At 42.9% G+C, this 144,179-nt stretch overlaps 2 protein-coding genes and 1 long non-coding RNA gene across 3 annotated transcripts; all 3 read right to left on the bottom strand.

The window, feature by feature from the left end:
* Positions 1–3,924: 3,924 nt before the first annotated feature.
* Positions 3,925–38,225, bottom strand: LOC137153842 (band 4.1-like protein 5). Its single transcript, XM_067549665.1, has 10 exons — positions 38,044–38,225; positions 28,271–28,443; positions 26,431–26,528; positions 19,682–19,810; positions 19,041–19,102; positions 14,596–14,689; positions 13,490–13,567; positions 12,603–12,644; positions 11,863–11,996; positions 3,925–8,717 (listed from the first exon to the last, which is right to left on the bottom strand). Exons 1-10 carry the CDS (start codon positions 38,049–38,051, stop codon positions 8,660–8,662), a joined length of 876 nt encoding a protein of 291 aa, XP_067405766.1. The 5' UTR covers positions 38,052–38,225; the 3' UTR covers positions 3,925–8,659.
* Positions 38,226–41,745: 3,520 nt separating this feature from the next.
* LOC137153841 (band 4.1-like protein 5) lies at positions 41,746–99,716 on the bottom strand. Its single transcript, XM_067549664.1, has 17 exons — positions 99,568–99,716; positions 95,779–95,963; positions 83,852–83,956; positions 78,068–78,110; positions 76,806–76,884; positions 73,410–73,454; positions 72,708–72,760; positions 63,888–64,008; positions 63,353–63,440; positions 59,626–59,714; positions 58,335–58,404; positions 56,864–57,033; positions 54,955–55,061; positions 54,074–54,101; positions 47,884–47,926; positions 46,529–46,644; positions 41,746–42,221 (listed from the first exon to the last, which is right to left on the bottom strand). The coding sequence occupies exons 2-17, from the start codon at positions 95,956–95,958 to the stop codon at positions 42,038–42,040; spliced, it is 1,521 nt and encodes a 506-aa protein (XP_067405765.1). The 5' UTR covers positions 95,959–95,963; positions 99,568–99,716; the 3' UTR covers positions 41,746–42,037.
* Positions 99,717–120,607: 20,891 nt separating this feature from the next.
* LOC137153845 (uncharacterized) lies at positions 120,608–136,954 on the bottom strand. The gene is made up of 3 exons (XR_010919908.1): positions 136,729–136,954; positions 132,244–132,379; positions 120,608–128,198 (listed from the first exon to the last, which is right to left on the bottom strand). It is a non-coding gene; the product is annotated as an uncharacterized lncRNA (long non-coding RNA).
* Between the last annotated feature and the right edge of the window lie 7,225 nt (positions 136,955–144,179).

Raw genomic sequence — 144,179 nt, forward strand, 5'->3', positions numbered from 1 at the left:
TTAGGACCGAGGACATAATAAAGGGTTTGGACATTTTCTTAAGGAAAAAGGAAGCATTTAAGTGAGCTGAAAGTGGTTGAACAAAACTGACTGAGAAACTTCACACTGACACAGCTCAAATATTGGGGCCAGAGTCAAAGGGAAATGCCACTTCCTTTCTAATTTCTGCTGTAATCCTTCAACCCTGTCATTTTCAAAGACTGTTTTCACACGCCTTAAAATAGCAAAGTGCATCTCACACATTTCCCTTCTACAGTGAGTGCAAAGAAAAAAAAAGCATCTCCATAGAACTTGTTGGTGGCTCTCCTCCAAATGCTGGGAAAAGTTAAAAACTGAATTTCCTTACATACATAGGCTATTGCAAAAATTCTATGCTGGATGCTGCTGTCTCATGGCCTGATCCTGAAGAGTCTGGAGCACTCTCAATTGCCACTGAAGTCAAGGGGGCCTAGGGTAATTTAGCACTTTTCAGGAGTTTCAGTATCTTACAGGCTCAGGGTATTTTTCTCAATTTCATGATGTTTTTAATAATGTATTTGTGTGACCCCTGGATGTGTAACGTGTAACCAAGGCCAAATATAGCATAAATCTAAATGAATGAGGTGCAGATATATGGCAAAAGTGTTTATGCCCTAATTGTGCCATATTTCAGTATGTTTTTAAAAAAAAATCCATCTCCATCTAATTTCATTAACTTTTTAAAATACAATAAAATTCATCACTTTTTAAAAGTCACAAAACTTCTGCCTTTATTATACCCTGTATTTGTCAGCACATCCCACAGAGCTATTTAGTGATATTTCCATATAAATTAACTGTGGAGTTAATTGACCTAATGGCTGATCTTTTGACTTCAGTAATAAAAGAAGCTAACTTTTAATGATACTGGTAGCAGACTTATCTTAATGCCAGGTATTTACCCAAATATTGGTTTGGGGGAGGGTGGTATAAGTTGAGTAACCATTACACAAGAATTACTTGCTGTGAAGGCAGCTGAGCTGTACATTAATTCATACATCTGGAAAAGAAACCTGTTCTAACTACACCATCAGAGTACTATGCCTGCATTACTTTTCTACACTCTAATTCATGCTTTTCTGGAAAGTTTTCTAGCCTCAATCGTACACTTATTTTTACACATTAAACATCAAACAAGGAATTTACCTCTTTTGAGAGACTGGCACAAGTGTGTTTCCAATCACTGATTAGATTATAGCAGTTCCATGGGCCTCTATGATTGCCTAGAACCACAACACAGTCCCAAGTCTTCAGTGGATATGTATGTATGTGCTATCTTTGGGTAGGTCTGAAATGACTGGTCACGGTGCAGGCTCTGACTGAATCTAGCTCCCTAACACTTGGGCTCAGTGACATCAAAGCTAATCCTATCCAGAGCGCAGTAGTCTTAAATCAGAAGCATGCTTTTCCCTGGCTGATTGATGGATCTGTTTTGGTGTCAACCAGAGGGAGCTGTATGTACCATATAGACTTCTATCTTTTCTAGGATTGATTGGGGTGGGGGAGGAATGTAGCTGCAAAGGCCTTCTCCCTGGATGCCAGCAGAGACTGTCCCCATTCTCTGGCTGGCTGATTCACTTTCAGCCCTTTAAAAATAATGCGATTTGAGACTGGAAGGGGAGGTTTTGAAATTCAAAGAGATCAACCTTGTGTTCCACAATCACAGACAGGAGCTCTCCTCTGCTGGGGCATCTCAGTGCCTTTTTGCCATAAATGTTTGTATTTCTAGCCTACTGCCACAGCAAGCTGCAAACAATATTTATTGAACTGAGCTCTCAGTAAGCAATATTTGTTTTCAGCACTGCGTTATTGTTGCTGGAGTGGCTTTCATTTCAGTGCTTTAGTTACACTTCCTGTCGTTAATGGCTATTGTAGTGTTTTCCAGAACACCTTGAATAGTGTCACCCCTTCCTTTCTCATTACCTAGTAAGATTTTTAATGAAAATGTTTATTTGTAAAAGGAGGGGAACAGTTAGCTGACTTGAACAAAACACACCACAATCCCATTGCAGCTGCTCACGATATCTATATATGAGCTTGGCAAAGATTCAGGAATTGTCTCTAGTTTAACTCTGGCACAAGTTAGTAATGACCAAAAGTCATGACCATCTGGTGGCACTGCAGTGATCTATGTGAAATAATCAGTGGATTAGCTCCAGTTAATAGCTGTCACCACCATTAGCATCTTTGTTGGCAGGGCAGGGATTGAAGGAACTCATTTCTCCACTAGAGCTGGTCACCTAAGCAAAGGGAGCAAGCCAGCGTGGGTGAAACTTGCATTGCTGCCATCTGTCCTGTACCTATTCACTGGCTAACCATACTATTTTCCAAGGCCTGAAACATTTCATAAGCAATATACTAACTTTATAAAATGAATGTGAAAGGGTATAACCGGATTATTTGTATTAACCTGTTCTGGAGCTGCAAATATATTGTTACATTTTGAAAAGTGTGACTATTTTAAAGTCTAGCATATTTATAGAATTAAGATTAAAGACCAAATCTGTCCTTATTGATTTAACACTTTTTGTAAGACACAGTAAATCCACATTAGGTCAAAATATTCAGATTCTTTGTTTACTATTTGCTACTCCTGGGCAACAGAAGAAACTGTGTTTATCAATATCTGGGGGGAGGGTTAGCTGCAAAATAGACATTTTATTGTGAATGACAAAGTGCATTTACCTTTTTACTTCAATAAAATTATAATAAGTCAATCTGTTTCATGATTTTGTTACAAACGTTAGAAATAGGTTTGAAAAATATAGTTATGACATGGAGGTTTTGTAGCTTTTGCTAGAGCTCTTCACTTCCTTCTGTCTTAACCCACTTTTTCCTTTAGCTCATATGGGTAAAAGGCAGTTTTGACCTGCTCAGCTCTCACATTTTTCCAGTAAGGGGTAGACAGAAGCTCTTTCTTGCATAGCATGTTCCTAAATGAATGCAGCTATTAAAAGAGGCGAGAGAAAGTGCAAAATAATCTCCTTTATCTTGAGACTTTCCTGAATTTAATTAGCAATAATTGGCCTATATTTATTTTTCTACAAACAGGTCTCCCCCGGCCCCCTTTTCGGACTTCTACAAGTCTTTGCCTTGAACGAATGATAAAAAAAAGTTAACTATATGAAACAAAATTCCAGAGAATTTTAATTCCATCATCTTCCCTGTGAATTAGATCAGAAAGAAGCAGCTCTACCAGCAATGCTAGTCATGGGTTGATTTTGAGAAGAGTTTAATTTTCTTAGCATGCAGCTATTATTAAGAAGTTGTGGGATGAGCCACCCAAACTGGTTTCCTACCTTGTTTTTCAGCTGAAATATTGTTTGTATTATTCAGCTGGTTCTTGTTTGAATTCAAACATTTACCTAACGTTGAAAAGGAAATCAAGAATTTAAGAGGAAACTGTTTAGATCAGTGAAAGAACATTATGTATATAGTATAAAATTTCATTTTGGGGGCTCCGTAGTTGCCATTAAACAGAGAGCATTAACAGCTAGTACGTATCAGTATCTGAAAAGCCTAAAATTTGCTCCTGTATTTAGCAAATAAGTTTGGTATCAAGTAGCAAACACTGACTTTTTAAGGACGACCACTACACATGTACATATTAAGTTATAAACCTCCAACTGAATTATACATTTAAGGACTGATGGGATCTCTACCCCCCCAGGACTGGAAAGGGTTAAGATAGCCAGGCAGGCCAATTAACTCCACAGGCTGCACTGGAGGAGGAGCTAGGGAAGCAGGGATTTGATTGGGAGTAGGTTCAGTGGGACAAGAACAGGAGGGGCCTGTATAAAGCCCAGGAGCTGACAACAAAAAGGGGCTGCAGGGAAGTAGGCTGCAGTCACTCTCTAGGAGGGAGTTGGGAGTTGATGAACCCAAAGAGGGGAGAAGCCAAGACGGTAGGAAAGGCTCGGGGAAAGCAGCAAGGCAGGAGAGTGCAGGCATTGGCTTCTGATCGGAGAGCCAGCCTGGTGGACTGCCTGATTTGTTGTGGAAAGACTTTGGGTAACCCCCTCCACCTCCCAAAAGAAGGGGAAAGTACAGTGACCTGGCCAGAGGACAGGCCGTGGTTCCTGGAGCCAGAGGGATCCATAGAGTGACAGGACACAACGCCTGGCCAGCGTTAATCCCCAGTGTGACCAGGAAAAGAAACCGCCAGCAGTGAGAGCACCTTGTGACAAGGACAGATTTTCAGAGGAGTTCAAGCTCCCATTTACACACTTAAGTAGCCAGATTTTCAAGTGTTCAGCACGCATTAGTCCCCCCCTTAAGAATCCAGCGCTTAATATTCTGAGTTATCCACAAGTTTTAATGCATCTTAAATTACATTTTAGTTTAGTCATGAGTGGTCACAGCAAGTCTGTGATGGGAGTCAGAATCTTCACCTATTTAGCAGAGTATGGGTTAAAAGTCTTTCAATGAACGGAAGGTGTATCTTCAGCAACTCTATCGTAAGGGGCTGCCAGAAACATTAACATTTGGGGAGGAAAAATGTGGCTTGTTTTGGCTAGGGCTAACACTCCATTCTAGATGGCACAAGACCTATAACAAGGACAGAGAGTTTGACAGTCACACAGTTTGTCTGCAAGAAGCCCTTTTGCTTTGGTTTCAATGGAGCAGTCTTTTGACCCCAAATGGGTAATTTCCTGCACTGACTGTTGGCTAACCTGCCCTGCTAACGTCACTTTCGATGCCTTACAATTCCATGGAAGTGGCATTCGGAGGAAAGATAGCTCTGGGAGACCATTTTGAACAGATGTGGTATATTTAAGAGAAAACTACAATATAAACAATTCACGACTGATTCTGAGTGGACTACAAATCACAGTTCTTGTTCCCATGTACAGACTCAATACAAAGCTTGGTGCAGTGCCTCTACTACAGTTTATACATTGGCTATCGCTGTGAAGCAGGAGGGTGCACTTTATAAAAACAAATCAATAAATTATACGTGGAAAGCGATCGTCAAGCTTTACATATAATGTAAAAATACAGTAGTTAGGGTAATTTTTAACAAACTGTCTAGCTAAAAATATTCTTACATACTTTGAAATAAGTTTGTCCAGTTAAGGGTAATTAGTTGTGTGTGTAGGAGGGAACCAGAGAAGTAAAATGGTGGGGAATGTCACAGAGGACTCCTACCTTCCCCCACATTGTGCAATACCCACTCCCTACCTCAAGCAGTTTCATGGCGTGTCACACTTGAGCTGAAGAGGAACATCCTGATGCACAGTGCCAAATGCTAATGCTGAGTGCTCCAAATCACAGATCTCAAATGCAGGCTCTTCAAACAGCCTGGATTTCACTCTCTAATATAATAAAAACCTAGTGTGCTTATAAAAGTAATTTAATTTTAATTAATTTGAGTGTGGGGGCCTGCAATTATGTCTGGAGTCCTAAGATAGATTCAAGTAGAATGAGGATTGCTCTGGGCCAGAAAACAACTCCCAGAGCTTAGCACAGTAATGTATTTCCCAGCTTTTTACATCTTCAAATAGCTGCTCTGTTACAGACATTTTTAAAGAAGCATCTGATGAGTCTTCTTGTGCAACTTTGCCACTCTGTGTTAAACTGGGTTACAAGTGCATCACTAAAAGGCAGTTAACTACAAGGATATTTTGTTAAAATTTACTGTTGTCCAGCTATCTGTGAAAAGCCTTGGGTGTGACAGAGTGTAATGCTAACAGACTTTGCTGTTAATCCAGGAAGTTCAGATAAAACATCTGTACATGACCAGGTGTTGGGCTGACAGCTGAGCTTTAAATGCTAGCTGGCCAAGAGCTACACCTGCCGTCACTGCCCTAACCTGTAGGAGGTTTGGGGTTTAGCAGCTCACATTTACAACTAGACAACATATCCTCCTGCTGTTTATGAAGGGAAAGGATCTTTAGTACAGCGTCTCCTGTAAGAGGCAGGAATATGCAGAAGACAAAGTGAGGTGTGGGAGCAGAGGAGATTGGGAAGGAAAACAAGACTGAAAAGAAAAGGTTTGTGGAAAGAAACTGGACCATTATTCAGAGTTTCTTTCCTGGAGCAGCAAGTTTTCCCCTTCCAAAGTTATTTGGTCAGAAAACTGTCCAAAATAAAGTCCTATTGTGAAATGTCTGGCTTCAGCAACAAATGCTAATGCTCAAACTTGAAGAAATTCACACTTGCGTATATACTGCAACTAGCTAATCTGCAAGTACTGTTCTATACAATCTACCTTCCTTTAGTTAATGTGGTAAAGAGGCTGTGCTTTTGGTCCCCAAGATCCGGCAATAATTCTGATGCTGCATGATATGGTATAACTTAACACATGATTTCCACTGAAATGTTTACTCAAGGAGTTTAGATTCTCCAGCCTTCTGCTGTCAGGCTCATCATGAGATAGGTGCTGGAGCTTTAAGAGGTTAATAAGGTAAAAAATTAGTTTCTATTTACATTTCCATGATCAGGTAAATGTCACATAGTCCAGCCACGATTTTGCAATGTGTTTACAATGGTCACGTTTTCATTGCAGACATAAATAAGGAAATATTTTAATAATCCCTGTTTGACATCTATAAGCTAAACACCAACACAGGCTAATGGATATAGTTAAATGGGGGAGTGAGCAAAACACCACACCTGACCTAGGACAGAAGCTCAGCTGGGAGGGAAAACCTGGAGTACCAGTCACAAATCCCTAGCACTGGTACCTCTATCAGCGGCTGGGAACCACTGGGCCACACATAGTCATGGGCTGGTCTTCCAAACCCCACTGGTTTCTATTCTCTATGTGAGGCCCTTTGGAGGGGCGTGGAGGAAGGGGACGGAGGAGTGGCAGTGAGTCATGTACAATGAGCAATTCCTTCCTTAACAGATCACTCTCAATCAGCATCTTGCAGACAAAAGCACTACAGCAGCCCCCGACAGAACCAGCCATATTCAGCAGCAGCAAACAGTGTTATGCTGAGGGGAAGGCTCCTATTCTCACACACCATAGTGGTTTAGTCCAGCTTTTATTTTCCAAGCAAGTAGGACTAAAATTGTGCAAAAGTTTGAGAATTTTCTTTCACCTTTAAAAATGTTTCCACCAACATGAATTTTCTGTATGTGAATATAAAATACAGCACTATGCAGAGACCAGCCTCTGGCCCCAATCACAAACAGAAACCCAACACCCCTGCTAGAAAGAGGCAATCCCCATTTATTTCAACCATGTTTTCCTGTTAGGACACAGTAATGGTAATAAAGGACATCCCGTTTATTGTCCAAATGGTCTATTTTTGTCCTTCCTTTGACCTTTTGTTCAAAGTTTTCTATAGCACCCATCATCGTAGTCTCAAAAAGCTCACCTATGTGATTTCAACTGGGGACCTTGTTGCCTGCAGCCCTTATGGTGTAGTCAAGCTAATCTTCCTTAGTACATGGTAGCAAACATTTTTACCATTCGTACAGGAAAGTCAGTACTTTGCAGCATGTAGTCTGGTCACCACTCTCACACAAATGCTCCTACCTTTCACCTACCTAGAATGGGTGAATTGCCATTAGGAGACATTGGACCCTTGATCCTCTTTTCCTGTCCCCACCTGAGATCTTTCCACTCTTGCTTCCACCCACACCTGATATTGCAGTTTGGAATGGAATGCAGGGGGATATGAACTGTTCTGTTTGTACACTTGTGCCACTAACCAGCCAGTCGAGTGTTCCTAAATAATAGCAGGTGGAAACACCCATAGAACCAAGATCAACAGTGAAAAGTTCTTCCTAATCCTAAATAATATAACAAAAAAATTAGAGCACAGCCTTTCTAATGTCCCTGTTCTCAGGCCTTTCATCCTTAGGTCTCACTTTAGCATCCAAACCAGGATGCAGGTCTATGGCTTAAAATATATCTAACGTTTGGTAAGTCTTCTAGGAAATTAAGATGTCTGAAGCAAAATCTCCCCCTACCTTTCTCTGGCAATACTAAGCTGTTTGGCAGAATTCTTCCTTTTTCTGGCTACAAAGAGCAGCTCAAATCCAGTCACAGAGGTAAATGGCCACCCATGGCCTGGATTTTCAGTTCTTTCCAGGTGCTGTAAGAGAAGGTGCAGACTACAAAGAGGATTAAGGCCAAGAAGTCTTGTCCATGTTGGTACAACAAAGAAAAACACAAAAGGGACATTCACACAGAAAAGAATGGCCTAGACTATATAAAATTGCGCTTATCACTATTAACCACCATTTATATTAATGAACAGTAGGTGGCTCTAGAAGTTCTTCTATTGCCTCTGACTGGCCACGGCTTTTCACAAAGCTAATGAGCTGATATCACAGTGAACACTTTCCATCTATGAAGCAGTAAAAAGTAACGAGACCAAGTCTAATATGGATGGAACCCTCCTAAATTTTGTTATTGATGCCCAAAACTAGTTCCAGTGTGTGTTTCATCCTTCCTGAGAGAGAAGATTGTGCTGCTTCCTTGGAACTTTACATCTTAGCTTATACTGTAATTCTAGCTGAACTGTAAGAAAGGTGAAAGTTTCCCTCCAGATTCTCAGCAAAGTAGCTGGTCATTTGTAGCCACCATCCAGCAAGAGCTTAATCCCAGGCAGGTCTTTTCAAAGGGCTTAAAGATACTAGAAGGTTTGAGTTTTCAGCAGATTGGAAGTACTGACGTTCCTTCTTCTCAGAGTTCAGTGGTGAGCAAACATTTCGGCTTTATTGCAGGATCCTCCATGATGGGGCTAAAGAGAAGAAAGCAAAGACCTTGTGAATATGCCCATCCATGGAACCATCTGCTGTAAGGAGTGCAGCATACTACTACTGGGGCAAGAACCCTGAGTTTAGCAGGGCTCCAGTGACTGGCACTGGTACTGACTGGATGGTTAGGACTCACAGAGGCTGAGGGGAAAAGGACATCGTCTGTTGCTTGGAGTACACCCAGGAGCTAGCCTCGCCTACATTCTTGGCTGCTCAAGAGGAAGGTGCAGAATAACAATCAGCACTAAGATGTCTGGGCACACCTGGACTTCCAAGACCAACACACACTAACAGTTTAATTCTGCTCCAAAACTGCAGGGAAAAGGGCAGGATTTTAATGCTAATTTAACCCATGGAGCATACTTGAACGTTATTTTTTCATCTACAGCGAATCAAGTGCATGTGAAAGGAGTCAGGTTGACAGCTATTCGCACACCAATACAGGTGCAGTATCAAGGAGCGGCAATACAAACTTTCTCCACACTACTTCAGCAGTGCATCTCAATTGGGATCTGGAGGGATCCCTAGGGATGCAGCTCAGTCTCCACAACTTCTCCTCTGAGATTCCAACAAACTTCAATAAGAGCCAGTGTTTGGGTGTAGACACCTGCCCATTAGGAGCATGTGCATTAATGAGTTTTTATTTCTGAGAACAGGCTGTGTTGCATATAGTTCTTTCAAGGAGCGGTGAACAATAAATATTAGCAGACTCCACGGTAATGCTGCAAACATCTAAGATCCAGATTTGGGTTTGTTTTGTTCCATTTGTATTATAACTGCAAGTAGGCACAGAGCATCCTATTTTAGAGGAAAAGGGATCAACTGCAGAAGTGCAAGTTTGAATGGATTTTGCCTCGAGTGTCAGCAGCAGCATTTGCCAGCTGATTCCTAGTTGCAGAATCATTATTGCTGGTGGTGAAGTACAAAGCAGAAGAATAACCCACTGAGCTGAAGCGCAAAGTGGGGACTTTCATGCTGAGTCACAGAAAGTCCTGCTACTCCCAGTCCCCAACTGGCAAGGAGTCCATGGGGGTGGAGGAAAGAGTCGCCTACCTATGGTTGCTGTTGTCTGCCTGATATCAGAGGAGTTAACCACGTCAAGGAGAGAAATCTGAACACTGAATGCTCATTGTTTTTGGTGCTGGAGGTTTGCTGGCCTCATTTGCATAGTGATACTGAAATCCTTGCTCTCAGAAACTGAAATCTGACCCCCTGTTGAAACAGATTGTGACATTTTCTTTGACACTGGGATTTTTGCCTGCAGTGATGTTTCCATTTGGGGAGGGTCTCTTTTGGAATGAATGGCCTGAAACATTGAGGCAAGGATTTTCTGCTGCGTATTCGTAACAATGCTGCTCCCTGTAATAATTGCCATCTGTGCTTTACAGCATTTTATGTATTGTTCCTCTCCTGGGGTCTATTAGTGCTTGCTTGATTTCTATTTTGGGCAATAATATTTATAGCTATTACATCACCTGAAGTGTCAGAAGAATGACGTAACTCCAGGTTCACTTGGACACTTTGTACTCTCATCATGAACCAATAACTCAGGTGCAGGTGCAATTATTTCTCTGCATCAATCCCTCTCCCACCCCCATCCCTGAGCCAATGAATGTGTAACAGCATTCGGACAGTGAATGCAAGACGCAGATGCTTCTATGAGTGCTGTTAAAACCTCAGAAACCCCTCAAGCAATTAGCATATTTGAATAATAATACACAATACTTAGCCCTTGTATTGAGTTTTACATCTGTAGCTCTCAAAGTGCTTAGAGGTAAAGTTTGATTCTTAATCGCCACACACTGTTATTTTGGAGATCAAAGAGACAGGGGTAGATTCAAAGTTATTTAAAGAGAAATAATATTTTTGCAGTCTGAAACTGATAAATCTAAAACATCCCCAGGATTCCATACACAGGTTTGTGTGCTCCTGCACTGCAAGAGAGATGTTTGTAAATCTCACAACAAATGTGCACCACAGTGAGAGACTGCAGCTGACTGTGTATGGGCAGGGGGTACATCTGTCCAAAACAGCTGGCAGAACTGGAGCCAAAATTAGTTCTTCCTTTAACTTGGACATGGAGATATCCTACAGATCCCTTCATGTGTAAGAGGTCTCTGATCAGGTTTTAAACAAACTTTTTTTGTGCATTAATCCTGTCCTTTACCTCTATAGAAGGGAAATAAAACAAGTTACGTTGTTAATTTGCAGTCAAAGGAATATTCTCTGGCTTAAATAAATAAATACATTGACTGGTTTAGTCAGAGTTACCTGAGATCAGAGGAAAATGTTCATTTTATTACAAAATAGTTTCAAGGATGTGTGTGTATGTGGACATTACTAGGAACAGAATGGCAAAATAGGAATTATTTTTTTAAAGATCAAAAGCTTAGGGGGACTTTTACAACTCGGATGATGCTCAGCAGATTTTATTGGCTTGCAAAATGGACTGGAAAAAAACATGAAGGCCAAGGCTGGAGGTAGTATAAACCCAGTTGAAGAATTTCCAGCAACAGTTCTGACCCAATATCTAATTATGAGATCTATATTCATCCTCATTTCCCATATGCTTATTTGGTAGATCATCTCTTTTTTTCCAATGTGGGATCAGTTTCAAATGTTGTACTTGTAAATGATGACGTGCCTGTTCTTGATGTCTTTGAGGTTTTAAAATCCACTGGATATGTTGTTTTATATTGTTCTAGCGGGGTGTGGAATAGATTTCCAGAAATTCATAATTTCTATTCCTTTTTCTATTTCACAGACAGCTGACTAAATTGCTTTGTTATTGGCAGACTTTATGGGGACAGAACTCTCCAACTTCATTTCTATTATTCATTGTTTCCCTTTCCTTGTCTGATAAAATCTTTTTTTAAGAAAGCTTTGTTTTTTATACAATGCTTTTCATCACTTGCGCTATCTACTGATATACAGACTATACATAGCAATTACATAAAATGCCAGGTGAACTGAAACCACTGGTCAGCCACAGTACACAAAAGTTTAAGTGAAATAGACAACTGCAGGAATGGACAGAATGTAACCACTCAGGCTGGAATTAGAACAGGACAGCATTCTCCCCAACCTCCAGCCAATGCAGCCCCTGAGATAGTGGGAAACAGTCCTTACCTTGCAAGAATTTCAGCTGACTGCGGTGAAGATGGAGATCCAGCTGGGAGTGATAATGCTTCGGTGCTGCCTTTCACTGCCTTTAGAGCTAAAACAACATCATTCCCCAAAAGCCCATTGGAAACCAGTCCACTCTGAATTAGGGAGAATGAAACAGGAAACGGGGGTCAAAAGCACTGCTGTGAGGAGACAAGTACATTTGTCAGTAGTGCCTAACTAGTTAGAAGTCACATCAGAAGAAACTAACATGCTCAGAGAGATTGCGGGGGTTAACCAAATGGAAGTCCTTAAAGAAATGTTATAATGCAAATAGAACACTGTGAAAATGAAATTTACCTACTTAAATAGAAATAATCTCATATCTGAGCATTATTAGTCATGGCCAATAACATGGAAGGAGTTTTAAATGTGTTATTTATATTGTCACCCTATGTTTGTTTGATTCACTTCACTCAGACTAGACAATGAAACTGTAAGAGTCAGTTTTATTTTGTTTCTTGTCAGTTTCATTACCTGTATCCCAACAGCACAATACTGTTGTATATGGCTTGTGAACAGCAAAGAGGAATGATTAAATCTAAAAATCCAGTGGCACAGATTTTTTTTTTTAAATCCCGTAAAAAATAGGTTATCTGAATAAAATTTAACAAACTAAATTTAACTAAACTATTTTTGAGAACATCCCATTAAATCTCCATTCTGAATAATAAATAAATAAAAAGAATGATTGAATAACTCACTGGCACAATCCACTTGGGTGTAATTGTGGGCTGGGAAGACGCCTACCAAAAGGAAAATAAACACGTTAAAGTTTCAGAAATGCGAAATACTTTAGAAACATTTGCTCAAAACAATTTGATTAAAAAATTAATTTCTTGCTAGCAGCATTGTGTCATATTGTTTTATATCTTGTCAGCCTGCATCATTGCTAAGGTTTCTGACACTATGGCTTTGAAATCAAGCTGCTTGTAATAGTGACTAACTCTAAATTTGTGTCTGCATACCACATGCTGTTGACTATGTTCCAGCACATAGCTGCCTTCCAGTAACCAGTTTAGCCCACTATTGGGGGATGAGGGGGAGGATTTGCGGTGTAGATCAGACCCCTTGACCACATTTCTGCAACTGGTTTGGTTGGTGGTCCTCCTTCTCCCCAGATCTCTGTGCTGTGAAGACACTCCAGAGTGCATTACCACAGGCGCTGCTTTGGGTGCATGCCTTCCACCAAGTTACTCTGTCCCTGCTGAGGTGCTTGGGATCGCCATCCAGATTTTTCCAGAATGCACTTATAAGCAGTGTGGTATTTGTGGGCAGAGGGGAGGGCAGAAAACTGCTTCTTGGACCCAAACTAAACTATGATATTTGTAACCAATTTAGGTGACTTCACTTCTGGTTCACAGCTGTAATCTGGAGAGCACCCATATAGTGCCCCAACAGATCAGAGTGGAGCCTAAGGCACACATGAGTTATCAGACCAGCAACCACACTACCACCATATCAGACACAAATCTGATGGATAATGCAAAGTGACCAATATGTATAAATAGATTATATTTTTCTTTATAAATTGTCAATAGTAAAATCAAATCTGTGTGCATGAAAGCAACTGGTTCTGAAATATAGTTACCCGAGGAATGGCTTCTGTAAAGTCAATTAGATTCTCTGTCAGTGATGTTAACAAAACATCAAGGTCATCTGGAGTGCTCTGTAAAATAAATCAGTTATTAATTAAATCCCCATTAGTCACCAGATGGATCCATGGAATATTCTAGTGGTTTCTTGATTTCTAAGCGCCCTCCTCAACTTACTGTTCCATTGCCAGGCCTGGTTTTTGTTAATCTTTTAAACAAAAAAGAATATTATCAGCTGATCTTTACTAACAAGCCTTTCTGTTCTCATCTTTCCAGCCTATGGATTGTGCTAGAGTCAGGAGTCATTGCTGCATGGGTGTAAAATCACCTACTGCTCTTGCATGCATGGACAATACAATTGCTTAAGGGAAGTCCCTGGATTGAGAATCTAAACTCAAAGGAAAAGTGGATAATAGCTGTGCACTGGAATCAGCAGCATAAAATTGGTTAGAGGCACAGCAGCTATGAAGCCTTCTGTTTTGGGGATCCAGAAACACACACAGAACCCCTTAGCCTAGTGAAATATCACAGAAGTCCCATGTCACTCTCATTTAATCATTTGGAGATGGACACGGGGTGCTGGTCACATGCATATAAAACACCTGCTATTTGTGCTCACTGGTGCACCCATGGAGAAGGGAGAGTATGAATACACTATCTTTGACGTAGAATCAAAATCTAAGAAACACAAGGATCAAACCCTGCCCTTGCTATTGATTTCAGTGATAGCTGAACATGTGCATTCAAGTGGCAGACTTTGTTCTTAGAACCTGTTCCCTGAGACACCAAAACTGTGGGATAAAGCAGGTTCATCCACATGAAGAGCTGGCCAGCCAGTTTAGTTTAGTTTCCACTCTGGGGTATAATGGAGAGTGTTGGAGAGACAACATGAAGGGACATAACCAAGAGGGTTTAAAATGGGGTCACATAGTATTTATTATGATAGCAGAAAGCACAATCTGATAAATGTGTGGTTACAACAATTATGCTGCTGTAACGTTTATTATTTACACAGAGCTGTTCCTCTTGTATTACTAATACTATCAGTGTCTCAGGGTGTGAAATGAAGAGCCTTACAGATGGACAAACAGGTGGTGTGTACCTTTAAAACTGCAGTGTCCGCTGTTGGAGCCAGATTAGCCGGAATGAGCGATTCTTCAGAGCCAGAGGCAGCATTATCCTCCTCTAATGCATTACTGGAAGAAGAAAATATTCTTACCACACTGCAGAGGCCATGTGAAATAACATGACAGCTTAGCTTAGAAACACAACAACAAACCAATATAGGGCAAGGAGGAGATGAACACTTATGAAAAAGGATGGTGATGTGATCACCAAGTGACCTGTAGCCATCTCAGCACCTGCCATTGCAGATTAGTGCTATGTTGCATAGATCCCATAAAGCAGCTGTAACTGCAGACATCCCAGGCAGCGAACAATGTCAACATCCTCGAGATTTTTCAGCACTTGTCTCAAACTTGTGTACAAAGAACTGAAGTTTCATATCTGCCTCCCTCTCACCTGTCTCCTCTGCATCTTCAGGGGAGAAACTGGAGAATGGCAGGTATTTCAGAGAGCAAGCGGTCTCAGAAAGGTCCAACAGATTCCCCTTCTGCTCTTTAATGTATGTATGCCCACACTGAGGCCAAGTCTAAATGCAGAAATTGCACCACTTTGGGTTTAACGGTACACCTATAACTATTTAGTTAAACTGGTTCAGCTATGTGTGTGGACACACTTTCATTGGTTTAGCCCTAGTTTATACTGGTTAGGTTTGCACATATTATACTTGAAACCAAAGTAAAAGTGCCCATGCACAAAGTGGAATCGGTTTAACGTCCCACCTGTTTAACTTGTGCAATTTCTGCATGCATACCAGCCCTCTGTATTCTCTGGTGTTGGAATGTATTTATTAATCATCTGGAAAAGGGGGTAGAGTCAGTAAGGTAGAAAAATGTGCAGATGACACAGTTACGTAGATTAACCAGTGAGGAACTTCAGAGCAAGGAGAATGGGCGACATTGATGGCAAATGAAGCCAATGCTGATAAATGCAAACTAATTCACATTAGAGGGGGGGAAATGATCTACTTGTACTCCTTACAGGGTTCCAAATTAACTGTATCAATTCAGGAAAGAGACTTGGACATCACTGTGGACAACTCATCCTACGATGAAAAAAGCAAACAAGAGGTCAGGATGGCACGAGCAGGGGAATGGAGAATAAGGAAAATTTTATAATATAAATGATTTATATAATTGTATATCAAATTATATGATCTTATCTGGAGTACAGTACTGGTCACCTCATCTCACAAACAATACTGCAGAATTACAGGAGGTTCACAGAAATGGCCACAAGCATGAACAAGGAACACAGACACACACTCTTATGAGGGAGACTTGTTTACCTTAGAAAGGAGAGAAATAAAAAGGGATGTGATAAAAGAAGGAATGGTCTAAAAGAAAGAACAGATCAGGAACTTCAGTTCTCACTGTCTCCCAACACAAAAGAACAACAGAACAGTTAAGGAAACTGAAAGATGACAAATTCCAAACTGATAAAAGGAAATACTTTTTCACACAACATATGACTACTGTGGAGCTCAATACCACAGGATAACTCTGAGGCAAAGAATTCAGAAGGTTCAAAGAGGGATTGGACATTTATATGGATAACAAGGATCTCCAGAGTTGTTACAGTTAATGTTGAGAAAAAATTGGAATGAATAGAAAACCATGTGCTTCAGGATTTCAGCCAAGCTACAAGAGGGATCAGGATGAGACTTTCATGGGAGTATATTAGTCTGTATCTGCCCACTGTGGAGTTCTTGCAACCTTCTGCTGGCCACTGTTAGAGATAGGTACTGGCCTAGATGGATCACGGGTCTGATCCAGTCTTGCAATTTATGTGTTCCTACTTAATAAGAGTTATTTGTACATAGAGAGAATGTAGACAAAATTAATTATAGGAACAAAGAGAAGACAAATCATCCTTGTCCCCTATAGAAATCTTGTGATTATCTGCTCTCTTAGATTTCATTACTTGCTCTTTCTGATGTGTGGTGCTCTGCTCCCACCTCAGCCAGCTGCTAAAAACAGTCAGCAGCTCTTTATGTTTAATGTTTGAAAGTGCTGGAAAAACCCTTTCGAAATGAAAGCACGCCAGGGAGTAAATCGCAAAATATCCTCACTTTGATGTGGGAACAAGAGATTAAGCAAATGAGAAACCACGTGGATACCCAGTTCCCACCACAAACACACATGCAATTATAGTCTATGCACAAGGGAAGTCTAGCATCAAGGTCAGCAGCTCAAGAAATAATGTTACAAACTACTGAAAATCTTCATTAACACACTGATTTCCACGGAGGTTACAGAGATGTGATTACAATGAAGCTGCTTTTCCATATCAATGGAACCATTTGCAAATTAGCTACACCCTACTTTGAGAGCTGGATACAGATCCATCTAACTGGGGGTGAAAAAAATTACACATGTAACTAAAAATCTAATGCATCTTTTCCATGATTTATATGCTGCTTACATCTTGCATTCCTTTCAGGCAGGATAGTTAAACTAATAACTCTCAGCACAGGTGATCTTCACTAAGCACTGGAGGACCAACTACTGTTGGAGTTTAACTTAACTCTGCAGAAGAATAAAGTGGTTGAGGCACTGGACTGGGAATCTGGGTTCTGTTCCCACTCTGTTACAAACATCCTATCTGATCATGAGTAAGACTCTCTCTCTCTCTGAACCTAAGTACCTCATCTATAAAATGGGGATACTTCCTTGCCTCACAGGTGGGTTATGAGGCTAAATTAATCTGAGTGAGCGGCTCACATGCTATGGTGCTTAGTGCCAGAGAAAGACCCACAAATAAAACCAGTAATGACCATACTTAGCATTTTTCATCCATAGATCTCAAAGTACTTTACTAAAGTGGGTAAGCATTAATCCCCATTTTACAGATGGAAACACTGACGCAGAGGGGTTCAATAATTTCTTCAAGGCCATACATACAGTGAGTCATGGGCACAGCAGAAATAGAATCCAGGTCTCCTAACTCCAGGGCTGGTGCTCATTCCTAGCCTGCTTAATTCACACTCCCTCATCAGTTCTCAGGCATTGCTGTTGCATTTAGGTCCACATGGAGACGTTTACCTTACAAATACCCTGTTCTCAAAGCAATCTAAAAAAAACCCTCAAACACACTTCTATTTCTATTGTCTTTTGGTATGATTTTGACATGCACTTCCTTGATCAAATTCCTTTTAGCTAATTATTTTATTTTAAATATTTTAATGGGCAATTACACAGGCTAGGGGGCAATGTTAAGAACAACAATCATCTGCTCATCTCTGCCTGCTGCTGAATGTGTGTTAAAGAAAAGTCAGCAGAAGCAGCAAGCTGAGCTTTTCTCCTCCTCCTCCTCAGTGAGGAAGTGTTGTTTGACTGCTCATCCTGCTAGCTAACAGCTGTTTCTCATAATCTTTCCCATGCTAATCTCTGTGCTGTTTCCCTATCCTGGTAACATTCCTTCCCAGAACACTTATGGAAGGAAGGCATTTGAGGCAGGGATTTCTTTCAGCACCTCTCGACTCCTGAAATATCGGGTTGATTGCCAGCAGGTTGCTCTGTGCTTTCCCTGACAGCAGGATGTTCCTGCAAAAAGGAACAGGTACAAATGCTCATTGCCAATTCTTTATCCATCATTCCCGTCTACATATTTTTAACGATTAGGAGAAAGACATTTTTTTCCCTTTTAAACCAAACTCTTGTCAGTAACTTGACTATGCAAGTGCTCTGGGGCCTGCTGTATAACTATCGCTGATAATTTATCACAAAGTTACTGCTTTAACCCTTTAACCTCTATGTACCTAGTTCAAATCCAACCACCCTAGCAATGATCTGTGTGAAAGGAGTTGTCAGTTTCTTGCACACAGGTGTTTACATTATAAAAACGCCATTGGAACTGATCCTTTTTGCTGGCACACGCAACAGTTTAGCCAAAAACTAAGCCATGGAGACTTAAATACCCTCCGTCCCCTAGAACACAGCTGAAGTACTTTAGTGGGGCAATGTAGAAAAGCATGCATGGTCACCGCACATACTGTGCTTGTTCTGCATATCAGGAGAGGACTTCAGTGTCTCAGAATGCGCATGTCACAACTTTCAGCATGCTAAATTACCTAAAAAAAGCTAATGCCATTAATGGGTTAAGGAAGAAAAAGATGTAAAACTCAGATTGAGAGTGTCTGAATTCTCTTGCACATACCAAACACCACTTAGCAACAAGTACAGTGCATAGTGATTTTTATCTTTGAAGTGCTTTACACACATTAAAGAACTAAACCTTGTAAAATGCTAAATTAACAGATGAGGAAACTTAAATTGTCCTCTTCTCACAGGTGTACTTAAATAACTTGTTCTAAATCACTGTTAAGAGTCAATATCAGGAGTAGGGCTCCAGCACTCCAGATTCCCAGTCCTATGCTCAGCTCATGAGAGCACACTGCTTCTTTCTTCCATCCCTATGCAGTACCTGGCAGTGGTATCCAGAATATTGGAGTTCTTGTTGTCTGACATGCTATCCTCTCGTGTGATCTAAAAGAAAATGAATACGAAAAGAAGTTTCCAAAATTTAATTCCATCTTTGTGTCGCTTTTGAAATTCATGGAAAAGCCTGGAGTTTCCCTTCCAGCTGAGAGTGCCACATCTGCTATTCAAATAAAGCAGAGTACATTTTATTTTTTCTCATGAAAACCTCAGTGCTATGCAAAACCACCCAGCCATATCCTCAGAGAAACAATTATTGTTTCTTAATACATCTGCTAATACATGCAAGCACCAAGCTTATTCAGACCCTTAATCTTTGTTGAAAGGAAAAGCTGGAATATGAGAGGGACCCCATTAAGGCCCAAGACCAGCAGAGCGGTCAATGTATCTCCTCAGAAGAATGAAGGACTGTTCCACTCTGCTACAGTTTGACCCCTGTAGTTACATAGAGCCTTCATACCTGAAGACTAGACCTGTAAAGCAGCCTCTCCAGGACAGTGGTGCATTAAGAGAGTCAAACTCAATGCAGAAATGGCTATGCTTTGAGGCTGGTTGATGGTGTCCCTTCTAGCCAGTCCCAAGGTGAACACCTGAGTATGGCATAATTCTTCTTAGCAAAGTATGTACCTTGTGCATTGCCTCTGCCTGGGCCTTCAGGATGTTGCTCTTCATGTCTGCAGGAAGACGTTCAGATGTTGTTACTGGGCTTTCAATTGCATTATTAAGACACTTATCTGTCAATTTCACCACCTCATCCTAGAAACAGAAAACGTTTATTAGGAGCATTCCCTCCATGAGAAAGCCTGGGCTGGACTGAGCCCTTAAGCATCAGCATCCAATGAAATATAGCAATGCTTCAGTGGTGAAGAATATCAGAAAAAGCAAATATTCAAAGAACAGAGAAACAATTTCTAACTTTGTTTTGGAATTTGATTGTAAAATAGTAGTTAAAGGGTTAACTAGCAAGGGTCTGATCCTACACAGCGAAGGGGCTAGAGTGTTGCATTTAAAGCAAGGCAAGCTGCAGTGTGCAAGAGGTGGACAGCAGGGGACCCCTATCCTGCAATAATAAGCACAGGGTTGCCAATTTTGTTTTGACAGATTGCTGGAGGTTTCATCATGACATAATCTTTAATTAAAGATTCATCTTTAATTCCTGGAGACTCCAGGACAATCCTCTGGCAACCCTAATTTGCTGCAAGGCCACATAGTTACAACAACAACAACAACGAGGCTTTGGGGGAGCACTAAGTAAAGATCGTCATTATCAAGCTGAGGAACATGTTTCAGCCCAGGTCTCCTTGGGCACACCCATTCGTCACCCACTTCCTGCCCTTGTCCACCTTGAATAAAGGAGTAGACATACAATGGGGTGGGGGGGTCTGACTCACCCACTGCTCAGTGCAGATGATTGTACCTGGTGCTCAACCTTGTGTTTATGTGCATCGCCCATTTGTCTTGTGGAGCAGAGTCCTTGTGCACAATTCTCTCATGCACACAGGGACATGCAGGATCAAGGCCTTAGTGCTTACAAAATGCTCTCAAGATGAAAAGCCCTAACTACTCTAAATCCTATCATTAGAGAAATGATGTGTTTTACTACTATGTTGTTGGCACAGATCTGCTTCTACAACCCTGTGCACATAATACGTTGTATGAATATAAATGCTTCTGAAAACAAGGAGCAAAGAATTTACATGAGCAATGCACAATTTTCCACACTATGTCCCTCTGGTGAGTGTAACCATATGGAATTACTCACCTATCAAACTGATGGGGTTTTTAAGTACAGTTGGGTTTGAAATCCTATTTATTTAAACAGTAAGGTACCTACCATCTTAAATCAATTTATCCTGAGTAATGCAGCTTCCAGAGATTTTTTTCCATTAAACTCCAGTGTACTTTTTCCACTACATTACTTCGGAGCAAAATACTGGTCAGACAGATGCTAACTGGGGTCAGTCAAAAGTTGCAATATCTATTCTACAATGGCTTGGGTTTGGAGGGGGAGGGGGTTGGTTACATGTATTGTTTTTCTTAACTGCAAAGTGTTAATCAAGTTTTCAATCGGCTAATTGGTATTTGATCAGTGACAGATGCTAATCAACTGAGTGAAAACTTTAAACCTTGTGACCCTTCTTTTCAGGGTGCGACTCAGCAGGATTGAGTCTTCTTTAGGCACATCTTCTTCCTCTATAGTGGCTCAACATATTTGCAAAAACCTGATGACCTTATACACAGGAGAAATCCCACTGAAGCCAGAGTAGAAAGAGCAGTATTTGGCCCATAGGCTTGTAAGCAGAGAGCTTTTTTTTTTTTTTTTTTTTTTTTTTTTAAAACTACCCAGGCTCATCACCAGACACCCAGAGAAGGGTAATCCCTTCACTACTGACTGACATCCTACCTTCACTCCTTACCCTTTCCAGTAACTGGAATTACAAATGAGGGTTTCCAGTGAGAGCTGCTGGGTGCTCGGCTCTTTTGAAAATCAGGCCACTTATTTAGATGTCTACAGACTTATGAACCTAACTTTAGGCGCACACATTTGAAAATATTGGCCCAAATCAGCAATACCCGAAGGCAAAAGTTGGTCCAGCCCTTAGAGGCCACTGTCAAAGACAAACAGGTTGTTTTAATTGAAGTGTTGCCAATAATTATGGCCAAAAGAAATTTTAGGGGGGCACATTCACTATAACTATATGAAATGCTAATAAAAATATTTAACAGATGGTTTGTAACTTTATGGAATAGTCTAACAAAATAAGCTCTTTATTGCACCAAGTCATGAACTCTTCCCATTAATTGTCCTCACATCCTTGAGAACTTTCCCTCCCTTCTCCATCTTTCCATCTCTTTGTATCTTCCCTTCCCTCCTCCCCCCACCTTCCTGAGTGTTATATGGAGGACCAAGGGGAAAAAAGTTAGAATATTCAGATATTTGCATCTTTACATAATTTTCCAGCCCTAGTTAGAGTGTTTTGTGGATACAATGGTTGATGTTTGACAGGAGAAGCGAGTAAAAGAATCACACACACTGTCATAATACTGACTCCTCCATTGCTTTGATTTCAACAGAATAAAGTCTTTAATAAATGTCATTCAACCCTTATTCCTGTAGAATATCTTTACAAATTAATCCAACCACACGGAGTTTCAGAGTTACCATCCCACTGAAGAGAACAGGAGACATTTTCTGACCCCTCTGAGCTAATGATTAAAGGCCAAATTTTCTAAAGTGCACCGCATCCACAAATGGGGCCAGATTTTCAGACAGGCTCAGCATCCAACAGCCTCTATTGTTTTTAGTGTGAGCAGCTTCCTGTTGAGCACTTACGAAAATCTAACCCCTTTATTTAGATACTTAAATCAGAGCTGACCTCTTTTCAAAATCTGGCCCCAAGTCTGTCTACAGATTCACTACATCTTCTGTGCACTGGTTCACATTTAGGTCATTGCTGATTGTTTTTTAAATGAAGGCTTTAAATTCTGCAGAAAACACTGGAATTATCAAAAATGCAGAGACACTAAATCTGTACTACAGTATGGAATTTCTACATTTCATTGGTCCAGTGGTGCAACCAGTAACTTTGATTATTAAAACTAAAAATGGTTTATGTTTCTTGCAGTTTCCACTGTTTGGACAGTGAATCTAGCTCAGTCAAGTTTCACTCTTGTTTATCCCCAGTTTCACTTTCTGGTTCTCATGTAGTAGCATGTGTTTAGGTTCCCAGCACTACTGGGGAAATATTTAAATAACTTATTGTTGATTTTCTTTTAATACCAAGTAAATATTTCTATTCAGGTTAACATACATCTCCCTGCACCATTTTTATTTTGCTTTTAAGGAAAGGCAGGGAGGAGAAAGCAGGAAATGGTGAGGAATAAAAGTATTTAGCACATAACACCAACTCGCGGTATCTAAATTACATGACACTTAATTTGGGTAGTTGGCAAAGAGATCCAACGCTGCAGGTCTATAAATATCCCAGGCCCGCTGCTGTTCTCATTTTTCTTACCTACTGGAATAAGCTTAGACTGTTTATTCATCAGCAGGTGTCTGTTCTATAAGACATACCTTTAATACATCACATTACATCAGAAGACTATACAAACACTGCAGTGTATGACAGAGGGGGAGATTTTCAAAGGCACAAATGAGAATTAGGAAACTAACTCCCATTGACTCTGAATGGGAGTTGGGAAGCTACTTGCCTTCAAAAATCTCCCCGAGTCTGCTGCATCCACATTTTCAAATAATGTTTCCATTTTAATTCATGATAGCTTAAAGAGCGCAAGACTGAGAAAACCAAAGAACTCACATCTGGAGTAAAAACAATGAGGAACTAGGGCTCAGTTTCATTGTTCATTTAATTCTAGAAGCTGATAAAAGTGTATTTAAGAACCAACCGCTCTGCTTTGTTATGTGCTAGTTAAAAGCTGGGGAATGCCAGTTACAAGCTTCCATTCCAACAAACTTTGGCAGCGAGCAGCTAGGAAACTCCAGCAATGTCTTGGAAGAATAAAGCCATTCATGCCACATTTTCAAACACTCATTCCAGAGAGATTCTGCCCTTTTTAAGGGGATGGACAGATAGGTAGATATTTCCCTACCAAAGAACCAATCAAGAGTGGATATGAATCTAGAATTTTCTAGAGATGATCCTGAGAAACAAGGTCTGATCTTTGGAGAAGAAAGTTCAAGTTTTCCAGCTAAAAGAGCTGATGAACAACTCATTGGCATTTGTTAATGTCACTTGAAGTTCTTTTACTCACTGGTACAAGACACAGCTTTGCTTTCACAAGCAGAGAACTACTGACCCATTCTGCTGGCAATGCAATGTCATACTTCTTACAATCTTTTGCCTGTACATTTCAGCATGCTACAAAAAACTGGAGATAATATTTTATGTATTATTATACAAAGCGAGAAAAACATAGCATGCTGAAATTAACAATCAGAAACACAGAAAGAGAAATAACTGGGATAACAACCATCTCCAAAAATAAAGTTAATGTCAAGATTTCAATTTAATTCTCTCTCTTTATAATAATACACTGGCAGTTTATAACTATTCAGACAGGAACAGGTACTGCAAGCCTTTCTCACATGAGCAGACTAGATAATGGTACTGCCTGCAGGATCAGGTCCATAATTTGTACATATGCATTTTGTAATAGATCTTATGTAAGAGACCTGCACAGGATTTTCTGAAGCAGCTTTCAAAAACAGTAGGTTTAAAACAAAAAGGGAGCAACTCACAAACCGGCTTTAACTATTGTTCGTAGGTCACCATTTTGGGGAACATTTTATGAGAAACACTTGATCTACGAGCTGTGACTCTCTAAATAAATGCCCTTGCAATTTCTGTCCAGCTCAAAACTGACTCCCCTCAAACAATCTCTAGCTCTTTTTGTTTTTAACCATCATTCTCAAATTACCACTTTTCGTATTTCAGCATAGCTTGAAAAGCTTTATTCAAACAACTTTCTCCTTTTCTACCAGAGGAAAAATACTGATTAAAATAGAGTTTACATCCTAAATTTTGACAATAATTAGTTTTAGGATGTCATCCGCAGTCCTTAGTGAAAGGTGTCTGCTTACAAAATTAAGTAGTTGTAGTATAGTTCATCCTTAATTATCTAGACCTCAGCTACGCAAAACTCTGTTATCTAAACAGTATCATCTTGCCCAATATCTATTAAACTGAAAATTCTTTTGATTATCCAGAAACTCTATCATGCAAAGTTGTTCAGTGTCCTGTGTGACATCTGGATAACCATGACTGTACTGTACAGGCATCTGTCTGTTAGACTAGCTCATTATATGAGTCTCAGTGTGTTTAGTTTACTTTAGCCACAATTTAACACTATGAACAAAGGGTTCCATTCTAGTCTTGATTTAATCTACAGAATTGCCAACAAGGAGATGAACAAATCAAGATATTCTGAAATATATTGTGTTCCTTTGCTTTTGTTTACGTTCAGCATAACAAGACCCACAGGCTACCCAAGTCTCTAAGAAGATTAGTGGGTAATCTTGTAATGCAGTCACCAAACAGAAAGGTAGACAAGGCATCCCAGTTGTCAGCCCTTAAAAGAGACATGAACACAACTCTCAGTAGTTATGAGCATATAGAAGCAACAGCCTTTTCTCAGAATAAGAAGGAAACACAGGAATTGGCTCAGCAGCCATGCAAGTCAAACTATACATGTACTTCTCTGAAATTTTAATAGAGCCTGATCCAATTTAACTGAAAGAGAAAATCCCATGGACTTCAATGGGAGGGAGATCAAACTCTTAGCCCTCCAGAGCTAATTCTGTGGTGTAGTCTGTGTTGTTTTGCCTTCTCATCCTATTCAAAACAATGAGCATCCTGGGTTTGTAACATGAGGGAGAGGGGGGGAGGGAACTGAATTGCTTTTAATCAGATTGCTTTGCGCAGCATCTGAAGGGAAAACTAACCCAAATTCTTGGGAAAACACCAAAGGGCCTGTAGTGCTGTTATGGGCAACGGATGAGAAGCCCAACATGCCACACTTCATTCTACGTAACCTGTCTGATTATAAATACCTTTTCTTAGGCTAATGCTTCATAGATCATGGCCCCATACCCTGTCGCCCTATTGCACCTTTCCTCATATTTGCTCAAAGGGCATTACTGATGTTAATGAAGTACGATGCATAACTCCTTGTAAGGGAAATAAACACAGTGAAACATGCACTAAATATCCACTCAAAGGACTGATAAATATTGATTATTTAATAGAAGTGGTCTCCTAACAAAGATGGAGAAAAATTATTATCCCTACGTAGTAATAATATTGTTTTGCAAACGGCGAACATGAGATGTAGAGAGTGAAATCCTAAACTTATTGAAATCAGTGAGACTTTTGCTAGGAAGTTTAAATAACTTATATTACAGTGTATGTTTTGCTGCGTGTATTGATTGGATTGAGAAATCTATTGAAAACAAGACAAAAAAGTTAAAAACAAAAAACAAAAACCCTCTCCCCATCCTTTCCCTACTCTGTTCTTATATGAAATTGACTAGTGCACTAGACTGTGCAACACTTGCATACATGGGAGTTAGGAGTCTAGACACTTTTGAAAACCCCATTAAGCACCTACCTACATATTTAGGCATTTACATAATCTTTATAAATCTGTTCCTTAGCTAATTTCCAGCATAAATTATTCACTTAGCATACAAAAGATTCTATAAAATGAAGTATATGCATTTGAATTACTTGGGTCTCCATCATCATTTACAGACATTTTCAAACAGCCTGCAGGTGGGACATATTAACCAGAAAGAAGAAGGGTTCTCAAAATTGTCACAACATGCTCAGTAACCTGCAGGAATGCAACCTGAGTACCTGTTTGTTGATATTGATGTTTATATTGGAATGGGGCGATGACATCGGGCTGGGTTCTGTCTCCACATGTTTCAGTTTCAACAACGTGTCTTCGAATGCTGAAAAAGATGGCAGAGACAATCTAAGGCCCTGTTAGTGCAGCTATGGGGTTATCTGGCATTTCATCATTACCTTTCCTGCCCACAAATTATCAGAAGATCAAGCTACCTGAGCTGGTATGAAATAAAGTCGCTTGTTCACACTTGAGCAATTTAACTTCCATGGATTGGTCAGTATCCAGAATCCAAAAGACAGGGTGTCTTGTACTACAATACTACAAAGTTCAGTACGAATGTAGGAAGGTAAGTGAATCTGTGTGTGTGTCAGGAATTATTTGGTTCCAGCAGGTATGAATGTAGCTCCTCAGAGGAGTGCACATTTATTCCATGTATGGGTTATCACACATATCCTGTAAAAAGAACCATTATATTTTCTCTTTGTTCTTATTCATATATATTTGGCTTTAGCAATAAATTGTTCCCAGTTGAAACCACTGACTGTCAAGCCCCGCCCTGCTCTGCTGTCCTAAACAATGAGTCTTAAAATGTTATGGTAATGTTTATATGCAGCCACAGAGTTTGTCATGGAAAAAGTTTACAATACAGTTTTAAAAAATCAGAGTTACTCTCTTTAAAGTCTACTACCCAGCTAGCTCATGGTACTATCAATCAGGCATGCTACAGCAAGGTGGATTACTGGAGGAGCAGAGAAGCAGCATGCAGGTCAGCTAGATTTTCAACAGTTGTGACAGCATTACATGTTCAGCCTGGCATTCTTTCTGCTCTGCAATGGGGAATTCAATTCCTACCCAGGAAAATTATTTTGTTTGCAAGTCTGCTAGTAGCTGGTTTATGGGTTCTTCTATTACCACCATGGAGAGTGGTTAGGACATCAATGAGCAGAGTGTGAAGGGTGCTCCCAACAAGCAAAAAAAGACACACCAGGGAGCAGTAATGATGGATGACCACATCTGCAAGAGGAATAGAGCGGGAAAGCAGTGTGTGATGTGGAAAATTTCCTGTTCAGAGAAAGAAAATTCAAGCACCCATGTCTCCACAACACCCTATCTTGTAAACAGTGGGTAGGGCTAGGGTGCTGGCCTGGGATTTAGCAAATCCAGGTTCAATACCCTGCTTAGCCACAAACTTCCTATGAAACTTTGGGTAGGTAATTTAATCTATCAGTGCCTCAGTTCCCCATCTGTAAAACAGGGATAATAGCACTTCTCTACCTCACAGGAGTGCTGTAAGGATAAATACATTGAAAATGTGAGGCACTCAGACACTAAGTTAATGGGGGTTATTTAAGTATCTAAAGAAGATAGTCTGAGATAGATACACCAGTAGGAATACCATGATTCTAGTAGTGACAGCTTGGATCCTGGTACTATCATGATTATAAACCTTGATGCAATCAGCATACAATACAGTTGGAAATGCAGGCTACGGAATAATATTTGTACCGTTTGTACTATTTGTGCTGTTTCCAAATCCTGACACATTTTTATTGGAATCATCAATATAGTTATACACCATGTTCTATTTACTAATACTTAATTTTCTCTTCTGAACTACAGTACAATATTGCTATGTGCGATTAAAACAGCTCCTATATTATATTCAGGAGGTAGCTGTATTTTAGTGATGTGTGAAGTGATCCCTATATATATAGTATGTCAAATCTGTAGAGTCTTTTGGGATGTTAGGAGGAAAAGTACTACATAGTCATCACAATAATTTTATTACCTTGTACCACTGTCTCTATAAGCAATGCAAATGGCAATGATGATTCAGGATCTTACCAGCAGGATCTGTTTTTTCAGCAGCTGCCTCCTTTGTACCAGGAGGAAGGAAGCTAAGTTCTGCCTCTTCTGGAACTCCTGCTGTCAAACTAGCAACAGGCAAGCCTGTGGCTTCATCAATGCAAGTCTCCAGCAACTCCTTACTGTCTAGTAAATCAACAATCAGAGGCATGCTGCAGAAGTAGGAAGAAGGACAGAGATAGGTAGACTCATTTCAGAAAAGTGACAACACAAGACCAGGATTTAAAATATACAACATCGGGTAAAAAAGTAGGTCACTTTCCTTTTTCTGTTGTTTTCAAGCACCCAAACACATTCTTTAAAAATTGTTTCAGATATGTTTACACTAATTTTCAAGAGTGTTTAAAAATCTACAAGAATAAGCTTCAAAACTCAGGACAGGTCCATATATTTTCTTCACATCTTCCACTGTATGAAAAATCCGTTCATAGTAGAGGAAATCTCTCTGTAGAATGCGATCGTCAACCCAGCATGACCAGATTGGATGTAAAAGTGTGTTCAAGCAATCTCACTGAAGTCTCTTATATGGAGTTTGCATGCAAACACAGTGATATGTGCTGTGCAACAACTTTATTACTTATAATTACTCAAAGAGCTAATCCAAATCCTTCTGCGCTAGGAGGAAGTTGGAACCCAAATCAAGATCTGGATCCAAACTTTGTAAAGCAGGTCTAATCCACTGTTTTAAAAGGTGGACATGCAACTATTTAAATTTAACTTTGGTAAAATACTTCAGTACTTATTAATAAAAATCTAAAATCAAGATATTATGTATCCTTTTGAAAAAAAGTCTTTCCTTTTTAATCCTTATTTACACAGAGTTATAGAGGTGCATGGCACTTCGCAGAACAAAGATGGGATCCCCTCCCCAGAAGAGCTCACAATCTAAATTAAGGTCAGAACAACACAGTGAGAGAATGAGGAAAAACTAAGACAAGGACAAAGGCACTAAGACTACTCTCTATGTCCAAGGATCTAAAGTTGCTTTGTTAGACTTCAAAGTACCCCTAACAAGACAGATATTTATTCTCATTTGGCATATGAGTAAGGAGATATGAGCCTGATTTTCTAAGATGGGCATGTACAATTGTGTGCTCCTAATCTGTGCATGGACACATCACACCTGCTCCTGAAAATCAAGTATGCATTCATGTGGCCAGTTAGATACATAGTAATTGCTATAAAAGAGTAAATATTTGCCAACAGATACCACATCTTGGGATCTGAGATGTCACAGATTTCCCTATGCTTTGAACTGGAAATAATGGTAGCCTCTCAGATACCAGATGTAACATCTGGTCATTGTCTTCCTTCGTCTTTGATTCCCATCTGTCAGCTCAAATTTCATAGTTTCATTCATCTTTTTTTGTTCTGTCATTTTTCACTATGTCTATCCAACGTGTCATTGGTCTTCCTCTATTTCCAGTTCCTTGCACGCTGGTATATATCACCTTGCATGGTATTCTTTCTGGGTCCATTCTTGACATGTATCCAAACAGTTACTGTCGTCTTTCTTGAATCTTCTGTGACAATGTTATTTCTTGCCCTAGCTGTTTCCTCTCATTTTTTATTTTCTGCAGTTTTGAAACTCTCAGCATTCCCCTCGGCCAGTTCATTTCTGCAGTCAAAAAATCTTTTATTCATTGCTTTTCCTCATACTCCAGCATTCCGACCCATACAGAAGCACTGGCATGACAGTTGTCTCATATACACTGATTTTTGTTTTTATCAGAATGTCTTTAGCCTTCCAGATCTTGTTGAGTTTTACAAATGGAACAGCAGCTAGTCTGATTCTTCTTCTTATGTCATTGTCACAATTTCCATTCTTTGATCCTAGTCCTCCAAAGCATACACATTTTTCCACTTGTTCTAGTTCTTTGCCTCAGAGTTTGATCTTTACCTTGGTCTTCCAATTGCCATATTTTTTGTCTTCTCCATGCTGATCTTCAATCCAAATTTTCTACTATCCTGGTCTACCTTGTCATTATTCTCTGTAAATCCTTAGTCAATATCATCTACGAATCTCTGATTATGCACTGTTTTACCACATAACATGACTCCTCCCATTTCACCTCTCAGTGCTGCAGTACTGCTGCCAGTACCCAAGCTGAATAAATCTGGTGATAGCATGCATCCTTGCCTCACTCCTACAGTTGTTCTGAAACATTCCATCAGTTTCTTGTCTACTCCCATTGCACTCAGATTTGCAACAGATGTTTTCTATCACCTTAATCCATTTTTCAGTGACACCACACATAACTTGCTATAATCCTTTCTGCCAAACTCCATCAAAAGTCTGGTGTAAGTCTCAAGTTGTTGCAATAGGTTTGTTTGTGTTCTATGTACTTCTCAGATATCTGTCTTATCATAAATAGCTTATCTATTGTACTTAGTTCTGGTCTAAATCCAGCCTGTTCTTTGCAAAGCGCTGCTTCCACATACCTTTTCATTCTCCTCTACAGCATCTTGGTGAATGCTCTTCTCAGCACATTCAATACACTGATTCTTCTGTAGTTCTTGCACTCATTCTTATCTCCTTTTTTTATAGATGAGTACTGTTATCGCTTTCTCCCATTCACTCGGCACTTGCTTTTGTTTGTAAATCTTGTTGAATACCTTGAGTCTCACAATGACTGCTGTTTGCAGCAGCTCTGTGGTCACATTGTCACTTCCCAGTGCCTTTTTCTTTTTCCAACTTTCCATTGAGATCTTTACAACTACTTTGAGGAATTCTGGCATCTCTGGACTCTCCCTCATTTGTTCTGGGAAGCATCTCTAGGATCTTTTCATCTACTGTGTTCTGCACATGATCATTCTTTATCGGTTTGTCCTCAATTATTTGTCCATGCTTGTCTTTCACCACCCACATCTTCAACGCATATGTCCTACTTAGTTTTCTTATCTTGCAATAAAATTCGTGTAAAATTTTTCTTCACATATTCTTCTGTTTCTTTACACGGTTTGCTTATTCAAGTTGTTTCCTTCTTTCTTTGTTTTCTCTTTTATTTCTATTATATTCAGCCCTTAAAACTTTCATCCTCCTTTTTATTCTCCTTCAGCATCCTACGCTTGTCATTTTACTGCAGCACTTCTTCTGTTGTCCACCTTGGTTTCTTCATTTTGGTCTTGTAGCCCAACACAAGTTCAACCATCCTCATAAACCCATTTTTTATACTGTTCCACGTCTCTTCAATGTTCATTTCTTCTTTTATTAGAGATGTGACATTTTTCCACATGGCTTTTTTGTAGTCTTTCCTGATATTTGGCTCTTTCAATATTTTCCTCACTGTAGATCTTAGTTCTTGGCACTATTTCAACTGCTCTCAGCCTCAATGATGCCAGCAGTAACTCAAAGTCTTCTCCCATGTCAGCCACAAATGATCTCCACAACACTACATTTGATTTCTATCTGCAATTCACAAGTACAAAGTCTATCATGTTCTTTGTTTGCCCATCAGGTGACATCCACGTCCGCTTCCTCTGTGGTTTTGTTTGTTGAAATAGCATGTTTGTTGTCACTTAGGCAAAAATTTAAAACCCTCTCTTTCGTTGTCTCCACCTACTCCAAATCTGCCTATTGCTCCAAATTAGGAAATCCAGTCCGATCCTACTTTTGCATTAAAATCTCCCATCTACAATAACATGTCCTGTCTTGAATCTTTTGTATCGTTTTCTGTCAATCATTATAAAATTCATCCAGTTCTTTCTTGGGTGCCGTGGAGGTCGGTGCATATGCTTGTACTATTGTAACTGCACCAGAATTGATTCTGAATCTCACCTTCAACACGAGGCGGTATGGGGTGGAATGCAACTCTGTCTTGGTGTCCACCATCTTACCTTCCTATCAATACATTAATCATGGTAGAATGCTCTTTTGCCTTCCCATCTCATTTCGCATAGACTGATGATTTCCACTCACATCTTTTCAATTCAGATATCATTACCACAAGTACTGCAGGCTGGTATAATGTTTTTACTTTCCATGTTCCAATACATTTTTTATCCTTCGAGTTCATCATGTAACCCTGTTCTCCATGTTGTCAATGTTTGTGTTTGTTCTGATCATGTACTTTTTGCCCCCATCTTGGTTTTTGAGCAGTGAATAGCAGCCCTTGTTAGTCTAGGGGATGACCAAGTTGGCACACTTTTCTTTTTTTCCATTCCTCATTTGTCCTATATTTGCCAAGTATTCAACAATGATTCCTTTGCTGTGTAACTGACCAGGGTATTGTAATCTCTCTGTAAGAGAGTTCTGAGCTATCCATCAGTTTGCTCCAGCATCATTTCCGCTAATATTATACTTTGAAAGTTTAGTCTCCTCTCAAGATAGGATCTCCATTCCCCATATCATCTTAGCCCTGTTCTGCACTACAAACTTATGTCGGTATAACTACGTCACTCAGGGATATGGAAAATCCACACCCCTAAGCGACTAAGTTATGACCCAACTCCAAGCATAGACAGCACTTTGTTGACAGGGAGGGCCTCTCCCCTTGACATAGCTACCACCTCTCAGGGAGGTACAGTACCTACATCAATGGGAGAAGCTCCCCCATCAGTGTAGATAGCATCCTCACTAAGCGCCAGTGCAGCTGCACTGCTGCAGTACTGTATAGACAAGCCCTTAGTAGCCCTTGTCTGCACATGTTCCAGTTGAAATTCATTCTTCTTGAACATGGGTGACCAGAATTGTACTTAGCATTCCAGAGAAGGCCTTACGAGTGCTTTGTACAATTGCATTAATACTTCCCTATCTTTACTAGAAATACCTCAACTGATACAACCTAACATGAGATTCATGTAAGGGTTGAGAAATTTCTTACCTGATAATTTTCTATTAGCAGGTTCTCTCCTCAATCACTAATGGGATAATGCCCCACAACTACAGAATTTGTAGATGGATACATTGTTATTGCTGGAGGCTCCAGGACTAAGCCCCACTCTTCAGTCAGGCCACTATCAGAGCTCTTTGAAAGCCATGGAAACACTCCAGCAACCTATTATTAGCATTAAAGAAACAACCCTCTTGAGCAGTTCCTGGTGTGCCCTGATACCACCCAGTGGCGCAGCGTGGTCCTGGAGGACTGCCTCATCAGATGAGGAGGATTGTAGTGGTGCAGCCTGCGGCTGGGGCCCCTCCTGGCAAAAAGTTGTACCCACTGAGGGTCTGACTCCTCATCCGAGGAGTGTGCCAATGGGCCTTTTCTGGCACCGGAGGCACAGACTGCACCCCTGAAGATTTAATGGGTTGGGGCCCAGGTCCCACCTGGAGACCCCATGGGGCCCAATAAGGCCATTGGAGTGGCCAGTGTCCTTGGGGCCAACCGGGGGCTAACTGCGCCATGGGCTCTGGCACCTTATGGGGGCGTCGACTCACCCGACGACTGCCCCCCCGGAAGACCCCAAAGCAGCATTGGAGTCAGAGGCCCTGGACCTGCGGTACAGTGTCTGTCCCGGGTTACGGGCACCCCTCCGTGCCATGGAACGCCCCCTCAACGCCTCCGACCTGGAGGATGAGGAGGACTGCCTCCGTCACCGTGAGCGGTGCCGACGAGCGGGGTCACACGCCGAAGAGCTTGAAGTACCAGAGCATCATTGCGGTACCAACCTTTTCTGGGACTGCTTGCTCTGCAGCAGCCTTCAGTGACTGAGGTCAGTGCCATCCCGAACTCCTCGGTACCAAGTCAGACTCCGGCGACTGGATTCTGTGCTGCCTCCGCACAGGCGAACTCTTCGGTCCGGGGCTTCCTCCGAAAACCGGGTTCTACGCCACCTCGGTGTGGGCGAACTCCTCGGTCCCAGAGAGTGGGAATGGGAGCTATCCGAGCGCTGCCTGGCAGACCTCAACCAGTGCTGCCTCCAGTGCCAGGGATCAATGTTGGATCCAAGAGGGAGACTCCACGTCCCGTGTCGGTGCAGGTCGGCTCCACAACACCAACCTGGAGCGACTACTAGTGGAGTGGCTCTGCTCTACCCTATGTGACAGTCCGGCAGGAGATCTTCCTACCCATACCAGGGATCTCCTCCACCATTCAGGGGGACCCAACGCGGGTTTCCCCCGTGACACCAGCCCCTTCTCCCTCGGCATAGGGCGGGGCGTAGGCGGCATAGACAAAGCCAACAAAGCTCTTGCTGCCTGAAAAGCCTCCAGCATCAACAGAGGCACTCTCCTACTCCCAGGAGTCGAGGGAGGCTCCCTAACCAGAGATGCAGACACCAGAGAAAAGGTCTCAGCGGGCCGAGTTCAGTGCATTTCAGTACTGACCCTGCCCGTACCAACGACGCAGGGGAGTGTCTGCGCTACGTGTGCTGCTTCCTCTTCTTCGGTACCAGTGAAGTTACACAGTGCCAAGTTGAGGGTGGTGCCGACGGCACACTCTGTACTGATGCCACACGCAGTACCGAGGCGGAGCGGGTCAACTCAGATGCCAGGCAGTGATCTGCCTCCATCAGCAGGGCTTTCAACCAGATTTCTTGGTCTTTCTCGGTTTGAAAGCCTTGCAGATTCTACACTTATCCTTTCTGTGGGCTTCCCCCAGGCACTTAAGACAGCTGTTGTTGGGGTCACTAGGCGGAAAAGCCTTCCTGCAGGAGGCACACGGCTTGAAGCCAGGCAACATGCGAAGTCCCAGCTGGGACAGTCTTATCTCTAACTACACTTAACTACTTAACTAAAACCAAACACAGATTACAAACAAGTCCAAACAAGGGGAATAGTACATGCTGAGAGCAAGGCTAGTTCCAGCAACTGTCTCGGGCAGAAAGCAAGAACTGAGGGGGCATAGCGCTGGCAGCGCCTCATATACCACAGCATGTGTGCGGGGCTCCAGGGGGTGCCAGAGCCAGCCCTACAGGATCTGCTAAGGGGAAAAAAGTTCCGGGTAACCATGCAGGAAGGCGTGCACACACCTATAGTGGAATGGACATGAGCAACACATCTCGAAGAACAGCAGTTACTGGTAAGTAACCTTGTTTTAGCATTAAAGAAATAACTTGATACATTAAAACAATTTTATGTCAGTCACCCTTTAGAGAAAAAAATCAATTTGTATTTATCAGACTACCAGGATGGGTTGAATGAAGAGAGAAACTTATCCGAGAGTAAATTATCAGGCAAGCACATTCTCATTCTGTTGCACAGCTTCATCCCTAATGGGAAGTAGCAAGCAGTGAATCACAGCGCAGGGGTGAGGGGAGATGAGCAGAGTTGTAATCCTTACTGCAGAACTTAAAATGTATTCTCTTGAACTTGGACACTGCTCTTTAATCAATACATCTCACTAATCACCTCAATAGCTGACAATATTGCTTGTTAATTGGGTGGTATACAGCTAAGCAACTTGCCTACATCCTCTTTAGCATTCAGTACTCCACTCTCCTTTTATATAGACGCACAATTTTGAATGATCTGTGTATATGAAATAAGATGATTTAAAGGTAAAAGAACATCTCTTAGAAAGGCCGGAACAGCAGTGTTTGTATTTATCAATGAGTTTAATAAAATGTCTCATTTCCAAAAGTACGAGAAGTCTTTCTATATATGTTTGGAATATGTAAGTAGAATAAACAGGCTTTTGAAATTTTCTGATTCTGAGTGTTTGATTTCTCAACATCTACACTAACAGGGTGGCCTGCCCTTTTAAAGGACCAGGGTCCAGCCAATCTGGTTCAGTTATCAGACCCAACTGGGAAGGGCTCAGAGAGCGCTCAGTTGAGGGGGGCTGCAGGAGGGAGACAGGCTCCAGCAGTAGTCTGTGAAGCAGGGTGATTGAAGGGAAGTCTTCCTTTTAGCACTGAAGAGGAAAATCCCCTGAAGCCCAGAGTGGGCAAAGAATCTGCTTTTGTTTTTGGAATTTTAGGAATAGAACTGTGCCCCAAAAGAGACTTGAGCATGGCCCTAAGACCTTCGTGGGGCGCTCAGGAGGAGGATACAACCTGACAGAGAAGAACCGAGACCACAGCTAACCTGTAGCCAGACCGGTTAGGCAGCACTGCATTTATGAGAGTTTTGTTTTTGCAACCTACCAAAACAATTAACTAAATGCAAACATTCTGAGGCCAAGTTCATGCCAGTGCAGCAGCAGCCGTTGCCTGGCAATGACTGGTAACTGACAGAGCACTTGTAGCAGGAGGGCACATGGGCCAGGCCTCCCATTTCTCTCCTCTTCCCCCCACTGGCACCAGAGAAGGATGGAGATTCCTTAACTTAAAACAAACAAACAAAAAAAGAGGGGGAGGGAGAAATGTGTGGAAGTGCACAACAGGCACAGCTCTCCCTAACAAGCCCTCCCAACCCCAGACCCAGCAATCCATTCATAGGCTCTTTCCCATTACCACTGCCAAGACTCAGTTCTCCATTCCCCCTTCTCTTGATGCCAGCTGATGTAGTTAATTCTGTAGTTCAAGAGGAAGCTATTTGTGCTCTGGTACTCAAATTTCAAACTGTCATGGTGTGGGACAGGAGGATTGTTCTGTTGCACACAATAGATTTAAAAAAAAATATTTTTCCTTTAAAAATAATAGGAAATAATATGCAAAAATGTTTAAAAAAATATTTAGGTTGTACACTCAAGCACTTGAAAGTTAGGAAATGCCAGACTTGCAGTTGCCTATGTAACCTTAATTCAGCCATTTTGTGGGTCCTGCCTATGCACTGAAAGAGATGCTGTGGAAGAACTATTATGTCAATGAACAATTACCAACTATGTCATAATGCAGAAGCACAAATGAGCCAAATTAAGTTTACACAGACAACCTTAATTCTGACATTTCGTAGCTTCCGAGTGCTTTGCAGCTTAATGTTCTTTTAATGTAGTTTTTGTACATAATAGGATAAGAAGTCTTATTTCTTTCATATTTGGTTAATAGAAGGTGACCCGCAAAGCGAAAAGGGAAGAGGTACGCTTGTGACCTTTTTGAAGCTTTTACAAAGAAACGGAAAACAGCGACTGTCTTGTGGCACCTTAAAGACTAACAAATTTATTTGGGCATAAGCTTTCGTGGGCAGAAACCCACTTCGTCGGATGCAAGATTTCTACCCACAAAAGCCCACGAACAATTGGTTAGTCCTGTGCCACAGGACCCTTGCTCTTTTGCTAAAAACAGACAAACATGGCTACCCCTCTGGAATTCAAAGAAATGGAAGGTATTTAAGAAAGGCCTTCCTTAGTTTTTCTAATATTCCTAGATTTCTAAAGTGAAAGCAGAAAAAAAGCTTGGAAACATGTAATCTCAAATGTGGAGTGCAGCTCTCGGTTATTTAATAGGTAGGGCACAGAATCTTTAAGACTTCTTTTCTCCCACATGTTTATAGAGGGACTGACAAAATCTAGACTTTTCTGAAAGTAACTCCCAAGTTGTTTTAACATTACCAGCCATTCATCGTTACTTCCAATACTGACTATTCACTGCAGGCTGGCATCCGTTAAAGGGAGAGAAGCTCCTTAGGAACAGGTGTTGGTTGCAACAAAGAGATGAATGTTGAGTGGAGGTCAGTCACCATTAAACCATGTGGCAATACTTCTGGGTGTTTCCACAAGGGAGGGGTAATGCAGAAAGACCGTTTCTAATAAAGATCTAATTGCAAATGCATATTCCAGAATTGTTCAGACATTTGAATAGATTGGTACTGGCTAATGGAGGATTCGGCAATCATGTTGCATACATTCCAGGCTAAAAGATATTTTTTTGGGAAGGGAAATATAAGCCAAGGGACTGGAAACAGGATACAGAACCTTTTACTTTTAACTCACCAGTTCATATTCCATCATGCTGATTAAGTCATAAATGACATGATTTTCAAAAGTACTGAACATTTGCACCTCCCACTGTAGTCAATGACAAACATTACATTTGCCAGACTGAATCTGTCCTGTGGGACTGTCGAAGCCCATAACCCAGTCTTGTCAATGGCCAGAACCAGATGATTCAGGAGAAGACACAAGGAACTCTGCAGTAGGTACATTTATGATCATTTGTCCCCCTCTCCCCCCATGAGAGTCTCCATCTACCCCCTTATTGTTAGGTTGGCTTATACTGATGTCCAAGGTTCTCTCTCTCTTCCAAATATCTTTTATTTTTGCACTTACTGTAACAACTCTGGATATTCTTGTATCAGATGCTTAGCCCCTTCGAAAAATCAGGCTACATGTTACCACCATCTAAAGGATGTTTGGTGGCCAATGTGACCATTAATAATTTTCAGTCTGCTAGCTTGGGAACTCTGTCTTCTGTCACTTACCTTCGTGGAAATCAAGAGTAACTCAACTGAGTTAAACTAATGTAAATATGGTGAGAGGAGAATTAGGTCCTTAGGAAGCAAGTGAAATTCAAACCCAGCTGGCAGTAACATGTAACATATACAATGCTTAAAAATACATTTATTTTCAGGCTAGTTCATTCCAGGCCAACCATTAGCTTGAGCTGACTTTTTCACATTTGAACAAGCTGTCTTTCCACACCAGGTGTTATATAATAAATATGCCAATTTTTAACGATAGTGCTGCTGTAACCCAACAGCCACCCCATGTGCGTTATACCACAGCCCACTAGAAAAGGGAGCAAATTTCTTCATTCCATCGAGTGTTCTCTGCCATCTGGATTTTCAGTCAGTATCTGCAGTAACCTAAACAGCCAACATGTTCACGTTGGAGTTAAACACAGACTCTTGGATAACATACGAAATAAGTATAAAGCCATTATGAACTAATCAGTATCTGTCATAATGAAAAAGCTCCAAATTTTTTTTTAAAGTAGGATGTTTTGCCATTCCATCTTATGCACACACACACAAACACTCCCTCTCTCTAATGAATTCTCTCTCACTCATGCTCATGAAATATTTAGCTGATAGTTAAGAGTGCTGTACCTGGTAGGTAGGATAGATTTCATTTTTAAGTTCTTCTAGTACTTCTGAAATACAAAAACTAACAAAGAAAAGTAGTTTTGCTTTAGTAAAAAAAAGCTGTCTGAACCTTGTGAACCAACACACACTTGCAAAGTCCAACTTGCATGAATAAACCTAAATAAAAGGAGTCTGAAGCTATTCTAGTCACCACTGGATCATTAATACACAGTGATTATATCCATTTTTAGTACAATGGTAAATGGAGACTCAGATTTCATCAGTAATCTGATTTTATCTCCCCTTCTACACTACTGTCAAAATATCTAAGGAGAAATTGCAATCATGCCCTGACTGTACCTTCCATGTGAAACACACTTTAAAGGTAAAATTTCCTTTTTAAAGAGATTCAATTTGCAATTAGCAATTTGAAAATTATTCATAGAACAATACATATTAAACAATCAGCAACATGGACACTTTCTACCCTTAAAGTTGAATCGATGGAGAATTTTTAAAAGATCTTTGTCCCCATTTTCTGAACAAGTTTTTGACAAGAGGTAGAGAGCTTTACTGTTCTTAAAAAAACTAATTTGAGAGAGTTCTCAGACAAATACACAGATAAACTAATGATGTTGCCCTGACCTTTAAACCCACAATCATCTCCATGAATCATTCAGTAGAATGGGTGGTTTTCCAGGCAGCCTGCTCCATCTCATCTGGAGCACAGAAGGAGGGACCGGACAAAAAGCACAGAAGAATAGCATCAGAGTTTTGCATTTTGATACATGTTTTAGAGAAGTTACAGCTTAACCTGGAAAAAGACACCAGTCGATCGTCAGTAACTCTTATTTGAAGCCTGGGACAAGTCCTTCAGTTCTTAAATACTTGAGTGGACTCTGACTCCGGTCAGAGTCAATGAGACTACTCACATGAGGAAAAGAGTGCAATATCAGGTCCTCACAGCTGTATGCCACACATCATTCTATTACTGTTTTCAAGTAAGGGGGAAAAGAAAAGACATTTCATAATGCATATTGTTTCTGTAAACCCAGATGAGTTTGGGATATACTGCAGATTTCTGGAAATATTCACATCTCCCTGAAGCTAAAATCATTATCTGGAATGGTCAAGTGGTGCTTCTGAGACTCCAGACTGCAGCAGCATTTTGCTATAAAACCAACAAAGTTAGAACAGGCTGAAAATTCTCACTAAGCCAAAGCCAGTGAACTGGGCTATTGGTTCAGATGTCAGTAAGACACTATTTTTAAGAAGTGCCTTTCCTAATGGCAGGACCACAAACAATGGAAAGCCCATTGCAATTTTTAGGGGAAAATGTCCTCTTTTGGCAGGATGGCGAATATAAAGACATTTATAGACGTAGCTTAGCAAATTCCCATTAGACCAAAGATGTCTGTGTGACATGACCTTCAGAGCCCATAGATCCTAGTCCTAGATCAAGTCAGAAAGTGTAGCAGTGCTGTAGGTTACAACAATGGAATAAAGGAAGGAAAAATTTGTGATCCAAAATGGTAGTATATTCTATTGATGAATGGGGAGTAAGTCTACACATACAGAACTGCAGCTGTGCCGCTGCAGTGCTTAATGAAGACACTACATATGCCAATGGAAGCACTTCTCCCATCAGCATAGGTGCTTCACCTCCCTGAGAGGCGGTAGCTAAGTTGACAAGAGAAGCTGTCCTGTCGATACATTGCTGTCTACATCTGCATTTCAGTTGGTACAACTGCATCGCTTAGGGGGGTGGACTTTTCACACCCCTGAGTGACTCAGTTATACCAAAATAAGTCTGTAGTGTAGACCAAGCCTAAGATTTCTCTCTCACATTTCCCCTTACTTCAAACTGTTCAAAACAGTTCAGTTTCTGAAGTAAACTGTTCCAAACAATTTCAGAGACTAAAATGGTATTTTTCCAAAGTCAGAGCATTTTCCAAACTATTGCTCCAAACCTGTTATTTTAGTTGCAATATGCAGAATACTGGGAGATAAAAAACTCATTGCAAACTGTTTTCTGCTGTAGCAGTAATAGAGTTTATCCAAACAGACTGGGGTGGAGTGTTGCTAGGAGGACACTGACATGAGGCATAGGATCAAGCCTTTGGTTCAGTGTATTAAGAACTGAGCTGTTCTTAAGTGTACATACAAATATGGACGGAGCTATTCCCCTAATAGCAAAAGTCTTAAAACCTTTCCTGTAGTGAAAACTGGGGAAGAAACAGTTTTTCTACACAAGCAATTGAGCCATCCTTCAAAAATATATCCCTCACCCCCTCTCAATTCTACTCTGTACCTTACCAGGGGCTCTGACAGGTAATTTGTTTTTTTTTTAAATAAAATAATTCCATTTCATTTCCAAGAAACATGTTATTTTCAAGTAACATAACTACAGAACTTGTTACCAACAGACTTCGAGTGGCTCAACTGTAAATCACCCATTTCTTCTGTTTTTAAACAAACAATTATGGTGCAAGAGGAAGGGCAGTTACACACCACTGATGGTCTCCTGATTAAATTAGATTCCTGAAATCACACTTAATACCACAGGTGCAATACCCAGCTTTGTTACAAATGCAAACTCCTGCAGGGGTGCTCAGAGTTACAACCAGCTAAAATCCTTTAATCATTAAGAAAAATCTTAACACAATTCAAAAGATACACATACTCTTTTCAGTACAAGAATACCTGGGGTAGCAGACTTGTAGTGTATATGCTATTTTTTTTTCTTTAAAAGATTAAATACGCATGTGCAGGGGCCTTGGCACAAGCTCTCGGTTTTCCTAATCAGCTTTGGGTCCATTGTCCTTATCTTAGAGACAACTCAGAAAACGTAACGTTCCAGACTGTGTTACAGAGCAGCATCAAGCTCCAAAAAGGCCCACGTCTCATAGATCGGTCATGGTAGTTTGTACAGCATAACCAATGGCATCACTATGAATTCCTGCATTCTTCACATTGCGCTCATGGACCAAATCAGTGTAGTGTCTATCCGCAGACCGGGTCGAGGGCGGGGCCCATGCGTTCCATACACTTCCACCACGTTGACAGCAGTCGGCAGCGTCAAAAGGCCTGGATCATTGGGGATTGGGAGGGGGCACAGTTAGTAATTAGCAACGGAAGGGAAGGGGAGTGGAAGACCATAGGAGGTGAAAGGAAGGGAGGGAAGAATGATGTGAAAAAGAGTAATAAGGAAGAACTAAATTGCTGAATAAAGGAAGTGGGCAAGGATATATACACAATAAGATAGCTGGAGTATCAAATTAACCCCTTCATTGCTACTGACAGATTGTATATGTAGTTCTGCAAAAGTTTCAAAATAGAAAGTCAAGGCATCCCACATATATAATGCTTGTAACTTACAATATGCTTTTCATCTATAGATTTCAAAACATTTTACAAAGCTAAGTGTTATCCCCATTTTACAGATAGGGAAACAGGAAAAGAGGTGAAGGAATACACCTCCTTGACAGAGTGCTTTACATGTTCAGAAGCATTGAAGGGTTTGAATAACACGTCTCAAGGCACAATAGAAACAAGCTACTACACGCAACAGCAAGGTTCAAAGCTACAGAGAAGGCAGATTCTCAAGGCAAATGCAAAGAGGAAAAGGAGGAAAGAGTACATCTTAAAAACAAGCATTATAGTGAAAGAAGGGATCATTACAGCGCACACAAATCTCTCACATTAGCAGAATTCACTAGACCCTACTGAAGAACCTTATCATAGCTATACTTGATCATCTTGAATATGATAATGTGATCGGAGGTGGATTATTTTAGGAATAGGCCAAGACCTTATCTTCCAATTTGTTTGCAAGATGCACAACATAATTTTGTCATTACAGTAGATGCTGGTTTGTAGCAACACCTTGTAAGAGCAACCGCCACTTATGAGCAACATTTCCCCTTGGAACACTTTCCTCACTGTAAATTGTCGACAATCCCCATGCCAGCAACAGCCACTGAGGAGCAACATAGCAAAAGGGCACCAATATATTGCTACAAATGAGCATCTACTCTATATAAAAATTGCAGTAATACAGATGTGACTATTCATAGCCAGTGCTAATGCATTCTACACTAGGAACAAAGTCCTCAAGGGGTTAGGGAGACTAAGAGGAAGTAGCACAATTCATGTTTAAAGTACATTAATGTATTTATACAAGTGCCAAGTAATTTTTAGGCAGGAAGCAATAAGGCCTCGGAATAAGCAATTTGCTTCACTGAAACAGACACCTGCATGGTTTGATTTTAGAATTTGAATGTTTTCTTATAAGAAGCCTCAAGATGGAAAAATGAACGGACATGTAGGGACCAGCATTATTTTCTCTATCCAACTTGGAATCCTGCATTATAATGGTTTGTGTGAGACTAAAGTAAACTTTAGTAAGACACCCTCACAAAGAACAAGCACTCTCTCTCTGTGTATGCTATTCATATGAACAAATTCCTAAAATATCCTCCTTTAAATAGGTTAATTTATAGAATCAGTTATTTAGTTTAACCATAAGCAAGTACGCAGATCATCAGATACAGCTATGAAGTGTTCAAATTTCATCAGTTCTCAAGTTCCAATAAATCCAGTTTAATACTTTTAACCACACCAAACCAACTGAAAAGGCAGTGAATTAGCTAAAAGATCACTATAGCCAGGGAAGCAGAAAAGACATGCAGGATTCATAAGGGTAAATGATTAGACAGTCCTCCTTTAGAAAGGAAAGGAGAGAAGATTTGTATGACATTCACCTGTAGGTGCTCAGAATTTTGTTCTTTGCCATTCATATTGTGAAGAAATGTCTTATGAGGTCCAATGGTTAAAACAGCCATAGAATGGGCTGGTATTTAAGTTATTCCCTAATTTTCATAATTTAAGAAGCTAAGAGAAAAGCTGCTCACAGTATTTGTGCGTGCTCCATCTTAGGGAAACAGAATTGCTAACTTGCTATTGCTTCCTCTCCCATTTTACCCCAGAAGGAATTCCTTTAGTTCAGCACAAAGCCAGAAAGATGCTTCTTGTGTTTGGGGACCTCCAGTTTTGCAGCTAATATCTCGCATTGTTAAATGGTTACATTTGGATTTGTATGACCAAAAGGGTGCAGAAACCTCTTTTGCACTGAAGAATTTAAACAATGGAGCAAAGGATTTCAAAATCAGGAAACAAGAACACTGAAAATCCTTCCTATTATCTGGCTAATCATTTTTGTTGACACCTTCAGATTTCTCATTTTAAATTAAAGGAAGGGTTGTAATGTAGACAGTAGAGGTATCTGCAAAGAACACCACCCAAAAATGTACAGATTAGATCCTTAACTATAATCCCTTCACTCCAACCACTGCTATTAAAAAAAACCAACCTGATAGATTTCAGTGTTTTCAGCTATCCACGGACATAATCTTTCAAAAAAGGAGGACTGTTTTTCTGTGACAGCCAAAGCCAATTCATGCGGAAACAGGCCAATTAAAGGCAGAGGGCAGTTTAGAAAAGAGCCCATTAGCTGCAACAAGACACTAAGATATCAAGGCAAGTAAGTCACAGCCCTCCAACTAGACAGATACGTTCCAGCAATGCATCCACCTAACTCCATTTCCAGCATGTGAAACCTCAATGCAGCAGACGCATGGTTGACAACACAGCTCCAAACTGTTCTTTATTTCCCCATTTTAAGGCTGGATTCATCCCTTCCCACAACAGGTAGAATGCTACTAGGAAACCATGTTAAAACCACATTGCCAGAAAGAAAATTGCCTTCCTGAGTTACTACAACATTTTATATAAATACAGAGAAAGTTTTACTTTCTTCTGAGGGAATATATTAAAACTCTATCAAGTAGGAATAGATGTTTTCTTGGAGCATGTTACATTAGGTAACATACAGGTAAATTTTATATTCAACTGCTCTCTTCTACAGACAAACTTCCTTCTGCAGCTGAATCTAGCAAAGAAGCCTAGATTTCCTGATGAGGTCTGTCAGCAGCACACGTTCAGGCTCTTAATCCTAACAGGCACACTGGGATCAAAACTGCCACAGATGGGTCTTTAAATTCTCACAGCTTCTGAACAGAAGTAGTGGAACTTTAATGGACAACAAAAGCTTTATTATTGCTGCATAACAGTATTGCTACCATCAAAAAACCTACGTAGAGCCGTTTGGAGCTGGGGTCAAATGTTCCAAACAAAGAAGTTACCAGATTCTAGCAAGCACCCTGTAGTTAGACTGAGTAAATACAAAACAAAATCATATTGAGAAGGCTGAAAGAATAAAGATACAACCACCTTTCACCCACCACCACCAGGGAGGAAATTGACCGACCAATGAGATCACCACAGACAACCCAGAGATGTCAGATACTAGGCAAATCAAGGGCAAAAGAAAGAGAGAGAGCACCATTTTATCAAATGTTTTGAGACAGAGATACAATGCAGCAGATGCAAAGCAAAATTATCCTCCCTCTTTAAATCCAAGATCCAATGTATTTAAAAAAAATCACTTAATATGTAATTAGTTAAATTTGTATAATACATTTATTTGACTGCATCATTGTCAGGTATTAACCATATTTGCATAGCTTTGTCTTTAAGAGACATAAAAGCAAAATAGACTCAGATTTCAGTCAAACGGAGGACCTTTTCTTTTGAGGACTGAAACCGCTTAGGATAAGAGCTTTAAAACCATTACATCCCATCACAGCTGCTCTTCAAAATCTAACAAATCAGAGCTCCCCTTCTAAGATTACCGCACCCCTCTTTGAAGTCATAACCCATGCTATAGGATATGAAAACTAAGAGCTACACTCTCAATCTTGCTACACACCCAAATCCTGGAGTACCAAGAGCAGACATTTTAATTAAATGAAATCAAGCTCTTATCTTCAACCATTTCAGTTTCCCCAAACAAACTCCTCCTCTCTCTGCACTGTAGAGTCACACAGTTGAGTCAGTTTAGCCTTTTCATAAGATTTCTGGGAGACATCCAGAAAGAATCTGTGTTTTTTTTCCAAGGATCTAGACAGCCATTCACAAGTCTCTGCTTCTGGCCTGCATGTCTCCAGGCACTGGGTTACAGAGACTATGTTGGCTGAAGAAGGTGGAACAACTCCCACCACAACAAGAAAATGCTGCAACAGATTCCTCCATAGGAATAGCAGCAAAAATTCCCTCAGAAGCTGAGCATGTTGCTTCTGCAGCATTCCCAGCTGGTCTCAAAGCACTGATCCAGCTTTATCATCACTAACCTGGCCCACAATTTATTCTCACCAAAAACACAATACAAACAGTTTAACAGCAGATGAACTATAAAAAGAAAGGCATTTGGACTGTGCATAAGCAAGTGACCTTTCCCTTTCAAAGTAAAGCGAGCAAGGATCTGCAGAACGCACCATTTCACATCTTGCTGGCTGGCTCCAGGGCTCCTAGGAAGGTTTTCTATTTCCACTAAGACTGGGCCAGATGGAACTGTTGTTATGACAGGCAAGGTCGGCTTTGCATTCCAGCTCTTGGGAAACAAAACATGAAGACAAGCAAGTCATCTTACAACATTTAACTGCATTACGACACATGGAAACACACAACTCCTCCTCATGCCCAAACATGAGACTAGACAAGACTTCTCCGACAGATACTTCCCCCTATTCGAGATGCATGTCTCATTTTTGCCAGTGCTGGTAACAGTACCAGGATCATACTGGATACAGCGCTGCTCTTGGATTTGTAGACAGCAGCTGCAGCCTGTGGTGCCCTTTTTCATTCATGGTTAACCTGGATGCAGCAACTGTTCACCTCTGTGACTAGCTCTGCAACAATGATGTACACCTTTGTAACCTAAAAGTTTAATGCAGTTCAGCTACCCCTGAATAGCATCAACTGGTGCTGAATGAAGCAGCTCACCTTGCAAGCAGAGTAAGTGGTTATGAACATAGAGCACCAACACACGTTTTCTTCCAGATGAGGCTGAAGATATTATACTTAAATGACCTGGAAGATCTCCCCCTAATGGTATCTTGTGGTGATCTGCTCTGTTGCACTTATTGTCTACCCCTGCAGCTGACACACTCCAGAATGGGTGGCAGGAATTTCCCATTAAAGAGTCCATGCCTCTGGAACCTGACCTCTCTGACATATCATTCTAATAACTGGGAAGGGAGGTTGTTACATGTTAGTAATGGCTGTTTTCAGTGACACAAAGCAACCTACACACACAGTTGCTGAAGGAATTAGTGCATCAGAACTTTTAATAAAACAAAAATATTTTTAGATTTTGCCAGTATTTTATCCTTAATGCAACAGAAGTACACATCCCTTTAAAAATACCAGAGCAGTAGCCCAGAATGCTAATAAGAGATGGAAGCAAAACTGCCAACAGGCTCTGCCCCTCCTTTATGTGCAATTTAACAGAGCATTAGTACAGTTTTGGGGGTTACTATCATACTAGATCATACACAGCTAACCATTTTATGCATAGTTTAATATGTTTACATGTTGGAGGTGGTAAGGGAATCTCCCGCTCCAGCTGGTTAGCTAAAATCCTCCATGCCAAGTTAACCAATCAGCCTACTTGTCACTTAGCAGCTGAAATAAGAGTATAGTTTAATGTGCAACTCTAGATAGAGTCAAAGGTAGCCACTGCATTTAAAAGTTAGTATAACACCCCAACTTTTGAAACCTGTGAAGACCAATGAAGCTTTGGGTGTTTAGAGAAACAGTCTTAGAAGTGAATTACTTAAGATTGCCTTACTTGTTGGGATCCATTATTTTGGTTTAAGATGTTGTTCGAAATGCTGAAAAGCAAGAAAAATTTAAATCAGAATCCTTCGGGGATCAAGATGTGTGTTTATAAATTTTATGAGGGACCAAAATCAAGCAGATTTCAAGCAGAATACCAATTTATTAGTGTTCCTTCTACCACATTTAATCTAAAAATCATTATCCAAATGAAGTTGAAAACCTTACGCTGGTGGTCAGCAACCTCATTCCAATTAGAGCTGTGTTACCAAACTCCCAATTTGTGTAAGCTGGCGTTTTTCTATATCCTGTCTTACTTTTGCCCTTCCCATTGCAACATGTCTAATTGGATTATATGAAATCTCCTTGATGCAAAGACAGCACTAAGGAGGCATGCCTTTAACCCTTAGTACAATTTTTGCATATATAGAGCAAGATTTTAAACATTCAACACAAGAAAGTTGGCAAAAATACCATCCCCATTCATCAGTTAGATGCTCATTGTACAATGAGCTTCAGACAGAAAATGGCTGAGATTACATAACTGCGATTATTTGAAGTATCATGAAGTTCCTCAGAAGGAAGGTGCTAAAGCACCAGTTCACATTGTATATTACAAGACTATTCTTCCGACAAACCCCAGCAGAGTGATCAATGACCAGTCCAGAGTATTACTAGCCCCAGTGAGATATTCAAAAATAAGTCAAGCCACAAAAAATTCACGAGTTCAAAAAAATAATACATTTGAGATTCTATTTATTTGTCTTCTGATTTCTGAATCCATAGGGTGCACACATTTCACATTTTTCAGGTTTTCTCCACAATTAAAAGGAATGGAAACTTTTTATATTTAAAGGAAAGCTGAGATTCTAATGTATTCACATGACTCCAAGAGCTGGGGCTTTAAGAAAAGAACCATATATCCTGGGAGATGGTAACACTGAGTCCAATCCATCTAGAAGTGGAAATCCAAATGTGCCCCACTCAAGCCTTCTTCACTAGATGGAGGGCAGCTGTAATGAAGGGTCATGGGGAGGGGATGCTGAAGGAATTCAGGATTCAGTCTCAGATAGGGTTTCCTCACATGCTGGGCACGGAACAGAAAGATATGAAAAACACCACAACATACACAGTGGCATGAGTGTGTGAATGTGTGTATGTTAAACAAAAATGATAAGACCTGGTCTAAAAAAGCTTCTTTTCCAATCAGTCATTTAAAAAAAGTTTCAATCACATTCTATTAATTCAATTAATGCCTTAGTTGCTTCCGGCCTGGGACAATTGGTATCATTTGCACAGAGTAACCAACCTGTCAGTCACCCTGCCTAGTAAACTGGTTTCAATATTTTTGAAGTCCTTTTACTTCAATAGCCCTATAAGTATAATACCAAGATCATACAAGCTGCGCTCTGTCTATTATCTTACCAAGCTCTCTGGACTGAGGGGAAGTGCAGAGTAGAGTGTCACAAGCACAGATTACTGCTCCTTTAAAAAAATACTGAGGAATGCTTGTACAAGCAGTACATTCCTCACCAATGAGTTAATACAAAAGAAAGGAACAACATGCATCTTTCATGATGCATTTTAATTAGTGATACTTGAGAGTGCAGTTTCAGAAACTACACTGATTGCTCGCTCTGGGGGTGAACATGCCATGACATAACACCAAGATGAGTATCAGGGAAACTAAAGCCTTCAACACTGACAGGTAGGAAAATTATATTGAGCTCCATTTCCTGAGCTCCAAACCCATGCTGGTTTGAACAACGTGAGATTCAAGTAAAAGGGCATACTGACATAACATGAAGAACAATTATTAGCACTAATTAGCACTAATAAGCAAGCTACTCATCTACCACCCCATCAGAGGTTCTCAAAGCACTTTACAGACTCAGTATCACTGGAAGTTAGGTCAGTATTATCCTCACTTTACAGATAGGGAAAAATGATGCACAGAGTAGTGAAGAGTCTTGCCCAGAAGCACACTAAGGGAGAGAACCCAGAGTCTCAGTCCCTTAACTAAATATTACTGTAACCCTGTCTATGAAGATGGAGCAAAGGCAGTCTTGCTCTGTGGAACCTATCAGCTTCCTTGTCATTTCAAATTCGAAGTATGGCTACACGCTACCCGTTCTCTTTGACTTCATATCAACCCACTCACTTCCTCCAATCTGATCCTCAGCTGCTGTGACTCTGCATATCTTGAAGGGAGAAGAGATCTGACTTTCACACTAGAAGTGGCCTATCTGTATGTGCAGGGCTCATCCTTCATATCATTCAACTCTTTGCACTACCCCAATCTTACACCCACCCTGTTCTCTTTTAGCTTCCCTGCCACAGCATGCATTTGCACTTTTACTGCTTTTACATTTCATCTCTCTATCCACAGAAGTTGCCAGATCAAATATCCCTTAGCATCAGTGATTACTGAATGGCAGAGAATAAAAAACAGCCCATCACAAAACAACATACTGAGGATTTTATTAGGTTTTTAAATTTCATGTAATACTTGGATAGGGGGATTTTCCATCCGTTTCCTTTGGCACCAGTTAATAAGTGGCAAACAGACAGGCAGGGAAGTGGCAGCATTCACCGTGGTTTCCCTTCTCTGCTCTACCCACTCAGTCCCCACTGCTAGCTCCACCTAATGAGCTGGATTCACAGGGAGTTGCTAAGTGAAAACCCACCTAAAAAGCAAGAGAGAATGTCCAGGGACAGGAAGAAAGAAAGAAAAATGAGGCCATTGCAGCCACTCTGAAACATTAAATTAAATGAACTAAACAAACCTAATCCCCCCCTAGGGTCATGGAGGAAAAGCCAATAGTTTGTTACAATAATCTAGTCAGACTCGAAAGGAACAAGATTTTGGCTCTGGAAATAGATGAAGCCCCTATGGAATGTCATTATAAAGGAGGCATTGTGGGAGAAGAATGAACTGCCAGCCTAACACTGGAAAACATCCAGGCCCACGTACCAAGGGCAGCGGAGTGAAAATTCACTAGTGTGCTTGAGCAGGTTAGCTTGTATTTATAGGGATGCGTGACCCTAAGCACCCTTGTATTTACACTACACTACACTGTGCTGATTTTTATACAAAATATACTTTGTGAAGTATCATGTGAAAACTAATAACTCATCGATCATTTATATTCTTGCATGATGTATGTACATGGTATGTATTAATTCAAGCATGCAGCCAACTCTTATGATGACTAAAATTTGTTTAAATCAGGCATATCACAGGGGGAGCTGGTAAACAGGTCTGCCTTAGACAAAGGAACGTATTTGATTCTCTGACCAGCCCAAACCTCAGGCAAAGACAATGAAGGCCCAACTTTTACATATTAGGTAAAGAAAGCTATTAAGCTAACAAGTGGGGGAAGAAAGAGCATGGAGCTTCCTTCATCACCAGACTCCATGTCAGCTTCCTCACAGCTTAAATAAACTTTACTTTGAGGATAACAATCAGAAAAATCCATTTAAAAGATTTACTGATCTATAAAAGACAAGGGGAGCTGAACCTCAACTGATAAGCAACTGAATCAACTAACTGACTGTATACAATATTACTGTATTATAAAAGTGTATAGAGTGAGGTCTTCTCTGGAAGCTAATGACACACTGGTAATTGATATCACTGTGAAATGTCTGTATTAAGGAAATATGAATACTTAATAAAATTATGCTTTAAAGTCTGCGGGCAAACAGATTCTCTCCCAGACAGGAGAGAAGGCAGTTATTTACCTGTCTCCTATGTAAATTAAGCATGGTAGAATCAAAACAATGGAGGCTCTATTTATATCAGGGGGGAAGGAGAGCCGCAGGAAGGGAAAAATAGCATCAAGTCATCCAGCCTCTTGAAACAAAGTGCTCATATCTTCCAAAGTTCAGTGAAAGATAGAAGCCATCTGTGTCATGCATCACTAGACAGACACAAGGAAACAGAGCTCTTACAAGCTGAGAAATATGGGTTCTTCAACCATGGTGAAGGGGGAATTGAAGTCTCTGGATACTGAATATACAGTAGATGAGAAACCATCTTGAACAAAGCCTGCACCTTGCTAGATTAAGTTTTAGACTTTTAGATGCATTTTCACTGTTATTGCTTGTAGCCCTTTCTAACTTTATTCCTTTTACCTGTCATCACTTAACCTATGTCCTATTGTTTATAAACTTGATTTATTTTTTTTACTATAAACCAACTCAGTGCTGTGTTTAAATGGAAGGGTGTATTTACCCCAGTTATTTTAATAATCTGTGATGTGCTCTTGTGTCTTGAGAGGAACAAACAAACCTTATTATTTCTCTGAATTATCCAGGAGCAGGTTGGACATTGCAGAGCACAGTTTTGTGAACATTTGGGACTGACAGCATGCTGGGGTCACTTTGCTGGTTTTAACCAAAGCTGGTAGATCAGGGAGTGTGAATGGTGCATTGCTGGCAGGCTGCTGGGGTCAGAGTTTTTGGACCAGGCTATAGTTATACACAAAAACTCAGAGTATGACCTGCATGCTTGTTGCTCTCTGTGAGCATCCCAGGCAAAGAGTTACAATAGCAAAGCATTTCAGAGACCCAGAGTTACAAGGCAGGCAGTGACAACGCCTCATTAGTCTGGATTGCCCTCCGAACCCTTCAACAGCACGAAATTGCATCCACACTAGCTTCTTCAGGTTATACAACTCTACAACAGAACAAAAGCATAACTAGGCATGGAGCTGTGGGAATCTCACTTTTTTCCCCAAGTTCACTACAGAATTTCCTGCTGCTGCAACCCATGGCACTTCTCAAGATGAGATGTTCTAATCCAGACGGACAATTGCTAGAGAAGGTGGCAGAGCAGCAGCACACATACAAATAGAGGTAAAGGATAAGAGACACACGAGGCATAGCCCTCTCATTTCCAACCCATGCTCCACAGCCACAGTACTTCTGAGAGCTTTTAGCCCTTGCTGGATCAAGTGCACACATTAGTCTGGCACAGAATTTGGTCTCTTGATCCAGCAAAGGTTACAAGCACTCCAGAAGTGCTGTGCTTGAGTAGCAGGGGTTGGAAAACAGAGGGTTGTGCTTCACATGGCTTTTCTTCTGACCCTTTCTAGCTGACAGAGAGCAACATGCAAGCCCTCAATTGGAGGGCCTTCTATGCCAGGTCTTGGAAATGCAAGGCAGAGAGGTGAGAATCAACTGAGTCCAAGGCTTGCCACCTTTGGTGTACTTATCATGACTCCTTTGGGTAGGCATTAAAGGGGTGGCCCCAAATGCATTCGGAGTATGACTCTATAAGTAACAAGGATTTGAGGGCTGAAAAAGACAGAGCTATACCTTGTGGACGTGAACATTTATGTGAAAAGAGCACAGATACTACAATGGCATGAGTTTTAGAGATGCACATTATTACTACAATGATAATAAAATCCTGGAAGACCTCTTTCTTGAAAGAGGAGGAGGAATGTGAAATAATTAAATGAGTTGATTTCTAAGGGGTAGAAAGAGAATTGGTAGCTGGATGATATTACTTATTATTTGTATTGTGGTAATGTTGAGCCTCAGACATGGACCAGGATTCCACTGTGTTAGTTGTGCTGTACAAATGCAGAGGAAAATTACAGCCTCACTCTCAAAATGTTGGGCATTCCTTCTACTGATTATTACTACAGTCTACACACAAATATAAAAATGAAGAGAAAATTTTTGGTGGAAGTGTCTAGTTCCACAGTATTCCTCCCCACGTATTTCAATCACATCATCACAGTAGACACACATCAGCAAGAAGAGATTCTCTTATTCCTGTCTGCCCAACTCTCTCACAAGGTAGCATAGGGAAATCTTGTGATCCTCCTCTCCAACACTTGGAAGCAAGCAAGGACTGGAGTTAATCATAAACCCATTACCCCAGAATTTACAAGAAATTTTGCCTGCTAGGAAGCATGCTTGTCAATGTCCTCCAATGTGACAGCATCACCTAAAACCAGCAGCTTTCCACTGAAAACATAGCAAGGACCTACTCAAACTGAAAAAGCAACTTTCACTGTGGCCTGTGTTATTTAGGAGGTCAGGCTGGATGATCAAATGGTCCCTTCTGGCCTTAAAATCTAACTGAATAGTGCTCCTTTAGATTTAAATTAACCTTATAACCTGCCTCCATATACACGACTAAATAGAGACTGAACTGAAAGGAAATTAAGTAGCAAAAGGTCACCTACCTTGTTTCATCAAGTTTAGCAACATTTGCTGCAAAAAACCCAGACAAGATCAATTACAAATTTAATTTGCATTCATTCTGTTAGTTAGTATTTATATAGCACCATAAGTATACATAGTACTTAAAGAAATAAGATGTCTTCCCCAAAGAGGTTGCAAGCTAAATGAAGCAAACACAGGAAAAGACTAGAGTAATGACAAAGAAGGAGTTGTAAAGCAGAAATACGAAGAACACATCTTTAAACTGGAGACTAAAGTAAGACAGAGCAGAAGAAGCCAGCACTAGGAGCTAAGCTGTGGAAAGCAAACCAAAGAGTAGGATTCATGAAGGGATCTGAAAGCAGACATGGAGGTCATTCCAGGCATAAGCAAGAGTGAGAGGAGACAAAGGGAGTGTCAAGGCAAGAAAAACTAGTAGCATGTAGGTCACAAGGTGGGACACTGGCTGAGATGCAAGAAGGGAAAGAGTTGTTCAAGGTCTTCCAAGAATGGGGAGTTTCAAGCTGATGCAGAAAATACAGACAGACAGCAAAGGGAGTCAATGAGGGATCACTCTCATATATTGGTTAATTCTTTACTTTTTAGACCAATTAATTTTCTATATAAACATTTTACAGAATTCAAAGGTGACTTAGCTGTTAGGCAACCTCACAAAATATCAAAGACAGCTTGAAGTCATCCACAGTTTGTTAAGCACACTGTGTTGCAAATATGTCCCAAGTGCAATGACTCAAAGAAAAGATAGCCCATTATAAAAATCATCACCGAGATGAGGAGTTATGTCCATACGAGAACTCCTTTCTAGAATTAACACAAGATGTTATTGTCTCTATTTGAGTCTCATTGTAGCCAGTGCTGCCCACAATGCATGGTCACAACTTACCTTTCATTTGTAGTGTTCTCCTTGAATATCGCTTGCTGGGCCTCCTTTCAAAGGATGCTGATCTTCTGGCTTTGTTGGTCTTAGTTGTCTGGTATTCTGTTTTCCCACTAAAAATGCAAGTTACGGTACACAATGATGGCACAAAGCACTTGTTTACAAAGGCAGATTATAGGCATAACTGGGACAAAAATCACTTATCTGGCTTACTTGTAGGTGTTTGGTTTATGGCTCAGCAATCCTCTCTTGCACAGAAATAAACAACGTTATGCTACTTGAGTCCTTCTGATGAAAGGCACCATAGAACTTTGCAATCATTTTAGTCTCATCCCCCACTGAGGGAGGTATTAACCCCATTTCCAGAAGGAGAAATTTAAGCAATAATTCCTTAAGGGTTAGATTCCTGAAAATGCACACATTTTGCACACGACTGTGCACACATTTTGGAAAACTCAGAGCCCAAGAGACTCACAGAGGAAGACTATAATAGAGATAGAAATTAGAATTTTGATGCTCTGACTCTCAGTCCTATGCTGTTTTCTCCAGACTTGTCTTCCCAGTTAAAAAGGAATCTGATGGCTCCTGGGATTGGGATACAGAGCCTCCATCTACAGTCCCTTTGCTTAAATCCAGCTCTGCTCTGGAGTTATTATAAGTCACTATCAGCTAACTGTAGTTTAGTGATCTATAAATATGAAATGAGTTTGTGGATTCAGTCCAGTTACTAATAGATAGGAGCCCACATCAAAAGACTAACCATATCACTGGAACCTTTCCTAGAGATCTCAGCAGACAGGCTAAGGATTGGTGGGCAACTAAACCACCTGCATGTTCCAGCAACATAGCACACGGTGAGTTTGCATTGCTACTGCTTGTACTCTGCCTGTTCTTTGGACGTAAGTCATTTCATTCTCTGCAGCTGACAAGCCAATGTTTTTCACGTGCCCTACATTCACTTCCTAAATAGCCCTATTTTCTAGGGGTTCTGCCCAAACTATAGATTACACTTTCCAGGGATGTGCAAGTAAATTACCTACTTCTATTTTACAATGTCCTTAAAGTGACGCTCATACCCTTTACAAATGGTGATAATGTCTATGTTTACTATATTTCTCAATTTATAAAATATATTTATCACAATGTGTAAATAGATTTGACTTCACATCATCAATAAAGCAAAATGATAACAGCTTAACTGACCCAGGGCTCAATAAAGAGAACTTCAAAAAAATGTCCTAAACAGAGAAACTAATTCTGCCTCCCCCCCAGCAAATCAACACCATACGTGAAAACTGGGTGTCTTAGAGTGTGCTCTTTGGGACAAAGATGGGACCTTGCTATATGCTTATTCAGTGTCTGAAACAGCGGGGCCCAGATCCTAACTGGGCATTCTGGGCACCGCCACAACACAAATAATGTGAATTCCAGAGTCAAAAGCCTTACTCTGCCGTCAAATGTGTATGACTACAATGTGTCAGTTATATGCCACATATGGGACATGAAGTGGACTTACAACCAGAACCAAAAATCACAGGGCTTCATGATTCATAATCAATTTAATTGTACCTGAAAGTAAAGGGGAAGCCAAGGTAGTCTACAGAGCACAGGTGTAATATGCTGTATGTAAGCAACAGGACAATGTACTGACTTTGGGAAACTGGCCCTAGAACATTTTACTGCACAGATCAGAAAAAAGCTGAGTTCAATTAGCAATTCTGGAAAGGGTTGTTTATTACAGACGGTGCATTATTTTGACCAGGTTCACAGCCGGATTTTAAATAATTTTATCTCCATGACGTTCACTCTTCTACACACTAAGGAAACAGAATACCACTTTCCTCCCTTGAGTATTACCCAAGGAACTGGAAATGGGGAGAGAAGAGACAGACGCAGAATGAGAGATGACGCTGACCTGTATCTGAAGCGTGATCCCAGCCGAATGAAGCTTGATCGGCTTGAACCTTTTTGGACGGGTCCCCTGAGGCGGAAGAAAGCATGATGTTCCACTGCACACTTCCACAAGTGTTTGCAGGCTTTGGGGTGATCCAGCCTAAACACAAAAGTATGCTCCTGTTCCTTTCCCTTAAAGCACACAAAACACACTGTGAATTCAAATGGCCTTGAACAAGTCAGAGTTCCCCACACTTTAATGAATGCTAAATAAATTTATATTCGTCTGCAATGAAAAATCTCCCCCCTTCATTTCTGCCTTAGATGGATGAAATACTTAAAAAAAAACCTGCTAGAGAGAATATTCATTATTTTTAACTCCGGAAACAACTGGATTTGGCCAATTCTTTTTCATGGAATAAATTAGCAATTTAATATACCTGTTAAGAGTCAGGATGGCTCAGTGCTAGGAACAACATAGCAGGGCATCACCACTGTCAGCTATGACTTGCTTTTGACAAGTTAGCAAATAGCACTGTAACTATACAATGAATGCACCACACATGAGGCATCTTAAAAGAGTCACTGTCCAACCTTGTTTGCCCATAATGTAGATACATGAGATAACATGGTTGTGGGGCAGCAACATTAAATCTATTTATTAACATGCATGTTAGCAAACTCTGCACTCAAAAAGAGACCCTACAATAAACTGATTTGTATGTAAACTGGATGAAAAACATTACACAGGGATAAAAGGCTCATGGGGCTTAGGCTGCAGGCCTGAATATCACTACAGAGACATTTTGGCTCAAGCTGGAACCTGAGCTCTGGGACCCTCAGTCCTCTCAGAGTTCCCAGAGCTCGGGCCCCAGCCTGAACATCTACACAGCGATTTTTAGCTCCGCGAGCCGAGTTAGCTGACCCAGGCCAGCAGTGGGTTTTTTATCATTGTGTGGATGTACCCTAAGAGGCCAACCTCAGAACAACTATGCACTGACGAGAATATTAGAACATAAAGGTCCTTCTCTTTGTGGCTGACTTCCTAGTCCTTTTTCCAAATCAGATACACTGCCATGAGCTACTAATCCTCACTTTTTTATAATCTGCTCAATTCTGAGCAATTTCTCTACTTGGGAGCATTTCTGGCATCTGTTTAAGAAACGAGTTCCAACTAAGTGGCATTTACACTATCAACCTGTATTAGCTTTCTTACACAATGCACCAAAGTACACCTGCTCTTTCCAAATTCGCTGGCCCATACTTGTTAAACAAGGCATTGCCCTTTTAAAAGGTGAGAATACAAAGCAAATCAGACACACTGCTAAATTTCTTTTACATATAAACCATTCATCCCCCCCCCAAGAAGTCACAAGTAAAACCACTCCAATGCCATGTTACTCCTGCTAGCTTGAAATGAGACCAGGAGTAACTAGCTCCCATGAATTTTAGTTACACAGCAGCTAAAACAGCTAACAGCAATGTTTAACTACCTGCTCATCGTCTTCAACAACAACTAGTGTTAATTTGTTTTTCTTGAAGTCCAGTCTGGTTATCTTTGGCCTGTCAGATGAAGAAGAAAGGAAATGTGTAAACACACCTTTGTGGGTACATAGATAAGAGTTACATTCGGTGTTCTGCTCTAGAACTCACCCATTTTAAAAACTTATTAACAGACTGAGCCAGACTGATGTCCCAGTGAGGTGTGTATATTAGCTGGTGTTTTAGAACTTTGTCATTAAGAAGCTATGAGTTGAAGAGATTTCAAAAACTACAGCAACTTTAAAAAGCTGAAGCTTCTGTAGGGAGTCTTAAAATGGATGTTTAGGTGATATGAGTGCAGTCTATTGTTCCTGGGCAGGGAGATGGTAGTTAAAGCAAACTGCATTTTATACAGTTATATTGGATCCAGTCAAAGACTTCCTGACTAATGGAACTTCACCACCTGACCATCCTCCTTCCCATACCCGAGCATCAAGGGAATAAGCATGAGAAATAGGGATCAGGAACTATGGCAAATAACTTTGGACCCTTAAGCCTTGCTTAAGCCTAGACCCAAATCAGAGTGGGTTCCCCATCTTTCTGCCTGCTTTTCCACTATATGGTACTGCACAAGTCCTATGAAACTGCTCCAAATACCTCCAACAAACTGATGTTACCCCAAGAGCCTGTAAGATGGAATTGCAGGTGTTGGTAAGCATTTCCACACTATATGGCATACGCTTTTATCCAGGTTTGAACTCATTTCTGTGGTACGTTTGGGGCAGAAAGGGGACATTTCCAAAGAAGTAAACACCAACCTGGAGGATGTTTTGCACTCAAAGGATTCCAATACCTCCACCCCCTCCCGTAAAAGAAAACTACATTTGGCCTAAATGCCAGAACAGACTTAACCTGACTCGATGAATGTTTTCCCCTCTCCCCCACACATCCAGTGCTAAATACACACACAATGAATCCAATAAAGCAGCAGGACACCTGGGAAGGCATGCTTCCCATCATTATTAGTGATGCTGTACTGGGTTCATTGTGTATGTATTTAGCACCGACATACGGGAGAGAGATGAAGGCATGGAAAACCCACTCACATATTTGTTAAGGACACTAACCAAGGAAGATTATGTTTTGGACACAAATCGCCCCCCTCATAATTTTAGATATGGAGTATTTTGCAGATTACTAATATTGACGAATGGTCTCAGATGTTCAAGAATTCTTGGCTAGTGTAAAAGAATTAACACTGTGCATTGTAAAATACTTAAGGCTTTCAATTAGCCATCTCACCAGAAAAACAGACCGATCTTGGTTTCTCCTTCAAACACCAGAACTCCCGTCGGGGTCAGCCCAAGGCTGTAATCATTGCCATCCCTTGCCTAAGTATCACAGACCAAAACAGGTTGTGTTGAGTTCCACAGTTAGGATTCCATGCACGTATAAATCATTCCAGTGTCCAATATATCCCTTCCTTGTTAAGATTATATTTTATTTTATTAAAATAAAAAAAATTCTCAGAAGATATATCTGTATTAAAAAAAAAAAAAAAATGCTTCCTAAATAGCTTATTCTACTCCACAACTCTTTAGAGATAAGGATAAAAAGGGAAAGAGAAGAAAAGGTTTCTTTATAAGCTTATGGGCTAAAGACCCTCCTTGTATTATTCTCTACCTTTCTTCCTTTATGGTCTATTTAGTCTCTCTCTATACAGTTGTGAATTGATACTATATTAAATCCCAGTCCAATTTTGATTTAATTTGCTATGATTTTCATATAGGTTTCAGGCTGACTGAAAACTGCAGCTCCCATCCCATATTTAAAAAAAAAAAAAATATAGACAGATTAAAATTACGTCCTCCAGAAGCACACACTAATTAATTCATACCAAGTGATTGCACTTAACCAGCCTGAGTGCTATAGTTTAGAAAAGCACCATATAAAAATAATTCATAGGCAAGAGCTGGATGAGTAAGCATCTCAGACAGGTGATTAAGAGAAAGCAGAAAGCCTACAAGGAATGGAAGATGGGAGGGATCAGCAAGGAAAGCTATCTCTTGGAGGTCAGAACATATAGCGACAAAGTGAGAAAGGCCAAAAGCCAAGTAGAACTGGACCTTACAGAGGAAATTAAAACCAATAATAAAAGGTTCTATAGCCATATAAACAGGGAGGCTAATGGGAATGAGGATATTAAGGTAGAAATTACTACATCTGAAATAGAAGCCAAACTCGAAGAGCTTAATGGGACTAAATCAGGGGGGCCGGATAATCTCCATCCAAGAATACTGAAGGAAGTAGCACATGAAATTGCAAGCCCATTAGCAAGGATTTTTAATGAATCTGTAAACTCAGGGGGTGAACTGTATGACTGGAGAATTGCTAGCATAGTTCATATTTTTAAGAATAGGAAAAAAAGTGATCCAGGTAACTACAGGCCTATTAGTTTGACCTCGGTAGTATGCAAGGTCAAGGAAAAAAATTTTGAAAGAGAAAGTAATTAAGGACATAGAGGTTAACAGTAATTGGGATAAAATACAACATGGTTTTACAAAAGGTAGCTCATGCCAGACCAACCTGATCTCCTTTTTTGAGAAGATAAGACTTTTTAGACAAAGGGAATGCAGTGGCTCTAATTTACCTAGATTTCAGTAAGGTATCTGATACAGTTCCACATGGGGAATTATTAGTTAAATTGGAGAAGATGGGGATTAATATGAAAATTGAAAGGTGGATAAAGAACTGGTTAAAGGGGAGACTACAATGGGTCATGCTGAAAGGTGAACTGTCAGGCTGGAGAGAGGTTACTAGTGGAGTTCCTCAGGGATCGGTCTTGGGACCGATCTTATTTAACCTTTTTAATACTGACCTTGGCACAAAATGTGGGAATGTGCTAATAAAGTTTGTGGATGACACAAAGTTGGGAGGTATTGCCAAGACAGAGAAGGATCGGGATATCATACAGGAAGATCTGGATGACCTTGTAAACTGGAGTAATAGAAATAGATTAAATTTAATAGTGGAAAGTACAAGGTCATGCATTTAGGGACTATTAAGAATTTCTGCAATAAGCTGGGGACGCATCAGTTGGAAGTGACAGAGGAGGAGAAAAACCTGGGCATATTGGTTCAATAATAAAGGTTGATGAGGTTCAACAAGGACAAGTGCAGAGTCCTGCACTTAGGACAGAAGAATCTGATGCACAGCTAGATGCAGATGCACAGCTACAGACTGGGGGTTACAGTGGATAAAAAGCTGGATATGAGCCAGCAGTGTGCCCTAGTTGCCAAGAAGGCTAATAGCATATTGGGCTGCGTTAGGAGGAGCATTGCCAGCAGATCGCAGGAAGTGATTATTCCCCTCTATTCGGCATTGGTGAGGCCGCATTTGGAGTATTGTGTCCAGTTTTGGGCCCCCCACTACAAAAAGGATGTGGAGAAGTTAGAGAGAGTCCAGCAGAGGGCAACAAAAATGATTAGGGGGCTGGAGCACAAGACGTATGAGGAGAGGCTAAGGGAACTAGGCTTGTTTAGCCTGCAGAAGAGAAGAATGAGGGGGGATTTGATAGCAGCCTTCAACTACCTGAAAGGGGGTTCCAGGGAGGACAGAGCTAGGCTGTTCTCAGTGGTGGCAGATGACAGAACAAGGAGCAACAGTCTCAAGTTGCAGTGGGGGAGGTCTGGGTTGGACATTAGGAAAAAGTTTCTCACTAGGAGGGTGGTGAAGCACTGGAATGGGTTACCTAGGGAGGTGGTGGAATCTCCATCTTTAGAGGTTTTTAAGCTGCGGCTTGACAAAACCCTTGCTGGGATAATTTAACTGAGGTTAGTCCTGCTTTGAGCAGGGGGTTGGACTAGATGACCTCTTGAGGTCCCTTCCAACTCTATGATTCTATGATTGGTTGATCATAGGATGACTATGAGCCGCCAATGTGATGTGGCATGAAAAAAGCTAATGCGGTCCTTGGATGCATCAGATGACATATTTCCAGTAGAGATAGAGAGGTGTTAGTACCGCTATACAAGGTGCTGGTGAGACCTCTTCTGGAATAGTGTGCGCAGTTCTGGTTCCCCAGGTTTAAGAAAGATGAATTCAAACTGGAACAGGTACATAGAAGAACTACTAGGATGATCCGTGGAATGGAAGGAGACTCAAAGAGCTTGGCTTGTTTAGCCTAACCAAAAGAAGGTTGAGGGGAGATATGATTGCTCTCTATAAATACATCAGAGGGATAAATACCAGGGAGAGAGAGGAATTATTAAATTCAGCACCAATGTGGACACAAGAACTAATGGATATAAATGGGCCATCAGGAAGTTTAGACATGAAATTAGACGCAGGTTTCTAACCATCAGAGGAGTGAAGTTCTGGAATAGCCTTCCAAGGGGAGCAGCGGGAGCAAAAAACCTAGCTGGCTTCATAACTGAGCTTGATAAATTTATGGAGGGGATGGTACGATGGGACAGCCTTGTTTGGCAATTGGCTGATCTTTGACTACTGGTGGTAGATATGCCAATGGCCTGTGAAGGGATGTTAGATGGGGTGGGTTCTAAGTTATTACAGAGAATTTTTTCTTGGATGTCTGACTGGAGTCTTGCCCACATGCTCAGGGTTTAACTGATCGCCATATTTGGGGTCAGAAAGGAATTTTACCCAGGGCAGATTGGGAAAGGTTCTAGGGGTTTTTCGCCTTCCTCTGTGGCATGGGGTACCGCTCACTTGTTAGTGGATTCTCTGTACCTTAAAATCTTTAAACCATGATTTGAGGACTTTAAAAACTCAGTCATAGGTTAGAGATTTATTATAGGAGTGTGTGGGTGAGGTTCTGTGGCCTGCATATGCAGGAGATCACACTAGATGATCATATTGGTCCCTTCTGACCTCAGAGTCTATGAGTCTATCATCATCTTAATCTCATTTGTTTTCCATATGGCACTTTTAGCTTTGCACAGCACTTGGAACATTTGCTCTGCGAGAATAACCATTTCCAAAGAAGTCACCACTCCGTGGGCACACTTACCTTTACTATGTGCATGTCCACCCCATACATTTCCAGCCACTTAGCTTTGTTCAAATAGTTAGTTTCAGCTTGAGCTGGCATTTGCCCCCTGAAATACATTTTTTAAAAGTTAAACAGAATCCTGTAAAACTATAAGCAGTAAAAAGAAAAATGGACATATGGAGAAAGAGGCGGAAAAATGTTTGTGGGTCTGCGAAAAGCAAACACTGCTGTGTCTCTCTCTCAAAGTATGAGCATCAAGGCCACCTTTGCAAGTTTTAACCTGAAACGCTGATTGTTGCAAAAAGCACTGTATTGCAAGATTCGGCAAATCCATGATTTCACTGAAACTGGAGTTTTACCATTCACAGGCAGGAGTAGAATTTCACCCTGGATTGAAGTGGCAGACTCAACCAAGAACTGCTAGCTTTGGTTTCTTATCGTCTATGATGGAAACACATTACGATAATATCTGGGTGAAAGGCCATCCCCCCTGTGCTCCACACGGAAGAATCAGAAAGTAGATTTGGTAAGCACAGATCAGGAGCTATAGTACCTGTATTCCTTCCACTTCTCAAAAATGGCCAATTCCATCTCTTCAGTCTGAGTGGGCACAAACCTGAACTCAGACACCAAGTCAGAAACATGTTCTGCAGGATCATGGTCTCCAAGTTCAGCTACAAAGAAAGAACTCTGTCAAGTGACATTCCATTCAAGATAAACCTTAGTTCAAAGGCAATAGCTTTAAGAACAGGCTTGAGCTGAAGTGTCTACCATGATTTGTTCACTTTAAGTGTTTGAGATTCTAAACTTCTCCCACTTCCTACCCCCCACATGTATTGTTTCCACCTGTTTTGGATGTGGTAACTGTAGGCACTGACAAATGGCCCTACAGCCCTAAGCTCTGTATGGAACTTCTGCAACTGCTGATGAAATACTGTTATTACAACTCGTCAAAAATTTCCTGCAAGAAGTTTTCCACCAAAAAAACTGAGTTTTTTAAAATAAAATGGAACTAGTCATGAAAAACTGTCAACATCTTTGAATTTATCCTTCTTTTGCAAACTAATCTCACAATATTTTTCATCAAAATGTTGTAAAATAGTTACCGAACAGTATTGCAGTAAAAATTATTGATAAGGGAGAGAAAAAAATTTAAACTTTCACTAAAATGGGTTCATTTTGAATCCTGTAGAAAGGATACAGTTTCAAAATCTCCCCAAAAATTCTTTTTTCTTTTTATAACCAGCTCTAATTTTTATGACAACAGATCTCCCTGAAAAAACAAAAACAAAAAAAAAGCTTAAGGGTGCAAAGGCAAGAGTAGATGAGAGAAACTATTTTTTCTCTCTCTACCAGTGGAATCATACTAGTGTCACAATGGCTGCACATCAGAAAACTGGCTTCTTTTCCCACAACTGCTAACACTTAAAAGGCCATTGTTTTCCAAACATAGGTGCCTTAAAAAAAAAAAAGTGCCTCTATTTGTAATTAGAATCCTAAATCAACATGGTCTCATTTTCAGAGAGGCTAAGCAGCCACCACTTCCAATGACTTCCTCACCTCTGAGAAACACAAAGCTAACTTTGGGCCCCCAAGTTTTGGCTAAAAGTGCACGCCAGAAACTGACCTGTTTGAAAAATGCAAGTTGTTTGTGGAAAAATAAAGGGAAAACTTTTTGGGAAAAAACAGAAGCGCCAATTAGAAATATAAAATATTTGAACGGTTCAAAATATTGAGTTTATTAAATATTTTGTTGTATTTACTATATACAAATCTATTTCTTGGAGTTCTGAACACAATACCTTTAAATAGCCTTGTCGTACACTTTTTTAAATCAACTTTGACAGAAAGGAAGTCTGTAGTTTTATAGTAATTTACTCCCACCATGCCTCCTGCCTCTGTTGAAAGGAATGTTGTCAAAGCCTGCTTAGGTTCCAGCTGATTTAAATAAAATCTACTCAGCTGTCAACCCGACAGTAAAATTAAAGCTCTGCTAAAGACTTCTCTGTGGAATTAAGAACAGATCTGAAAGAAGAAAATGCCAATATTTAAGAGTAGGGTATCTAAGTTATTAAGTTCACCCTGTGTTTCTAAACATTTGATCCACTACACTATTGGACCAAAGGCTTTAACAATGTCAGTATCTCTCAGCATAGGATGCATTCAAACTGTTTAAAGAGAAAAGCGACAGGTTTTTTTGCAATGCACTCCCCACCCTAGCTACTGGCCCTGATCATCTACACTGTAGATTGTACAGCACAATTCATATTTAAGCTGACCATATGTTTTATAAAATACTTAGGAGAATAAAAGATCTCAGTGATTGACTTAGTCTTGTTAATAAATCACAGCAAGAATATGCACAATACTGAACAGGTTTTTATAAGGTATATGGAGTATATATAGTGGGATATTTTTCCAGTTATATATGATATATTAAACACAGATCACATAACTGAAAATAATTTCCCTACACCATTCCCTTTGCACCCATAAAACAAAAAACCATTACCTTCTGTTTCTGCATGGACCCCATTGTACAGAAAATAGGATGGTGGCCATGCAGGGTGCCTAGCACACATACAAGAGGAGAACAACCAGCACTAGATTCCAGGAGGCACCATCCAGCTACAGAGTCAGCAAGCCAGAGCAGCACTCTCCCTCACCCAAGCAGCTCTGCACTCCTAGAAATGTGGGGTGGGAGGCAGTGCTACATGTGACCCCGATGCCTTGCCTGTTTGGGGAGGGGCCCTTCTCTCCTCCCAAATTATGCCCATGGGCATCCCCAGCCACACCCTCTCAGTGATTTACTTCTCTACTGGCTGCTTTGGGGCAGAAATGTGCAGCTGCGCTGCTGGGGAGAGGTGCATGCCCACTCTTGCAGCTTCCTTTTGCTTCCCCGTCGTTTTCTGCAGGGAAGCAAAAAAATCTGCACGGGACATGAATTCTGCATGGTCGCAGTGGTGCACATTTCTCACAGGTGTACAAATTGGACACTCTTACAAGTCTGAGGAAAGAATGTTTTAGTAGAAAACAAAAAAACAGAGTTACTTACCAGTAACTGTTGTTCTTCGAGATGTGTTGCTCATATCCATTCCAATATAGGTGTGTGCACGCCCCGTGCACAGATTCCTGGAACTTTTTCCCTTAGCTAGCTCCGTAGGGCCAGCTCAGGCGCCCCCTGGAGTGCCGCGCTCATGCCACGGTACATAGGGCACCACCGATCCTGCGGCCCCTCAGTCCTTTCTTTCAGCCAAGTACGACAGTGGGGATGGAGGGTGGGTTTGGAATGGATATGGGCAACACATCTCAAAGAACAACAGTTACTGGTAAGTAACCCTGTTTTCTCTCTTTGAGTGATTGCTCATATCCATTCCAATATAGGTGATTAAATAGCCATGCCTTGGAGGTGGGTAGGAGTCAGCGTTGAGCTACTCTCGCCAGTACTGCTCTGCCGAATCCTGCGTCCTCTCTCGCCTGCTGCACGATGGCACAGTGGGACATGAAGGTGTGGACTGACGACCAGGTCGCTGCTCTGCAGATGTCCTGCATGGGCACCCCTCCCAGGAAGGCCGCATATGAGGCCTGGGCTCTGGTTGAGTGCACTGTCACAGCTCCTGGAAGCGGCACCTTCGCCCGCTCATAGCAGGTTTTGATACAGGCGGTGATCCAGGTGGAAATGTGCTGGATGGAGACAGGTGAGCCCTTCATCCGGTCCACCACTGCCACGAACAGCTGCGCTGACTTCCGGAACGGCCTGGTCTGCTCGATGTAGAAGGCCAGGGCTCGTCTGACGTCCAGCGAGTGCCATCTCCGCTCCTCCTCCGAACCATGTGATTTGGGAAAAAACAGGGGGAGGAAGATATTCTGGTTATAGTGGAACTGAGACACCACCTTAGGTAGGAAGGCTGGGTGGGGCCTCAGTTGGACCTTATCTTTATAGAAGACCATGTAGGGGGGCTCCGAGGTTAAAGCTTTGAGCTCAGAGACCCTCCTAGCCAATATAATGGCACAAGGAAGGCTACCTTCCAAGAGAGGACGAGCAGCGAGCATGTAGCCATGGGCTCGAAGGGGGGTCCTGTCAACCTGGCGAGGACCAGGTTCAAATCCCAGGGAGGCACCGGGTCTCGGACTTGGGGGTACAGCCTCTCCACCCCTTTGAGGAACCTGACTGACATGGGGTGGGAGAACAGTGAACGCCCTTCCATCGGCTGGTGGAAAGCCGAGATAGCTGCCAGGTGCACTTTCAGGGAAGCCAGTGCTAAACCCTGGAGCTTTAGGTGGAGTAGGTACTCCAATATCGCCTGTATGGTCGAGCCGGACGGTGGTACACCCCGGGACTCCGCCCAACAAGTAAAACGCTTCCACTTGGCCCGGTACACAACCTGAGTGGAAGGTTTTCTGCTGCCCAGCAGAATCTGTTAGACCTGCGCCCAGCAGGCTCTCTCTCCCTCCGTCAGCCACAGAGTCTTCATGCCGTCAGGTGGAGGGAGTCCAGGTCCGGGTGCAGCAGGTGACCCTGGTCCTGTGAGAGCAGGTCGTAGCGCCTCGGGAGCGGGAGTGGCGTATTGATTGATAGGTCAAGCAGCATGCTGTACCAGTGCTGCCGTGGCCAAGCTGGCACAATCAGTATCATATCCGCTCTGTCCCTATTGATTTTCAAGAGGACCTTGGGCAGGAGCGGAGTGGGGGGAAACGCATACAGGAGGGTCCCTGTCCAGTCTAGCAGGAACGCGTCGGAGAGGGAGCCCGGCTCGCGACCTCAGAGCAAGCAGAATCTCGGGCACTTCCTGTTTCAGGACGACGCGAACAGGTCCAGTTGGGGAACCCCCCACTTCTGGAAGATTGAAGTCACCACCGCCGGGTGCAGTGGCCAGTCGTGGCAGGGTGAGAACGACCTGCTGAGGTGGTCTGCCTCGTCGTTCCTGACCCCCGGGAGGTGAGAGGCAGATATGTGGAAATTGTGCCTCACAGCAAAGTCTCAAAGACAAGCGGCCTCCTGGCAAAGAGCCGAGGAGCACGCTCTCCCCTGTCTGTTTATAAAAACATGGCCGCCGTATTGTCTGTAAGGACCTGAATCGTTCTGCCCCTCAGGAATTTGATGAAGACTTTGCAGGCCAAGCGGACTGCCCTGAGCTCTCTGACATTTATATGGAGAGCCCTCTCGTCTGGTGACCATAGTCCCTGGGTGCTCAGGTCCTTGCTGATGTGGGCCCCCCAACCCTCGTCTGAGGTGTCCGTTATCAGGGTCACTGAGGGAGCCAAGTCTCTGAAGGGAACGCCACTCAGAACCTCCCCTGGGTCCCTCCACCAGTCCAGGGAGGACAGTATCTGGGTGGGAACCGCAACCACCTTGTTCAGCCAGTGTCTGGCCGGTACATAGACTGAGGCCAGCCACCCTTGGAGAGGCCCTTAGCTTGAGGCGAGCCAGCCTCACCACATAAGTACATGCCGCCATGTGTCCCAACAGCTGAAGGCAGTGCCTGGCTGTCGTCGTGGGGGACCTGTGGAGATTGCTGATTATGGCGGTCATGGTCTTGAACCGAGTCAGAAGAAGGAAGGCTCTGGCCTGGATGGCATCCAAGGTGGCGCCTATAAACTCTATGCGCTGCACTGGGGTGAGAGTGGACTTCTGCTCGTTGATGAGCAGCCCCAGTCTGGTGCACGTGGTGCAGGTCAGAGCCAGGCTGTTCCTCACATAGGCCCTGGACTTGCCCTGGATCAGCCAGTCGTCCAGGTAAGGGAATATCTGGACCCCTCTGTGGCGCAGGTGGGCCGCTACCACTGCCATGCGTTTTGTAAACACCCTTGGCGCGGACGAAAGGCCAAAGGGCAGGGCAGAAAACTGGTAGTGGTGTCCAGCTACCATAAACCTTAAGAACTTTCTGTGACCTGGAAGGATAGTGATATGAAAATACGCGTCCTTCAGGTCGAGGGCGGCATACCAGTCCCCTGGATCTAGGGTGGGAATGATGGAGGCTAGGGAAACCATATGAAACCTGGTACGCCTGACAAACTTGTTCAGGCGGCGGAGGTCCAGAATTGGCCTCAGGCCCCCCATGGCCTTGAGGATTAGGAAGTACCATGAGTAGAATCCCTTTCCCTGTTCCTATGGAGGAACCTCCTCTATTGCACCAAGCATGAGGAGGGAGTTGACCTCTGGTATGAGGAGTTGGTCGTGAGAGGGGTCCCTGAAGAGGGACTGGGTAGGGGGAGAGTTGGGGGGGGAGGCCGTAAGCTGTAAGGCATAGCCCTTGTGGACTATGCCAAGGACCCATTGGTCTGTGGTAATGGCTTCTCATTCGGCGGGGTATGGCTGAAGCCTGTGGGAGAAAATTTTGGAGTGATCCAGTGGGACCCTCGTGCACCCTGTCAAAACCTCTTATGGGGCACATTGCCCTTGTTAGGGCCTTTCTGGGACCCCAAAGGGGGCCCTTGCCCATCGTGGCGGTTGGGCGCCCGGTACCTGTCCCTACTCCTCCTAGGCTGAGTGGGTCTGGGGGGCAGCCTCAGTGGAGGTTGCGGCTGCCTCTGTGCCTGAGGCCGGGTCTGGTGCCTCGAGGCCTGAGGGCTGTATAGCCCTAGGGATCTCAGGGTGGCCTGTGAGTCCTTTAGGGCATGCAGCTTCTCGTCCGTCCTCTCAGAGAAGAGGCTGGTGTAGTCAAAGGGGAGGTCCTGAATCGACTGTTGGACCTCCTGAGACAGACCAGAAGCTTGGAGCCAGGAGCAGCGGTGCACGACGATGGCCGAAGAGATCGCCCTGCTGGCTGCCTCCGCTGCATCACTGGCCAACTGGAGTACCGCCTTAGCCACCAGCACGCCCTCTTGCGACACAGTGGCAAAGTCTGCGGCCTGGTCCAGGGGCAACCCGGAGGAGACCCTCTGTAGAGAGAACCAAAGGTTCAAGTTATATTTTCCCATGAGAGCCTGATGGTTCACAACCCTCAGCTGTAGGGCCACAGTAGAGTACATCTTGCGCCCAAAAAGGTCCAGCTTTTTGCTGCCCTTGTCTTTAGGGGTGTTGCCCTGGCCACCCTGGCAGTCCCGCTGGTTCACTGAGTCCACTACGAGCCAACCTGGGGCGGGATGCATATATAAAAATTCAAACCCCTCCTTCAGTACATAGTATTTGCGCTCAGTGCCTTTCGAGGTGGGGGCCACTGAGGAGGGGGTTTGCCATAGGGTTTTAGCTATCTTCATAACCCTCTCATGAACAGGCAGGGCCAGGAGTGATGGGCCTGTTGCCTCAGAGACCGCAAAGAGGGGGTCCTCTTCCTCCGACAGCTCCTTAATCTATAGGCCGAGATTGTCAGCCACTCTCCTCAGGAGGTCCTGGTGGCCCCGGAAGTCAAAGAAGAGGGCCCTATTGTCCCTGGCCGCCGCCTCATCCGGGGAGGACGATGACTGTGGAAGTGCCCCTACAGAAGGGCCTTCTGGGTCAGACCCCTCCTCAGAGGGGTGACCCTCCTGTGGACCGGTTGATGGGGGCATTGGTTGGGCCACCGAGGAGTGAATAGAGGTGGTCCCTTGGCCCATCTGGGTACCCCAAAGCCCCCAATATGGCCATTGCCAGGGGCCTTGGGGCCATGCAGGTGTGGGGACCTGCTGGGTCATTTCCAGGCGTCCCCCCTTGGATCCCGTGCCACTTGACCGGTGCTTATGGGCCCTGGAAGGGGAGCGGCTCCTGGACGATGAAGACCTCCGGTGCCAATGCCTGCGGTGCCGATGAGGAGAGGAGCTGCTGGAGGAGCTGTAGCTGGAACAATCCCTCCCTCGAGAAGACTTGCAGTGACACTTCCCAGATCTAGAGCGGGAGCGGTGACGCCTGTGATGTCGCGACGCTGACCTGGAGCGCGACGTGTCACCCGGTGCCAAGGCGCTCAGTGCCGGAATGCACGGTGGGAGGCTCGGCGCCGAGGCAGGCAGCGTCAGGGATCAGTGTCGAGCTGGGCTCCGCACCGGGGTACCGGAGCCCACTCTCAGGTCCCTGCTGAAGGTGGAACTGTAGCGCCTTCACCTCGAGCGTTTGTCCCTGGACCGCCCTCGGTGCTGCGGTGCCGGGGAGCTCAACGACCCGGAGTCGGAGCTAGGAGAGGAACCCGCACTCTCTACCCTCCTTGGCCGTCTGGGGGGAGACCTCGACTCCTGTCTCTTCCACCCACCGGGGTAACCTAACGCGGGTTTACCCCGAAACACGGGTCCCGGAACCCTCGGCCGAGGGGGGGATGGAGACGTAGGCAGGCCCATGAGGGCGCGTGCCGCAGCGAAAGCCTCCGGTGTCGACGGCCCTTGCAGAGGCGCTCCCCCACCCCCAGGAGTCGGGGGAGGCTCTCTGCGAGGAGATGCCAGTGCCGGAGTACTCTCCAGGGCACGTGGCTGGGGCATCTCCTGTTGCATCCCCTGCTTTCCCGGTAGCAGGGGGGAGTCCATATGTGCGGCCTCACACCGCTTTTTTCTCTTCGGTGCCGATGGTGTCAGTGCCGGTGCCGACGTCAGTGCTAGTGGAGCGCCCTGCACCGAGGAGACACTCGGTGCCGCAGGGGAACGCGATGGCTCGGAGTCCGGGTGAAGCGCCGACTCCATCAGGATCGCTTTCAGTCTCACGTCCCTCTCCTTCTGGGTCCTTGGTTTGAAGGACCTACAGATCCTGCATTTTTCTTTCCTGTGTTGCTCCCCGCGGCATCGGAGGCAACGGTCGTGAGGGTCACTCACTGGAAAGGATTTTGCACACACGGTGCAGGCTTTAAAGCCGGTGGAGCCGGGCATGGCTCAGCTCTAGTCCCTAAGGGCACTATTTACTTAACTACTATTAGAAAACAATAAACTCGAACAATAAAGCTATAACACTAAGGGATGCTACTTGCATTTGTATGCAAGAGGCAGACGTTCCGGTAACCGTCACAGACGGAAAGAAGGAACTGAGGGGCCGCAGGGTCGGCGGCGCCCTATGTACCGCAGCATGAGCGCGGTACTCCAGGGGGCGCTTGAGCCGGCCCTACGGAGCTAGCTAAGGGAAAAAGTTCCGGGAATCTGTGCACGGGGCGCGCACACACCTATATTGGAATGGATATGAGCAATCACTCGAAGAGAGAACTAACTCGTACAGTTCATATTGTATTCTGCAAAGTGCCTGCTGCAAATTACATTTAGCCAAAGAATTGGTTTCTTTAGAAGCTCCCTGCACTGTTCCCTGATGTAGCAAAGCAGTCTGTAATATACGCTGACAAATTAACAGGCCAGGGAAGTAGGTGTTTCCACTTTAGGATCACTGAGCCCTGGGCAAGAAGCTTATCCTTGCACAGCAGTGTCAGAGAGAGAAGGGAGCAAGACCATAAGGAAGAATCTACATTGTCATTTCCCCCACCCCACTCACCTTGTAAGGTATAAGCTGCCAACTGGACTGCTGTGTCAAATGGGCATTCCAACCTGCGACAGGAAAAATCGTTCGTTAGACAAATCTTTGCATGATCGTGTTTGCAAAGAGGAGACAACACTCAAACTGAGGAGATACAAAGGGTTCAACTGAATTTTAGATCTTTGGTGAATTAATGCTTGAGATAAGCACCATAATATCTAGGCTATACTAATTTGGCTCTTTGAGCCAGCACACCAAGAATACATATATACACAGGAGGAATCAAGGGGAAGGTATATTCTTATCAGACTGAATGTTGGGTTCCTGGTTTTCTTAAGGCCATGTCTACAAGTACAGCGCTGCAGTGGCGCAGCTGTACTGATACAACTGCGCTGCTGCAGTGTATCAGGAGAAGAGTCTCTCTGTCGATGGGAGAGAGTTCTCCCACCAGTATAAAAAAACCCCACCCCTGCAAGCAGCATAAGCTATGTTGGCAGGAGAAGCTCTCCTGCTGACATAGCGCTGTACACACCAGCACTTATGCTGTTATAACTTATGTTGGTCAGGGGGGTGGAACATTCACACCCCTAAGCGACATAAGTTATACCAACCTAAGTGGTAGTGTAGACATAGCTTAAGAAACTATTGTTAAACCTCATGTTAAAACACCCTGTAATTGCCCGAGAGACTCGATGTAGCAAAAATACCAACGGTACTTACTTTCCACTGAGAATATCCTGTTTTAGCTGAAGAACAAATAAATACCTATGGGGGTAAAAGAGAGAACAAAACCATCAATTAGATCTAGCAGTTCTAATGCCATTCAGTAAGCAGATAGATAGAGGGAACTATAACCTGATATTTAAGAATTCAGTAAGACTAAACTTTCATTTAAGATGCCACACACTGATCTTTCAAGGCCTCTTAGTTTGGGCTTGTGTAGACTTAGCATAGTTCAAATGAAGAAATACCCAAATGACAACAAAAGAATTCAGATCAAGGACCTGAAGGACCAAGAGGAAGATGCTGCAGGATTCGTCCTGCTTATTTCTCTCTCTTGCCCCCACTAAGACTCAATAATGCACCATGTGACAGTAATCAAAAGTCATCAGCTTTCAAAAGCATGAATGTCTAAAATTTTTCTGAAAAGTGCCTCTGCCTAGATCCAATCCTGAAAACCTGCCACAGGAGAGTAGAGCAGAAAGAAATTAAAGTGGTAGGTTATAACCTTGCTCTCCATAGCAAAGCCCTGCAGAAAATCTTGGTTTACAGGATGGTTTTCCTTTGGATTCGAAAGGGGAGGGAACTAGTGGACCTGGCTGTGAAAAACAGAACTACCTTTCTATTCTCTTTCCAGTGAGGATTCCCCAGGAAGAAGCTACATGAAAGAAATGTCACTTACTCTACAGTAACTGTGGTTCTTCTAGATATTGTAATCAGTGTCGATCCCACTGTAGATGTGCATATGCCTCAGATGTGAAAGACTAGAGAAGTATTGTTAAAATAGCAGTATCCATCTGGGCTGTGCATGCACTCCTCCTGGGATGAACCTGGGGCACAGTTTTACCACCACCACATTGTTCCTATGGAAGGATGTGTAAGGTAGTTCAGCCATAAGGGCTTGGAGCTCACTGACTCTGTGTGCTGAAGTGATGGCCATAAAAAGGTGGCGTAGTGAACATACTAATGGTGATTCAAAGGGAGGTCCTGTGAGTTGAGGTCCCATGTGGGAGTTGTGTCTATAACCAGAGGGTAAGTATGAAGGAGATCATTGAGGAAATTTCATACTGTTAGATTTGAGAATGACCGTACTGGAGTGTGATACACTGATATTCCTGCCAGGTGAACTCAGAGTTAAATGCTAATCCAGCCTGTTTCTGGTGCAGCCTGTAACCAAAGATCATCAATCTTGGGGCCTCCTCTGGGACTATATGGTTTTGAGCTGCCCATATGGAAAAGTTTTCCATTTAGAGGAGTAAGTCTTCCTAGTGGGAGGCTTCCTGCTCTGTATGAGAATCTCCAGAACCTTTAGGGTAGTCAACCAGCCAACATCCAAGACATCAGATGCAATGACTGCAGATCTCGGTGCAACATCTGACCCATTATGTGCAAGCAGGTCAGAAGATGTATTGGGGGGAAGAGGAGGGCACTGGCAGCCCACGTGGACATCTGCAGTAAGTCCAACAGCCAAACTGTCTTGGCCAGCCTGGGGCTATCATCATGACTGTAGCCTTGTCCTGTCTGATCTGGACCACTGGGTCCCATTCCCAAGAGAGAGAGGAAGCGTCCAGGAAAGTATGTGAAATTCCCCCCAAAAAGAAGAGTCACTAGCTGTGCTTATCTTTCTGTGTGATTAGTTCATCACAGGATGGACAGGCTTAAAGCTCACAGGTTCTGTTCAGGAGAAGCCCTGTTCAGGAGGGTTTGATTGGTAGAGTTCAATTCAGACAGATGGAGACAGCTCATGATGGCAGACACAAAAGATGAGAAGTAGTTCTGAAGATGTTTTCAAAAATTTGTAGCATTTAGCCTGAGCTAAGAACTAGCAGGTAGGACAATTTTCAGGTATAGTATTGCTGCCATGAGTAGTAAGAGGGAACTGAGGGACCTCATGGTCACTCTGTCCTTTATGCCCTTGCTCAGGAGCACAATGCAGTACATGGCGAATGAACTGCCCTAGCCATTGCTATTAAAGCTCTAGCCTCACATGCGAGAGGCAAACATGCATTTAAATTGAGATACATACTGACACTTGTACTAATAATGCACCATTGTCTTGCTTATGAGTGATGGAGGATCTGCAATCCTTACAATTAATGGGAATAGGACAGCATAAGTAAGAATTGATTACTCTTGCCAAGAAAGTTTCTCCATTAATAGGACTGATTCACTCTGCAACTAATCTCTGTTGTCCAAACCTAGTAAGTTTTGCCCTTTTTCTGAATGCAGCTGGGAAAATCAATGATCCTTCTGGTATATATACATACATTGTGACTATCCATGGAGTCCAACAAGCTCCTTTCTGAGAGAAACTCACATTTAGCCTGACTTAAATTCTGCATGTGTACTACTCTGGACTCGCATCTCAAGATGATGGTGAAATTATCTTCTTCACTTTGCTTATGCTTTGCATAGATCCCACAAATGCACTTTGATGCTTTTCTGTCCAAAAACATAGCTAGACATCACACAGCTTTAAATTAATCACAAGTGATAGAGACTGAAGACAGGAGTGGGACAAACAATAAGCTGTCCATTATCTACTGACTCAGACCCAATGGCCACCCTAGCTAGCAAAGGTTATTAAATAATGCAAAAAAAGTCAAATAATGTATTCAATGAATAATGGGGGGGAAAAAAGACAATGGACACATTATCCAAAATATCCCAACAGCCAAGCAGCTCTATTCATAGAACTACAGGCTTGGAAGGAATCTCAAGAGGTCATCTAGTCTAGAGGTTCGCAAACTATGGAGAATGCTCCCTTGGATTATTAGGGAGGCATGAAGACCTGACGGGGGCCATGCTGAAGGGCCAGGGTCAGAGGGGGCTCTGTCAGGCACGGGAAGCAGATGGGACACTGTACAGGTAGCCCCAGCTGCCAGGACCAAGCTCCCTCAGCCTGCCTCACTCTCCCACTGCTGCAGCCACCAACCAGCAGTTACCATCCTCTGCTGGGGAGACCAACAGGGACTCTGCAAGCAGGGAGCAGAAGGGTGCACCTCAGAAGTACTGACCCCCCCGCCACACACAGCCTCCTCCTGATTTGGTCCTTCAAAGTGGCCCAGGGCATAGAGCCCAATCTGCTTCCTCTACTTGACAAAGCCTGTACAGGGAAATGGAGGGGGCTGCGCTGGAGGGGGCTCTATCTGACAGGGGAGCCAGTACTCAATGATTGCACTCTTCCATTCCTCTGCTGACCCTGGTTCTTCAGCACATTCACTTCTCCCTCCATAGTTCCCCTTCTCCTCCTAATACATCCCAGAATGACAATTGCATTTTTCACAACAGCACCGCATTGATGACACATATTCAGTTGCCTACTTAATGTTAAGTAGGCAACCTCTGCTAACCAAAACATATGCCCTACAATTGTGTAGATCACACTCAATTTACCTTGTTAGCTCTTCACGAAGATTGTTAGGCTCAGAAGAGTAAAACTTTACACGAAGATGCAGACAGTATGGTGGGCCAACTGCAAAGTAAATGAATTCAGGACATTTATAACTATAGGCTATTACCTGGGGAAGGCGTGAATTTATTGAAGAGCCACATATACAACAAAAGTCTGCTTATCAATGGTTTGTATCGTACCACAAGATGTTTGAGAAAAGAATTTTTTTGTGACATGAAAATAAATACAAAAATCCCTCACACTAATAGACACACTAAATAATGTGTTTTACATATTACAAGTCAAACCAGCCATCACAACCCATTAAATTGATTTGTCTTGCCAAGAAGAGACAAATCTAGGTTAATCCCAATATGTAAGCACTCTATCCATCACTTAAAAAGCCATGGATTTTTGCTCCACACTCAGCCAAATTCTTAGGAACTCTGCTGGCCTGTGTAAAACATTTGCAGAGCTCTGGGGAGGACTTGCTGTTGATAGGTTATGCCACCATATTCCACAGGGTTTTAGACCCAGTTTAGTGGGGTTTAACAGTCCCTCTGTGGGAGCATCATCTTTCTAGAAGGCAGAGAGTTAATCCAGACAAAGACTGGATTGACAGTTCTTCAAAATTGCAGAGCTCTAGATGGATTTGTGCATTGAAGTTAGTTAGGATCCTTTCCTCCAACATCCCTTCCAAGATTTATATTTTATTAAAGTAGCACCACAAGACCCTGAAGACTGTATAGTTGGCAAATAGGCTGCTGAAAAACATCAACCAAAATTGGCATATTAAACATATCTAAAATTATCAGCATGTGATTCACTGAATTGATCCAACAGGCTTCTACCAAACTTTATGCTATACATGGTGATGTGATTTGATAGGCAGATCACACATGGATTAGGACATTCTATAACCCACCAAGCAGAGGGGTCTATGAGACAATTTTTCATTTAGTGAGGACAAGGCTCTACAACTACTGAAGAATATTCAGCTGCTTTGATGCCAAATAAATCATTTAATAGTTAATTCAATATAATTTCCTTAATGCTGAAGGATCATTAAGTTACAGGATCCATGGGATCTTTTTAAATCACAATTAGGCATGTGTCAAGTTTTTGTCATCACATCATCCCTTTCAGAACACTGCCTGTTCCTGCCAGGGTGACTTCTAGTGTAGCAAATACACTAGGTTTCATGTCTCCACAATGTATGTTAGGTACTTGATTGACCTAAAAAGAAATTTCAAAGGACACTTACTTTTAACTTGTTTTTTAATGCTCTTTGTGTTGTCCAACCAATGCTGAAAGACACAGAATCCTTGAGTTAAAATTGTTTTATCATAAAGTAAGGAGAAATCTTTACAAAAAGAGACAGATGTAAACAAGTCACAAAGGTTAGCCATACATTAGGAAGGACTGTCTTGAAATGGCAAGCAACCTCACAAAAACAAAGCCTAATATGAATCCTTTAAGGCTAATGCCCCAGTCCACTTATCAAAGCATTTTATTCTAAATCACATGGATTAACCAGTACAAAAAGTGTATCAGAGCACAGACTCCTTAAGGAGATGAACGAGCACAGAAGCACCACCACATCATGGTACATTAAAATAGATAATTTTCACTTGAAATAAACTCAAGACATAGAGTTAGTTTCAAGTGACTATAACAGACAGCACCCATGCAGCAATACAACATGTAAAAGCCATTCCTCTAGACAGCATTACTGTTTGGAGTACTGATATACAGACAACCCATGTTGATGACCACAAGTTCCTCCAGGAGAACAAAACAATCCCTGCACAAGCACAGACACTTATTAATGAATATACCTGGGGCCTTAAGAGGTAATTCTGGTTTTATTGAAAAATACTTATAACAAGTAACTTTTAAAAAATGCTGAAAATGAGATGGTAAAGTTTTAGATGTGGAAAAAAGTGGGAGAATAGAAAATACCACATCATTTCAATAATGTTAGTTATAAGCTACACGCTCATCAGATGCCACAGTTAATTCTCAGAAGGAAAAATCATGACTTAATTTATGTTAGTATATTAGAGCACATAGAAAGCTGCACATCCACAGGCAAGAAAGAAGCTGGGGCACATGCACACATGCAGCGTGCCCAGAAGGAACTGTGCAGCCGTACTACCAGTTCTGCAGATGTTGTACCATGGGCCAGTGATAGAGCTGGGTCCAACATACAATGACAGCACAAACCCATGTCAGAGGGGCATGATCCATCCAGAATGTGTGACATGGGCAGGTAACAGATGTTGCATTATCCTAGAGGTGAACTGCACTGGCTGAATAGCTGGAACAAGGTACCATGCACACCATGTTTTGGCTGGAATGTGATGCTCAAAGGGACACCTCAGCCACCTGATCTCATATGTCTCCTTGCTACCAATACAGCTGAGTGCCATAAATCAGTAGTGCTCCTCCTGGTTAAACTGTGTGTCACACTGCTCACACAGGGCCCTGGTGATTCAGATACTTCACAGAAGGTAAGATGGGAGGGACAACCATTTTCAGACCTCAGAACTGTGTGCACATCTGTTTTATCTCCAATCTGTTTTCTTTCATCTCCTCCACATTCCAGTGGTAGGCAGTTAAGAGGCCCGAGACAGGCACTGATAGCACTTTACTTGACTCAGCTCCTAACACCAATGCCTCCAGGAGTTCAGCTTGAACGGTAAAGGGGAGGGGGCCAGGGAAGAAGGGGGAACAGAACTGCTTTTACAGATAAAAAGGTGCCTCCAAGGTTTTTTTTTTTTTGGTTTGGTTTTTTTTAAAGGCTACATTTATTCCAAGTGATTCAGAGGAATCCAAATGGGGCTAACAAAAAGGTCCCTTGAGTTTACATTTTGATGAAAAAGTTTATTCTTCATGCTCTAGTACCTTTATCCAACTCTTAACAGCCACAAAGAAGAATGAATCACTAAAGAACAGTGAAAACTGTGTACTGGACAAACAAAGTGCTAGAAGTTATTCTTAAAACAATTTTGAGTTGATCACTTCAGAAAGGGAGACCAAATAAACAGGAATAGCTTTTTAACAAAGTGGTAAGAATAAATCTTGTTTGACAAGAAGTATTAGCTTTTCTCTTGCTATGTGGAATTAACTGCTCTGTAATTTAGACAGAGCTATGCAAGTCATGTTCAGTATTAAGAACTATAGTTGCCAAAGTATTTACTAGAGTATAAAAAAATAGTATATCCCACAACACATTAAACTTGTGTAGCATTTGATTCCATAATGCTCTCTGTACATTAATGTGGGATTATAGATTTGCCAGTTTAAAGTTCAGTACTTCCTTCTTGTTACAGACTGTATGTTTTCTGCCTTAAAGGATATACTAATTAACCTCACAAGTTTCATGTCATCTTTATTTTCCAAACCTCCAAGTTGGGTTATACTGTTTGCTAGCAGCTTGATCTAAAGCTACTCGAATTCAACAGTAGGCTTCCCGCTGACCACAATGAGCTTTGGCTCAAGCCCTGTATGTTCTAGACAAACTGGCACAAACTCTCCTTTTTGCCAGCTTGTGTCTTTTCAGAACACAAAAACAGTCCTAACCACCAGACTAAAAATGAATACAGAAGGTCAGGTGAGCGAGATAAGATATTCCTTCACTTCACACAGGATTGCAAAATTTTATTTGAAGGAAACAAGTCAACAGTTGGATCCCAAATTGCAAAATCTTAAGAGTCTGGTTAGCAATTTTCTTTGCCAGCTCCCCACCTAACTCCGATGCATTCATCTGTAGACCAAGGCCCGAGGCAACACAGAGAGATTAAAAAAATAAAAAAGGGACATTAACGTTTTATTTATGCTTCATTTGTTAAAACTGACCGGTTAACAGACTAGATGTTAATTTTCCTTTATTTGTAGTTAAGCAAATTCTTGTGTGTGTATATAATTGCATATTATATACACCCACCCACACACTACCTTATGTATCCTTCTCACCTCAGACAAAAAGGCAGGGGAGGGGGACAAGGGTTTGTTTTTAAAGATGTCCTTCCTTTAGTTGGAACTGGCCAGTGAGGCAATTTTTAGTCTCAGCCTAGTACAACAGAAATGGCTAGCCACCTCTGAGATGAAGCATGACTGTGGTTCAGACACTAGACTGTGACTCTGCAAGTACGAGTTCAATTCCTGGCTCTGCCAAAGACTTACTGCAGGACCTTGGGCAAGTAATTTTATCTCTGTACTTCAGTTCCCCACCTGTAGAATGGGTATAGTAGTATCACTAATTTACCTGCTTCATTTTGCATAAAAAGCTGCCATCATAATAGGCAAACAGACAATCCTTTAGAAAGATTAAACTGTTTGCTTCTTGCCATTTGGCTCTAGTCTCTTTTCAAAATGAGACGCTTACTACAGTATTTAAAACCCTTACAATAAATGGGGATTAAATGAAACACAGTAAGCAGAACATGTAAATGCACATGACAGTTATGAAAAGGAAACCAACCAAAATGAATTGCCTGCAGGTAGCATGTTACACAGTATAGATAAATACTCACCAGGAATCACCTGAACTGGAAATACTAACCCATCCAGGGAAACTAACTCATCCAGGGAAACTAACCCATAAGCCATTTTTGGGGCAGGAAAGATTCTTCCTCACAGCCCCATCACCTGAGGAGGAGTCAATGTTACCAGATATTGGAATGGTGGGGAGGAAAAACAGTCAAACAGTGTGGTTTAACAAGTGGAGTTGAATAAACTGTGAGCTCTAATAAAAGCTACTGGCACATGGAAACTCTTCACAGGGAACACGGCAGCAGGAAAATCAGTTGGGCTGTCTGTATGCCCTAATGAACATAGGACAATGTTTTGGTGAAACGAACCCAGAAATATGATGGAGCACTTTATGAGCAAATTCAAGTGCAACAATCTCAAGAGGCTAGATTTGTTTTGCAAGTGTAGTGATACAGCATCCAAAGCCATGTACAGGACTTGTAAATTCATAAAGCAATATTCAATGGTCTGTCATATCAGAATAGTGACCATCTAAATGCTCTATGGCATGTGGACAAACAGCAGCAACAATAGGTTCAGATACGGAAAGGGAAGTAAGAGAATATTTTCTTTAAAGTACACAAATAGTAAAAGGGATTTCAGTATTTTATCTGGAGTATAATTTTATCTAGTAAAATGGCCAGAGGGCCTACTTCTCTCCTTGGTGGTATCCTCACCTGCGTACATGTACATATATGTATCTACCCTCTCCTTTTACTACTTTTCCAAGGTGACCTCTGATACTGGAAATTAATTCCCATCACTAACCCTCCAGCAATCTTCCAAAACAAGTCAGTGGCAGACAGATAGATGCTGCTCCAACTATCCCTGCAGGAGTCTCCAATGTGGAAGGAGGCACCTATGACCTGTCTCCCTCAGTGCAAGATGTCCTCTGTAATCCAAGACATTAAATGCCATACTCACTGCTGGTGTAAGTAGGTGCCACTCAGGGGACTTCAGTGAAATTTGCCTCAAGTGTCAAATGTTTAAGGTCAGATTATTTTCTTAAAGGAAATCCCTCTCTGCAGTACAAGTTAAGTGTGAAGACAGACCCATGGAGACTGTTTTATGTAGGATACCACCAAGATATGCAGAGATTTGGGGACCGCTCATCCAGAATCTAGAGAGGCCAGCAGCCTATTTGATGGCCTTGTCTGCCAGTGGAGGAACAAGCAGGACTTCATCTTTTAGCTAAAAGCAACAAGTCAACTAATATGCTATTTTACAGTAAATAGTTCATGTCAGCCCCTAAAAATTTCAACTTTTGACAAATACTTCAGAAGTCAGTGGACTAGTGTGAGTACCTGTATCTTGCAGACTGAACTAGAGCAGTTCAGCTACTTAGCTCTTCAGTAGCTGGGGCCTTTCCTACCCTGCTGAATTTGCTGGATTACTCCTGAAATAAACCTGAAGTGGTTTTGAAACACCTTGTCAACATGATCATCTGTACCAAAGAATACACCCTAGCAATTTGAAAACCTAGATACAGAGCCGTTTATCTTAGAAGGGGACATTTTTCTTCCTGTCACAGGAAAAGTCAGTCCTGGGTCAGGTTCCAATGTTACATTACAGGTAGGCGGATCAATTCCCTACCTAACTCCGCATGAAACATCATAGCTACTTATTTTAAAAACACTGAAATGTCAGTATAAAATGTCACTTTTCCCTCCAGAGAAGGAGAAAAATGAAACCAAAATGGAGAAAGCATACAGCCTTGCCCATGAGGTAGCTAAGGAGCCAGTCCAGAAGTTACATTGCCTGGTTTTCAGTAGGGGCCTGATCTTCAGAACAGTGGAGCCCACACAACTTCAACTGCAGTCAGCAAGAATTGTGGGTACTACGCACTTCTCACAAATGCTTTAATAATCCCTTTCTGTGGTTCCAAAAGCAAAAGGCCATTTAAAAAAAAAAAAATCTTACTCTTTTCTTTGAAGTCACACTTGTGTGACTCTGTCCAAATCTCTCAAAAGATTTAAATAAAGCACCTGACTGATGCAGTCACCTCGCCCATATCCTCCAACTAAGGCAAGAGGTATTCTCAGTGCTAACATTAGTTGCAGAATTGGGCCTTAACCTGACATTGGATTTGATAGGATGCTCATTTCCAACAAGAATCCCAGTAATACCATGCACCGGCAGAAAAGGCCTCTCCCTGCCTCATTGCCTATAAAATGAAAGACCAAGCAAGCACAATCCCAGTCAGTTCCACTCTGCAATCATTAGTAATGAACATTACTGGACAAAAGTGTTGAGGTATCAGAATCCTTCTGCAGCAACTGGCCTAACTTTAAAAGCAGGAGACACAGGAACGGGTCAGAAAAGCGGAGGATAAGAATATGTAAGGGACTGGGGGTGGCCAACACAGGGTTGATTAAACTTGGTACGTGCCACAGTTTTTGCATGCAAGATAATTTAAGCCACAAACATTTGCTTTTTGGTAGTCTGTTGGTCTGTCGTGTTAAGGTTTAAACTTATTGACTGTTGGTAGAAAAAATAAGCATCTGTTACTCACTGCCACTTGTGCAGAATCCATGAACCTCAGTCCAAAGTAGTCATTTTCAATGAGGTCCAGATGGTACATGATCTGTTCAAACAGATGTTGGCCTTTGGCTTTTTTCTGAAATTATAAAATGAATTAGCATTTAACAGGTAGATTTGTTGCTGCTTTTAACTTTTCAAGGCCAATAAAACAAATTGAGAATTCCCAAAAAATGTTTCTAAACACAAAGCTGGCAACAGCCTCATCTACAACTGTAGAGTTGCTGGCATTTACGGTGCACCAAGTAAATGAAAATAATTGACGATCTGTAATTACTTAAATGTAGATTTTTAAAGCTACTTTTATAAGTAGTCAGTGCCAAATGCCAATTATTTGGTGGTATTCAGCAACTAACTCTACAGCTTTTTGTCCCCCTACACACCCAACGAGGGCACTTCATGCTATGAAAACAAAAAACCACAGGTAGCCTCTGACTCTGCCTAATGCACCAGGCAGTCTTCAAGGACAGGTATAGTAAAATGCTTAAGAAATAACCACTATTTGAAATCCAGACATAATTTTTTACCTTTGAAGCAGTTAGGAAAAAAAGCGTATGGTGACTACACCCTAGGATAGTTCAGTCTTCAATCCTTTCAAATGACTAAAGCAACATTTCTCTTACATAAAGGGCATTCTCATCAACAAGTGATTTCTACAATCCTTACAAACATAGTGGAAACATGTATTGCTTGTAAACAGAAATGTGTACCATTCACCCCTTTAATTTAATAATCTGGGAGCCACTCAATCCTATTTAGTTTTTTAAAAAGGTATCTTCATTTACCTACATAAGCAAAAGCACCAAAAGCCAGTCTTTATTTAAAGAAACAGTTAAGGTTGCTAAAGGACATTGGTGAATAGTACTTACATAACATATTTACAAAACCCAAACAGTTAAAAGAAGGTCAATGGATATATATATAATCATAGAACAGCAACCTTATCTCTGATCCCAAATAAATACCATGTTTCTGCGATAAATACAAGAAAGGAACATAAAACATTTCTGAAAATCAAACATTAAAAATTCTGTGTATTGGTATCAGCTGATCCACTTCAAACAAGCAAATTCACATATACATAAAAATGCTACAAACTTTCCCTATTCAACTCCTTTAACAACACTATTCTCAAGGAATCGCTTTATCAAAACTTTTACTATCTATTGCTCAATCTTAACAGATATTTCTCATTTAGTCCCCAGTAAGAAAAAAATATTTAGATACGAACCTCAAAATAATAAAAATCCATTAAGAAAATCTATGGGTAAAAGTTAAGATTGCTGTGTTGTGAGGAAATATACATTTCTTTTTACTTGATAAAAAATATATTTATGTTTATTAGGTACGCAATATTTTATGTCCTTAACTATTTATTTTCTTGCTTTTAAAGTGGTTGGGTTTTATAAACAACTAATGTGATTGTCAATACACAGTTGTTACTCAGCAACCTTAACAGATTTTTGGTCTATAATATACAGTTTTAGTTGAGTAAAAAACAAACTTTTGTACCATATTGTATGCCAACTCATTAGTAGCTCACTACCAGGTTGAGATAGCCAAGAATTCAGAGATACAGACTATATTTGTTGAAAAAAGTATTTGAATGAGCTGCACACACAGATACAAAAGCCCTTGAGTACAGTCTAATGACCTTTGCTACAAAATTTGCTTTGTTTATAAAGCAATAATTGAGAGCTAGCTAGAATTCTTATTCTCAGAAGTTCCTTCATCTCTGCTTCAGCCACTAAATCCCATACTAAAAAGAGCAAACAGACTTTTTAAACCACCCTATGGTACTCTGGTCTCTAAATACTTTGCATTTAATTAAAACTGTAACTGTGGTCCTGGGTTAAACCTCTCTTTCAATATGATTCAAACCTAAATTTTATACGGAAAGCTGTGTGTCAAATCTGACAAAAGCCTAGAGACTGATTTCAGATTATGCCTTTCTTTCTCTCCCTTATCAAGTATCAGGAAGACTTGGAACAGCAAATGATCTCACATAGATGCAAAGCAATAATCAAATATAAGAGGAGGTACTGGGGACAGAGCATCAGTCTCTTCTGTTAGTTTCAGTTAATACATTTTTTGGTAATAATAAATTAAACATTGAGAAAAACTCTCCAAACAACTTTGTTCTGACTGTTGGAGCTCATCTGTTTAAACTCTAGGAGCTCATCTATTTAAAATAATTGCTTCCACTTTTGGACATCTGAGCCAAGGTCCTCTTTATTCCAAAACAAGACACTGAACTGTTAATATTTTATCTTAACAAGTGGATGTTTCCTGCAGCATTAACAATAGGAAAGACAGGCTGATCAAAGTGAAATAAATGCAGACTTTGGGAAACCCCATGAAGGCATCATATCACACTAATGACGTGGGCTAAAGCCAAGGGAAAGCCTCCATACATTTTAGATTTTCCTTTAATTTTTTTTTTTTTTTAAATAAACAGCTACTCCAGCTATGTTTCTAGCTTTATAACTCTTAATAGCTGAACCAACAGGTGATGAGAGTCCTTTACCTCTAGGATGTCAGTTTGACTCTGGCTTAGGTTGTAAAAGCTGTTGTCCAAAAGCCACTCAGTAACACCTGAAATTCATGGATATGTTTATTTCCTAGTGGATGGTTATCCACATCACAAATGGGACCTATCTTGGCAGTCTAAGCAGCGGGACAAAGGACCAAATAGACACAGACTGATTTATGCAGGAGGCAGTCCCTCAATAATGGGATTTAAGGAATTGGTCAGAAAGTCTGCATTACTGCCTTTAATGTGTTTCTGACTTAGTCACTGAGGCTGTCAATCTAGCATCCCTCAGGCAGTTTTATGTACATAACTTATATCAAATACAGCAAATGGGTATTTTACTTTTATTAAGTTAAACAAATGTTAAAATTTTAGTTGAAAACCTCAGTGCTGGGAGATAAATACACATCCATCCCCAAAGATTTGTTAGACAGGTCTCCTCCTCACTATGTTTAACTAATGGAAGCCAACGGATAACAATACTGTGCAATAAGTTACTTTTTATTGGGTCACATAAATTTACTTATGTTCAATAAAACTGCCATTCCCAGTGCGCTCCAAAGAAATAGCAAAGATACATTTCTGTTGCATTTCTATTCAAGAAGAGACTATAAAGTAACAACTCAGTTGTAGCAAGATTCAATTTTGGTTAAGTGGTATTTTGATCTATTATCTTGTGTATTTTGGCGGAGCTGTGGTTACCTCAAAGGACAAGCAATTAAGTATTTCCAAGTTGCTCAATGATTTCCAATAAAATATTAACTGCCTAACCCACAAACTGGTTGTGGCTGGTTCTCCCTTCAGGGGACATATTAACCTCCTCATGCATTTGTAATTTTTTGAAATCCTAATACTTGATTAATGTAGATTATTAAATTGGGCAGAAGGTAATAGAAAAAAACTAACAGCAGGAAAGTCAGCGAGTAGGCTGGGTTGTTTAAATAAAGTAAGTCATTAAATAGTGCATGGCATCTAAGGGCTTTTCTACATTTGAAATTAACCAAAACAGTTATTTCAAAACAATGCCCTGTGTGGACACACTTATTCCGGAATAAGACTGCCTTTTTCCGATTTAGCTTAATCCACACAAGGATTTATGCTAACATAACTATTCCAAAATACTCACTCAGTTTGGAAAGTTTCCAACCGTAGACAAGCCCTAAGCCAACTGTCAGCTCCCCACTTAAGAGTGAGACACCCACCCTCTTTAGGAGGAAGCAATCAGGGAATATCATGTACTAGATCCCCAAACTCTCCTGCTGGGAAATATTGATGACTTTCTGTGTCAGACACACAAAGTGTCCTCATAGTGGGAAATATCTGTCCTCTCTCCTCCCCCCAAGAATTAACCATGGGGAGGAACCCTCTTAGTATGGCTCTCACCTATACTCCATGGAAGATGCAATACTGCACAGCCCCATGAGGCACAGCTTACTAGTCCAATCCATGGTTTTCTTCACCAAAGATCAACAACTGTACTAAATGTTCAGTTGTTTGGTGCACAGAGACTGGAGTTAAATCAAACAACACATTGTCAATGGTAAGTGAAGTCAAGGTTCGTATCTAGGTCACCAGTTGTGAAGGCTATCCTTATGGATAATCAGCCATGTTCACATGAGTATCCAATATGTGTTTACAGTATAAGCCAGTACCAGCTCAGTTTTAGAAAATGGAAATGCTCCACAACCTGCACTCTCAAAGAAAAGTTGTTCCCAGTATTTGGGTCAGATCATCAGCTACTGTAAACCAGCTTTACTGGACCTACACTAATCTACACCAGCTGAGAATATGATCCTTACATTGTATAGACAAATGCATCTTCCCAGGCTGAGCAGCTCACACACGTACTATTCTACACTGCCCCCTTCCCCCACATGTGAATAACCCAAAATAAAGATTTAAAAAAAAAAAAAACCCACACACAAAATGGATTAAACTTCCTTGGGTGGTAAAACTGGTATCAAGAAATAATTTCTTTCCTGCTCTCCAATCTCTTTTGGAGAGAAAGGATTCTCTATGCCTGAAAAACACAGGAACTCCACCCCATCTCCTTTATGTCATTAGTAAACCCACTATCTCCCAAATCCGCTCCCTGTTGCGGTCACAATACTTCTAGCAGAAAAGAACTGTAGAAGATTCCTTTCAGAGTATGATAATACTGCTTAAGTAATCAGAGGTCAGTTAAAGGAAAAAAATAATCTCCCTACTGCATTTACCAACATTCTGCCCTGACTTGCATGTCTCAACCACCTCCTGTATGCCTTGTCCTTTAGAATGTAAACTCTTTGGGGCAGGGATTATCATGTTTCTACTGCTCTTGTCCTCTAGGCTCTTCTGCAGTATAAGTGTTAAATAAAAAAACCCACATGATTCCTCAACTCATGTAGTTTTAGCCTAAAACTAGCTGCTTTTAGAGAAATTGAAATATTTCAGTGAAATAATGTGTAGATTCAAAACATTCTCCCTTATAGCATTGGTAACCCAAATTAAGCACTACTAGGGCTGGAAGCCTAAAAATGAAAGCAATTTAAAATTAGTGTTTGTACGATCTAGGCTGAATTAAAGGTGAGAAGTAAAAAAAATTCAAAACAAACAAAAAACCCAGCACAGGTGATGGACAGCATTATTAATAGTATAAATTATTAATAGGCAAGGAGTTTTTTTACTGACAGTATGATTTTTAATCTCAGTTTCTCTCTTGTTTCTAAAACTCTTTTTTTTGTGTGGACATTTGATACCTACTGTAATACCAGACCAAATGCTCCCAATCTCTTTTGATAGCCATTAGTTCTCAATACTCTATGATAAATTGGGTCTTAAAAGTTTCCATGAGGAAAAAAAATGTTAGAAACAGCTTCAAAGTTAGTTGAGGCAAACCCAAACACATCATCCATTTCAAAAAATTATCAACAACAACTGAAGTTCACACTTCCCCTCACCAAAACACACATACCAAATCTACCACCACTGATATTCTTTATTTACCAATAATTGCGGTGCTACAGTCATACGAACACCAGCCTGGAAAGCAGACTCAGATTAAACGTTCTATAGCAGGGCTCGACAAACCCCAGGTGCCAGATCACCGTGATGCCTAGAAATATAAGTCTGGCACCTAGTTTTTTTCGAGGGGGAGAGGGGGTGAGGGAGGAGGAGGAGGAGGAGGAGGAGTGGCCACCACGCTCTGGCCAGGGCGCCCTGGCGCTGGGCTCACATTGTGGGAGAGGGGCAGGGGGAAGGGGCAGAGCCAGGAGGGGAGAGCGGCTGCTGCACTCTGGCCAGGGTGCCTCGCCGCTGGGCCCACATTGTCTGGCTCCTTAATTTTTGGGCTGGCTCCTAGCTCCAAAGCAAATTTGTCAAGCCCTGTTCTATAGGAATATTTTTCGCAGCTACACAGTCAAGCAACTTTCAGTATCAGGTCACAGTTTGATACACTTGTACAGATGGAAAAACAGACAGAGGTTAAATGACTTGACCAACATCACATACCAAATCAGTGGAAGAACAAGAATTTACACTTAGAAGTTTCTGACTCTTAGCTCTGTGTTCATTCTGCTATCTAAATCGCCTCCTCCACAAATGGCTCCATTTTGCCCCTATTTGGCCAACATTGATTTCTGTTTGCTCTTAATTGCTGCATGAGAAAGCATGCAAATTTATTTGCTGATATACCCCTGTCCCATCTTGTATATATTTTTTTGGTATAGCACTGCACTTACAGGAATAGGCACTTACAAACAAGTAGAACAGACAAGGTCCTGGCCCTCCTTGAATTGGCAATCTACAGATGAAGGACAGGATGCAAAATAAAGCCCTGTGGACAAGTGATTTTTTCATGTGGCATTTGATCCAATGTTTTGTAGCTCCCCCACTCACCTTCATCTATTTTAACACTTCTCTGAGAGGACAATTAGGAACAGAGGTCAGGCATAGAGCATACGGAACAAGTGTGTTTTAAACAAAGACAGAGAAATCAGCAAAAGTTTAATGTATTGTACATTTGCTTGGTGCTAGCTGTTATACAGATAATTTCTCTGCCTCCCCCACAGGATGTGTATGTCTGGCAATACCGTAAATATCCTAATTATGGCAATCTGAGCTTGGAGCTTTATAGAACAAATACAGACTGTTATTTACCATTAAGAATGTTTGTGTTTGAAGGGAGTGAGAGTGTCTTTTCCATAGCTCTGTAATCCTTTTCAATTAATCCCTAACAAATATTTGTGCACGCACGCACCACAGTCCAGTTTAAAATTACCTGCAGTGAAGATATGTAAGTTAGTCCTTTCCACAAAATTCATAAATCCAATATGAGAATCAGCCTCATGTATTCATGCAAGTTTGAGAAGTATTTTAAGCAAAAGAGAAAATGCTTCTTGACTATCAGCCTAGTTTGTTATTTAACCCAGTTTCATCCCATTACTTTCCATTAGACTTTGTACCACTCCAAAAATTCCTCTCCCTCCTTGCCACACTACAGATTGGAGAAACCTATATCTAACAGGTAGATGCTGAAATCCTAGCCGTAGCCAGTGGAGATGAGTGGAGCATTCATAAGGGTTGGTGGGCTTGCTGTATGCATTTCTCTATAAACAGAAAATTGCATGAACAAGTAAATAAGTCAAATAATGAAAGTGAGGCACACTTGGGGAAATCTTTTAAACTAAAATCCTATTCAAGAGTAGCACTATTTACACTACAATGCATTTTACTTCTATTCTACATAGATTTTTATACTACACATCACAGTAGTATCTGATCGTCTTCTAGTAGTGCATTAAGCTATCTGACTACACAAGTCATGCATGGTTTGTTCTCTCATCCGAGAGAAAACCATGTGCAGTGGAGTGTCTTGTTTTGATAGCTTTTTTTGTTAAATATAAATATACCTGTTGCTATGTGTATAGCAAGTAATGAGGTTTGTGACTGTCCTTAGTTCCCGGGGCAGTTCATTCCACAGTCTCAGATGGCACCTGGAGAAAGTTCTGTCTCCTACATAGACGAGCTTTACTCTTATGGTAGAGGGTTCCATTGTGTCAGAGGAGCAAAGTTGTTGACCACAGTCTTCACCTCAGAGCTTTAGATAATCTTTTAGATATTCCTGGGCCCAGGCTTTGAAGCATTTTGAAAATAATGACTGAGACCTTGAATTTGATTCAATGTTCTATGAGAAGTCAATGTAGAGAGCAGAGGACAGGTCTGATACGTCCCTGGTAGCCTGTGTTGCTGAGAAGACATATCAAGGCCTTCTGTACTAGTTGGAGTTTCGTAAGTGCTGAAGGCTTCATGCCCAGATATACTGCATTGATGGAGGTTGAATAACTGAGGCCAGATCTTTGTCCACCAGGATGAGACTGTTTCCTAGCCAAGGAGAGATGGTAGAAAGCATTACTCATACATGCTGCTACGAGAGAGCTTTTACATCAATGAGGAATCCAAGAGTACTCCTAGACTATAGACTGAATTGACCAATTGTGCAAGTGTATCTTCAATCAAAGGAGACTGCACCATGGCGGCACACACTTCAAAATACTTTCCTCTATCCACCAGCATCACTTGTGTCTTGCTTGAGTTGAGCTTCAGCCAGCTGTTCTTCATTCAAAAGCTGATCTCATGTAAGCACTGGGTCATCCTGGTGGTAGCAGTCTGGTTGTATGTGGTGAAGAATAGGTAGAGCTATGTATCTTCTGCATATTGCTGATACGTGAGTCCATATCATTTGATCAGTTCACCAATGTAGACATTGAAAAGGACAAGAGAGATAACTGATCCTTGCAGAAGTCCACAGGTAAAGGGTCTGGTGATGGAGATGCAGTTTCTAATCATTACTCATTTGGGAGCATTCTTCCAGAAAAGGACTCAAAACACTTTAGCACATTACCCTGAACCCCTGCCACATCTCTTGAGCGAGAGAGAGTGCATCATCTTATAGTCAACAGTGCCAAATGCTGTAGAGAAGTCCAGTAGGATGAGAATGAATGTCTGTCCTCCATCCCTTGACTGGAAGAGATCATCCATCAGGGCATTGAAGTGGTTTCGGCTCCATGTCCTGGCCTGAATCCATATTGTGCTGGGTTTAGAATGTCTACTTCAGTCAAATGAACTTGCGGCTGGGCCTTTTGCTAGCTTCTCTGTAAGCTTGTGAGGGTTGGCAGGTTTGACACTGGGCAATAGCTGCTTATGACTTAAGTATTCAGGGTGGGTTTCTTCAGTGTTTGTTGGACTAACACAATGATTCCCAACCTTTTTGGCTCGAGGGCCACAGATATAATTTTTACAACCCTGAAGGGTGACCAGTCTCTGCCAGTAGCACCCCCCCACTGCAGCCAGACAGAAGGAGTTCAGCAGGCCTCTTCGTTGATCTCCCATTCCCCTGGTTGCAGCAGGGAAACCGCACGTTCTATAGTCCTGTGCGCTCCACCTTGGTCCCTAGAAAGTGGCTCCCTTCTGCAACCAGGGGGATGGGAGATCAGTGCTTCACTCCCTCTGGCTCCAGCAGGGACCCCACCACCTATGAACCCAGGCAGAGTGCTTTGCTCCCTGCTACAGCCAGAGGGAAGGGAGCGTTGACCTCCAGTCCCCTTGGCTGCAGCAAGGAGCCTGCATCGGTCTTGTATCCCCAAAGTAACAAGCTTCGCCTGGGTCTTTAGGCAGCTGCTCCCTTCTGCAGCCAGCGGGAGGGGAGTGGCGGGCCACTTTGAAAGACCATGTGGGCCACTTTTGGCCCCTGGGCTATGGGTTGGGAACCAGTGGACTAATACGTGTTTGAAGGAGGAAGGGAAGATTCTCTCTTTGAAAGAGGCATTCACTATTTCAGTCAGGCATATCACCAGTTATTCATGATTATCTTCATTAAAGAAAACATTCTATCACACACTAGGAACAACATTATTTTGTAGTCAAGGAAACTCTTCTTGCCTCTTGCAGCACCATGGCATAAGACCTTAAAAAACCCCAACACTTTACAACTAGCACAAGATTTCCGCTTTCAGTACTCTAGCCTCCTTCCATCTCATTTTAACTGCTGCAGGACATCAACAACACAGGAGGATGGAGCTAGGGGAGAGGATGCTTAGGGACCTCTATGTTGATACTTGAGGACAAAAGCCCATTATACAATCCAATTACACCGTAAGTTGAAAGGTCTGCTGTAGGAAGTGTGTTCTCCCTAAGAGCCCTCCAGAATTATTAGGGTTCCATTACATTCCAGAGACAACCATCAAAACAGGCCCCTGAACGGAGACATGACCTTATGTAACAGCAAGTTGTGTGTCTAAAGAAACAGAGCAGGAAACAGAAGAAATTAATGAGAAACGAATGTGGCAGGGAAATTTCTTGCTAGTTCCAAAGGGGTTATTTGACGCAATCCCCCTGCCCAAACCATACATTCCCCACACTAACTACTGTTCAAGTTCAGTTCACCCTGCTTTTTCCCCCAATACTTTTTCCTTCTTCCCCAACACCCAAAGACAGAGTGTCAGAAGCCACAGAGGCCAATAAAAAGTCATCTTCAAATTAATGGGAAGTTTCTGAAGAAGCCAATGTATAGAGCCCTGTGCAGATTCAAAATTTGTATCTGCATCCGATCCGCAAAAATGATCCACGAATATAAAGCAGATATCCATGGATTTGCAAGGATCTACCAATGATCGCAGTGCTGCTGTAGAACACTCATGCTAACCACCTACAGTGCACTACAAATACCACAAGTAGCTGCACAAGTACAGCATGCTCGTTTGCAGTTACTGTTGTCTCAGAGAGCCATAAATGAGGCCTGATGTGATGCTAACATTGACTCCTGGAGTACTCCTGGATGGCTGATCAAATTATTTCACAGAAGGCAAGGAAGTAACTCTCCTGGCTAATAAGGAGAAATCAAAGGAGGCAAAGAAAGGAGAATGATAGATTTCTACCGGAAAGAAAAAAAGATAACTTATGCATTCATCTTTAAATTTAATCACCTGGATGATAAGTCAAGACACCTCTCTAAAATCAATTTATGTTCCTCCCAGAAACAAAAATTTTACAAGCACCAGGAATTTGCCTGTAGAGCCAAAGCCAGCTGCAGAAATATTATTGTTCTAGTTGTGTACAGACAATTCCATTTGTATTTCCAATTGCAGGTATGAATATAAAATGTTTGTGGTCATTTCTGGCCCCAAGTCAAGCATCTCACACACAGAACAGCACTGGACATGTTAATTATATTGTTTCAACAAAATGTATAGGGGTGTATTATTTTACTGCTCACTGTAAAGGTCCTATTTGTATAGTCATTTTAGACAGCATCTCTATAAATGCAATGTTTCTATTATTTTTTAAAAAATTCAGGAACTCTGTTTCAAGTATTGGAGAAGGTATTATTTTCCAGCCACTATACCGCACCACCATAACAATACTGCTTAAAGCAATTTGGAGCTCTCTCTAGACTGCCTAATGCGATTTTAACACATTTCTCAACAGTTAATTATAACAGAAAAGTCCATTTGCCTTAAGACAGGACATGCAGAGCAACCATTCTGACCAGTGGCTCCAACTTCAGAGATGCTGAGCAACTCCTACTGAAATCAATATCTCTCAGGATCTAGCCATATGTTAAGAGAGCTTCAGTGAGCCACAGCTTCTCAACACTGGGCTGTTCAAACTCAAACCAGCCATCATGGACATAGCTACAAACTAAAGAGGTGTCATCATTGTCCATCCCATTGGCCAATACATCCATTGTACAAAATAAGCATGCACTTACAAATTAACTTCAGCTCTTTAGGCTGACTTGTATTTTTAAACAGACCCATCACACACAATCAATAACAGTATTTAAGGTTCTTTTTGCAGGTGTATCAGAGAAGTCAGCATTCAGATTTTTAAGGATGTGAATTTTCAGTAGTCTGGTACATGCCAACAATGATCTGTCTACATATATATCAGGTAGAAAGCTGCACTACGAAAAGGTAGAACTTCAGAAACCTCTCATCTCTCTGCACATCACTCCATTACCTGAGTTAAACTAAGGGGTTTAGTTTCTCCCTCAATCTGCATGCAAAGGACACTGAAAAGGAAGTATGAATCACCCCAAATGTTTCTAAACATCTATCCACCTAAACAGACTTCACTACGCCACAAGACACTAGCATAGTGAAAAGCATTCAATATTTACAGCACACTGATACTTCTATGAATATGTTAACTGACAGTACTGACCAACCACTGCATTATCCCTTCAGCACCTATTTATAATCAGAGGCTAATAGATCTGGGTTGGTTGCTATGACAAACAGGCATACCTTTATTCAGCTCAGATAATAAAGAACGCAACCTGACTGATGCAAGTCAATAGTGTTTAAAAAGCAGCTGTTTCTCACTCATACCGGTAAGTCCACACTGACATCAGTTCCATCCAGTAGCGATACTCGACAAGTGATGATGGATTTTGCATCTCCAGCCGCAGGGATGTGGGTTGCAGCTCTTTGGGCCTCTCTTAGCCGCTCCTTCTCCACATGCTTGCGCATAGACCGACGCCCCAGCGTTCGTCGAAAGAAACTCAACATCTTTGCTACAGAGCCCCAAGACAAAGAAAGAATTCAAAGATGTTAACATTTCAAGGAAGTGACAAACTCTAATAGACAACATGTAACAAAGCCTGGGATTTTCCAGGGGGCCTAAGGGAGTTAGTGACCCAAATTCAATTGAATTGTTTGGGGATCTGGGTGCTTAACTCCCTACAGCTCCTTAGAAAATCCCAACTAAAAGCCTTAGTGAAATGCTGAATGAGTATCACGGATTGGTTCCCAGCACCATATTAAGACAATAGAGGTGCTTAAAGCACTTTAGGAGAACCCAGTGACTCCTCATTCAGATCTCACACAGTTAATAGTGATCCTGTACCTATAGCATTCAAATATCTCCATTTCCCTAAATTAGTTTGTTACACTTTCTCCCAGACTACTTACCTGATTGATATGCTCACCTTTTTCATATGGAAGAAGTTATGAACAGTTCTTCAAAAAACTCTTTGAGTTTTGCACAAAATCCAATTTATAAACAAATCAGGGTATTTGTACACTTTTACTTGCTTTCAATCACAGAAACGCTGATTTAGATGGACAAGTGTTTATGCTTTCTGAGCTGGCAAACCCCATCCATGCTACAAGTTCCTACCTAAACTACAAATACTATCCCATCCGAGACTTTGGTCACAACAGAGAAGTCCCCTAAGTTAGTTCCAAACTTGGGCCTCCATTATGTAAGCTGATCTGCATAGGTGGAAGCCTGTACCTTACTACAGGCTCCCGCTGACTTCAGTTATGCTATGTGCAGGGATTAAATTGTATGGATCAACTTTTAGGTTCCCTGGTTCCAGTTTGTAGTATGATCTGGACTTTAATCACACAGAAGATGTAAGATGGTTATTAAACCCAGGTGCCTACATTACAAAGTGAAAACATGTTTGTAACCAGTTCATGTGATGTCTCCTCTGTGGCCAGGTTCCATAGCATTTGTAATGCATATCAGGCCTAAAAGTGCTGTTGGGAAGATCAGTCACCCACATGTGAGCAGTTTAAGCTGTGCTATGACAAGCACCTGGAGATTTTACACCTTGCATGAATCATACTTGAGTCAAAACAAGCTAGTTCCCTGTAAGTTTCAACCTTAACCACAACCCAAAAGGACAAACACCACATGTATCACTGTCTTCTGTCTGGACTTGCCTATGCTATCATAGTGCAAATTAGAAATTCCTATTATGTTAACTAAAACCAATAGCAAGAGATTTAAAAAAAAATTTACAAATATGACTTGCGTCATAAACCTACAATAATATCCAGTGCCATTCATAATATAATCCGTTAACATCCACTGCCATTCTTAACATCCGTTCCACTGAAACTAGTAGGAGGATAAGACCTATGTCTCATTTAATTAAAATGAAAAATATGTGGTTTAAAGGGGCAGAGTCAGAAAACCTAAGCAGCCATATGGAAGATGGCAAGCTGAACATCAATTCATTTCCGACTGTCTCCTACCTCAGCCCTGTCTCCTCATCACCCTTACTTTCCTCCTCTTTCCCCCCCCCCCCCCCAAAAAAAAACCCCACCCAAAACCAAACAAACCAGTAGCAGAATTTACCCACTGCAGTTAAGTATTTAAACAGGAGTGTGGGAAGCCACATGCTTCTGCCACAACTATTTGCAGAGACATCCAACAGGTTGCTTGCAAGGAGCTGCTGAGCAGCTCAGGCTTTCCCCTCTCCTCCCCACAATGCTTCATGCTTGGCAAATCCTCCCAGAAAACAGCAACTGAAGAGAGACACACAAACAGTGCACAAAAATATTTTGCCTCACTATTTGGACTGTTCCAGTGATTGCTAGATTTAATGTTCTAAATTCACACATTCATCTGTACAGAAGATGCCTACAATAGATAGTTTTGTGGCTTAACAAACACACACCTGTAGCTTTTTATCCTATCTTGTGTCCCTCAAAGTACCATCCAAGCACCTTTAAACAATACTTTAAAGGCTTAAAACTAGAGAATGAATCATTAGTAAGTAAAACATGCAATGAAACTACAAAAAATGCCTGGATTTTCAGAGGAGAAAGTTGATACACTTAAGCCTCTTTTACAGCAGACACACTGTTACGGACTTCTTTCTAGGTCCACCAAGAGTTTCAACATACCTCAGTGGGGTACATTTACACACTACAAAACAAAACAAAACCCAAACCATGGCAGAGAGTCTCAGAGCCTGGGTCAACTGACTCCAGCACACTCTGTGGGACTAGAAATAGCAGTGTAGACATCAGGGATTGGGCTGGACCCGGCTATCAGAGGCTGGGCACCAAACCGAGCCCAAATATCTGCACTGCTATTTCTAGCCCTGTAGTGTGAGCCTGAGCCGGTTGACCAGGGCTCTGACACTCACTGTCACAATGTTTTGGGGTTTTTTTGCTGTGTAGACATACCCATTTACACCTAGGAGGTGTTACCTCCCTCCCTTGGCTATGAAATGAAGAAGAGTTGGAATGTGCAGTTCCAGGTGGGGTGAGGGAAAAGCCCCACTAAGGTCTTGAAAGCACAGAGCAGGCGGAACAGCATCGTACAGTCAGCTCAGCAGTTCTTAATCTTCCTCCTGCTGCCCTTCTTCATGCCGAGACTCCCCCACCCCCAGTTCCCGTCTAATCAGTTGGGTAAGGGCCAGGCTGTGCGGACCCCAAGTGGAGAGAGGCCCTGACCCAACACCCAGAGACGGGGGGGAGCGACTTAAAAGCCACCCTTCCCTCGGCCTTTAAACCCCACAGCTGTTACCAGCACCGCCCGCGGGCCGAGACTGGAGGAGGGGGAAATGTCTGGATCACTCCTTATCTCCCCAGCCCCTTGCTGCGCCTTGGCGCCTCTGTCCCGTGTGTGCAGGGCCTTCACAGCGCCACACGGGGCAAATCCCACAAAGCGGGGGGCGCCCGACCCGGCTAGTCCCTGTATAGCCCGGGGGGTTGAATAGAATCGGGCGGCTGAGGGGGGGGGGGGCCGGAGCGGGGGGGATGGGGAGGGGAGTGGCGGACGGCGGTTGAGGGGACGGGGTGGAACGCGGGGTGTGTGTGTGGGGGGGGAGTGGCAGACGGTGTGTGTGTGGGGGGGAGTGGCGGACGGCGGTTGAATGGAACCGGCGGTTGAGGGGAGGCGGGTGTTGGGGGGGCGTGGGGGGAGTGGCGGACGGCGGTTGAATGGAACTGGGCGGTTGAGGGGAGGCGAGGGTTGGAACGGGGGTGGGGTGGGGAGTGGCGGACGGCGGTTGAATGGAACCGGCGGTTGAGGGGAGGCGAGGGTTGGGGGGGTGTGGGGGGGGAGTGGCGGACGGCGGTTGAATGGAACTGGGCGTTTGAGGGGAGGAGCGGAACCGGCCTAGAGAGGAACTGGGGAGGGGGGACCCGAAGGAAAACCGTAAGTGACGGGGGCGCAGAAAGTCTGCGACAGGGGAGGGCCGACGGGAGCAGTGGGGGAGGGGCTCGACCTCTCACACGCTGCACCACGCGGGGGTTGCCCTGACAGACGCCCCCACTCTGCGGCGGCGGCCCTTGAGCAGCCCCGGGGCCCACGTGCCCCCGGGTCACGCGGCCACTGCGAGGGGCCTCCCGGCGCTCCCCCCCCCTCCTCCTCACCTGCTGCCCGGCTCAGGAGCGGAGGCGGCCCCGGCTGCTGCAATGGGAGCAAGCCCCGGCTGCGGCTCCTCCTCAGCCCCGGAGGGCGGAGACGAGGGCGGTTTGGGGGGGATGGACACACAACCAGCCGGCGGGCCAAAAATGGCCGTTCGGACCCTCCCCCGCCTCCTCTTAAAAGGGCTATGCCACCAGATCCCCTTAAAAGGGAAATGCCACGCTCCACAGAGCCCACAGCCCTCTCCTCTTAAAGGGGCAGTGTCACCCAGCCAGAGGGCATCAGCTCTCCTTAAAGGTTAGTGCTATTGGTGCTAGGAGCGGGGTGGATCACAGGTAAAGGGCCCTGGGTGGCCCCCATGTGCTCAGATAAGGACACTGCCACCAGCCCCAGTCACCAGAGAGAGAGACTGGAGCAGTTCCAGTGGGGCTGGGGAGGGAGGCTGGAGGAGCAGAGGTAGCTCCCCCCTGTCTCTTGTACCACACCCCACGCTCGCAAGCCAAGTCTGATGGGGAAGATGCTCCCTGCTCCTTTAGGCACCCGTTAACTCTGGAGCCTAATTAGGACACTTTTAAAGCTGACCTGCTGTCATGGCACCTCCCCAGTGCACCTCCCACTGCCCACCCCACACTCCACCACAGGGGCAATGACAGCGAAACTCACCACTGTTCCTACTCGGCCCACCAGCAACAGCGCATGAGCAGCCTGAAGAGAGTCCTGCAGGCTTGCTTAAACACTGATCACAGGGGTGACGGCATGCAGCATTGTCAACCACTGCCATTCAAAAACCATGAGTCAGGCCCCATCATTGCCGGCTCTAGACGTAAGCCGACTAAGCAATTGCTTACGGCCCTGAGCCTGAGCACCTGAAGTATTTGCTTTTTTAATGTGTGTTGTGCGGGGCAGGGACAAAAATATTCCTGCTTAGGATCCCCAGCGGGCTAGCACTGCCCCTGGGCCCCAAAACCATGAGATAAAAAAAAAAAATTTAACTTACCTTTTGTGTCTTGAGTCTTTAGAGTTCACCCAGGTCACACGTTTAAGCTTTTTTCCCTCAGTCATGATGACTAGACAATTAAAGAAAATAAAATTAAAGCTGAGATTCTCACATATTAATTTATCTCCAGGAGCTGAGGCTGTAAGTAACACACCAAATGTCACAGGAGAGGGCAACACGGAGGGGATGGGTAGGGCACATCTTCCCTCCTCCCCCTATCTGGGTAAGCAGATCTCGGGCCTCCTCTGCCGCTCTTGTAAGAGCGCCCCTCCAGTTCAGACTACTTTAACTACTGGCTGACCATTTTAGGAAAGACCTACAGTGACCCATGTTGAATGCGGCAAAGGATGGAGAAAATACCCTTCCCTTTCCACCTGACGCCTCTACTTTCCTCTCATTAAAGGAGTGATGCCATTTGGGGAAGAGAATCAGCACCCGAAAGAGTAACTTTACTCACATGAGAGTGAAAAGGGGCCTCTGCTCTCCCTTAGGAACACGATGTTACTGAAGGTTGTGGTGTACACAAAGGGCAAGAGGCCACAGAACTTATTAAAAGGCTGCTGACCATGGGCAGAGGGTTCATAGTATGGACAATTATGACCTGACTGATTTATAAGCACAGCGTCAGTCATACATTGGGCATGGGGAAATTTACAGATACAAAAGGTCTGTCCTGGGCCCAGTACTAGTCAATATCTTTATTAATGACTTGGATAATGGAGTGGAGAGTATGCTTATAAAATTGGCGGAGGACACCAAACTAGGAGAGGTTGCAAGAGCTTTTGGAGGCCAGGATTAGAATTCAAAATGACTAATAAATTGGAGAATTGGCCTGAAATCAATAAGATGAAATTCAGCAAAGACAAGTGCAAAATACTACACTTAGGAAGGGAAAAAATCCAGTGCACAAATACAAAATGGGAATAACTGACTTGGCGCTAGTACTGCAAAAAAGATCTGGATCATAAATTGAATATGAGTCAACAATGATTTTCAAAAAAGGCTAATAGAATTCTGGGGTGGATTAACAGGAATGTCATATGTAGGACATGGGAGGTAACTGTCCCACTACTTTCAGCACTGGTGAGGCCTGAGCTGGATCACTGTGTCCAGTTTTGGGTGCTACATTTTAAGGAAGAAGTCCACTGAAAGTACGACAAGAAGTGATCAGCTTAAGCTGCAGCAAGGGAGATTTAAATGAGATATTAGGAAAAACTTTCTAACTATGAGGATAGTTAAGTACTGGAGTATGTTACCAAGGGAAGTTGTGGAATCCCCATCGTTGGAGGTTTTTAAGGATAAGTTAGATAAACACCTTGAAGAATGGTCTAAATTTACTTGATCCTTTTTCAGCACAGGGGATAGACTAGATGACCTATCAAGGTCCCTTCCAGCCCTACGCCTGTATGATTCTATACATGTTACCTTTAAAAGAGTCATGCCAAAGGGAAGGGAACGTAGGAGAGTGTAATATTGACCCAAATTCTGTCAGCTACAGAATCCTGGCCTCTGTTTCAGAAACTAGCACAAGATAATGATGGTTCTCATCAGAGGTGGAGACAAATCAACCCACATGGCACTAGATGGAGACTTTAATTAAATCATCTAAGATAATGAGCCAGGACATTTGTCCTGTGCTGTAGTGAATTCATGCCTCCAAACAGACAATCACAGTCACTCACATTCTTCCCTGTGGAGTTTGGAGTAGCAGGGACCAGTCCCTGCTCCTCGAGACACTCAGTCCTTTAACTAGATGAGCCAACAGCAAACTGTAAAATGCCTCATCTTTTTTGCAGGGCAGCTTCTTTCATGGGTAACCTCACGCCTACACAGTCTGTACAAAACCCCCAAAGCTGTGCATATCAACTAGCACCCAACTCTTTTCTCATGCACAGGTTTTCTATCAACTACTTTTTGGTTTGGTTCCTGTGTTGGCTCAGATGCTATTTCTGATTACAAATTCACAGGGAAAACTCAGGTGAGCTAACTATGGGCATGCCTGATTTCCATCCCCCCAAGCATAACATGGCCCATCTTTCCCACAAAGCTCATAGACCTAACTTGGAAGTGCAGGTTTGCCCTACTCTGCTTGCACTTAGTGTTCCTGAAATATTCTCAGATCTCCAGGATGATCCTTGCTATAGAAAGGCAAGATATTTTGGCATAAGGGTGCTCCCTCCTCTCCTATAGGTGAACATGGGCACCTCCCAAAGAGAGAAATCATCCCCATTTTCTTTTTCCTATGTCTAGGTGGAAACAAGAGGATATTTCTTCTGTGCTTCTTCAGTATTACCAAACCCCATCATTCAGAAGTCATGAGGCAGAGCCCTCCCCCCACATCAGGAAAGCAGCTTGCCACTCCTAAACTTTTCTTCTTAACCTGCCTTCTGATTTTTCAGCCTCTATGGAGGAGCTACCCACCTCCAGTGTGTATGTGACCATTTCAGGTTCAAAATAACCTTAAGGGTAAATACGCAAACACAGGCCACTCACCAGCTGCTGTGAGAATGGACTCTACTTGCACATTCCCATATCCTTGGAGGGGAGCAGTCATTCTATTTCCCCCATCCCAGTCTCTGATCACTATCCTGCCTCCCTCCTGCCACACCCAGGAACACTGGAGAGCCAGGAGAGGTACCTTGAGTTGGCAGAAAGGGAGACAAGAGGGAGGAGAATACAGGCGCCTTCCCCCTACCCTGGTGTTCCTTTAGCTCCGAACATGATAGATACAAATAGCCTCAGACATTGTAAAAGATTTAGTCCTGTCCAAACAATATGCTAGTGCTCCCCTAATGTCAAGGGTTTGGAAGGCAGAATCCTCGCTAGTCTGATAGGGCTTAGGGTGGAAAACCAGCAGATGAATAGTTCGACAGATACGGAACTCAGAGACCACTTTGCGTAGGAACTGCAGATGTGGTTGGAGGCATACTTAATCTTTGAAGATGATGCTATAAAGTGGGTCAGCTATTAAAGTCCCTAATTCACCAACTCTTCAAGCAGAGGTAATTGCCACAAGAAAGGCAGTATTCACATAAAGGTTTTAGAGTGTACAGCAAATAGCTCATCATCTAAAGGGAGATTTCATCAGAGAATTAAGAACTAAGTTTGAATCAAGCTGGGGTGGGTTCTCTTCTGTTCAGGAAGAGGTTCGATAATCCTTTGATGAACCTGAAAGTTGCAGGATGAGAAAATACAGAGAAACCTTCCATGGGAAAATGAAATGCTGTGATAGCCATTAGGTGGACTTGAATGGTGCTCAAAGAGACATCTCCTTTCTTTAGAGTGAAAAAAATATTCCAAAGCCTACATGATGGGAGAGTCAATAGGAGATAGGTGACAATAAGTGAACTAGTGAGTGGTGAAATCTTTTCTGTTTCCATAGGCAGATTTTCCTGGTGGATTCCTTTTGAGGACTCAATAGGACTTCTTTTTTTTATCCGCAATAGGACTTCTTTTTACCCTTTTTTAAAGAAAGGTTAGTTACCTACCTGTACAGTAACTTGAGTTCAAGCTGTTTTGTACCTATGGGTGCTCCACTGTACGTGTATGTGCCTGCATATTCGTGACCAGAGACTATAAAGCAGGATCCACAGGACCACATCTGCACAGAGCAGCTCTTCATACTCCCATACAAGGGCATACAGTGAGGCATGGACCCACAGCCTCTCAGTTCCTTCTCAACCATGAAACCAGAAACTCAGCAGCAGAGCAGAAGATGGGTGGGGAGTGGAGCATCCCTAGGGATAAAACATCTCAAAAGAACTCATTCTACTGGGCAGGTAAGTAACCTGTCTTTCTGAGTATATGTCTCGATGGGTGCTTCATGTATGAGACTCTCAAGCATTAACTCAAGATGGAGGTGCGTGCTGAGAAAACAAATCCAAGGCAGATTGTAGGACTGCGTCACCCAACATTGTGTCAGCTTTGGAAGCAGGTAAGACAGCATAATGCTTGGCATATGGATAGATGGATGGAGAGGCAAGTTGCAGACCTGCAGATTTCTAGAAAAGCTATAGATATGGACTGAGCCATAGTGGAATGTGCTGTCGCTATGAAGAGATTGTATTCCTACAGTCTCCTAGCATGTTCAGAGGCAACCTGAGATCCACTTCAACAGTCTTTGCGTGGAAATGGGCTGCTCTTTCATCCTTTCAGCAAAGGATACAAAGAGTCTGGGAGATGTCCTCAAAGCCCTGGTTCTGTCTATGCAGAAGGCGACAACCTTTCTGACACCTAAGTGTGTGTAGGCTAAATTCCTCTCTGGAGGGGTGAGGCTTTGGACAGAGCATCGGTATATGGATTTCCTGATGAATGTGGTATTCTGAAGAAACCTTAGAGAGGACAGGGATGTAGTGATATCCCTGTAGAAGTTAGTGAATGATGGGTCTGTCACCAGCGCACAGAGTTCTCCCATTTGTCTAGCTAAAGGGATAGCTATAAGGAAGGAGGCCTTGAGGGAGGGGTGGAAGAGAGAAGAGTTTCAAAGGGAGGTTTCCTTAAGGCACTGAGAACAAAATTATGGTCCCACGAAGGACCATACAGGGGAAAACAAGTTGTGTAAGCCTCTAAGAAATCTACTCATGTTAGGATGGGCAAAAACTGAGAAGCCCTCAATGGGCAAGTGGAAGGCTGTGATAGCTGCCAGGTGTACTCTGACTGAACTCATTGACTTTGTGTCTAAGTCCAACAGGTAGTCTAGAATCTTGAAGAGCGAAACTTCTCAGGCTCAACAAGAGTGAAGAAAACACCAGGAATGGAAATGTTTCCACATCCACAGATAAGTTTTTTCTAGTAGGTTTTCCTGCTAGATGATGACTGACGGAACATTATCCGAGCAGGTCAGCTCCATGCCCAAGAACCATCTAGGAACTACATTTTCAGATTTAAAAGATGAAGGGTTGGGATGGTTCAGGGTGCCAGGGTTCTGTGACATGAGATCCTTCTTGAAGGGAAGGCCGGTGAAAGGGGTTCGAGAGCTACACCTGCCTCAACCATGACAGAGCTATGAGATTAAGAGTCACTCTTTCCTGTCTCAGTTTGATCAAAGTCTTGAGAATTAGAGGTAGAGGTCAAAAAGCAAACAGCAGGAAATGGTGCTATGGTGTTAACAGGGCATCTCCCAGTGAATTGCAGCCATGTCCTCACTCGAAGCAGAGAAAACAAAGTTACTTACCAGTAACTGATGTTCTTCGAGATGTGTTGCTCGTGCATGCCTCCATGCATGGTTACCTGGAACTTTTTTCCCCTTAGCAGATCCCGTAGGCTCCGGTGCCCCCTGGAGTCCTGCACACATGCCGTTGTATATGAGGCACTGCTGGCCCTATGCCCCCTCAGTCCCTTCTTTCTGCCAACTCCGGCAGCGGGGATGGGGGGTGGGTTGTGGAATGGAAATGACAACACTTTAGAAGAAAATCAGTTACTGGTAAGTAACCTTGTTTTCTTCTTCAAGTGCTTGCTCATGTCCATTCCACTATAAGTAACTAACAAGCAATACCTTTGGAGGTGGGTCGGAGTTACCGGTGAGCTGCCTTCAGCACCGCTCTGCCGAATCCCGCGTCCTCTCTCACCTGCTGGACGATGGTGTAGTGGGACGTGAAGGTGTGTACCTATGACCAGGTGGCAACTTTGCAGATGTCCTGCAGGGGTGGTGTTATGAAATAAACAGCAGGATTTTATTCAGGGGACAAGGCAGTTTGCCACATTTATTATGAATACAGAAAATATTAAAAAAAAAAAAAATTGCCTACACACACACACACACACACACACTTCTTCAGGAGGGCTAATTACCAGACTCTGTGTTGCTCGAGCTGAATTACTGGCTAGGTGACTCTGACACGAGGATGGAGCCAGGTTCTGTTGGTTGCGACACAATGCTCCTTGGGGTTTGCAGAACGAGCCCAAAGTCCAGGTTTCTTTTTTTTTCTTTTTATACCTTATTTATTTTTATTTGGGTCTATGGATTTTATGATGTCAGATAGTCTTTTTGTTTCATGTAATCGTTAATTACGTTTGATATCACAAGTGTGACAGCTTTTTTATTATTTTTTTATTCTTGTTTCACACTGTCTTGTTCCTGTCCTTGGGTGTTAACTCCCATTTTCTGGGGTTATCTTGATCTTCAGCCAGCTGGGTTGTAAAAGTTCTTTAAACAAAAGCATCTTTTCTCCCTCCTGCCCTTGGAGGCTGAGAACCATTACCTCAGCAATTACTTCCTCACCGTCTTATGTTAGCAGATGGAAACTGCATTCACTTTTGATTCATACTTACTAAAAATTATTACATTCTTATCCTGTTACACTGGTACATTATCTTATACTTAGTCACTAACATAATAAAATCCTTATACCTACACTAATTTTATTAATACCAATTTTACTAAAAGGAAATAAAAGAAATCTTATTTGCCCTCTCATTGCCCCATGATTTATACATCAACCACAGTTCTGATACGCATTGGGCACTTTCCTTCACTTGTAAATTATCACAATTAGATTTCAGGATGTTCCCAAACCTTCATTTGTAGATGTTTACAAACAGGGCCCCACTGTGTCATAAATGTTAAATCACAAAATGTTTAGGCAGGATGTTCCCACTCCTATGTTCAAGCAGTCAATTATTATAGTGGAGCCTGGAGTGGCATGAACAAACAATGTGTCTGGAACATCCCTATCTATAATGCCTAGTTTTGTTCTCTCTCAGTTTGAGGATTAACCCTTAAGCTTCAAATACGTATCATGGTCCAGGCCTTCTCTGGTTCAGGCCTACATCACAGTGCTGGGGCCTACACGGGCACTCTCTCCAGGAAGGCTGTAGATGAAGCTTGAGCTCTGGTTGAGTGCACTGATGGTTCCTGGAAGCGGCACCTTCACCTTCTCGTAGCAGAACTTGATGCATGATGTAATCCATGAGGAGATGCGCTGGGTGGAGACAGGTGAGACTTTCATCTGGTCAGTCACTGTGCCGAAGAGCTGCGTCGATTTCCGTAACGGTTTTGTGTGCTTAATGTAGAAGGCTAGGGCTCGTCTCACGTCCAGCAAATGCCATCTCCTTTCCTCCTCCGAACCATGCAGTTTGGGAAAAAACACGGGGAGAAAAATATCTTGATTACAATGAAATTGGGAAACCACCTTGGGTAGGAAGGCCAATGCGGCCTCAGCTGAACCTTGTCCTTATAGAATACTGTATAAGGGGACTTCAAGGTCAAGGCCCTAATCTCGGAGACCCTCCTGGCTGAGGTAATGGCCACCAGGAAGGCTACCTTCCATGAAATGATAAGCAGAGGTAAACCACCTCCACTCGGCCTGATATACAACCTGTGTAGAAGGCTTGCTAGACCTGCACTGAGCAGGCTCTCTTTCCCTCCATCAGCCACAGAGCCTCCAGGCCATGAGGTGCAGGGAGTCCAGGTCTGGGTGCAATAGGCGTCCATGGTCCTGGGATAGAAGGTCGTGTTGCCGTGGGAGCTACAAGGGTAGGGCAATCGAAAGGTACAACAGCATGCTGAACCAGTGCTGTCTCGGCCAGGGCACAGCCATGAGTATAACGTTTGCCCTGTCCCTCTTTATTTTCAGCAGGGCCTTGGGTAGGAGCGGAATGGGTGGAAACGCGTACATGAGGGTCCCCATCCAGTCGATGAGGAACACATCAGAAATCGACCCAGTCTTGCGACCCCGGAGCGAGCAGAACCTCAGGCACTTCATGTTCCAGGCCGACATGAATAGGTCCAGTTGGGGAACACCTCACTTCTGGAAGATCGTAGACACTACCTCTGGGTGCAACAACCAGTCTTGGTGGGGTAGAAACGACCTGCTAAGGCGATCCGCCTCGTCGTTCCTCACTCCTGGGTGGTGAGAGGCAGTCAAGTGGAAATCATGTCTCATGGCAAAGTCCCATAGACAGGTAGCTTTCTCACAGAGAGCCGAGGAGCGCACTCCCTCCTGCCTGTTTATATAAAACATAGCTGTGGTGTTGTTCGTCAACACCTGCACCACTCTGTCCGTCAGGAATCGGAGGAACACCTTGCATGCTAGGCAAATGGCCCTCAGCTCCTTCACATTGATGTGCAGGTGCCTCTCCTCCCTTGACCAGAGCCCCTGAGTGCCTAGGTTAGTGCTGATGTGGACTCCCCATCCTGCATCGGAAATTAGGGTGACCGATGGGACCAGTTCCCTGAATGGAACGCCCTTCATCACTGCCCTGGGAGACCTCCACCAGTTTAGGGAGATTAAGACGGGTAGGGGAACTGTGACCACCTGGTCCAATGGGTGTCTGCTCGGCACATATACCAAGACCAACCATGCTTGAAGCAGTCTGAGCCTCAGGTGAGCTAGTCTCACTACGTACGTGCAGGCCGCCATGTGGCCTAACAGCTGTAAGCAGTGCCTGCCTGTTGTCATGGGGCATCGATGCAACTGGGAGATGATAGAGAACATCACCTCGAAACATGGCTGAAGCAGAAAGGCTCTGGCCTGGGAAGTGTCTAGGGTGGCCCCAATGAATTCTATGCATTGCACTGGGGTTAGTGTGGACTTCTGCTCGTTTATGAGCAGTCCCAGCTTGCTGCGCGTGGAACAAGTGAGGGTCACGCTCTCCTGCACTTGGGACCTGGACCTGCCCCTGATCAGCCAATTGTCCAGGTAAGGAAAAATTTGCACACCCTTTTGTCTCAGGTGGGCAGCCACTTCCACCATGCACTTGGTGAACACCCTTGGGCCTGAAGATAGTTTACAACCCTACCCTTTGGCCTGGTAGTGGGAGCCAGCCACGGTGAAGCGAAGAAAACGCCTGTGGCTGGGGAGGATGGACACGTGAAAATATGTGTCTTTGAGATTGAGGGCGGCATACCAGTCTCCTGGATCCAGGAAGGGGTTATGGAGACTAGGGAGACCATGCGAAACATGAGTCGTTTGACATATTTGTTTAGACGACGCAGGTCTAATATGGGTCTCAGACCCCGCTTCGCCTTGGGGATGAGGAAGTACCTTGAATAGAACCCCTACCCCCTTCTGCCTTGAGGGACCATTTCCACAGCTCCCAGGTTGAAGAGGGCGTCCTCCTGCAAGAGGAGTTGCTTGTAAGAGGAGTCCCTGAAGCGGGACGGAGAGGGAGGCTTGTTTGGAGACGGGGGGGAGTAGACGTAAACTGTAGGGTCAAGCTCCCTGAGACTATCCCAAGGACCCACATGGTCGGACATGATGTTTGCCCATTCAGGATAGAAGGGCCTTAGCCTGTTTAGGAAGGGGCGGGGCGGATCCAGGAGAGCAGTCGGGACGCCACCCTCGGGTGCACCTTCAAAATTGCCTCCTCTGGTTGCCTGACTTCCTGTGGGGGCCCCTGCTGGGGGGCTGAGGACGAGGTAAGGGGCTGATTTCTTCTTCTAAACCCCCTATCCCTATAGGGTTGAAAAGGCCTGGGCGGAGGCCTTGGCTGCTGCTGTGCCTGGGGCCGTGACTGACTCCTGGAAAACTGGAGCATATATAGATCCAGGGAGCGAAACGTGGCCCTAGAGTCCTTCAGATCGTGCAACTTCACATCAGTCTGGTTGGAGAATAGGGCCAACCCATCAAAGGGGAAGTCCTGAATCAATTGCTGCACCTCCTGGGCCAGGCCCAAGGATTGTAGCCACGAGCACCTTCACATACAGATGGCAGAGGCTATGGCCCTGCCTCCCGAGTCAGCAGCATCACAGGATGTCTGGAGCGCTGCCCTAGCTACCATGGTTCTTTCCTCCACTGTAGTGCTAAAGTCTGCATCCTGATCCTGGGGCTAGTCCTCAGTGAACCGCCTGAGGGAGTCCCACAGGTTGAAATTTTATCTACCCAGGAGGGCCTGATGGTTGGCAATCCTGAACGGCAGGCTTGCTGTGGAATAAACCTTTCTTCCAAACAAATCCAGCTTCTTATTGTCCTTGTTCCCGGGAGTGGACCCTGGCTGACCTTGCCTGTCTTGCTGGTTAGCCACGTCTACTACCAGGGTTCCCAGGGCAGGGTGAGTGAACAAATACTCAAACCCCTTGGCCGGGACGTAATATTTTTTCTCAGCCACCTTTGACGTACGGGCGACCAAGGAAGGGGTTTGCCACAGGGCCTTTACAATCTTAAGGACCCTTTTGTGGACTGGGAGGGCCACTTTCGCTGGGGCAGCCACCGCCAGCACATTAAAGAAGCTATCTTCGGTCTCCACTAACTCCTTGACCTCCAGCCCCAAGTTGGAGGCCACCCTCTTGAGCAGCTCCTGGTGCACCCTGAAATCCTCCAGTGGCGCCGAGTGGTCTGGGAGACTGCCTCGTCAGGTGAGGAGAAAGAATACTGCTGAGGTGCATCCTGTGGGTGCACCCCCTCCTGGCGAAGGGTTGCACCCACTGAGGATCCCTCCATGGGGACCGACTCCTTGTCCGAGGAGTGGTGTCTATGAGCCTTCTCCTGTGCCAGAGGAATGGACTGCACTCCCAATGACATAATGGATTGGGGCCCTCGCCCCATCTGGATACCCCATGGGGCCCAATAAGGCCATTGTTGCGGCCATTGTCCCTGGTGCAAACCCGGGGCTGACTGCGCCACAGGCTGTGACACTTTGTGGGGGCGTCTGCTCGCCCGACACCTGTGCCCCCAGGGAGACCCCGAGTCATCTTCATAGTCAGAGGCCTTGGACCGGTGGTATTGTGTGTGTCCTCGGTCCTGGGCAACCTTCCGTGCCAGGGACCACCCTCTTGACGCCTCCGACTTCGAGGACCGCCTCTGTCACCACAAGCAGTGCCAACAAACGGAGGTGACCTCCAAAAAGCTAGAGGTACCGGAGCGTCGTCTTGGTACCGATGATTTCCACTGCCGCTTGCCTTGCAGCCCTGCAGACACATTTGGTGACCAAGGTCAGCGCCACTCCAAACTCCTCGGTGCAAAACCGGACTCCAGCGACCTGGTTCTGCGTCACGGACTGCATGGTGCCGCGTCTTCCTCCAGTGACCAGGCTCCGCACCGTCTCAATGCGAGCAAACTCCTCGGTGCTGGGTCATCTGATGGCGACCGGGTTCTGTGCCATCTAAGCATGGGCAAACTCCTGAGTGCCAGGGATCTGGAACGGGGAGCTGTCCGAGCGCCGCCTGGCAGACCTCGACCTGTGCCGCCTCCTGGCATGCACTGCCTCAGGTGCTGGCGATTGACATTGGTGCTGAGAGGGAGACTCCACGTCCTGTGCCAGAGCAGGTCGGCTCGACGCCGCCGACCTGGAGCGACTACTGGGGGAGCAGCTTTGCTCTACCCTCAGAGACCATCCAGCGGGAGATCTTCCTCCCTGTACCGGGGATCTCCACCGCCATTCAGGGGGACCCAACGCGGGTTTTCCCCGTGACACCAGCCCCTTCTCCCTCGGCGGAGGGGGCTGCGGAGGTGGTGTAGGCAAGGCCAACAAGGCTCTTGCTGCCTGAAAAGCCTCCGGTGTAGATGGCATTAGAAGGGGCACTATTCCACTCCCAGGAGTCAGGGGAGGCTCTCTGACTAAAGATGCAGGCACCGGAGAAGTCTCAACCATCTGGGTCTGGTGCATCTCCGTACTCAACCCTGCCCGTACCGACGGTGCAGGGAAGCGTCCGCACTCTACATGCTGCTTTTTCCTCTTTGGTGCTGGTGATGTTGCACAATGCCACGTCAAGGGCGGTGACAACGGTGCACTCAGTACTGAGGTCACGCTTGATACCGAGGTGGAGTGGGTCGGCTTGGATGCCAGGCGGAGCGCTGCCTTCATCAGCAGGGCTTTCAACCGGATTTCTCGGTCCTTTTGAGTCCTCGGTTTGAAAGCCCTGCAGATCTTGCACTTCTCTTTTCTGTGGATTCTCCCAAGCACTTAAGGCAGCGGTTGTGGGGGTCGCTGAGTAGGAAGGCCTTTCTGCAGGAGGCACACAGCTTAAATCCCAGTGACTGGGGTATGACCTGGCCACTCAAAGTCCCCACAGGGGCTTGCCTTATCTCTAACTGCTCTTAACACTTAACTAACTAAAACTAACATAGAATATCAAACAAGTCCAAACAAGGGGAATAGTACTTGCTGAGAGCAAGGCTAGTTCCAGCAACTGTCACTGGCGAAAAGAAGGAATTGAGGGGGCGTAGGGCAGGCAGTGCCTCATGTACTGCGGCATATGCACGGGGCTCCAGGGGGTGCCGGAGCCGGCCCTACGGGATCTGCTAAGGGGAAAAAATTCTGGGTAACCATGCACAGAGGTGTGCAGACATCGATAGTTGAATGGACATGAGCAAGCACTCGAAGTAGTAGTAAACATTCTGTATTGGTTGGGGTACCAAAGAAGTCTGCTCCTGGGAGACATCAGGCTCGGCAGATGCTGTGAATTACTGAACTCTCATTTGTGGTCTTGATATAAAGTTCCTACTCAGGGAGTTTGCAGCTGTATTCTGGAAGCCTACTAGACAAACTGCCAAGATTTCTGAGGGGAAATGCCCCGGTTCCACAGTGTTAGCGATTCTACACGTAAGGACTGGGGATCTTCTGCCACCTTGCCCGTTTACACAGTTTGTGCCACAGTCAGGAGAAGCAGAGCCAGGATCATCGGTGGTTGAGGCTCTCAAGGGTTGCCTTTCATCAGTGCCAGTGGTTCCTTCATTAAGCTTAGTTGGTACCAGAGGCACCCCTGTTGCCAAAGCCTGGTCTGGTACTGACGGAGCCCTTATTTATGGACTTTCTTGTCAGGACCCTGAGACTTAGAACATCCTAAGTCTTCATGGGGTGAGCAGGAAGACTTACTCAATTTAGACAGGATTATGTCCAACTTCTTTGAAGTAGATTTAGAGGAGGATTTGTTCCTATGTTTATGAGAATGCTCCTTGCCCTCCCAACAAGACTTTGTCAGGGGATTTGTGGGCGTAGATTCCCTCACGCTTAAACTGGACCTCATGGTGGCAAGTGCACTCCTTGCTGAATCAGGCCAAGGTATGGGAGTGGCCCCTGGCTTGAGTCAGACTGGCCTCCTGGCCTTCTCCATTAAGTGATTCTTAAGATGAAGTTCCTGCCCCTCATGGTACAACTGGGGAACGAGTGGCATTGACTTTGCAGCACCTTGCCGCAAATGTGTCCTTCCCTGAGGCAGTACAGGCAGTGTTGATGGTGGTCGCTGATTGAGAAGGTGTGTGGGCAAGAAGCACAGATTTTGAAGCTCGGAGTGCTGGGCTTAGTCCAGTACCTGTAACAGGGTATGGGGTGACATGGGGAATCTATCCATGAAACTATAAAACTTAGCCAAAAGCTATCAGATAAAACCAAGTATTTACAAAATATATACAATATGTATTTAGAGATCAAAGAATAAAGGAAGACGAAGCTCTGGACACTGGAGTTTCTGAATAAGGTCATATAGCAGTAAGAAGGAACTGGAGAAGCAGCTGGTCTGTTCCACCCTTTATCTCCTCAGTTGGAGAGATGAGGAGAGCGAGGGCGCATGCACAGACGAGAGACTGATTTCAAGAGTTCTCCAACTCCAGGAGCATGGGGCACATGCGTACCCATAGTGGAATACACATACAGACCAGCAATCAAAGAAGAAATGGGATAATCGGTCTCCAAAATGTGGGTGGATGGTAAGAATTGTACAGCAGAGGATCCAGGGGAAAAAAAGGGGAGGTGTTCTACAGTATTCCGCACCTCTCTTGGAAGGACTGGAGCAAAGGTGCTTGCCACATGACTACAGCAGTGGTTAGGGATCTAGAAGCTGTGTTGGTGATATCCTGCCTGCAAGAAGGCTTTGATGATCAACTAGCCTTCAGAGATGAGGAATTGAAATTAGTCCTTTTGGTTTTGGGACAGGTGTTCAATAAAGTATGTTAACTTAGAATAATAATAGCGAAATATGATTTTAACCAAGAGCTGGTAGATTGCAACTTGAAATTGAATAGCTGCCGATGAGTTGCTTTTCTTGCTCAAGAGGTCTAATCATTTAGATTCCTTGTCTGAAGGAAAAGGTCTGGAGCGAGCTTGACTGTTCCTTTCATTAAAGGCATCCACGACCAGGGAATTAAGGGCAGGATGGGAAAAGTAGTACTCCATTTCCTCGGATGGAATACATTTTTTTTTATCTGCCCACTTGCATGTGGGTGAAATAGTGGCATGTGTTTGCCATAAAGTACATACAGGCAATAGCAGTGTCTCATTAATTGGTAGGGCTATTTTTCCCTCAGGGTGATATTTAAAATGTTAACCAGGGAACACAGACCCCTGGACTTCTTCTAGTGGGATCTGGAGAGATTCCACCCAACTTTTTATTAGGTTCTGGAGGGCCCTAAAGTCATCCCCATGTGATCCTTCTGCCAGGTGGAGTCAGCAGCAAGGACTAGGTTCAATAACTAGAGGGTCCTCTTAACAATACAAAATAGAACTGGCTTGAGCCCCCACCCAGTAATCTGGGAAAATTTAACACCATCCTGGATGACTAAGAGGCAATACTTCCCCTCTCACAGGAGTCTGTGTGTAACAAAAGAGAACTTTTACAAGGGAAAGTGAAGTTTTGTTTATCCTTCCACTTAAACTGAATCAACTTGTGGTCACTCGATCCAAGGTAAATTTCCTGTGACCAGCTCTTCTGTGATGTCTTTACTGTTTACCAAAACCAAATCTAAAATTGCATCGCCTCTTGCTGATTCAGTGATAATCTGCTGTGGTGGGCTACTCACCTGTTCCATACATAACCTGACTGCCTATGAGTTGAGGGAATGGGCTCTCAGTCACCCGGTTGATTTATGTAATACACAACAGGTCCTACACAGATTGATTGACCTGTCATGGAAGGAAGTGCTAGTAAGTATATTTTACAGCTCTGAGCTTCAGAATGTTGATATGAAGGGTAGAAACCTGGGTGAATCATCTGCCCTGGATTGTGTAGTCCTGTAAATGGGTTCCCCATCTTAGGAGGGATGCATCCAAAACTATTGAGACAGTGGTGGTGGAGGGGAGGGGGAATGGTTGAAGGGAACCCCTAAGCACACCTTGCCTAAATTCCACCAGTCGAGGGAGACTAGCATATGGCTGGGGATAAAGAGCAACTTGTTCAAACTGTCTCTGTTGGAGGCAAACTCTCCAGAGCCAGTTCTGGAAACAGAGCAGGTGTAAGTGGGTGTATAATGTGACAAATATACACACTGCCATGTGCCCAAGAAGCTGCAGGCAGGATCTGGCAGTGACCTGTGGGACTTGTGTGATCAAGTGTGCGAGAGCGAGCAATCTGTCCTCTGGTAGGTAGGCAGGCTTTGGATATCGAGGCACAGAGTTCATAGGCACCACTCTCAATCAACTGTAGAGGTAAGAGGGAGGATTCTGCAATATTGAGCTGAAGAACAGATGTTTGGATGGGAGACATACCTTTCTTTCCAGCACTTTAAACTTTGTGATGCAAGAATGCCCCTTGAGAATGCCCCTTTAGTCGAGATAAAGGAGTATGATTACATCCAATGGGCAAAACTGTGAGGCAACTACTGCCCTATGTTTTGTAAATGCTGATACTGATAGTGGTCCTGACCTACAACAAAGCATAGGAATCTCTTGTAAGAGGGACATATTGTGACATCCCAGTACGTGTCTTGAAGGTCAAATAGTCCTCTGGATCCAGGGGTGGAATGATAGTTACAATTTTACCATCTTGAACGTCTGTACCCTGACAAAGATAGTCAGCATCCTGAAATCTAGAATTGGCCTCCCTCCACCCTTCCTTTTGGGAACCAGAAAGTACTTGGAATGAAATCCCTTTCCTCTGTACTGAGAGGGGACTGATTCAATAGCTCCTAAGTGGACGAGGCAGAGAACCTCTGGTCTCTGGAGAGGTTTGTGAGATGGATCCCTGAAAAGGGCTGGGGGAGTATGGAGTGAAAATGGGACTAACAGCCCAATGTCATAACCTCAAAGATACGTTGTTACAGGTAATCTGCTCCTGTGTGTTGCAGAAATGAGAGAGATGATCCCTAAAAGGTGGGAGGATGGGGAAGGAGGGTGGAGCATCAGATACAAGTCGTGGGGTGGGGCTAGAGGCCCTCAATTAAAGCATCAAAATGAATGCTCTGTAGATGTCTGCTGTGTCAATCCAGGAGCAATAATGGCAATAGTTTCCCCTCTGCATTATAGATTTATTTTGAGGTGGCTTCAACACCCTATGGTAGCTGGGAAACTGAGCTGAGCCAGATTTCTGAACTGTTTGAGACTGACTAAACCGCCTCTTGTTTGCAGGCCTATATATAGCCAGTGAATGAAGGCTCATCACAGAGTCCTTCAAAGAACACAGGGACTCATCTCTGGACTTGCTGAATAATTTAAGCCCATCAAATGGGAGGCCGTCGGTAGTGCTTTGGATTTCACCAGAGTCCTTCGGACTGCAACCATGAGACTTGATGCATGACCACAGCTGTGGAGGTGGAGTGGGCTGCTGTGTCAGTTGCATTGAGAGCTTGTAAAGTTGTCCTCACTAGAAACTGTCCCTCTGCAACGAGGGCCTAAAATTGCTCCCTATGCTCTTGTGGGAGATGTTAAATAAAGGAATTAAATTTTGAACAGTTAATGCCATTATAATTTTGCGAGTATCGCCTGGTGATCAGCAATTCTGAACTGCAGGGTGGCAGACGAGTAACTTCTACAACCAAAGAGATCAAGGGAGGAAAGGTGTTTATTGTGCTAGGTAGTCTTTGAAGGGTGTTGCCCTTTGCATTCATTTACTGACTGCATGATCAAGGAATTAGGGGCTGGATGGGAAAATAAAAATTCTGAGCCATTGGCCAGAACATACTTTTTCTCTGCTCTCTTAGCTGGTGAGGAAGGGCTCAGTGGCAGGAGCCTGCCAATTTTTTTTTGGCAGGTTCTAACACCACCTCATTTATAGAAAGGGCCGCCCGTGCTGAAGATGATGGAACTTATTCAGTCCAGCAACATATTCAGTCTCTTGGACTTCTTCTAACAGTATTTGAAGAGTCAGCAACCCTCTTCATCAACTTTTGAAACTGTTTGACATAGTTTAACAGCTGAAGGAAACGGCATAACCACTTTATTCAGGGAGGATGATGAGATATTAATCTGAGGAGTAACCTCCTCATCAGACCTTGTTTCTTGCTCCTCAAACATTTCTTGCAATGGAGATTGCTGTGGGGGAAGAGAGGGGATCTGGGAGTGCTGTCCCTGGCATTCCCTTAGAGCACTGGGTACCTTGGAAAACTGCTGGCAGTATACAATATGGCCAGTGGATGGGTATTCATACGGAAGCGGGGAAAGAATTAAGAATTGGTTGTATCAAGGACGTTGCTGAGGAGGACAAGGTCGCACAAGTCTTGAAGCATCCATTGATGGAGCAAGTTCACGAGATTCTGACCTAGAGAAAGACTGCAAGTGCCACATTTCAATGGAATGTGAGTAGAGGCACTTGAGGTGGTTGTCATTGACCAGGAAGGCAAGAGAGCAGGAGATGCAGTTCTTGAATCCTGGGATCTTAGACATACTAATCACCTCATAAGGGAGTTAGGGAGAGACACCCGACTACTAAAAACTACACAACTACAAAAACCTATCTAGAAACTGTTTACAAATAATTACAGTTAGACATAGAAGAAGCTGTGCCAGTGCTGTGGATACTGAAAAAGTTCCATCTCAGACCATGGGTGGTAGAAAAGAACTGGAGAGGTGGTCGGTGTAGTAGAAAGTGAGAGCCTGAGACATGAGGCCTGGTACAAGGCCTGAACTAAAGTAGTAGTTAAGCCCTGCTGATACAAAACAAAGTTAACAGAAGTCAGGCTCTGAGGAGAAGTCAGGCCCTGTTATAAAACATTCCTGCTTGCAAGTTCACACAACCTGGCAAGATTACAGGGCTACTATTGCAAAAACACAAACATTCCTAAGAAGTACTAGGCACAGGACACTCACACAAACACATTCCAGAAAGGTGGTATCAGAACACCCTGATACCAAGTATGGTACAAACACACTCTCGAAAGATAACAGGAACATGCTGACTCCTCCTAAAGATAAGGTCAGGATGACAATGTGATGGATAGAGATGTTTTAATCAAACCAACACATACAAGGTAAAGGGTGGTAACTAACCACGTCAGAGGGGCAATGCATAACTTGTTTGTATTCCTGTACAAAAGAGGATCTCAGAGGGAGTATCTTTGTCCAGCTGAGGGTGGAATGGAAGTCGCTCCACTTGCTGAGTTGAGTCCATTGCAATAGACATACATATGTTGGTGTACCTGTAACCATTGAGCTAGAGCATTAGGACCATGCTTTGTTGACAATCAACCTGGTGAGGAGCCTTCACTACTGAGACAGGCTGTGGTCTTCTTGGGTAGTTTGATCGAGGTCTGCTGTACTGGCTACCTGGCCACAGACAGTGCAGCACATGGAAAGCACACACACAGCTGATGACTAATAGTCGGTCCATGCTGCTCAGTACGCCCTTTGTTTGGAGCATGAAGAGCAAAGAGGCGCAGGCCAATGGACACTGCTAACAAGAATCTTCTCGTCTTAGGTGCATGGAACACATGCATACCCACAATGGAATATACATAGGGACCATCACCCGAAGCAGAGCTCTTCTGTTGAATCATCCTCACGTCAGTTGCTAGAAAAAAATGTAAGAAGTTGCAAAGTAATTTCTGCTGACTCTCAGAGGCACAGTGTCTTGTTAATACCAAATGGGTATCAGAGGTTTTGGGACATGTCTCTATGGAAAGAGGAAGCTATAGGTTAGGACAGAAGGGTCCTTCTGGCAGAAACCCTGGGAACAAAGAGCACAGGAGGAAGCTTACGTTAATGTTTAGGTCTTGTTATTTAAGACAATGAAGACAAATCCCAGGAAAGGGATGTGTTTTGGAGGCTAAATTAGTGTATGATTCTATATTGAGTGAAAGGGATATCTGCCTGCTAACTGTAGACTATCAGGAAATACAGGCACAATTTGAAAAAGTGTGTGGCAGGAAAAGGGGAAACCCCAATACATTTAGCAGGATGAAAAACTAATCAACTTCACTTTTCTTGGAAGTTCCCAGATCATAAGTGCAGAGCAGTTGATCCATCACCTGTTGAAAATCAGGATGCTTTCAGCTCCGTTCCTAGTGGACATGTGTCCATACTACACAACTGCCATTATATTTGGCACTCACTGAAAGACCTATTGGCTGCTATATCTCACAGAAAACAAAGATTGAAGCATTAGGGACAATGATCTTCTACCACCAGCCCTGATTCAGTCTATTCCAAAACCAACCCCCTTTCCACATATTACCCCTCACAATGCCGCTTCTCCATCAGCACTGACAAATGCTACTATTGTCATCTTCTAGTCTTGTGACATCTAAGTTGTCTCCCACATCCAGCCTCTTGCTGAGTCATGACACTTATTACTCTTACATATAATTAAAATCTGCTTTCCTCACTATATTCACTGCTCAAACACTTTGTCCATATATTCAACTAAATGTGATTACTCTTCCTCCCATCCAGCCTTCCTACTCATCTCTCTCTATTTCAGTTTAAAAAAAAAAATACTATTTAAAATTCTCTTGCCACTCCACCCCTTCATTGAAAGCCTTCAGCAGTTTCTCTTTTACTACATCAGATCCAACCACCTTGCCCTCAGCTTCAAGACCCTACATTAATCTCCCTGTGCTACAGTGCTGTTCTCATTTTCCTCTAGTCCTTTGCTTGTTCAGAAGACTCCTCCCATTCCTCTCTTTCACTTGCTCTTGTCTTCATTCATGTTGACCAATTTGCCTGGAACATTCTCCCACTATTTGTCCGTGTCATCACAATCTTGTATCAGGAACTGTCATTCTTCCCATCAATAATCTCTACACCCATCCAAGTTTTGTCTATCAGACTGTAAAACTCTATAGAGTACCAATTGTTTTATGCTGAAAAATCAATCCTTTACATACAGCCATATAAAGGATTAAATAGTGGCAGAGATGTGGTTCTCTCTACTGTAGAGTTGAGGTACATTGTCAGGGAAGCATGGAAGAAGCTTGTGTCTCCATTGCGAATATCCTATTTGTTCTATAGATAGAAAACTTCACTCATTAATTTAGCATCTTTTACTAGCATTCAGTTCACACACAAAAATGCCCTCATCTACAATAAAGCACAACTGCATTTGTGGAAATACTGTAGGATGTTAAAAATTAGAGTACACAGACAGATTTTATGCAGGAATAGCATGACAAAACCACATGTACAGTAGGTAGAAAATCTCCAAAAATTAAACTTTAAATTACTAAAGCACATCTTTATTTTGCAATTAAACAATTAAGATTCACAAGTAAACTATGAATTTTTTCAAGTTTGTACCTAGACAACTATTTGTCAATTGAAATTAAATATATCCACAAAATATGTATAACAGCATTTATTTCACATAATAGAATGAAATTGTTCTTAAGACTAAAACAAGACTTCTTAAATGTTAACTCACATATTTATTCTGGGAGCTGCTGGTATTCTGTAGAATGTTAGTGTATCATATTAATGGCAAGAACTTTCATTTTACCAAAATGAGGGCAAATACATAAAGCTCTTTAAAGCATACAGTAGCTGCAGTGACAAAAGCTGAATTTCTTTTCACATCGTCCAGTGTTGACCAAATTCAAGTTTATGTCATTTTCAACCGAGCATCCTGGCTGCTCCACCTAGATGATGTGTTTTCTGAATAGATTTATCTGATGAGCATTTTTACAAATTCATAGACAAAAATCTACTGATGGGAAAAGCTTTTTTTTTTTTTTTTTTTAAACCACATTAATAGAAAGATGTATAATAGAATTAGGCTAAATAACAAAGGAGCTATTCAGCCTTGAGGGATGATTTACTTACACATGCATAGTCAATCACTGAGCAGTATGAAACCCAAATGAAATCAAACATATGCAAAGCCGCAGCAGAAAATGCAAACTTATTACCGTAAGTGACTTGCAAATAAATACAGCCACCAATTGTGAATATGATCCAGACAAGATTTTTTCCCTTTTGTATTTACACATATAGGATAGCACCTGTTACAGAAAAAACACCCAAGAATAGCTTTGCCAAATTCACTAGTTAAAACTAGATCACTGATAAGTGAGCTACCTGAAATAAAGTTAAATCTACATAACAGGAAATTAAAGCCTAGTTTTTCTTATTTGTTAAGATGATGTTATGGATTGTTACTGTGGAGCCCTAATGTATTGAGATAATTGCACTGGGCAGTTTGTGGATATATTCTAATTTAATAAACAGAGAACAAAACAGCTTAATGTAAACTGTGTTAATCCTTTCACTCATGTTTCAAGCCATTACCTATGAGGAAAAGGGTTACAACTTTTTAAAAACTATTGTGCATTATCTACTTATCTTTAGTTATGAAAACTCAAAATAAGTTATAAACACAAGTACAAAAAAGAATACTGATTTCCAGGTATTCACCTAATGTTAAAATAACGCTAAGCAGAAATACTTACAGTAAATAGCTTATTTATAGCTAGCTGAGAGAGAACAGAGATGAATTCATAAGTACCCTGTAGTTTATGTTTGCACCTTGCTTTTAAGGAAACAGACTTGAAATTATTGTAACAGTAAAACTAACATTAAAAATGGTCAAGACTTATTTGAAAGTGTCGGGGACACATGAAGTAAGCCAAAACTGCAAAGAATTTGCAGGGTAGAAAACTGCAAAGCATTTGTACCAGGGTGCGATCCAAATCAACTCTGTACAGAAATCAGTTAAGCCTGTCTCTCCCCAAGCCCATAACAATTTATTGTCCAATAATTCAGTCAGTAGTAAGCATGAGATAAAGTGCTACTATTTGAAATTCAAGAAACTTAGAAAAATGAACATTAAAATGTTAAAATTTGCTAAATACGAAATAATGCAACCAACAGAAGTTGTCAGCCAAGGTCTGTGAAGCAAGAACTAATGCTGAGGAATGCACAGAATGGTGGATTTTGGTTATTTTGTGTTCTTTCAACATTCAGCTAAAAAAAAAAAAAGGCAAATAACCAGCATAGTTTATTTAAAGGTGATGAAGCTTAAACATATCCATGAATAATGTTTTTAAAAGAACGCAAGGATTCATTCCTCTCCAACTGCTCTCAACTCAGATCACAATGAGTGAAAGTCACTAATGTGCAAAGGGTCATCTTAAGACCTATGCATCAGTTAAACCTCTAAATTGGAAAAATCCTCTGAAGTAGTGCATAGGTCTGTGCCAGCTCTGCATGGGTGTATTTGACATGTTACATCTAACTAACCACCTCTGCAGGCTGATAACCCAACGGTTTGGCTTTGGTTTGTAACTATAGTGCGACAATATACATTGGATAAAATATGTTTATTAAAGCAAATAAATCACTTTCCTCTCTTAGCACCTTCTCTATCACCTCTAATATACTTATCTTTGCAATTTCAACAAATGAAATGAGACGCTCCCTTACACAACGGATACGTTTATTGAGTTTTGGCACTGGACCCCAGCAATGATCTATGGCAGTGTTTCTCAATTATATTTCCCCACAGAACCCTTGCCCAGCCATGCCATACCCTCCGCCGAAAAGTCCGGGAAATCTTCCCCTTTTCGGCGGCCCCATCAGCTGTTCGGCGGCGCGCTGACACTATTTGAGAAACACTGATCTATGGCATGTGGCAATGGAAAAAAAATAAATGAACACTCCCATACTGTTTAAAAAGATTCTCAATCTTAAAAGAAAAGCTTTACTTGTTTTAAAGGCAAGCTGGGTACTGGAATTAGCAAACCAGAGGTAAACTGACACAGTTGTTCTGATGCAGCATAATGCATAACAAACTAGGGACCTGGAATGTGTGATGCATGTGAGATTATAAACATTTGGCCACAGATGACTTTAGAGGATAAAATTCCTGTTTCCCTTATACTAAGCTTTGAGTAAGCAAAATTTGAATGTGGGACCAGAATCCTCCATTCCCTCCCAGAACAGTGCACCTGAAGAGTTGGTCTGAGGCTCTCCTACAGCACATGGGCTGGATTTCCTACTCCATAGTTGGAGGCTTGTGGACGTGGGATCCGTACAGTTCACTGACCTTGCAATTTCCCTTCACCATCGAACACCCCCCACACCTCAGACACGGTAATAGCATGGAACACCATGCAATTCTGTTCCGCTGCATACAAAGGGCTGCAGCATGTCCATCTCTACTTCCTGTCTCCCTGCACAGTGCAACTGCAGCAGTTCAGCTGCATTTTGGCCTTCCTCTGGGTTCTGCCAAGTTTTCTGCCGATTTTCCATTGGAAGGTGCCAGTTGCATGGTTCCACAGCAGACCTCTCTCGGTTTCTTCATCTGCTTTTTAAATGCTTTACAACAGAATGATTAAGAGACTATGCTAAAGAAATGCTGTTGCAGAAGGAAATATGTAAACCAAAATAATTTCAAATTGTAATTTGTGGAAACCTGAAAAACATGATCTAGTGCTAACTATAGTTGGCTGAATAATCAAGGCTTTTGTTGCTGATGACTGGGATAGAATATTTTCAAATAAAAAGCATAAAGCTAATTAAGTTTTATTGCTTAAGAATAATGTATTATTTGAACACCAAATACCTCCAAGTGCAATATAACTGAGTGCTGAAAAAACACATTTAGCTGGCTTACCTAAAGTTACTTCTCAGAGTGATTGGCTGACATCTCAGGATGCTTCACAAAAAGTTACCTGTGTATTACTTCATATTTAGCAAAAACAAAAAATCATGCCTTCTCCCTCCAAACACTGAAAAAATTGAAGAGCCCCAAATTTCTGCATTTAAAAGAAAACCCTGCAGCAAAGATACTTCAAATAATAAATGGCAGTTGCTGTTTTCAATCATGGAGCCCAAAAGAAACAAAAAAATTTATAACATTATACATTGGCACAAAACTGTCATAATATTTCTGTTATTTACAGCAAAAGCCACTTGATTTAAAAAAACTGCATTAGTATCATGGAAGTGTTCCAAAGTTTTTACATATTTTTTCCTTTTCTTCTCCTCCCATCTCAACTTTTATTTTAAACAAATGGTATGAAAATAATTATCCGTAAAATCCAACAGTCATAACACTAACCACTTATAGGTCATGATGTCTGAAAGATACATTCATGTTTTGTACAGCATGAAACACATCATTTTTTTCTTTTTTGAGGCTAATGATACAAATCTTCATAATCCAAAGTAAAATATTTAGCAGTTTTGACTCTTTTTTAGCCATAGAAAAATATTAAAGGCCATTTATACCACAACAGGTAGAAACATTATTTTATTGAACTAATCTTTTATGGTGCAAAAAGGCTTTGATCCTTTCCAATGCTGCCAAACAAAGTCTTAATTATCACCAAATATGGACTTTTATGGAAGCTAAAAGCCCACAAATGCTTGTCTGCAAGGTGGTGGCCTGATTCTCACCTAACCTACTGATACTTTGTTTGGATTTTTTTTCATTGGAACTGGTTAGTACACTAAATCAGTTTAAGTCAATGCAGATGAAGACTTCTAAGAAGCCTTATGTTCTAGTCTCTATCTGAAATCAACACAAAACAGAGTCAATAATATACTCCACTAGGCTGTGGTATAAATGGATCTTGCGAACTCAAACTGCTTTGGCAACCTTACATAAGAATATTAAAATATGTAAAATACCAGTATTATACAATGTTGCTATAAATCCTCTATTCCTGCTTTCCCTCAGTAAGATTATGAAAAAGGGCAATGCCATTATTTTCATTTACAACTTGGTTAGGAACATAAAATACCTTACAATAGATGTATATTTTAAAATTTTTTTTAGACATTAAGTGCTTAGTTAAATTAGCCTTCGAGCTAGTCAATATTATGGCTCAAAGTGCTGTCACATGGAAGTCAAAGCTTGAAAACTTTCCAAAGTACTACAGGGTAACAATTTTGTTGCAGATAGTTTAAAACAAAACTGAGATTAAAGCCAATTTATTATTATTTTTCTGTCTTTCTAATCCAGAGAAAAAGTATTTCTTTTGGCTGGCCATCAAAATAGGAAGAGATACTTTTGGCTTAATCTACAAAAGCGTTTTATCATATATGCTCAGGTATCTAGGTGTGAGAACATCCTGTGATCTTTCATTTTCTGTTGACTAGAAATGGACTACCAAGGAGAAAGAGATTTTTTCAATATTTCATATATTTCTATGATCATCTCAGGTGTCAACATAAGAGCCCATGCCCCAAATCTCTTTTTGTTACCTGAACTAGGTAAAGTCTCTGAAACTGCACCAAAAGGCTCCAATCCCACAAGGTGTCTCCTTTTGAGGTGCTGAGCACCTAGCAGGATTACATTAAATATGGCAGATATAGATAGCAATCCTACAGACTGAAGGATACAAATTGAAGTGGAGTGGTTCTTGGCAGCTCATTCAGATTAAGAAATCCTCAATTTTAACTTGGATAAAATTACTACTTTTCCCCATCAATTTCTCTAGGAAGCAAGCCATGTTGTCAGTTTCCTGGCAGTAGCAGTCAGTTTTCGCTGAACTTTTAAATAAGATTAATCTGTTCATGGATTGAACTGAATGTCAACTCTAGAAATATACATAGCAGAATTTATTTGTAAATAAGGGCAACCGCCCATCTAATATTAATTATGTTTTTTTTCCTAAAAATATTTAAAACTTTATGTCTCTTCTATTTGGCATCATGCTGCTTGATGTTTACAAATTCATAAACCAGGACTTCAATTGACCTGATTCCACTTTCACTTTTTTTAAATATTTCATATCTGTGGTCTATTCTAACAGCCTATAAAAGAGACTATATTATATAGAAGAATTGTACAATATTTAAACTTCCTCAGTCTAGAACTTTATATCTTTTAATTCTACACTTTATATAGCTTATTAACAAAACCAAATGGATAATTTTCAGGAAACTAATAAAACAACAAACCTTTTAAATATAGGGCATGTAAAGTTAGGTTTCTGGAGGGTAGTCAAAGATGTGACTGAACCCCTACACTTACTGTATATCAAGCTTGACACCTGGCTTATCAGTTGGCTTCTCCCAAACTGGAAAACATATTGAAAAGGGACAAAATATACATATGCTTACAGTGAGCTCAGATACTGTATCAAACAGAGAGATAAACTTATCATTACAAATATGCTAACGATTTAAATAAGAAACAACACACAAAATGGAACAATTTAATTTTATACAATGATAACAGAAAAAAGTGACTAGGGTAATTAAAAGATTAAAATAAAGTTTTGGGACAATTTGACAGTGTTTTATTCCTTACTTTAATAATAATAATAATAATAAAAATGTCCAGTACGAACATGGCTTGAAATCAACTGAGGCCTTCGAAAAATAATTCGTTAGCAAGTAATGGAAAATAATTATTCACACCTGATGGTAAATTTAACCTTAAGAATCAGTGCTATTAAAAAGTTATCTAATTAAATTAGACAGATTTTCTCAATGGTAGGATAAAACAAATTCTAACAACCTACTGGCTTTTCATGTTCAGCTGCTAATAAGTTATCAATTGGAAGGAATGTGTCAGGTTTTCCATATAATTTCACAGCAGCAAACAAAGTTCACATATTAAAGTAGGCAGAGGTGCTTTTGCTACCCACAGTAGCATACAGGTACTACATAAGGAAAAAGAGCATGGTATTCTGTGACCCCTTGCAGTACCATATTCAAAGCACCAAGGGCCATGTTTTAAAATATGAACCCATAAAATATATATGACAGGATAACACCTCCCCCACAGGGTAATGAGTGCCCTTTCATTAGGCATACACTGTATGTCTCAAGGCACTTAAGGGGTTAAGACGCAATGCATGCATTAGTTCCCATTATGTAATGTTAAGTCACATGATTCGGAATACACCAGTGTTATGACACAGAAATAAGTTGTGTCATCAGTTCAAAGAAATGCTGTTTATACTGTACAAGATGCTGATAAGTGGACATTATGCAGCTACTGCTGGGTTAACAGATTCCAGCTTTCCTCTAATAACCAGCTGGTATCTAACGGGTAAAGGGCAAAGTGTGCTGCATCAGTAGGCTGTCTCTCTCTATTTAATATTGGCAATATTGCTGAGGTTTTAAAAAACAAAAGTGAGGATCCATATACAGTAAATAAATCTAGCACTGGAAGAGACCATGGCTTAGTGTAGGTTGTTTTGTTTTCAAAAGACGCAGTTGTATAACAGAGTGAAATAATTCCAAGCCTTGTTTGTAGCAATTCAACCAGAAGGGGGAGTATATGGCACTACAATGGGATATCATAAATTACCCTGAACACACTCAGTTCATTCAATTTATGGTTTGTTCGGAGCAAAGCATGAAAATAAAGTCTTCAAACACATGTAAGTTATAGAGTTTTAGAGATTGATTTTTGTTTCAACATAAAGTGCAACAGTGCTGAAGTTTTCAAAGTCCTTTGTCAATTCTTCATTGTTCGCCGATAACATTTCCTGCAAGCAGAGTTATGGCACAATGAATGCTGCCAGTTAATTACAGAGGACAGGATACTTCAATGTGGATCCTATCCCTTTTGCTCTTTTATTTATGCAGCGATGTCTTTAAAGGTTTAACAAATCCTTCTTCATACACCTTCAAAATAGCTTCACAAACAAATCTGTATTGACTCTGAAAAGAAAGTTGATTAAGTTAATTGAAAAAGAAACAACTGAATCATGTAAGTTAGAGATAGAAAACATTTCTTAGGTCACACATCCTATGCTGACAGGGCAGAATTTGTGCCTCATCAAAAGCAACAGTTTTGTAATTGTACCTTTATTGAGGAGTGTGCTTAGAAACATAAAACTACAGGAAAGTTATACTAAGGCTTTGTTCCAAAGCAAAAGATGGAATAAGCTGCATTATACTGGAAATAAGTAGAGAAAATTGTATCCACAAATTCTGCATCACCAATAATTTATAATTAATTCAGGAACTCACCCCACAATTTAAACTAGTTTTAGGTTTTTCTACCTCTAACAGCTTAAGAAATATTGTACCAAAATACCTTGCTTTTTTCCCTTTACATTAATTCTGACACATTAGTTGCTTATATCTCACCATCTTGTAGAAGGAGAAACCAGTGCTTTATGTCATAAAAAGCTTGAATTTTGGCTTCTTAATGTTCTGAAGTATTTATTTTCAACTTTAGCAGTTCTTGAGATATGAGTTACTAAAACCATGTCTTAACTAAATAAAAAAACCATAACAATACCCCAGACTGGCCATTATCTTGCAAAGTACCATGGCTATAAATGATTACTATATAACAATATATATCACTGGAAAGGTAAAAACAACGAGAGTTCTGTGGTAGTATTTCTGTCTTTCCAACATCATTTTTATCTAGCCCTGGTTGTTGAACAGATAGCTCTTTAACAAGCACCAATCACTTGGGTTTAGATGTTTAATTTTTTATTGTATCATTACATGTATATTAGTATAGTCAGATTTACATATATTAGTGCAAATATTTTTCTATTTTTCAGTGCTATTTGAAGATTCCTCTAGGAAATTGACTCTTCTCAGAGTTCCTTACATGAAAAGTATGAACATGGCACAGTGCCATCTTGTGGAAAGTGCATGTATCAATCAGGAAGGGCAAAGAGAAGAGGAAGTAGTCTAAAGCAGTGTTTTTTCAACCTTTTTGATACCAGGGACCAGCTTCTTATATTGTGTCAGGGAGATCTCAGGGACCGGTTGTTGAGAAACACTCGTCTGAATCAGTGTCTCTCAATCTTTCCAGACTATTGTACCCTTTCAAAAGTCTGATTTGTCTTGCATACCCACAAGTTTCACCTCACTTAAAAACTACTTGCTTACAAAATCAGACATAAAAATATGAAAGTGTCACAAAACACTATTACTGAAAAATTGCTTCCTTTCTAATTTTGCCATATCATCAAATACATCAACTGGAATATAAATATTGTACTTACATTTCAGTATATTATAGTACATAGAGTAGTATAAACAAGTCACTGTCCGTATGAAATTTTAGTTTGTACTGACTTTGCTAGTGTTTTTTATGTAGCCTGTTGTAAAACTAGGCAAATATCTAGATGAGATGATGTACCTGCTGGAAAACCTCTGCGTACAACGTACCTCAAGTTGAGAACCATTGGTCTAAAGAGACAGGACATACAGAGTTTAGGGAGTCTCTGAGTAAAACACTGAATCTTGTTTTATCTGTTACGTTGCTGATGTAATAGTTAAAGAGAAGCATTTCACTCAATTAGAGACTTCTTGCTTCTCTGAGAAAACTACAAGGAGTAAACAAATGGCCTAAAGAAAATTCAGAATACACTGGGAAAATATATTAGCAAAAGAGAACCATCCTGTACAGACTTAACTTTCATACATGCAAAATATATACACAAATCCAGATGAATGTTTCACACAACAGGACATACAGCTCCACCAAATAGCAAATAGCCAATTATCAAAAGGCTTTCATGTGATGAGAAATCATTAACTTGGCATGCTAGGTCATGGGACAGTGAAACTAATTATGAAGAAATTCCTGGTTCTCTTGAACCCAGTTTTCTCAGTGTAAAATATAATAATTTCATAGGAGAGTAATTTGCTACCTGTGTAATGTAACAAGACAATGCTAAGGAAGGCTCCTCTGGGTCTCTCACTGATTTGTTCACCTGAAAAATTGTTTTATACTATAGTTCAAGAGAGGAGAAAAATGTGTTGGAGAAGCTATGCTTCGCAAAGGACAGAAGAATATTCATAGCAAGCAACTCCACTTCCCCATTCCACTCTTCCTCTCAGCATTCAAAGGGGCATCTACCAAAGCAGAAGATGATAATTAAGGAAGATAATTAAGAAAGGGGCAGGCAGATTAAATTTAGTACTAGAGAAAACAATTTTATTTTTGAAACCTCTGAGAAAGATAGGACGCTGAGTAATACACCTCACTTAAGCTTTGTACCATTCCCTATTCTTGTCTAAATTTCATCTTTCTTTTCCTATCTTTGACAGCTGAATAACTTAAATGCTTGTTTAGTACAAGGTCAAAAACACTGGGAGAACAAAAGGGCAGATGATATGGAAATGGAGGCCCATACAGAAGAACTTTGGTCAAGAAGTTTACTTTCAAATGGCACTACAACTCTCCTCAGATTTAATTATAACAGGAACAGCAGCAGAGACATGAACTGCATTCTTAAACTGCTGTCATGACTAGAACTGCAGATTTGTCACGACATTTTTAAATAAAAAACGGCGAAATCAGAGTTATTTCATAGACATCATGGTTACTAAATTTACTGTGACAACTCCCTGATTTTTGATAAAAATACCCTCCTCCTCACCCCGCCAAGGAGGTACAGACCCCCTGTAGCAGCACTCTCCACTGCCAGCACTGCAATCCTAATCCCAGCCTAGTGCAGAGAGGAGGTCTGGGGGGAACGTGAGTATGAGTCGGAGAGTAAGCCTGCCCCACACTCACTTTGCAGTGGTGGCTCCTGTGTCCCACGGGGCTGGGCCCAACACCCCAGGTTAGGCATTGTGACCTGCCATATGGAGTCACAGTGCCGCTCAGGTTTGGTCCGCCCAGCCATCCCCCGCATCATGATGTAGGCTTGGGCCAAACCTGTGGAGCTGTGTCCTGGTGTGTCCGGTCACAACACTTGGAGTGGGAAGCTGCTGCTCTGCGTTGAGTCATGGACACCAATAAACGTCACAAACAGAAAAATAATGCTATCCATCCATGACTTTTTCCCCTGCTGTGACAAACCTGCAGCCCTAGTAATGGTAATTTAATTCCAAGTAATTATGAAAGAGATCTGACATGGGATCTAATACTTTTAAAATCTAAAATACTGTATTGTGAAAAAATTTTGTACAACTTATCATGGGTACATTTTTTAAATGCACCTATGTGACTTTAGAGTCTAAGTCCTATTGAAAGTCAATATGACTTAAGTATCTAAGTCACTTACGTGCTTTTGAAAATGTTGCCTTATGTCTATTAAGCTCAACTATGAACAGCTGTCAGATGGTATTTATGTCTGATGCCAAAAAAAATGGAAGTTCTTAAACAGATTCTAACCCTATTCCCAAACAAAAATTACATTAAGATAGAATTAAGGTAGAGAATACATATCAGTAATTTAAGCTAAAATACATTACAGGGATGTTGCAATTATCCCAAAACCAAGCATGATAAAAAATTCAGAAAACTTAAAAGAAATCCAAACATGCTTAGATATAGAAATACACAGTTAAGGCACCAAAAAATTCTCCAAATATCTCCTCCAAATTCCTTCGGCCTCTTGCAACTCTCTCCATCCCCCTTCATACACACTCCAGTTCCTCGTGCCTTCCTGTCCTCTCTTCCCATACCTCTAATTTCTCCTTCTTACTCTCTCCATTCATTGAGCAGATCTGGTGCAACGGGTAGCACCAGAAAATAAATATTTAGAATTAATAATGATTTTTGCCATTTATTTTTATAATTGAAACTAAGTCTGTCAGCAGAAGCTGGTAGAGAGAAACTCATGAAGAATTACTTCCTTTCAAAATGCCCAAGATATCTTATTGTTCCTCTTAGTAAAGATGATCTCTTTCAAAATATCCAGCATCTCTTACTGTTTTCACTGAGAGTGAAACAATTGTGTAATATGAAACTACTTTTCTACAATGTAGCAAGTATGATACTTACAGGTGTTTGGATCATCATGGCCCTTTGATCTCTCATTGTTCTCACAATATCTAATGGATAAACAGGCTGATTGCACTCAATGAGACACATTGCTGTTTCCATAGTGATAAGAACTCCTGTCCGTCCAATCCCAGCACTGGAAAAGAAAAACCTGTCATTTCATTTACAACCATCAAAACTGTTTTGTTTTGTTTTTTTTAAATGCTCCTGAAATGTAAAAAACCATTTTAACATTAAAATCTTCAATCCCTAAATATACCCAAGAGAGATCTATGATTATTTTAACTGAGGGTTACTGATGACATTCTACTATGAGAGCAGTGTTTGTGCATAACATTGTAACTTTTCTGTCCTTCCTGGATATCAAAAAACAGTGGAAAATTTTCAAAATATTGGATGGGATCTCTTACCCTTCTAAGTAAATTTGTGTTTTTTCAGTCTCCACACATTTTTGCCCTCCGAGAATATGAAACCTGAAGTATTTCAAGATATGCTGCTGCAGTATAACCGAACAATCTATTTTTCAGGGTTCCCAAACTCCCAACTGCTGGAGAAGTAATCGGCTCACCACCGGAGCTGAAGAGCCCTGCCCTGCACTCAGTGTCATCTTGTTGTGAACAAAATCTTCAATTTCAAACAGAAAGTCCCCTCCAAAATATTTCTTTTAGAGGGGACCTTCAGCCTAATGAACCCCCTCCTTCATCACCCTGGCAAATGGTCCATTTCAGAATTGTCAGGCAGAGAGGGGGTGCTTTAGTCCACAATACCCAGTATGAATTTTTTACTGAATGACTTCTGTTCCATCTTCCACATTAAGGCAACAATTAAGCCAACACCAATTAGCTTGACCACTGTATATAGTAATTGAACAGATGCATTCTATGACTAGCCCTGTGAAGTAGACATGCCTGGGTAACTGCATGATGCTGAAAAGACACCATGCTGCTGCTTCTACAGACAAATAACTTGGAACAGAGAGTAGCTGCCAATGCTCGATAGCCAGCTCGATAGTTTCTTTGGAGGCCAGCAGCAGCGGAAGACAAATTTTGGCTGGTCAGAGCAGATGTCTAAAAATCCACGACTGCACTGTGTAGCATTATGTTATTTAGACAACCACTAAGGATTTATTTAATGACAGTCACATAGCAGGGCTATGTGAATTCCCAGTTGAGATTACAAAGCATTGTGCTGAAGAACTGAAGATGAAGAGCCAGATTCTGTGTTCTCCTTTATGCTGTGAGATGGCATAAAATGCCTCATAGTTGTTGGAACTGGCCCCAGGGCAGTGTCAATAGATGGCATGCCACCCTTAGTCCCACCACTTCATTCCTGCACTGAACTTTGCTCTTAAAGGAGTGGAGAGACTGGTCCAAAGCCTTGGCTTGTAAATACAATGCTATGTTAATCTAGCACATTGAAGAATATGATCCTGCCTGTAACTGTGAAGAAACTGCATTTTTTGTCAGCCCCAGCCCACTGCATATCACTATGTAAAGGATTATTATTATTAACATCTTTCAACATGCTGATAAGTTTTATTAATGAAATATTTTTGGCAGACATTATAAATAGGAAATGTGCTAACCAAAAGTTGGTGACAAAATGTTTAAATAAAGTAGTCTCCAACTAGAAATCTATTTCAGGAGGTAAGTATTAGGGGTATCCACCAAAAGACTCTAGGAATATGTTTAAATAAAAAAAATCTAGTATCAACATGTTTTAATATAAGGGAAACTATAACATGTAGTTTCCAAAGTGGCAAAATAGCGAGAGGTCTTACAGAACGGACATTTATTTCAAAATTTTTTAAAAAGGCTTATTTTTAATTTCTTTATGTGTACGTACACACTTTTCCACAGTTAGGAAACCTCAGAGAACACTTGAAACTGACAGACAATTTATCTTGAGTGTAGTAAACGTTATTAAACAAATTGAATCTTATAAATACACATTCATAAAGAATCTGTAACTTAATCAGTTGTATTTTTAAATACAATTTAGAATTAAAATACTCTACAAACTTTAATATCGTCCTATAATTCTATCCAGAAGGTGGCATCAAAGGGTATCGTATAACATAGTCGTTTGAATAGAATTTTATTATTAGAGACAAATACAATATTGTACGAAAAACTGCTCAGCAAAAAGAAGGTAGGGATATACTCCTATTGATATTCAGGTTTCTATGCATAATGCCCCAAATATCAAGATAGATATATAGTGTACCAAAATTTAGTCTATCCTTCATTACAAAGAATAAAATTATTATTTTAGAAAATTAAAAAAGTGTGTCCAACCCTAAAACAGTATGTTTAGTCCTTATAATTCTGGTTAACACTCACTTTCAATTCTCCATACGTTAATGCGTTTTGGTAATAATAAAGCAGAAAAAACAGTTATTTACTGGGAAGTCATTGATTTGTAAAGAACATAATACTGACAATTTCTCTCAATGGTTCTCTCTTAGCAGCAATTAGTATTCTGATGTACAGATTTTAAAATGGCTGATATTAACTCTTTTTGGACTGTCTAGGACACACATTAATAGTTCTGTGACATAAGTGCTGTAATCCAAGAGAGTTGGACACCAATTTGAAACCTAGTGAGTTCAAAAAAATATAACTCAATGCAGTTTCATATACCAATAACTTCCAAAATCTTCCTGCCCATTTTTGGTGCTTTATAATCACTCTGGCCTATTATTCCTATTACAAGGAAGGGAAGATCCACTCTATTGGATCTGCAGTTTTTTCTGTTTTCCAGGGATCAAATTGGAGGAAAAGTGGTGGCGGTACTCTTCCATACTTCTCTGAGAAAGTAAGTTCCAGCCACGTGAGTCACCAAAACGAGACGCAAACACGGTAGATTTGGCAGATATTCAAAATATGTGCACCACATGACATCCCTGGAATCCTTGGTCTTGGCTCTCCTAGGTGGGGCTTGAATACGCACACTGGCTCTCATGGGTTCCTTGGGCATGGCTCCTTCTTGACTGAGGAAGAAAAGTGGTGATATCTCCAAAATGTCACCCACCTGAGTTACTCTAATGAGACATCACACAAAGTAAATTGTGCAGGTCTGTGATCCTCCTCCTCCTTTTTTATATGAAGCATGAAACAGCTACCAGTGTTGACATATAAATCATCATCACTGGGCAGCTGAATTAACACCTCCCTGATGAAAGAGGCACTTCACCTCACACAGCTATTATTCTGGGCTCTCCACAGACTCCGTCATCTCTGCATCAGCAATTCCTGGTTCACATTTTTGAAGTTTTCTCCACAACCATAATAGCTAGAAACATACTTTTTTTTTTAATTAAAAAAACCAAAAAAAACCAAAAAACCCTTTAAAGTTAAGGTTCTGGAGAAAAAGACATGTGTTGGTATTCTGCACTGCCACATGCCAGCAATGTACTAGCTTTGCCCTGGATAGAAGAAAATTTATTTCTCTCCCATTTGTGTGTGAAAGACCCACACAAAAAACAGGCGAAATTGACAATACACAAGAGGCTGTCATATGCACAAAGTAAACATATTGAAAAAAAGAATTTTTGCTCTAACCTCTTTCAGTTATAATCATCTTAGGTCTACTTGTAACAATAGTAGATAAAAAAATTAAGTTAATGGTGTCCCTTTGACTTTTGTCTCAGTTTCCCCATCTATAAAATGGGCATACTACCCGACAGGTTGGATTGTAAAGGTTATGCTGTTTATATAGTATTTTGAAGATGAAAGGTCCAAAGTCTATTCACAGATTCACATGCCTGCAACTCTCAAAGTCAGCAGACGATGTGCATGTTCATTTGAAGACAAAATTTGGCAATAAAGTATTAGTCTCGTCTTCTATTTACATTAAGTTCTGTAGAGATTCTATGTTAAATGGATTCTAAATGTGACTGATGAAATGTTAATTGTCATTAAAAACTATTTAATAAGAGCTGCACATGTTAAGGACTGTTTCAGATTTACATAGAATACTAAAGAGAACATGAATACAGCTGTTTTCATTCATGACAAAGTACTAAAATGTTAAGAAATATTTGAATCTGATAAAAATGGACACAAACAAATATTCAGTATTGGAGAGTAGACAGACTTCAGTGAAAAAGTGATTTATGTTACTACTGTATATGCTAGAGAGAAATATATCTTACCCTTATGGATATAAGATTTATCTAGTTCTTTTGGAGTTTAGCAATTCCCTAAATGGGAAGTGGTTTCTTCTCCCTCCAGGATTACCGTATTTTTTTTTTTTTAAAACTTATATGAAACATGACCATGCATTTAACTTTGAAAACTGTGATCACACAAGGTTGATGCTAATATCAGAAGGTGTATGGAGAATTATGGGTAACTTTAGCAGCAACACAAGTGAAATTTATACTATGAATATAATCAGAAATGGTGAACAATAAATACTTAATAAAATGACTAAATAAAGAACTTGATGAGACTATTTAGGAAAGTTAGAAAAAAACAATACCTGCAATGAACAACAACAGGTTCTTCTCTGCCAGCTCTCTTTTTTTGTACAAGACACACAAAATCCAGGAAGTCACTAGAATCATCAGGAACCCCATGATCAGGCCATGCTACATATTGGATCTGAGTGAGCTGACGACTTTCATTTTTCTAACCAGGAACACAAAATTTGTTCAAATATAATTCAGACTTCACAATAAAGAACAATGATAATCAACTACACTCCTATAATTACTTCTCATTTGGACATCTCAAAGCACTTTATGAATATGAATTATAAACCAACACATTTTAGAATCCTATTTTTCCTTAAAAACAGCAAAAGACACTAATAAGTCTTTATAAACCTTCTAAAAAGTACATCTCTAGAGCAGGCAAGAAAAATGGATATTCATTGTAACATGGCAACATGCAGTAGTAGTTTCAAAGGCAAATACCTGTACACCACACTACCAGTCTAGCTGATCATTGAAGGTGCTTAAAGTATTTGTTTTTTAATTTTACTTCTCAATATATATATGTATGTAATATGTAAACCATATGCAATGTAAGCATTTCTAGAAGAACCTTAACTCCTGCACTTATTGATATTTAGTGTTAAAATTAACCTTATTGTAGCATTAAAATACATTTTTGTACTTATTACACATGCATCGTTGATTACTTAAAAGGCATATCAATAACTTAGCTTTGCAAAATTGCATGCATGTGTACCAATCCACGCAGAACATTTTCCTCACCTGTCCTTTACTATGACAAAACGATGTTATACTTGCCCATCAAAAAAAGTTATGTATCATAGCTGAGTGGCTGACCAAGAGATGGTGTTGGTGTCTGAGAATTTATGACTTTTTGGGACCTTTTAGGTTAACACTGCTGCTTAATCAGACAACCTCATCACTATTCCATTACTTGAGCACTCTCTTCACCCTGCAGCAAATGACATGGATTCCCCTACAGCTTTCTCAGCCTCTACTGGTCAAGAATTATCCACCACTGTATCCATTTTCTTGACACAGAAAACAGGGTTACTTACCAGTAACTGTTGTTCTTCGAGATGTGTTGCTCATATCCATTCCAATTAGGTGTGTGCGCGCCCCGTGCACAGATTCCCGGAACCTTTTTCCTTAGCACACCCGCAGGGCTGGGTACGGCGCCCCCTGGAGTGCCGCGCTCATGTCGCGGTATATAGGGCACCGCCGGCCCCGCGGGTCCCCAGTCCCTTCTTTCTGCCAACTCCGACAGTGGGGACGGGGGGTGGGTTTGGAATGGATATAAGCAACACATCTCGAAGAACAACAGTTACTGGTAAGTAACCCTGTTTTCTCTCTTCGAGTGATTGCTCATATGCATTCCAATTAGGTGACTAATTTAGCAATACTGTAGGCGGCGGGTAGGAGTCACTGGCGAGCAGCTCTATTCAGCACAGCCCTGCCCACTGCTGCATCATCCCTCGCCTGTTCGACAATGGCATAATGTGTCGTAAAGGTATGTACCGACGACCAGGTCGCCGCTCTGCATATGTCTTGCAGAGGTACACTCTCTAGAAAGGCCGCGGAGGATGCTTGAGCTCTGGTCGAATGTGCCATCACCGGGCCAGGGAGGGGCATCCCTGCCCTGTCGTAGCAAGTCTTAATACAGGCTACAATCCATGAAGAAATTCTTTGGGTGGGTACGGGAGAGCCTTTCATACGGTCTGCTACCGCTACAAATAGTTGTGTAGATTTTCGGAAGGGCCTGGTTCTCTCTAAGTAGTGTGCTAGGGCCCGTCTGACATCTAGGGAATGCCACCTGCGCTCATTAGCCGACCCATGGGGCTTCGGGAAGAACACAGGGAGGAAGATTTCCTGATTACAATGGAATTGTGATACCACCTTGGGCAGGAAAGCTGGGTGAGGTCGTAATCTGACCTTGTCTTTAAAGAAGACCGTGTAAGGGGGCTCCGATGTCAATGCCCTCAATTCAGAAACCCTCCTGGCTGAAGTAATGGCCACCAGGAAGGATACCTTCCAGGAAAGGACCAATAGAGAGCATGTAGCCATAGGCTCAAAGGGGGGACCTGTTAGCATGGAGAGTACTAGGTTTAAATCCCAAGGAGGAGTAGGATCTCTCACTTGTGGGAATACTCTTTCGATACCCTTAAGGAATCTGACTGACATGGGGTGGGAAAAAGAGAGCGCCCCTCCCATGGCTGATGGAAAGCCGAGATGGCTGCCAGATGTACCTTGAGGGAGGCCAGGGCTAGGCCCTGGGTTTTAAGGTGTAAAAGGTACTCTAAGACCATCTGTATGGGCGAACTACCTGGGAAGAATCCTTTGTCTCTCGCCCAACCAGTAAATCGCCTCCACTTAGCCTTGTATGTAATTTGCGTGGAGGGTTTTCTACTACCTAGTAAAATGTGCTGAACCTGTAGGGAGCATGCTCTCTCTCCCTGTCAGCCAGAGAGCCTCCAGGCTGTCAGGTGGAGGGGGTCCAGGTCCGGGTGCAACAAGCGCCCTTGGTCCTGGGAGAGCAGGTCGCACCTCTTGGGAAGTGGGATCGGAGGAGCAATAGAGAGGTCGATCAGAGTACTGTACCAGTACTGCCTTGGCCACGCTGGGGCAATGAGAATGACGTTCGCTTTGTCCCTCTTGATTTTGAGCAGGACTTGAGGGAGAAGCGGAATGGGGGGAATGCGTACATCAGACCCCCTACCCATTTCAGAAAGGCGTCTGATAAGGAACCCTGCTCTCGCCCCCGGAGAGAGCAGAACCTCGGGCATTTCCTGTTCGCGGATGAAGCGAACAGGTCCAGTTGGGGAGTACCCCACTGCTGGAAGATTGAAGTCACTACGTCTTGATGCAGTGACCATTCGTGTCGGGGTAAGAACGATCTGCTGAGGCGATCCGCCTCGTCGTTCCTGCTCCCCGGGAGGTGAGAGGCGACTAGATGAAAGTCGTGCCTCACTGCAAAGTCCCATAGGCGTACAGCCTCTTGGCATAAGGTCAAGGAACGTGCCCCTCCCTGCCTGTTCATGTAGAACATGGCTGCGGTGTTGTCTGTGAGGACTTGCACTACTTTGCCCTTGAGGAACTGGAGGAAGGTCCTGCAAGTCAGCCGGACCGCTCTTAGCTCTCGGACATTGATATGTAGAGCTCTCTCCGCTGGAGACCACAATCCCTGGGTACCTAGGTCTTTGCTGATGTGGGCTCCCCATCCCAAATCCGAAGCGTCCGTGATAAGGACCACTGACGGGGTCAGGTCTGTGAACGGGACTCCCTTGAGCACCTCCCTCGGAGACCTCCACCACTCCAGGGAGGACAGCACCTGTGGGGGAACCGTGACCACCTTGGTCAGTACATGCCTGGAAGGAGTATAGACTGAAGCCAGCCAAGCTTGCATGGGTCTTAGTTTAAGACGAGCTAGCTTAACCACATAAGTGGAAGCTGCCATATGGCCCAACAGCTGGAGGCAATGTCTGGCCGTTGTCGTGGGAGACCTATAGAGGTCTGCAATGATGGAACCCATAGCTTGGAAACGGGGCTGTGGGAGGAAGGCTCTTGCACATTGAGCGTCTAAGGTGGCTCCAATAAATTCTATGCGCTGCACCGGGGTGAGAGTGGACTTCTGCTCATTAATGAGCAATCCAAGTCTGGTGCACGTGGCGCAAGTTAGTTCAAGGCTGTTCTGGACGTGTGTCCTGGACCTGCCCTTGATGAGCCAGTCGTCCAGGTAGGGAAAAATTTGTACCCCTTTACGACGGAGGTGTGCAGCCACCGCCGCCATGCATTTGGTAAAGACCCTGGGAGCCGAGGATAGGCCGAATGGGAGAGCCGTAAATTGATAATGATCTCCCTTAATACAAAACCTTAGGAATTTCCTATGACCTGAGAAGATAGATATATGAAAGTATGCATCCTTTAGATCTAGGGCTGCATACCAGTCCCCGGGATCTAAGGCGGGAATTATGGACGCCAGTGAGAGCATACGGAATTTAATTCGCCTTATAAACTTATTCAGGCGACGGAGGTCCAGTATAGGTCTCAGCCCACCCTTGGCCTTTGGAATTAAGAAATATCTGGAGTAAAAACCTTTTCCTTTTTCACCCGGGGGCACAACCTCTACCGCGCCTAAGCGCAATAGGGAGTGAGCCTCCTGCACTAGCCGCTCCTCATGACCCAGAACCCCTATGGGGGACAGGGCCGGAGGAGTGTTAGGGGGAAAGGCCGTGAGCTGGAGAGCATAGCCATTAAGAATCACTCCTAGGACCCATCGGTCAGTCGTGATTGCTTCCCAGGCCGGATAATATGGTCAAAGCCGATTGTCAAAGGGCCGGTCCCCCTCCCCGATAGAAGGAAGAGTGCCAGCCTCAAAATCGCTGTCAAAAGCGTTTATTACCGTTTCCAGATCCGGTTTTTCCACCCTGCTGCGCCCGCACCGAAGAGCCCCGCCGGTCCCGGCGATTGGGGCCTCTGAAACGCTCCCTGCCCCTCCTTGGCTGGGAAGGCCTGGGCGGTGGTCTGGGTGGGGGTGGGCGACGTTGCGGTTGGCCCCGAAACTGCCTGCCCGTTGACTGGGGGGTATAAAGCCCCAGCGATCTAAGGGTTGCCCTGGAATCCTTTAGGGCATTTAATTTATCGTCAGTCCTCTCCGAAAAGAGGCCTGATCCTTCAAAAGGCAGGTCCTGTATAGTTTGCTGGACCTCATTAGAGAGACCCGAAGCCTGCAACCAGGAGCAGCGGCGCATAACTACTGCCGAAGCCATAGCTCTGCCCGCAGTGTCTGCGGCATCACTGGCCGACTGTAAGGCCGCTCGGGCCACAACCTCCCCCTCCTGAGCCACCGTGGCAAGGTCTGTAGCCTGGTCTGGGGGAAGCGCCGCTACTAAGCGGTGCAGGGAGGCCCACAAATTCTGGTTATACTTTCCCAGAAGCGCCTGGTGGTTAGCCACCCTTAGCTGTAAAGCAGCGGTGGAGTAAACCCTACATCCAAAGAGGTCTAATTTCTTCCTTCTTTGTCCTTGGGAGTACTTCCCTGCCCCCCTGCCGGTCCCTTTGGTTGGCCGCATCGACCACAAGAGTACCTGGAGCAGGGTGGGTATAAAGGAACTCAAAATGTTCCTTGGGGACGTAATATTTTCTCTCCGTACCCTTGGATGTAGGGGGAGCGGAGGAAGGCGTCTGCCAGACAGATCTCACTATTTTCATGAGACTCTCATGAATTGGCAGTGCCACTCTAGAAGGACCCGATGACCCTGAAGGCCCAAAGAGGGGGTCATCCTCCTCTGACATCTCCTTAAGGGCTAGGCCTAGATTATTGGCCACTCTCTTAAGGAGGTCTTGATGCGCCCTAAAATCAAAAAGGGGTGCTTTGTGATCCCTTGAGGTCCCTTCATCTGGGGACGAAGAAGAGGACAAGGGGGTAGGCCCTGTAGATGGGCCCTCCTCGGGGTCAGACTCCGCTTCTGAAGGGACATGCGGAGCTGGTTGAGACGGAGGTGGCTGAACCGCCCCAGAGTGTAGCGATTCTCCCCCGTGAACAGGGCGGGGGCCCCATGGACCCCAATATGGCCCTTGCCAAGGTCCTTGGGCCCAGCCTGGCATGGGATACTGCAGGGCCTCCCCTTGCATGTCCCTGTGGCCTGAGCCCGCTGAATGCCTCTTACGGGCCTTAGGCGGGGAACGGCTTCGAGAGGAAGACGAGGTGGAAATATGTCTACGCCTATGACGGCGTCTAGAGGAGGACCAGCTAGAAGAGCTGGATCTCCTACGTCTATGAGATGACCTCTTGTAGTGCCGCTTGCCACCTCTGGAGCGGGAGCGACGATGCCTGCGGCCAGACACCCGGGAAGGTGATCGGGAGCGCGGCTTTCCCGTCAACGCTGCACCGGCAGGTACCGTGCCCGGAGCTAACGTGTGGAAGGCGGGAATCATCGGCGCCGAGGGACACGATGTCGGTATCAGCGGTGCCGAGGGTAGCGGTGCCGGCATCGGCGGTGCCGCAGGGAGCGGTGCCTGCATCAGTGGCGCCGGTGCCGAGGGAGCGGTATCGGCGGTGCCGAGGGAGCGGCGGTGCCGGTGCCGAGGGAGCGGTGCCGGCATCGGTGCCGAGGGGATCGGCGGTGCCGAGGGAGCGGTGGTCTGCGGTGCCGAGGGGAGCGGTGCCGGCATCATCTGCTCTGCTAGGGTTGGTGCCGGTGCCATCAGCGGCACCGCTGCCTCAGGTGCCGCTGCCCCCGATGTCGGCATGGCCTTCGGTGCCTGACGAGCGGCGTTACCCGCCTGAGAGTCAGCACGGTGCCGGGGTACCTCCCGCACCGGGGTGCCCGAGCCCGAGCTGTGGTCGGTGCCGGAACCGGCGCTAGAGCTGCTGCGTCGGTTCTTGGGGCCTCTTGACCGCCCACGGTGCCGCGGTGCCGAGGCGCTCGACGACCGAGAGTCGGAGCTCGGAGGGGAGCGACTCTCCACCCTCTTTGACCATCTGGGTGAGGATCAGGAGCGGTGTTTCCTCCACCCACCGGGGCCACCCAGCGCGGGTTTGCCCCGAGACACAAGTCCCTGGTCCCTCGGCCGAGGGGGGGACGGAGGCGTAGGCAAGGCCATGAGGGCCCTTGCCGCATCAAACGCCTCCGGCATCGACGGCCCTTGTAGGGGCGCACCCCCACTCATCCGAGTCGGGGGAGGCTCCCTACGAGGAGACACCGGTGCCGGAGGAGCCTCCACGGCACGTGGCTGGGGTGTCTCCTTAGGAGGAGGCAGGGAGGAGTCCGTCAACGGGATCTCTGGCCGCTTTGACTTCTTTTTAGCCGGCACCGAGATCTTCAGCGGTGCCGGTGGTGCGCTCTGCACCGAAGAGACGCTCGGTGCGGGGGACCTCGATGGCTCGGAGGCCGGGCGCAGCAGGCCAGGCCAGGCCAGGCCAGGCCAGGCCAGGCCAGCCAGGCCAGGCCAGGCCAGGGCCAGGCCAGGCCAGGCCAGGCCAGGCCAGGCCAGGCCAGGCCAGGCCAGGCCAGGCCAGGCCAGGCCAGGCCAGGCCAGGCCAGGCCAGGCCAGGCCAGGGCCAGGCCAGGCCAGGCCAGGCCAGGCCAGGCCAGGCCAGGCCAGGCCAGGCCAGGCCAGGCCAGGCCAGGCCAGGCCAGGCCAGGCCAGGCCAGGCCAGGCCAGGCCAGGCCAGGCCAGGCCAGGCCAGGCCAGGCCAGGCCAGGCCAGGCCAGGCCAGGCCAGGCCAGGCCAGGCCAGGCCAGGCCAGGCCAGGCCAGGCCAGGCCAGGCCAGGCCAGGCCAGGCCAGGCCAGGCCAGGCCAGGCCAGGCCAGGCCAGGCCAGGCCAGGCCAGGCCAGGCCAGGCCAGGCCAGGCCAGGCCAGGCCAGGCCAGGCCAGGCCAGGCCAGGCCAGGCCAGGCCAGGCCAGGCCAGGCCAGGCCAGGCCAGGCCAGGCCAGGCCAGGCCAGGCCAGGCCAGGCCAGGCCAGGCCAG

This window comes from Emydura macquarii, unplaced genomic scaffold (assembly GCF_026122565.2).
Source record: "Emydura macquarii macquarii isolate MOO-44397 ecotype Brisbane River unplaced genomic scaffold, CSIRO-AGI_Emac_v2 contig_1253, whole genome shotgun sequence".
NCBI classification, from domain to species: domain Eukaryota; kingdom Metazoa; phylum Chordata; order Testudines; family Chelidae; genus Emydura; species Emydura macquarii.

Coding starts and splice junctions, on each gene's coding strand:
- LOC137153842 (XM_067549665.1), bottom strand. Junction 26,529..28,270: donor TGAAAAAACAGATCCTGCTG/GTAAGATCCTGA, acceptor CATCTTTTTCAG/CATTCGAAGACACGTTGTTG. Junction 8,718..11,862: donor TCAGCTGAAATTCTTGCAAG/GTAAGGACTGTT, acceptor TCTTCTCTTTAG/CCCCATCATGGAGGATCCTG.
- LOC137153841 (XM_067549664.1), bottom strand. CDS start 95,958: ATGTTGAGTTTCTTTCGACGAACGCTGGGGCGTCGGTCTATGCGCAAG. Junction 58,405..59,625: donor AAGATCGGTCTGTTTTTCTG/GTGAGATGGCTA, acceptor TTCATCTGACAG/GCCAAAGATAACCAGACTGG. Junction 47,927..54,073: donor GCTAAACTTGATGAAACAAG/GTAGGTGACCTT, acceptor CTTGCTTTTCAG/CATTTCGAACAACATCTTAA.